The sequence below is a fragment of the Miniopterus schreibersii genome, assembly GCF_964146895.1.
Source record: "Miniopterus schreibersii genome assembly, chromosome: 2".
NCBI lineage: Eukaryota > Metazoa > Chordata > Mammalia > Chiroptera > Miniopteridae > Miniopterus > Miniopterus schreibersii.
In genome coordinates this window covers 102,021,475-102,165,653 of record NC_138102.1, presented here as the reverse complement: position 1 = coordinate 102,165,653, position 144,179 = coordinate 102,021,475, and the positions used below count along the sequence as shown (strand labels likewise).

The window sequence follows — 144,179 nt, the reverse complement described above, 5'->3', positions numbered from 1 at the left end:
CTGAGGAGTGTGGAATGTTGGAGAAGGCCATGAAGGTGGCAATGTGGGGACAGTCAGGACACTGGGAGGTGAGGAGAAGGGCTGGTGAGACTAGTGGGAGGCAAGAAGGGAGGGAGGCTCTGTCCACACTGATCACTCTCCGTATTCTAGCTGAGGCTCAGCCTGGAATGCAGAGATGAATGACTGACTCTGCCAACCAGCAGTCCACAGCCTGAGGCATAAGCTTATGCACAAAAAGGAGGAGAGAGGTCCGAGGCACCCGAGGGACCTTAACATGTGAGGGCAGTTGGCAGATGTTTGGGCTTTCCAGGGTGGCTGAGAGTGTCCCTCTGGGTAAGCAAGAGTCTCCTGGCCATAGCTTCTTCTGAGCAGGAAAAAAGCAAGAGAATGAAAAAGACAAAAGTAATCATGGAAAACATGCTGGGTGGGAGAATAGGAGCGCGCAAGCCTTGGGGCCAGAAACACCAGGGTTTACGTTTCAGCTCTGCTGGTAACTAGCTAGGGGTTGTGGCAGAATTCTTCAGGCTCAGGTTTCTTTAGCCATGAAAGTATTGGGCTTGATTAGGAATAAACCTAATGTGCAAAGGGCCTGACCTGAAGAGACAGTCATTGAGAGGTAGCTGTTACTATTATAAAGTCACAAAGATCCGCAGGTTCTGCTTCTGCCCTGTTGGACATGGGTGATGAACACTCCAAGAATTCATCTACTTCCAACTTAAAAGTAATTGGCACTGCCCTGGCAGGTTTGGCTCAGTAGTTAGAGTGTCGGTTGCAGGTTTGATCCTTGGCCCCAGTCAGGGCTCGTGTGGGAGGCAATCAATCAATGTGTCTTTTTATGTCAGTGTTGTTTCCCTCTCTCTCTCCCTCCCTCCCTTCCTCCCTCCCTCCCTTCCATTCTCTCTAAAAAAATCAATGGAAAAAATATCCTCAGGTGAGGATAAAAGAAGTACCCACCACCTTGGAGTTATCCCCAACAAACATGAGCTGAACACACTCGATCACGTCCATAAGAATGCAGGAGAAATCCCGGCTAACAATGGTGGTGTCCTTTTGTACCACTGGACTGTGGCATTTTCACCTTTATCCCTAGAGTTTTCTTCAAAAGTAAGGAAAAATTTCAACTTTATACAAACTCCATGGAGTCATGTCATTCTGATTAACAATATTTACCAGACATTTTCAATACAAAAATTTAGCTATGGTCAGTAGCTTGCACTTAATAATGCTTAAAATAGTATACATGTTTTTGGGGAAAAGAAAATATCCTTCACAGACTATACTTTGGAAACAGATGGATGTTGGAGCTAGTGCCTCTACACCATTTAAGAAGAAGGAATTGCTCTGGCCAGGTGGCTCAGTTGGTTGGGCGTCATCTCATGCACCAAAAGGTTGCCAGTTCAATTCCCAATCAGAGCACATACCCAGGTTGCAGTTTCCATCACCGGTTGGGGCGCATATGGTAGGCAACTGATTGATGTGTCTCTCTCACATTGATGTTTCTCTCTCTCTCTCTCTCTCTCTCTCTCTCTCTCTCTCTCTCTCTCTCTCTCTCTCTCTTTCTCTCTCTCTCTCTCTCTCTCTTTAAAATCAATAAAAACATATCCTCGAGTGAGGATTAAAAAAATAATAAAATAAATAAATAAAAAAGAACTACTGCAGCCCCATCCAAAGTTATGCCATGGAGGTTACCATCCTGAAGCTCTGGCACCTCCTCTCTGTCCACACACATTCAACCTTGTGCCCAGATGAAGCACATGGAAGAAAAACTGGTTCTACATCCCTGGGAAAAACACACAAGGAAAACGTTCTACTAAATTGGCCTATGAACTCTCACAACCTGTTTTTCTGCTCTTTTCTGTTTTATAAGCATCTGTCAAAACTTTCTCCTTCTGTCATCACCAGCAGCCCTCAGGCTTGGACATGCCTTCTAACATTTATACTGCTCTATTTGTACATGTCCTTGCAGACTGGTCTCAGCTCATCCAAAAGAGCTAAAATGGGTGGTTGTTGTTTTATGTCAGCCTAGAGGAGTTTCAGTATTTCATCTATAAATTCACAACAGGGAATAAGGCCTAAGGCTAAATGTTAACCTGCTGAATAATGCTTAACTACAGACAAGAGGCACACAGGCTTATTCTCTTCTCCATTAATTCCATCCTTCATATGTCACTCAGTGACAGGAAGGGGAGTTGTGAGGAGGGAGGGAAAGAGGGAGAGGGAGAGAGAATATGACACAGTGTGCACAGTGAAAGGTATCTAAGTCCCTGGGTGGAGACGTGGTTTGGAAATTATGTCTGTAAGCTCAGAAAGAGAACCTCTATTTACTCCTTTCTTTTCAGTTTACTAAAATTGAGACAAGAATGCCTGGTCATTGAGACCCAAGCACAGAGGGCTTGACTGAAGTAGTGCATTTGGAGGTTTTAGGCTCCATACTAGATTTCAGATACATAAAGATTAAAAACACTGGCAATTCCCAGTAAGGGTAAGATGGTGTTGGCCGATCCCATCCTAGGTAAACTTACCTGTTGGAAACAACAATGCAAATGGCAGTGGTTTTCTCATTAAAAATCTATGGGAGCAAGAATGGAAGTGTACATCTTCAAAATGCTTAAAGTAAAGAATTGCCAACCTTGAATTTATATTTAGTGAAAACGCCCTTCAGTAAGATGATGAAACAAAGACATTCTCAGATGAAGAAAAAGTAAGAGAATCCATTGCCAGCAGACATGGTCTAAAATCATTGCTAATAGGAGTTCATCAGACAGGAGAGAAATAATACTAGGAGGAAACTTGGAATGTCAGGAATGAAAAACAACAAAAATGGTAAATGTCTACGTAAATAGAATAGACTATTCTTTTCTATTGAGTTATTTAAATTTTTTGACAGTTTGAAAGTGAAAGCCAAAATTATAACAGTGTCTGATGGGGTTTTTATGTATTTACATGTAATATATAAGACAAGAATAAGGGGGAGGGTAAAGGTACCAATATAGTGGTTAAGGATCCTACATTCAACCTAAGTGGTAAAATATTGATTTTAAGTGGACTGTTAAAAGTTAAATATTTATATTGTAATATTGAATCCTTATGGCAAAACAAAACTATACAAAGAGATATATTCAGATAGTAAATAATTAAAAGACAATGTTGAAAAACAGTCAAGTAACCTAAAAGAAGGCAGAAAAAAGAAAACATAAGAATAAAAAAACATATAAACATAAGTAAAAGAAACCATACAAAGTATGGGCTACAATGGAATTAAACTATAAACAAATAAAACAAAGATAACAGGATAATCTACAAAAATATTTGGAAATTAAGCAACACATTTCTAAATAATGGGTCAAAGAAAACATCTCAAAGAAAATTAGAAAATATTTTTAATTAAACAAACATGATAGTACAGCACATCAACATTTGTGGGATGTAGCTGAAGTAGTGCTGAGAGAGAAATTTATAGCATTAAATGCTTAGATTAGAAAAAACAAAGTTCTCAACTAAATAATATAAGCTTAACCCTTAAGAAACTTGAAAAAGAAGAGCAAAATAAACTCAAAGTAAGCAAAAGAAAGAAAATAAATATAAGAGCAGAAATCAATAAAATTAAGAACACAAAAATAATAAATAAAATCTAGCTATTTGAAAAGAGCAAAATAAAATTGATAAACTTCTATAAAGACTGTAAAAAAAAAGGACACAAAATTACTAATTTCAGGAACAAAGGAGGAAATATTACAATGAGCCCCAAAGACATTAAAAGGGATAATAAGGAAACACTATGTACAGCTCTACATAAATAAATTAAAAATTTAGATAAAATGGGCCAGTTACTCAAAAATCACAAATTAAATAAGTCACTCAGGATGAAGTAGATAACCTAAATAGTTCTAAAACTGTGAAAGAAATTGAGTATGGTGTCATATGAGTGCTACACTTATTGGGATGATCACTTCATAAGGTCTATAAATGTCACTATGTTCTAAACTGGAAACTAATATAATATTGTATGTCAACTGTAATTGAAAAATAAATGAAACCAAAAAATTGAATTAATAGTTTAAAACCTTTCAAAATGACATTTCTAGGCCCAGATAGTGTCACTAGTGAATTCTATCTAACATTTAAAGAAGAAATAAAACCAATTCTACATAATCTCTTCCAGAAAATAGAAAAGGAGGGAATAATTCCCAATTCATTCTGTGAATCCAGCATTATTCTGATGCCCAAACTAGAAAAAAACAGTACAAAAAAGAAATAAACCATATATCAACATCCCACATAAACATTGACATAATAATTCACACTAAATTATTAACAAATCAAATCCAATAATATATAAAAGGAGTAATATATTACCACCAAGTAGGGTCAGGAATGCAAGGGTTACTCAATATCCAAAATTCAATTAATGTAATCTACCACATTACCATCTAAATAAAAAAAAAAAACATGATCATAAATATAGGAAAAACATTTGACAATATTCAACATCCTTTCATGATAACAACTCTCAGTAAACTAGGAATAGAAGAGACTTACCTCAATCTATTAAAAGGCATCTACAAAAACCTCCTACAATTAACTTCATATAATAATGAAAAACTCTGTGCTTTCCCCCTAAGATGGCAAACAAAGTAAGGACATGACTCTCACCACTTCTATTCAACATTACAACAGAAGTGCTAGCCAGTACAATAACACATGAAAATAAATAAATAAATAAAAACTGTCCCTATTCACAGATAACATAAAAATCTCAAGTAAAAAACAACAAAAACAAACCCCTAGAACTAATAGTTTATCAAGGTCACAGGATACATGGTCAACACACAAAAATCAAGCATATTTCCATATACTGGCAATGAACAATTGCACATCATTTTTTTGAAACACCATTTGTCATAGTTTTTCCCAAAAATGAAATACATAAGGTTATCAGATTTAGTGCATTAAAATATAGAGTTCATTATTTATAGAATAATTTTTAGTATAAGCATGTCCCAAGTATTTATACTAAAGTCATTCACTCTTTATCTGAAATTCAAATTTAACTGGACAACTTGCATTTTACCTGGCAACCCTAATTTAGGACTAAATCTAACAAAACATGTATAGGACTTATATGTTAAAGACTATGCAACACTAATGAAAGAAATCCAAGTAGATCTAAAGATATGAAAGACATAATGTGCTCACAAATTGAAAGACACAACATAGTGAAGTTGTCAGTTCTCCCAAAATTGATTTATAGATTTTATACAGTTCCAATAAAAATTCCACCAGGATTTTTTGTAGATGTAGACAACTTAATTTTTAAATTTATATAGAAAAGCAAAGGAACTAAACAACTTTGAAAAAGAAGAATACAGTTGGAGGAATTGCACTGCCCAATATAAAGACTTACTGTAAAGCTACAGTAAATATAACAATGTGATATTGCTAAAGGGTTAGGCATAGATCAATGGAACAGAACAGAAAGTTCACAAACAGACTTCCATAAATTTGGCCAAATGACTTTTTACAAAGATGCAAAAGCAATTCAATGGAGAAAGGACAGTCTTTTTAGCAAATGGTGCTAGAAAAATTGGACATTCATATTAAAAATAAATGGACCTTGACCTATATCTCACACCTTATACAAAAATTAACTGAAAAAAAGGTGAAGAACCATTGTAGAGGGACCATTCCATGGGTTCATTCTATGGGGATCATTTCATGGAGACCATTCTATAGGGGGTTATTCCATGGAGATCATTCCATGGGGACCATTCTATAGGGACTGTTCCATGGGACCATTCTATGAAGATCATTCTATAGAGACTATTCCATGGAGACCATTCCACAGGGACCATTCTATGGAGACCATTCCGTTGGGATCATCATTATTGCTAAACAATTAGGATAACTTTATATTATCTGTGACATGGCAGGGTCATATAAATGATATTTGCTATGTATATGTGAGAGCCACATGAGTTGGAATAGGAAGGCATGAAAATCTTTGAACTGCCTGAAAGAAGTTTTGCATTCAAAGTGTTCATAGGGACACCTTGCCCCTATGTAAGAAAATGGGGCATTGAAAGGAAGGGAAGATAAGAAAGGGTAGAATACACTGTACCTGAAAATACAATGTAGTTTTCCTACAGACACCTTGCCATGAGAATTACCTACCGAGACCACTGAGAAGAGAATATAGAGGGGCTTTGAGACCAGAGGGATCACCAAGGCCTGAGTCAGAGAGCCTGGACAAATTAGATAGCTCAGTCCTGTCCAGGTCAGAGCATAAAAAATGGTAACAACAAAAGCAAGTATTCATTCAACAATATTTATTCAATAAATATGTATTGAGCACCTACTATGGGACAAGCTATGTCCTAGGGACTGAGGACATAAAAGTACCAATCTGAAGTTCATATCGTGGAGTGGAGATGGCACGGCAGCCCAGAGAGACAGACAAGTAAGCTCATAAATTAATAAAGAAAATAAACAGGTGGTGAAGCAGTGAGGGACTGAGGCAGGAGGCAGGGAAGGGCTACTTCACAGAACCTGGGAAGGCCTCTCAGCAGGTCACAGAGGACTCACGCTCTGAAGTTGTGATGGTGAAGTCCTGGCCCCTCAGGGCGACCAAGCCCTGGATAGGCAGAGCTGTCACTTCCATTTCTGCTAATCAAAAGGGGGCAGAATGGGGAGAAATAGAGAGACTTTGGTGACAGGAGCCCGAGGACATTCCTGTCTGACCTATTATCATTGTCCTTGTGTCCCGTGAGCCAAGGAGGCTTTGGTCTAACTGGTGCCACTTCCAGCAGTGGGCTATGAGGCAGGTGACTCGGCCTCCCTATGCCTGTTTCCCCATCAGAGGGGGCTAGTGACCCCACCCTCAGAGGGTTATTGTGGGGAGTCACTGAAATGTTACATTCGAGCATGTTCAGTGAGCGTCTGCCACTCTGCAGTAACTATCACATCAGCACTCTCTCTATTGGGAAGAATCAATCATAAAGTCTATTCTCCCGCTCGTCCTTTCTACCCGTTCCCTCGCCTGGAGGGCCAGGCCGCGCCGTTCTCCGCAGCCCCGGGCTGTACGGCAGGCGGCTCTGCCGTCGGAGGGGGAGGCTGGGTCCCCCGGCTGCCTCGGACGGAGTTCTCGGTTGGTGCACAGCCGGGAGATCCGGAAGGCTTGCACTTGGGAAGAGCGTGCACACACGTGGTCTCGGCCATATGGCTTTCAGGCAACGCAAGGCGGACACTGGCAAGGGGGTGAGTCACATGCTGCTTTGGCTTTGGTGCTCACTGTGACACTGGCGCACAGATGGAAGCGGTGGCACGCCAGGCTATGCCAGCTCCATTCCAGCCCTGCAATCAAGTCCAAATTCCGGTCTCTTCCTGCCTCTCTGGAGCAGCTACAAGCCTTGCTTAAAGGGCCCTTGGTTCCTGTTCACTTCTTAGTAACAGGTATGCCCCTCCTTGTCTCACACACAGCCCATGACAGCTGAGTCACTCCACTGTCATAACTGCCTCCTCATTTTCAAATATCCTCTCTTAAATATACTGTCAATGACACACCATGGCATGGAAACAAGACAGCAGCCTTAGAAACTGAATCTCAGATCTTGGAACTCCCCTAAATCATATTTCAGCAAAACATCTACAGAGGCCCAAACAGATTCTTGACCTAGGAAAACGTCAGCGTGGAGTGGAGGCCTGTGTTCTGACCCCACTGACTAAAAGAATTTCCTCCCTCCTGCCTGTATATCTTCAGAGAAGACCCAGGATTCCAGCCTTGGTGCTGTTTTCTCACGGGAGTTTTACACGCATCTTTTCCATGTCCTTCTCTGCCCTGAGGTCCAGGGGAGCTTTATAAAGTGATCCCGACCCAGCAGCATTTCAGGGTGCTCTCCTGGTAAATGTTCTGGAACGAGGTGGCACCCTTGTCTTGGAAAGATTCCTGTTGGTCAGCATGAGTTTTGGGTCACACTCCTGGAAGGCAGAGGGGAGCAACATTTTCCATTGCAGGTTATTTCTGAAAAACTCCATCTATGGAGGGTGACCATACATCTCGGTTTGCCCCAGACAGTCGTGGTTTATGACTGTTGTTCCCGTGTGCATATTAACAGCACCTCTTTCCCTCTCAAAAGTGTCCATACTTACCCTTGGTCTACATGATGGCGGCGGCTACATTATTAGGCTTCTAGAGCCTTCCTGGCAATTGGCAGTTGTTTATACTTGAATTGTTGACTGGGGGAAAGCCTAATGAAGGCTCTTGTCAGTTTGGGGAGAAAGAATAGGGGACATTTGGTGACATACTCCTCACTGCATGTCACCCTCACACTGGAAGTCCCCAGGTGGTTTCAAAGGGCATCTCCCTGTCACCAGCCTTCATGGTTCTCAGAGCAGAGAACTTCCCCGGAGCAGGAAACATCCCTATCACAGGTGACTGACTTGCAAGGAGAGGAGTCAAAGGGTGGGAAGCTCTTGTGTCTTGCTCTCCTCTGCTAACTGGCCGAAGCCTTCCCGGCCACCACAGGACCCCAGAGAGTGGCTCAGGCCTTTCAAGGATAGATCTTTGCCCATAAGACAGTGACCAGGACACTGAAAGAGAAGAGCCTGAATGGGCCCAGTGCCTGCACATGGTAGGTGCTAAGTATTTTTTTACTAAGCTCAACGTTCGTTGACTGACTAAATACATACCTGAAGAAGACAATAACAGAGTAACCAATATCTGGAGCTCTCTTCTGAGCTGAGAGGAAACGCAGCACCCTCATACAGCACTGGAGAACATCACCCCTGCCTCTCTCCCACCCAGAGCTCAAGGAAAATCAACCCTCCAGGCAACAATCCAGGTCAGGGAGGCACTGGCCACCAGCCCCTGCAGCTGTAGGGTGACATGAGAAGCCACGTGTGCACACAGCTGAGTCTCCCATGCTCTGAGCCCAGATCCAGCAGGTGTTCTGATGGGAAGTGGCTGTCCTCAGGACTCTGCTTCATCCCGTCCCCAAGAGGGAGCCAACTAAGGATCCCTCAACTTCCCTGAATGCAGAGGGGTCAGCTTCTCTCTCTCCTGCCCTCTTGGCCTCACTCTTAACTTCACTCTCTCTTGGGCTCTCTCCCAGGATCCTGGAGGCAACAAGGTTAGAAGTACAAAACAGACTTTAAAGCAAAAAGCATTAGCCGAAATAATGAAGGGTAATCTCATAGCGATAAAATGATAACACTCAGAGTTTCCCATTGGGGCTGTTGTTCAGTGCTGTTGGCCATCCATAATGCTATTATAAACGTTTTTGAATGTAGGTCAAAGTTGTTTTGAATATAATCAATTCACCAGGAAGATATAACAGTTTTATGTATTTAATAACATAGCTTCAAAGATATAAAGGGACAGAACTAAAATGATAAATAGGTAAATCCACAAATATAGTAGGAGATTTTTAGATACTTCTCTCTGTAATTGAAAAACATAAAAATCAGCAAAGATATGGATTTGGACAACCCAATTCATGTCTTTGGAAACAGCTTGGCATTATTTTTAAAATTATGGATATGCAAACCCAGACCTTCCAATTCCAGGTACAGGCAGAAGAGACACCTGTGCACCATGACTTAGATGCAAAAATATTCCTGACAGCATTGCCACTGCCAACGGCACCAAACAGCAGCCAGCTTCCCATCTAGTCAAGTGAATAATAACTGTGGCATATTCATACTAGAGAATCCTGTACCACAGTGGAAATCAGAGACTAAGGCTGCACATAACAGCACGATGACTCTTCAAGGGGAAAGGAGCAAGATAAACAAATACATAGACTATGATCCCATTCCTATAAAGTTTAAAAACAATCAAAGCTAAAGTTTATTGTTTAAGATACATAAGTAAGTGATCATACTACAAAGGAAGGGACAGAGATGGTTCTCACGAAAGAGGCTGGTGGTCCCTGGGGTGGGTGGGGGTGACGGGGAGACGCCCACGCGGCAGGATCTGTTCTGCTTCCTGACTAAGCAGCGATGACCGGGCTGTTTCCCCCGTAATGCTTTACTGAAAACTGTACGTAGACTTTTATGCAAGTTAATGTATTTTGATTATATTTACCAATATTTGCAAAAAGGTAATAAAGGCCGGGCCCTGGGAGCTGTCCTGCCCAGAGAAGCTCTGCCTTCTCTTCCTCTGCTCCCTTCCCTCACCTGCCTTCCTCCCACCTTCGACCCCTCCCCACCCCCAACTGCACTGCTCCCCCAGCTGGCCTAGGGTGGCCATGTGCCACAGGTCCTGAGGTGAAGGCTACTGGCTCTGGCCTCCCCCTATCCCCTGGTGCAGTGCAAAGGCCCTTTCTGGACAGGAGTCCTATTTCCTCCCTCAGGAAGATTGGGTGTGGGTTCAGAGGAAATGCTCACTCACCCTGCTCAGGTTCTGGGTGCCAGACCTGCCCCCAGTGCAGATGGAGGCATCCTCTGCAGGGCCCCCACCAGTTTATAGGATCCATGAGGGGCTTTGTTGTCGTGAAAAGCATGCATTTTCCTTCATCTTCCTGTCTTGGGCACATCAAGGGGAGAGAGCACTGTGTTGGGACAGAATTCAAAGATTCAGGGTCTTCAACCCTTTGGCATCATCTGTTTCCAAAAGTCAGTACCAAGGGGTGGAGGCAGAAATGGTGGGAAAGTAAAGGCAGGCCTTTGGGATAAAATCTCTGAACCAGGCTCCTCCCATTCCTCAGCCAGAAATACCTGGTCCCTAAAGGTGACCTGGATACATTTCCAGTCCACGCCGGTGTCCCAGCCAGGTCTCTGGACTTCCAGGAGCCACTTTTTCTCTGGTTAGATTGTTGACACCTGTATATTAAATAGATGCCCATAAACAAATATTTTTCAAATGCTTTTAAACCACAAAGAGTTGACCTGAAGCCTGAGAAATTTAAGCCTGGAGCTCAGTTTTCCCCAAAGTGGGAACCTTCCCAACAGCACTCCCCGACAGCTACTGCCCCCCAGCGAGTCACCCCCTTGGGTGCCCGGCCACCTCCCCTGAAACTCTGCAGGTCCCACCGCAGGCCCCAGGGCCCCCAGACAGGTCCATTGCAAAGACAAGCAAAGAGTTGGCTTTTTTCCTCTCCCAGCTCTGCCCTCCTTCCTGCCCTCGGAAGGAAGGAACACCTGAGCTGCAGAAGAAACAGCTCGCAAGTTGGGAAAAGCTCTCCCAATGGTGAAGTAAATCAAGTTCCACATTGTTCTCTCGTAAATGAAGCCACGTCCTCTCTAACCCACAGGAAACTCCACAGCTCCGAGGAAGACGCAGTAGGCAGTGTGGCCCTGAGGGGCTCCCCTTGTCCCTCCTGTTCCTTCCATTTGGGCAACTTAAAAACTGCCAGACCCGTCCCTGCCCCCCCACTCCTGCGCTCTCCCACCCTGTCCCTCTGAGGTCTGCCCACGGGCTTGGCCAGGCCTCCAGGGCACTTGGTCCCTCCGTGGCACTGGATACTTCTCCCTGTGCTTTCTAGCAGCTCCTCTCACTGATCCTCCATGGGCATCTCCGCCTGTTTCTTTTCTGTCCCGTTTGTGACTTTTCGTTTCTACTCTGGCCCACTGCCCTGCTTGTAGTTGGATCTCCATACAGTAGCCAGGGTGACCCTGTAGAAACAGCAATCAGACGTGGCCGGCCTTCTTCTCAAACCCCCCCGCGGCCTCCTTTAATTTAGAGAATAAGACCCAAAGCCCTCCCAGGAGTCCCCACGCCCTCGACGGCCTGGCCCTGCCTGTGTCTCCCCTCACCCCTTAGCTCTCGCCTTTCAGCCTGCTCCCCCAGGCAGACCAGGCTGCTCGCTGCCTTTCAGTACATGCAGCCCAGGCCCGGCTTGGGGTCTTTGCCTTATGGTCCCTCTGCCCCAGGTCGTCCTCCCTTCAGCCTTCATGTGGCTCCCCACTCCCCCTGATTCCTGTCTCTGCTCTAATGAGTCCTCACTAGAGAGGCCTGCCTCTGCTGTCCGTCTGCTCACCCGTGTAGTTCACAATGCGCGTGACGTATGTTACACACTTGCTTACTGCAGCCTCCTGTGGCAGAATGTACATTCTGACGGCAGGGACTTTGTTGGTCTTGGTCGTTTCTTCATTGCTGGAACCTAGCATGCTGGCACAGCAGGCACTCAATAATTATGATAAAAATTATATAAATACTTTAAACATTCTATCTTAAAATATAAAAATACATGGTCATTTATTTGCCAATATTTTGACAAAGGGCCAAAGCTTTTCTTTATTAATAAGGTGTCATCATTGGGGATCCTTGCTTCTCCTTTTTTGCGTAAGTCACACCTACAGTGTGATCAACCATAATTTCAAATTTCAATTTCCTTTAAGCAACATGAGATCTTAAAAACTCTTGAAAAGCAATTTCAATACAGAATCCTTCCATATTTTTATTTCCCCCAATCTCCGCTACATTGATTTAAAGCAAATCTTTAAGTCAATCTGCCTTATTGAGTCTTTCCAAATCATTCAACTCAGTTTTCAAAGAAGTAACTCTTCCTTTTTACATTCATTATAGTAGTTTACATAATATTTAACCAGTCAACATATATGTAATTAAATCGCTTAAATACAATTGCATGTATCATGGGCATAAGCTAGTTTAGGAACAAACACTACTCAACTCAAAGGTGTGCAGGTGAACTGGAGAGACATACCCCCCCTCCCACCACCCCCCCCCCCCCCCGCTCACTACCACCTCCAGTGGGTTTGCTATGGTGAGGTGGCTTAGCAGAGGTCAGAAAACAGAACTTCTGTACAGTAACCCTCCTTTTCCACGAGGGTACACTTCAAGACCCCCAGTGGATGTCTGAAACTGCAAATATTACTGAAGCCTATTATATACCATGTTTTCCCGATACATACAAACCTTTTCACTTATAGGAAGCACTTGACGGCTTCTCTTTGGCACAGCCTAATTGCCAGCACCACTACTCTGTGCTTTGGGGCCATTATTAAGTAACATAAGGATCACTTGAGCACAAGCACTGCGATACCACAACAGTGGATCTGATAACTGAGACGGCTACTAAGAGGCTAAGCAGCAGGGAGTGTATACAGTGGAGAGACGCCGGACAAAGGGATGATTCACATCCCAAGTGAGAGATTTCATCATGCTGCTCAGAACAGTGCACAATTTAAAACTTATGAATTGTTTATTTCTGGAATTTTCCATTTACTATTTTTGGACAGCATTGACCGTGGGTAACTAAAACCATGGGAAGCGAAGCTGCAGAAACGCAGGAACCACTCGGTATACAAACCCCTGATACGTGGCCATCAGATGCACCCTGTGTGGAGCCACGGAGGAGAAAAGCAAAAGCAAAATGAGGTCAGCTGAATGCAACGAGGGCCAAACAGAACCTAGGCAAGGAACTTCCTTCTCCTAGCCAAGGAAAGAGCCTCTTGAAAAGGAACTAAAGTTAATATAGAGCCATAATGAATGTTGGATTTCAATAAATAGAATTATCCCACATCATTGGTTAGTAATCTGAACGTAGTTCTCATTCTCTTCAGTCATTCTCAATTTTTTTGTGGTACATTAAATCCTAAGTAAATTAATCCCTTCTGGTATTTCTAAAGACAGGCATCTGAACCCAGCGTGAACCTAACTTCTATCTCTTGCTTTCCTCCCAGGGTAACACTTTGTACAACCCAGATGTCTCAATCACCCCGTTCTTCTGTCCATTTGTCACCTATGGGGTGATGGGCAACCTTGGCCTCGGCTGTGGATCTTGTCCCAACAAGGCTGCCCACTGTGTCCCTCACTGGGACCTCTTCTAATGACCCGCTGCCGGCTGCTGGCCCCGTGGGGTAACTCTCATGCACGTTGGCCATGGGATGTCATCACCCTCCCTTCTTACATGTACGGGCTTCAGGAGCCCAGCAGCTCCTCTCTGCTGAGCCCTGGTCCACCATGCTGCCTTCAGCCCAGGCAGGCTAGGCAACTGAGGCATCCATAACGGTTCCGAAAGTTAAATGCTTATGCCCTGCAGGAACTTTTGTTTATGCACGCAAATGTTTACGACCCTACAGCTTTCAAATCCTCCTTTGGAATGAGAAGGATGGAGGTTGAGGCCAAGATCCTTTCCCTTTGGGCATTCCCACGTATGCTTACGACACTTGCTCTCATCAAGCCATAGCTAAGGTGCAGACCCTCTCCTTTTCTGGTGCCTGGACAAGTCATTTTGTTAAATGCAGATGTGAGCTATTTCTACTGTTTTGACTCACATCATGGAGTCTGTTTCTGAATGATCTAATGATGGTGACGAACAGGGGAGTCTCTGAAACACAGAGGAAGGGACATGCCAGGGAGACTCCGTTCATGGGCGAGAAGGGACTCAGGTAGGAGGACAGGTGCAGCTGGCTTCCCTTCATGGGCTGTCAGACCAGAAGCCAGGCGACATTCAAACCACGTAACAACTCCTCTGTTCTGAGTCATCGCTCACCATGTGGCTTCCTTTGGATTTGCTTAACGGGAGAATATGCCGTTCAGGCCAGTGCACACACTTGGTCCACTCACAGTATATTTTTCACTATAAAGTAATGAGATGACATTCAGGCCTTTCCATTCCACTCTCAGTATGTGTCTGTCTCTCTGAGACCAATCACCTCAAGTGTTCTGACAAGATAGTTTCCAAACTCTGAAGCTAAAACCAGACCCCAGAGCAAACACTCCACGAGGCTTCCTGCTGTCTGTCAGCCAGCCCCTCGGGAGATGCTCGCAGCCCTTCCCAGCCTGAGCAGTGCGTCACACCCATGTCCTACAGAACGCGAACACCAGCCTCAGGCAGGTCAGATAAAAGCAGAGCCTTTGGAGGCGAGGCTAGGACAGTGGCTAACCTTAAAGTTCTCCACGAGGTTCTGATGAGCTGCTGGACTTGAGCACGACTGGCTGTGTGTCTCTTTCTAAGATGAAGATAGAACTCTCGATTCTGGAACCAGTCTGCATAGTCTTCTGATCTGTATTCTACTCGGCATTTGTAATAGAACTAGTTACCATACATTGAGGGCCTAATGTGTGCAAACACTATGCTATGCACCTTTATATAGTTTCTGAAAACCTAAAAACAACACTGTAAGGTAGATGTCATTATCCCCATTTTTATTATTTATTTATTTATTCATTTATTTTAAATATATCTTTATTGATTTCAGAGAGAGGAAGGGAGGGGGGAGAGAGAGAAACATCAATGATGAGAGAGTCATTGATCAGCTGCCTCCTGCACGCCCCCTGCTGGGGATCGAGCCCGAAACCCGGGCATGAGCCCTGACCGGGAATCAAACAGTGATCTCCTGGATCCTAGGTTGATGCTCAACCGCTGAGCCACGCCTGGTCAGGCATTTATCCCCATTTTTAAATGTTTTTTTTTCTTTTATAGCAAAGAAAGCAGACTCAGAAAGGTTCAGTAACTTTACCAAAACTCACACAGCTGGTTACGTAAAGAAGCCACACCTCACTCCAGGTCTATCTGATTCCAAAGTCCACGCTCTCCCCATGACGCCATGTTGTCTCTTAGCCTTGAATGGTCATAGGAACTATGATTGCAACATTCACATTGGTAATGCTTTCTTCCAGAATTCCATCTACAGGAAATCTGGGCTGGGAACACTGTTCCACCAGAGGCTATTGATGTGAAGATAACTGCCTGTGTTCAACAGGCCCAACTCATTTATTATAATCTAATTTTGTAGAACAGCAAACTAGAGGATAATTTTGAGCTAAATTACATCTGTGTTTTTAATCAATAAGCCACATTATTGATTATGTAATAACTGTCTTCTCTGTTTATTTTAATCCTTGAGAAAACAATCACTTCCCCACTAAACTCCCCCCCGACCCTGATTTGGAGACTTACTGCAGTGCCTGAATCTAATGAGACTCACCGTGGCATGGTGGAATTAGGTGTATAAAATGTCAAAGTGAACAGTTTTTCTCATTGTAGAAGTAACTCCTGAGAGATAAAGAATCCTTGGAATTACCCTAAATGAGTGTGTGGGGAGAGGCCTCCCTCCTTCTCCACACCCCAGACTGATGGCCCTTTAACTGAGTCACCAGTGGGTTAGCCGCACCAGCTCTTGGTTCCATAATTGCTGGGAAACCAAAGAGCTGGGCTGAGTTAACCAAACACCACCTCACAGGGAACTAGACTTAGTCATAGGCTGCTCATGAAAGATAATTTCCTTTTATAAACTGGAGAAGGAGGGTCAGTGCTGGACCCGGCACTGGGGGATATCATCCACAGCGGGCCACAGCCACTTCACTCAGCTCTGCAAGTCTGTACCCCCTCTCCCTTTTGGCACTTTGGGGGTACTCCCAGCCTGAACCCTGAAATACTATTTCATAGAAAGAACTGATAAATTCTATATTCAGTATAGTGCCTCAAGTTTCATGGGAGGTTCTCAACTATTTGTTGAGTAAATGAGGAAGGTGGGGACCTGCGTGGCATGTTCCCAGGACTTTGGTTGGGACTTTTTATACACATATTGCATTACTGCATTATATAAATCTCACAGCAGTTCCCAAGGGAGGGCACTGAGCTCCAAGAAGCACATAGCTAATAAGTGATGGAAGCAATTTTCAAACCAGTCCTGTCTGCCTTTGAGCCTCATACTTTGTTCTTTGTCCCACATACTAAGAGTAGCCCACGACAGGGCCTCTTGTCCGCCCCAAACAGGGGCTCTAACCTTTGCCCCACAGATCTCCCAACATAAGACCTTGGGCTTGGCCCCTCAAGGGTCAGCTCAGTACATTCAATAAATGACCTTCTGTTGCAGGGCACAGTCCACATGCTGCCAAGGATGCGCCAGACATAGCCCAGCCCTGCAGGAGGCTGAAGTCTGGTAGCCAGGCTAGCTCAGGTGCACCCCTGCCAAGCACAGCAGGCCAGGGGAGGCGAGAGCAAGCAACAGTCACATCCAGCTGAGGAAAGGGCAAGGTTTCGGGTCCATGGCTGCCGGCTGGCATTTCAGGTCGGCCTTGAAGGAGGCGTGAGAAATGAGGGCAGAGGAAAGGTAAAGAGTCTCAGGACCCAGGGTGTGTTCTGCTGTGCTGAGCCTGGTTCTCCTGGATCCAAGTCCCAGCTTTGCCTCTTTGTCAGCAATGTGACTGCCAGCGAGTTAACTGACCCAACACCTCCATTTGCTCACCTGTAGAGTGAGATGCAACTTAAGTTCAAGGTTTCTACACTTTCTTCCATGCCACGTACGAACAAGCTGGAGTTCCCGCGGCAGAGCCATCCAGCGGTGTGAGGGTGGAATGGGACAGCGCGGTAAGTGCTAAGCCTGACTCCTGCATGTAGAAGTCTCCATAAGTATTAGCTGTTGTTTTCATTGTTTGGGGCCCATCAAGCAGTCCAATTTGACTGGAGCAGAGGATGTGGGTACCTTTCCATCCCCAGCTCTTAGCACATTGCTTGGTACATATTAGACCCTCATTATAACATAGTCCCTGAACCTCTCTGCCTCCGGAAAACAGAGGTTAACCTACAAGCACAGGGCACAATGTCTGGCACGTGGCAGGGGCTCAGTAAATGCGATATGAATCTGAGTTCCTCCAGGGTCAACTTCAGGCCGTGCAGAGCTTTCTGAAGCAGCATGGTTCAAGTTTACTATTTCTCCAGCTGAAATCTAGGGCCCACACATGGTTCATGGGATGCTGTGAAAAAAAAATCAATGCCAATATATTCTTTTCTGAAATGTATTACAACGGTCTCACAAGAAGACCCTGAACAGCCCTATCTGGTTATCTGTATTATTTTTCAATTAGGTGCAGCTACTGCACGGAGGACCAGGTTAAACCAGTATGGTCCTGGGCACAGGGCTAGACAGGCAGATCAATAAAACCGGCCCGGGCCCCAGAGAGCTACAAGTGTGGTTTCAGCACATGGTAGAGACGGCATGTCATCAACTCAGTGGGGAAAAGAGGGTGCAGCCAATTAATGACACTGGGAAACTAGCTAGCTGTCTGATTTCCTCCTTCATTCCTTACATCGAATATTCTATGAAGGGCACAGAAAATGAGTATAACAATTTTTCAGTCATTTTATTTTATTTTAAATATATCTTTATTGATTTCAGAGAGAGGAAGGGAGAGGGAGAGAGAGAGATAGAAACATCAGTGATGAGAGAACCATTGATCGGCTGCAGCCCACAACCCGGGCATGTGCCCTGACCGGGAATCGAACCCTGATCGCCTGTATCCTAGGTCGATGCTCAACCGCTGAGCCACTCCCGGCTGGGCAATTTTTCAGTCATTTTAAAAATCCCAACCTAATGAATACTCAAATTTTTGCACTTGGCAAAAAACTTGCTATGTTTAAGACCAAGCAGTAAAACAACTCGTGCTTAGGAATCCCAATGAGCCAGCCACACGACCCCGCTCTGCACCCCGAACTCCCTCCCTCTGCAGGGGTCATGCACTTGCTGTTTGCCCCAGGACCTGGGTGCTCTCCACCGAGCTCTTCGCATGGCTGATGCTTTCCCCTCCTCCGAGTCCAACTCAGATGTCACCTCCTCAGAGGTGACATCCTGCCCACCCAGTCTATAGCTATAGGGGGCCTCCCCAGTTCAGTTGCTCTAGCACACTGCCCTGCTCCTTCTACTTATATGTATCACAGTGTCCAATAATTTTGTCGTGTTGGCCCGATTCAAACCTAAGTTCTGTGAAGGTAGTTAGTCTCACTCACTTTCTAGTGCTGAGCACAAATCAGGTGCCCAATATTTCTCGAATGAGTCAATGAATAAATGACCTCTTCAGTTTAAACATCTGACCTGAATGACCCTCTTTTTCAAGGTGGTTAAGTTTTTTTTCTTTTAACCACAATAGAACCCTTGCTAACAAATCTGTTTCTAATCTTGTTTCATTTTCAAATGTCAGCTCTCCCGTGCTTGCTGTATCTCGTGTAACTTGACTTAAAAAGAAATTTTCCACTCTGGCCAGGGGGCTGGGTTAATTGGAGCATCATCCTGTGCACCAACAGGTTGTGGGTTCAATTCCCAGTAGGGGCACATACCTAGGTTATGGGTTCCAGCCCCTGGCGGGGAATGTATGTGAGGCCACCGATCAATGTTTCTCTCTCTCTCCCTTCTTCTCTCTCTCTAAAAACCTGTAAGAACATAACCTCAGGTGAGGATTTTTTTAAAAAAGAAATTTTCCTTGCTGGAGCGCTGTGCTTATATCTTCTCGATAAGGCACTGATCTGTAACTTCAGTAACTAATATGCTGGCAGATTATATTTAATGCTTTGACACCAAAAGATAAGATACTTTTTCTTTATTGACGTTCTGATGTATTCTTACCTGCTGGTCCCACATTCAGGAGTTCATGGTGAACTGACAAAGGGCAAAGGGGCCCCATTAGTAAATGTCCTATCTACAAAGACTGCAAAGGGGTGTATAGTGTTGCTCACTAGGTATGAGCAACACACCCCTTCCTGCTTGTCTTTCCTGTGCTCATAGCAGCATCAGACCCAGAGGCTGCTCCATGAGAAAGGAAATGCCAAGTGCCTGTGAAACGTAATGATGTGGCCTGCTCACAATGCCTCTGACTACCGACATTGGCAGGGCCCAGAATTCCTTCCCTGGTCTTTACCTCTTTCCTCTGGGGCTTATACTGACCTTGAACTTTTGGTGAGGGACATAACCAAAACAATTTTACTAAATAAATATCCTAATATGCTCTCTAGGTGACAGCTCTCCTCAACAAGGTCAAACAGAAGACATGTGATACTGTGTCACACTGTATCTTCCAAAGATGGCCCCACGGTATCCCCCAGGCCATCTGCTCTTCTTGCAGTGTGAGCCTGACATCACTCCCACCTCGTGATGGGATGTATGTCCACTTCCCTTGAATCTGGGCAGACCTTTGGGGCTGCCTTACCCAACCCATATGGCAGAGTGCTGCTGTGTGACATCTGAGGGGAGTCACAAAAATGCCATGCACTCCCACCTTGCTCCCTTGGATCCCAGCCACCATCCAGGGAGGAAGCCCAAGCCAGGCCCAGGAGAATGCCACCCCCTATCGCACACACACACCTCCCATGGAAGACCAGGCATAGCTGTGCTAGGGAACAGCTCAGCTGAGGTTCCAGTTGACAGCCCCCATCAACCTTCAGATGACTCCAGACCCTAGTTGCTAGGTCACTCCCAGCCTGGGCCCTGATATTCAGGAGCTGCGACAAGCTGTTCCTGTTGTGTCCTAACCCAGACAATTTATAAGCAAAATAAAATGGTTAGAATACCCCTTTAAACCTCAGGGTAATTTTTTAGGCAGCAATATTATGCAGAAAACTGACTTAAGCTCACTATCACAGTTCAGCATTTCAAGATGCAGTCTAGATGTCCTACGAAACATGATGTTTATTTAAAATTTGAAACATTTAAAACCACCAAGCTCACTAAATAAACATCCAATGCATGGAAAATTATATAGCCATTAAAATAAGTTTTAATGACATAGTGTTACGTTGGTATATTTCTTTAACATATCTTCCTTGAGCTACTCACCACATCTTAGGAAAAAAGCAGTGGACAGAACATACTTCCTGCCCTGAAGAATCCTACAGTTTAGGTGGGAAGGTCAGGGAAGTAAGCAGTCAATTACAATGCAGGAAGTAAATGCCAGAGGGACGCTCAGGGAAGCACGGACTCCAGGGGGTGATTAAGGTAGCAGCTCAGCATGGCTGGCACCCTCAGGACAGACGGAGGGAACACAAGTAAGAAACCTAACACAAAGTGTGGGGGGGGGGGAATCAGCAACATTTAGGAAGTCTGAAGAAGAAGTGATCAGGAGATGCGCCCCCCACACACCTCCCACCACCACTAAGTATCCCCATGGATGGTGGGGTGGGGAGGTGCTGGCAGTGGTTCCAGTTTCCCACCAAAGTGGGATGGGTGTGAGCTATTTTTACTTATGTTTCACCAGTCAGGATGCTGCCGTCAGGCTGAAGAACAGGGGACATCCAGGAGGCCAGTATATGAACACACACACCTGCACACGCACTTGCGTGCACACACAGGAACTATACCAAAATGGCAACACTGGCCGCGTCTTGGTTGTGTCAATTATGGGTGGATCTTTTCTTCTTTATATCTTGTTGCATACTTGAAATTCTCTCTAATGGAAAAATATTTCTGCCATAACCAGGGAGGTAAAAGCAATGAGTGATCATAAATAAAAATTTAAATACTAAATCCTACAAACACTGAATGTGCAAAGGGAGGTAACGGTTGCCTTTCTCTTATTTCACATCACTTCATGTCACCTTGTCCTCTCCTTCTCAGGCCACGTCTTGACAGAGCAGTCAGCCCCGGGCCTCTCCACACCCCGGTGCACCCACATCTCTCTATCTGGCTTCCACTCCCCTCTCCACCCCAAGGTGAACAATGACCTCCGTACTGTCAAACCCAGAGAACATGTTTTTATCTTCATCTTACTTGATCCTTCAACATTTGATACAGTTGACTACTCTCTTCCCTGTTTCCTGCTAACATCCTCCTGCTTTCCTCTCTCCTGCCATTTCTGTGTCTTGGTTTTCCCTCTCACCTCTTCAGTGTCCTGCGGGACACCTTCAGGGTTCCACTACACCTTCATCTATGCACGCTTCCTGGGCGGTCTGAGCTACACTAATGGTGTCAAGAAGCAATTGTACACCAACGACTCCCAAGTCCATCCCTGGTTTCATTTATTCATTCACTATTAACTGAATAAATAAGGAACAAGACGGACACATCCCGCACAGCCTTGTGCTCACAAGTGAAATCTAGAGGGGTGAGGGTGGTCTGCTGGTGGTGGGGCGGGGCGGCTACAAGCTGGTAGACGGGTAAGAAGCAGGTACCTTACGGTGTGGACCTGCTACAGCGGGGGGATGGGGGGATGGGGACACTCAGAGGGGAGTGAGCCTGACTTTGGAAGATCAGGACAGCCTTCCTTGAGGTGCTGACACAAAGCGGAAACTTGAAGGATGGCTGTGAGACCTCAAGGTAAAGCCGGAGGGCGGGGTGGGTCTCACAGGAGAAAACAGCCTGTGCAAGCGCTCGGAGGGGAGGCAGAGCACGCACGTTATGTTCTAGGGACTGAAAATACCCAGCAGGGCAGAAGCCTAGATTGGGGAGGTAGGGGGGCGCGCGCGCGCGCGTGCAGATGGGGGGGGGGGTAGTAAGAATAAGTAAAAGGGGTGGTCGGCAGCCAAATTATCAGGGGCTTTGTCAAAGCAGTTGGACTTCGCCCCAAGGAGCGGGCTCGCTGGGACGGGTCAGAGGGAGTCCTGGGCGCTCACCTTCCCCGGCGGAGGGTGGGCTCCGTGGGGCTCCGGGGGGGCGGGCGCTGCGGCTCCAGCAGCCGGGCCGCAGTTTTAGCGGCGGTGCCGGCGGGGCTCGCGGCTGGCTGGCCGTGCGGGGCGAGCGGAGCGGAACGGGCACCGTTTCCAGTTCCCGACGGGCGCACGCGGGTTCGGACGGCGCCGTGCGGGGCACGGGACGCGGCGGAGGGACGGGCGGGCGCTGGGGCGCGGAGCGGCGGAGCCACTCGGTTGCGGGGGCTGCGGCACGGCCAGCTGGTGCGGCCCGGGAGACGCAACTGGGTCCCGGGCTGGAGCTCCAGGCTGGAGGTGCAGGTTTGGCAGGAGCCGGAGCCGCGGGCGCGGCTGCGGCTGTCCCGGAGGAGAGGAGCGAAGAGCAAGGGCTAGAGAGCGCCGGAGAACACCAGCATTTGGGGGCTGCGTGGAATCCCTCCTCCCGCCGGCTTCCACGGCTGATTTTTCAGTCAGGTCCTGTAGGTTCAACCTCAGTCTCGTGTCCCCCACCTCCCTTCCCAGCGCCGTCACCTGTCCGGCTCGCGCGCCTTCTCGAATGGCCACTGCAGTCTGCCCACCGGTCTTCCTCTTGGGGGCAGGAGGAATCGCTTCCACACTGCTACTGACGTGACCCTCCCAAACGCCATCCTGAGACCAGCCATCTGCTTACAGTCCTTTAAAAATCCCCTGTGCCCATTTTAGGAAAATCCAAACTGCTTAGCTTGGGAAATTAGGCCTGTTGGATTGAACCCTCCCTACCTTCCTTGCCTCATGCTGCTAAATGTACTTTGCTCTAACCATAAACCCATGCACTTCCCAAGCTTTCCTGTCACCGTGCCTCCTCCCACGCTGCGTTCATACCTGGAATCCACCCTCCCCACACACTTCCCTGGATCTAAATAACCGTTACTTCTCCTTGAGGGCTTGGCTCAAGCGGGATCTCCCCGGGAGGCTTTCCCACCTGCAAAGATTTAGATGCTCTCCCTCTGAGCTCCCACATTACCTGCGCTCCCCTCACGGCCCTCAACACTCTGCATCACTGCAATTACTTACTGATTTGACGGTTTCCTTTACTGAACTGCACATATAAAGTCTTACTCAGCTTTGTGTTCCTGGTAACTGGTACACAGGAGGCACTCAATAAATAAGAATGGAATCAATATCAAACGGCTAACATTTATTGGGCCTAGGATTTGAAGGTGGTCACTCTGCCCCTACAACCTGCACTCCCACCCACTGTGAGCGACCTCTAATAACTCCTTCTCCTGAACCCTAAGAATATTTGACTTTCATCTTTTTTAAAAATTAACATTTCTACATTGTGAGCTTCATGAAAACAGCAATCTTCTTAGCCATTTTATAGCCCTTGCAAACAACTGTTATGATGCTTTTCACTATGACAGGATGTTATTCAACAGGTATCAAATCACTACTACTCAATAAATACCTAAGAAATTAGTGTTTCTAGACAACACTATCTGAGGAACTGTTGCCATGCAGGAACTGTACTAGGCATATCTTACATGTGTCTCAACTTAGCTTCGCAATATTCCTACAACATAGTATTACTCTGCCATTTTACAAATGAAGCATGTGGGCTCAAGTAAGCCATGCAACCTGCTGCAGGTCCCGAGGCTGAGGAGGGCTGTCTCCCTGTCTACTGAAAGCATATAATTAGCTCAACATACAAAGGAGAAGGCATTAAACATTGTGATCACCAAGTGATTGCCAATTCAGACCTGGATAGGTGCTGGGAAAGATGCCAAGGGACCTGAGTCAGAGAAACATGACATGAGGCCAAAGAGATCCTGACAAGAGAACCCCTGGAGAGGCTGGTAATAAATGAGACCAACAAGCCATCACCCCCCAGGTGGGACTGAAAGGCTGCACTGAAGTCATCCTCCATCTTATGTGACTGCAACTTCTGCATCTGACATTCAGTTTCTGGGACAGTTTCATCAGATTTCATTAGCATGGGCTTTAATCTCTGCATCACTGCAATTAACTTTTCTACATTGTGAGCTTCATGCAGTGACTCTAGCAGTAAATTCACTTCACAAAACTTCTCTCCAAAAATGTTCAAGTTGCCCATCAACTGCAATTTTGTTTTTTAATCCTAAAGTCTCTCCAGGGTCGTTAAAATTCATCTTTCTATAGATGAAAGGAAGAATTTCATGCCAGAGCAAATGATGCAGATACAACTAGTATCCAGTAAAACCTTTCAAAAGGTGCCCAACATTCTTCAACGAGGCAGCTAATTTTATCTGTCCTTGGTTATTAAATGCCTCAGTCACTGAGACTTTGAGTTCATCAGAGTAATTATCTCAGAAGCACAACAGCCATTGCAACTTGTGTCCAGCCTCAAGTTGTAGTGTCAAAGCTTTGCGCTTGTGGTGCGTAGGAGAGGCTAAAAGGTATATCCTGAGCATATGAATTGATTATTCACAGCCATTATGGCTACACCTCCCCAAACTGCCAGGTAATGTCATTTTATTAAAAGCAAATGCTTGTGTCAGCCGGTATTGCTCAGTGGTTGAGCGCTGACCCATGAACCAAGAGGTTCCTGGGTCGATTCCTGGTCAGGGCACATGCCTGGGTTGCAGGCTCGATTCCCAGTAGGGGGCGTGCAGGAGGCAGCCCATCAATGACTCATCATTGATGTTTCTATCCCTCTCTCTCGAAAATCAATAAAAACATACTAAAAAAAAAAAAAATAAGCGCTTGCAAACCACCTCTAGTACATTCATACCATGGAACCCTATGATCTAACCCTAAGCCTAGATTTCTTCCTGGGTTCTGAGCAAAATGCCTCTCCCCGCCTGTGCAAGCCAGAGAAATTTAGGAATCCTTCTTAACACTCCCTTTCCCTCAGCCCCCACCCAGCCCATTGCAAAGTCCTGTCATCCTGAGTCTCATCACATCCATTCTGGCCCCCTCCAAACCATAGCCCAGGATTATCTTCTCAAAGTACAAATTTCCCAATCCTGCCTACTTTGGCATGGAACCATAAACCTGTTCATAACTTTACATTCAGTTAGACAAATTAATGTAATTTCAAACCAGTTCTAATCAACAGTTTAATGTACGGCAAAAAATAGAGTGTATATATATGTGCAGGATCCTTGATTACGTTGATCACTGACTTCTGGAATGATAAATTTATGTAACATTGGAAAAATAGGTAAGATGCTTACCTGTAGTTATATTTTCTGAAGCTTTCATTACTACATCTAACAATCTAATCCACTGACATACAATTTTGTAAGTCTACCTTCCTCATCATTCTATAACTTTTTTTCCCTTAAAATAAGTACAAAACTCTGGCAGGTTAAAAAACTAGTCAGTAAAAGTCCAGCTAAGAAAACACTCATTTTTGCAGCTTCAAATAAACATTGTTTGTAAAATGGTTTCTACCTGAAGGGAAAAGCTACTGACAAGTTTCAGTAAATAGGTTGAAAACAAGAAAACCAAACATTGCATTTATTATCCCAAAGTGTGCACAGACCTCACATCACTGTCCTGCTCTGGGCTTAGCAGTGAACGGACAGACTTTGTAATGACATGGCCAAGTATAGCAAAATCAAAAGTCCACTTTATTCTCCGCACTTCCCAGGACTTACTGGGACAGGATTACAAAAAGCACAAACATGCAAGGTGAGCAGGTCACCCTTCAATTACTTTTTAATTTGTTTTCTATTAAGTTGGCCACAATTCAGAGGTTCCTAAATGTAAAGAACCTAATTTTCTTCAAAGGTAAGTGTTTCTTAGCAACAGTGCTAAGTGCTTTACTTACGTACAGTAGACTCACCCGAGGCCACCATGCCTATGCAAACTGAAAGCAGTACAACCTCTTCTGCCACCTTTGGAATCCTCAGACTGGTGTTTTGTTCAACTGAGGTCCTTAGACAAGGACTGGTGATGAGTTAATGACAATTTAGATTTTTCCCATAGTAAATAATGCCACTCTATGTCCCATTGTTTTACAGGATAAAGTACAGTGTGGTATAGAACTAACGGTGGACTCTGGAATAGAAAATATGGCCAGAGAGATACCAGCTCTGCCATTTACCGTCTTTGCTGCCAAATCTGGGAAGAAGCCAAAAGAGGCACAACCTCCTACTGTCTAAGAAACCCATCTACAAACGGTCAAATGGCATTAGCCTGACACTTTATTCTTAGCGTGTCAGCATCTCTCATGGCTGAACAACCAAGAGCTTTTCCTTGTACTTACTACGGCCTCTCTGCCCTTTCCCCACCTCCGTCCCAATTCAATCCTAGAAGCAAACCATCCTCCAGAGGGCAACCTTTCCAATGCCGTATGTAAAGATAAGTTTTCATCACACACACACACACACACACACACACCCCGCCCAAGTTTCCCCGTGACCATTTCTTAAATAACTTGGTTTGGGGACAATGCTTCCATCAGGTGAACTCAGATCAGTGGTGACCTTACAGAAAAATGATTCTACAGAACTTCAGATTAAGTTCTAACCCAAGGAGTCCCCAAACTGGGTGACTAGGGTTCTCTGGGAGTTTTTGAAGCCAGATTTCTTATCTTCAGTTAATCAAAATCTTGGGGGATGGATCTCAGGAATCTGAGCATTTGTAAAATTCCCCCATGATTTTGCCAATCGTTCAGATTTGGGATTGATTCAGCAAATCAGTACAGCGGGACTATTTGTCTTGATCATAAAAGAGTTTTGCTTCTTTAAAAATAATTAGGAGGTATGAAGTTTTGTTACTCAGTTTAATTATAGGGAATATCAATGACGAAAGTGAGGACAAAGGAACCAATTATAAAGGCGAGATGTAGTAAGTGCTATCTGATGCAGAAAAGAATAAAGTCATTTCCTCAGGAATCGGGGGTTCCTAGTAGCTGCGTGAATGAGAATTCCTGAGAGTAACACAGAGTCCTTCCTTAGGGAAACCAGGGGTGGGAGGGGATAAGCATTTTGAAGCAGGCTTAGAAATTCTATACCAAACAGTATCATGAATTAATATCCTTAAATTCCTATTGTATTTAGTGTTTCTAGTCCCTTTTTGTTTTTATGTTGGCAATATCTATTATTCATGTCTTTTGTTTATCTTTATTGTTGAAATTATTACAGATGTCCCTTTTATTCCCACTGATCCCCTCCACCCCGCATCCATCCCACCCCCAGGCTTTCCCCATACCAATGTCTGTGTCCATGGGTTATGCTTATAAACATGTAAGTTCTTTGATTAATCTCTCCCCACCCCCTCCCCCCCTCCCCATCTTCCCTCTGAGATCCCTGTCTGTTCCATGCTTCTATGTCTCTGGATCCATTTTGTTCATCAGTTTATTTTATTATATTCCACATATAAGTGAGATCATGTGGTACTTGTTTTTCTCTGACTGGCTTATTTCACTTAGCATACTACTTTCTAGTTCCCTCCATGCTGTGCCAGAGGATAAAAGATCCTTTTTTACAGCTGTCTTCCTTTTGTTAAGTTGTGAGTTCCTTATATATTTTGGATATTAACCCTTTATCTGATGTGTCATTGGCAAATATGTTCTCCCATATAGCAGGCTCCCTTTTTGTTTTGTTAATGACTTCTTTTGCTGTGCAGAAGCTTTTTATTTTAATGCCGTCCCATTTGTTCATTTTCTCCTTAGTTTCTCTTGCACTAGATGTATCAGCACACATATTGCTACAAGAGATATCTGAGATTTTGCTGCCTATTTTCCTCTAGGATTTTTAGTTTCATGTCTTAAATTCCTATTGTACTTCGTGATTCTAGTCCCTTTGACTGTTTCTGATTTCCAGCTTTTCTCTTTGGGCCTAGCAATATGACTGCATCTCCGTGAATGTCAATGATACCTTTCTACCCCACATTTCTCCACCTATTCTGCATTCTGTTTAAGTGTATAGCAGATTTTCCTAGCAAGCTGTTTCCTATGACTCCTCTTAGATGATAAATCCCTCCAGGGCAAAGACTATGCTTTTAACTTTCTTAGTAATGACCTACAGTGAGCATATAAATTTTGGTTATTTGTAAAAATCTTTTGATATTCTCAAACTCTTCCAAAATGTTGAAAAGGAGGGAACACTTCCTATCTCATTCTCTGAGGCCAGCATAACCCTGATACCAAAAGCCAAAGACACTGTAAGAAAACTACAAAGTAGGATCCCTTATATTCATGCAAAAATCAACTAACTACTAAAAGGATACATATTAAAAGGATTATATACCATAACCAAATGGTATTTATTCCTAGAATGCAAGGATGGTTCAATATATGAGAAGCAATAGCTGTAATATACCACATTAATAAAACGAAGCAAAAAAATGTACATGGTCATCTCAATGATACAGAAAAAGCAACTCACAAAATTCAACACCCTTTCTTGTTAAAAACACTAAAATTCAAATAGAAACTCCAACATGATAAAAGCCATACATAAAAAACCCTACAGCTCCGTGGTAGAAAATTGAAAGCTTTCCTCTCAGATTGGAAACAAGGCAAGGATACCTGATTTCGCCACTTTTATTAAATGTAGTATTAGAAGGTCTAGCCAGAGCAATGAGGCAAGAAAAATAATAGTCATTCAAATTGGAAAAGACGAAGTTGTCCATTTGCAAATGGAATAATTTTATATGTAGAAAACCCTAGAGTCCACCAAAAACTGTTAGATCCAATAAACAAATTCACCAAAGTTGCAGGATATAAAAACAGTACACAAAAATCAGTTACACTTCTATACACTAACAATAAATAATCCAAAAAAGAAAGTTAAGGAACAATCCTGCATCAAAAAAGAATAAAACGCTTTGGAATAAACTTAACCAAGGTGGTGAAACACTTATATACTAAAAACTATAAAACACTGCTGAAAAAATTAAACATGACACAAATAAATGAAGACATCCTGTGTTTATGGATTGGCAGACTTAATATTGTTAAGATGACAGTACTACCCAAAGTGATCTACAGATTCAATACAATCCTTATCAAAATTCCAACAGCACCCGGCCGGGCGTGGCTCAGCAGTTGAGCATCAACGTAGGATCCAAGCAATCGGGGTTCGATTCCAGGTCAGGGCACATGCCCAGCTTGTGGGCTCGGCCCCCAGTCGGGGCCGTGCAGGAGGCAGCCGATCAAGGACTCTCATCATTGATGTTTCTCTCTCTCTCTCTCTCCCTCTCCTTTCCTCTCCCTAAAATCAATAAAGATATATTTAAAAAAAAAAAATCCAACAGCAATTTTTGTATAAACTAAAAAACCTATCCTAAAATTTATATGAAATCTCAAGGGACAGCGAATAGCCAAAATAATCTTGAAATAGAACAGCAAAGCTAGAGGCCTCACATTTCCTGATTTCAAAACTTATTACAAAGACATAGTAATAAAAAAAGGGTGGGCTGACTGGAGTGGCTCAGTTGGTTGAGTGTAGTTCTGTGCACTGAAAGGCTGTTGGTTCAATTCCCAGTCAAGGCACATGCATGGGTTGCAGGTCCAATCCCCAGTTGGGGTGCACTGGGGCCCATGCAGAAGATAACTGATCCATGTTTCTCTCTCACATTGATGTTTCTCTCTTTCCCCCTCCCTTCCTCTAAGCATGTCCCTGGATGAGGATTACACACACACACACACACACACACACACACACACACACACAGTGTGATACTGGCATAAGGACAGACATATTGACCAATGGAATAGAATAGAGCCCCAACTTGCATATATGGCCTACTGATTTTTGACAAGGGTGTCAAGAATATTCAAAGGGGAAAGAACAGTTTTACAAGTGGTGCTGGGAAAACTAGATATCCACATATAAAATAATGAAGTTGGGCCCTTACCTACATTACATACAAAAATTAATTCAAAATGGATCAAAGATCTACATATAAGAGCTAAAACTTTTAGAAGAACATAAAGGAATAGCTTCATGATATTGGACTTGGTGATGATTTCTTGGATATAACATCAAAGACATAGACAACAAAAGAAAAAAATAGGTAGATTGGATTGTATCAAAATTAAGACCTTCTGTGCATCAAAGGATACCATCCATGAGAGAATAAAACAACAGCTCCCAGAATGGGAGAAAATATTTGCAAAACATGTATCTGAAACAGGATTAATACCCAGGATGTATAAGAAACCACCTATAACTCAGCAACAAACAACCCAATTTAAAGAAATGGACAAAGGACTTAGCTATTTCTCCAGTGAAGATATACAAATAGCCAATAAGTACATAAAAAGATGCTCAACATCACTAATCATCAGGGAAATGCAAATCAAAACCATAATGAGATATGACCTCACACCAGTTGGGATGGCCACTACCAACCCCACCCCCCACCCCCAAAATAACAACAGCAACAAAAACAGAAAACAACAAGTGTTGACAGGGATATGCAGGAACTGGAACCCTAGTGCATTGCTGATGGGATTGTAAAATGGTGTAGCTCTTGTAGAAAACAGTACGGCAGTTACTGCAAAAGTTAAACAGAATTACTATATGGGTCCAGCAATTCCTAGTATATACCAAAAAGAATTGAAATCAGGGACTCAAATACTTGTACAACAATGTTCATTACAGCATTATTCACAATAGCCAAAAGATGGATACAACCCAAATGGCCATGAAGAGATGAATGGGTAAACAAAGTGTGGTATACACATACAATGGAATATTATTGTGTCTTAAAAAATAAGGAAGTTGACACAAACATACCTTGAAAACATGCTAAGTGAAATAAGATGGACACAAAAGGATAAATATTGTATGATTTCATTTATATGAGGTACCTAGAGCAGTCAGATTCATAAAGATATAAAGTAGGAAAGGGGTAACTAGAAGTTGGGGAGAGAGGGGAGTAGGGCATTATTGTTTAATGGGCACAGTTTCTGTTTGGGAAGATTAAAATTCTGGAAACAGACAGTGGTGATAGTGCACATTGTGAATGTACTTAGTGTCACTTAATGGTACAATTAAAATGGTTAGAATGGTAAATTTTATGTTATGTGTATTTCCCACAATAAATAAAATCGTTTGATAATGCCAACCATGGTTAAGAACTTGGCAGTGAGGTCATACTTATCTGAAACCTAGATAGATCTGCAACTTTCCAGCTGAGTGAATGACTTGGGAAAATTTCTTAACCTCTGAAGAGATTGTTTCCCCTTTTGTAAAATAGGGATACCTCTACTTCATAGAGGCTGTTGTCAAGATTAACATTTTAAAAGTATAGGTCCTATTGCACTATGAACTTACCAGTGATGGGTTGTTACTTTAGCAGCTCTGAAGATAAAAAAGGCAGTAGGTTATCATAAAAAAAATAAGTGAAAAGAAGTGGAAAAGCTTTAAAATACATGCACAGGTACCAGGTAACAAGGGAACTTTAAAAAAGGGAGGGGCAGTCTTGGCTTTTCAACAGTTCATGAAAACTCTCTTAAATACAGAGAATTTCATTTACTCAAAGTTCAGTATGAAGTGTGTGATACAGATGCTGAGAAAAGAAAATGCAATCTTAGGTCTCCAATGACAGTCTAGTACACCTATTACTGTGTTTATTCTAAGAACACTTTTTCAGACATATGGATAAACAGAAGTGCTTCTACAGGAGGGTGATGATGGATGGATTACATATAATGGAGACACACACAACTATTCAAGTTACTCAACAATAGAACAGGCTTCAAGTACTGAAGAACAGATTTTACAGCAGCAATTACTACACTGGAAGGGAGGAAAAGTGCTAGGAACAGTGACTTTGCAAATATCTCCCCTCAAAGATTCTGTGATTCTAAATTTAAATGTTTAAACTTGGGCTTTTGGGAAAGATAATGCTACTCCATAAAGAAAAATGCAATATGGAATGCTGTTCTGGGAAAATCTCTTTGGATAATAAAAGTAGTAACTTTTGAGCAAAAGCAGTAAGACAATTTCCAAAGAGTATACTTCTAATTTGCAAATACACTTTAGACAAAAAGGGAAAAAACACACTTAAAACCCCAAGCACAAATAAAACAACTTTAATAGATATTATTTTGTATTTATATAGCGCCTTCTTCAAGAACCTTAGATGCTTTACAGACATTATATCTAATTAATCCCCACAACAACCCTGTGAGGTAGGTATTACTCCCATTTTACAAGATAGGGAGACTGAAGCACAGAGAGGTTAAGTGACTTGCCCAAGGTCACACAGTTAAGTTCACTGAAGAGCCAGGACCTGAGCGCCTTAGCCTCCCAGCTCCCAGTTAAATACCTCATGAGAGAATCTTTAATGAAAAGTATCTTTAAAGAAAGTATCAAGAGTAGTATGTTATGAAAATGAGGTCTTTCTACTGCCATCAAGGAAAGAAAAAATCCTATACTAATGGTTAGAGGCAACAAGACCCATATATTACACATTTCCTTTTCCTTCTGGAAGTTACATGGCTTCTGTCTTAAGTAATCTTCTAAAGGTAAAGTTGCCAAGACAGAAGCCATATGACTTCCAAGTGAGACTTAATTTAGAATATTTACTTTTAGTTACGATAATTTATAGAAATTTTTATTCCAATATACAAAATATGGGACAGCTATCCCAACAATCATGTACATAGACACCAATCAGCCATCATTTACAACTGAAGCCTGCCCCTCATTTGAACCACAGTCAACTGACAGACAAGCTCACAACTGACAGACAAGCTGTCTATATGGGTCGCTTTTCTTACTATATCTGCATTTCCCCCCCAACCCTAACCCTATATGTTTTTGAAGTATGTTGAGTTTCTGATAAGCTTCCAAACATTCTACTTAGATGCAGCTGCAATAAGAGTAAAAAGTAAATTGAGAACCATCACCCCATAGTCCCTCCCCTGACAATCACACTATTAAATGCAGTGTAGATATGAACAGTGTGTGACTCCATGGAACTCAACAAGAATGCCATCACTTGCTTTAATATGAAATTTAACCTTGGCTTTTAACTGTTTTTCAAAATGCACAATGTGAAAACAAACAAAACATAGTATACCAACGCTGTACCTTTATGCAAATGACTTCATCTATCTTTCTTATACATGCTGTGGCCTGACTCACATAAAAACTGACTCGGCTTCACTTTACTCCCCCCTTCTCTGTGCTGAAAGCCACAGAAACACAGCTTTAAATTCCAAGACAATTTGGTTTAAGCCCTCAAAATAAAAATGTATCCAGTTCCACTGCTATGGCCTTCCCCACATTCTTGGTTGTGATTCTCTGTGCAATGTTGGTAAATCAGCCAGGCTATGTGATTTGTACAAAACAATTCCACCAGACAGGATAAGGCTTCAGAAACTATACCTTAAAAAGCAATTTGTCAAAATACATCACAATTTTCTCCCAACACATCTGTTAAACAGCCCAGTTAGCTAAGTGACCCTGTTAAAGATATGTTCATGGAACGAATAGGTGAAGTCATTTCCTGAGCTAAAAGATACAGATAATAAATGTTAATAATAGCAGCAGACAAAAAGATTCTTTTTTGTTGTTTTTCATAGTCAACAGTATTAGTAAAATAAGTTTAGAAAATTACAGCAATTAAAAAAATTACTGCCTGAAAAGACTCTGATAAGGAATATCCAGGGCCTGATTGCTATTATTTTGAATATATATTCAATTACTTTCCACAAGTGACATTCGGCCACTGTCAGAGAACTTACTGATGCATGAAAAAGTGTCAACTGCAATAATTTACACACATTTTAATTACACACATTACTTCTTAAAACTCCAACAGAAGGGAGTCTTAACAAAGTTAATTTCCAAATACTCTCCCAATAAGATTTGTAAAGGTGGAGGGAGAAAAAGACATGTTTGTGTATTCCTGTTCTACTTCATTAAAAGTTCATTTTCAAAGGTGTTTTTCGCTAGCTACTGCGTTATGATGAATGATTCCTTCTTTCCAAAGTAAAGAATGACCCTGGAAAATAACATAACTGCTATGACATGAATCTTCCAGACATGGCCTCAACGTGAAACATTAGAGTATTTAAGAATTCTAAAGACTGGCAAACCACCACTGCGCCAGAATGTCTTTTATCATCCCAACAGCTATAGGGAATTCCTTGTAGTTTCTTATTTTACTGAAATTAAAGCTGAATAAAATAACTGACTTAATAACTATAACAAAAGACAAATATTTAGCCAGAGATATCAGCTCCTCCTGAAAAAGAATATTTACTTCCTCTCATTGTACTTTTCTTATGGTATCTTACTGATTTAAAACAGAGTTTAAAATTCACCTTAAAAATAGAAACAAACAAAAGGATTAGTTAAACTGACAAAAGCTAATAAAAATATGCTCAAATTTACTGACAGAATCATGGACACTTCATACAATACTTAGACTCTAGCAGTTTTAAGTAAAATAAATAAGAAAAAAAATTCTAATTACAAAGCCAGTCTTTCCCCTTGGGGAAACAAAAAGCCACTTTTGACCAACTGTTCCCTACATATACATAGACTGTATATTATTAAAAGCTTCTTTAGAGAAGCAAAACATATTTGTCTTCCTGACACTGGATTCTAATATCTGTTAGTTTTTTATATCAGGAAGGCAACTGCAAGTGTTGGGCCCAAAAGTATTTCTGGTTTATCATTGAAAAGACCACCAAACATTCTTTCTGTACACATTCAACACAGGCAAATTTATGCAGTGTGTTCTCTATCATCTCCTTAAATTATCAATACAACCTAGCACAGATCCCTGTTCTTTCTACTGCACCCAAGGAGTTCAAATCATTACTGGTGCAATGAATAAAGAGAATATGTGTGTCAATTACCGGAAGGCTGCTTTACAGGAGGAGCTGCTCTCTCTGATGCCACTCTCTCGTTGAATGGAACTGCACAGACAGCATGATACCTGAGCAAAGAAATCAACTACCATGATAGGAAGAGCTTGTTAATCCAGCCTTTGCTTTATTGTGTGCAAAGTGTGCCACTGCCCCCTGAGCTTCCTGCATTTCTCTTTTCTTGAAAAATCAGTGCTTGATCCTTTCCATAATAACCAGAGAAGAAATGAGGCAGAAATCTCTTCATCACGGCTCCCCTCAATCCCGAGACTGATAGAAAAGGATGTATCCAGACTCAGAGTTCTTTGAGATATCTGATGTCAACCCGTAGAATTCTTCAATAGCTTGTGCATCTATTTTCTGTGAGGCAAAATGTAACATTAGTACATGAACAAGCTCCTTGAACTGCTTAAATCCAATAAAACCTTCAGCATTTCCTAGAAATATGCCTTTCATTTTCTCATTTATAAAATAGCGCTGCACAACCAGAATGGCTTAAATTAAAAGGACTGATAATACCAAGTGTTGGTGAGAATATGGAGCAACTACAACTCTCATACATAGGTGGGGGGAATATAAAATTGTACAGACACATTGGGAAAATGTTTAACATCATCTTTTAAAGCTGAACATACAACTACCCTTTAATCCAGCAATTCTAATTTGTAGGTATCAGCTGAACTATGAAACCACTAATAGTCAACCATTTGGGACCTGCTAAATGACAACCCAAGAAATCAGTGTGTGTGTCCAGCAAACAACTTGTACAAGGATAATCAAGGTAGTTTTATTCATAATTAATAGTCAATAATGGACAAAAAGCCAAATTTCTAACTTGGTATATTTATACAATGGAAAATTACACAGCAATAAAGAACTACTACTACAGGCAACAACAAAGAATCTCACAGATATGATGAGTGAAAAAAGCCACCTACAAAAGAAGTTATACTTGATGAGTCCATTTATAGTCAAACACAGGCGATATTAATCAAAACAATAAAAGTAAAAGTAGTGGGTTCCAAGGGAAGGCGGGTAGAGGGGAAGAGAGCTGTAGGTACTGACCAAGAAGGGGAATAAGAGAGCTTGTTTGGGTATTGAAAACGTATTATACTTTGACCTGTGTGTGTGCTTGTACACACATTTGTGTGCGTGCATGCATGCCCATGCAAAAATTCATTAAGTTGTTGCTTAAGATTCGTGCACTTTGCTATAGGTATGTTATAGCTCAGTATATTTCTTCTTTAATAATGAAAGTTTTTAAAAAACTGTCATTGAAAGCTATCCCTTGTCATACTCTAAACACTATAAAGTTAGCTGACAATTCAAGCATTGGGACTAGACGTTAGGGAGTACAAAATAGAAATTAGATTATAATCTGAAGACCTAGACATTTGGCTAATACTCATCACCTGTCATATATGAATGAGAAGCTGAGAGAAAAAAGTGAAAAGTAAAACACATGCACACTTTGAAGAAAAAGAAGAAATAAAGAAACTACTTACTTCTACAATATCGTCATCAAACAACAACCAAAAGTCATGACTCTTAACTATTGCGATGTAATGGCCTCTATTAGGACCACTGAAACAAAGAGAAAGAAAAGTTAATCTTATAAAATGTTTATTATTATTACTCTTCTATGCCCTAAATTTCATGTTCTATAAAGAAGAAAAACCAAAACAGATAAAAATACTCCTTACCTACCCATCTCCCGGCCAAATCAAGCGATACTGATCTGAACTGGCAATCAATTTTAAAATCAAATAATTAGAACTCTACTTTCAGAGGTATGACCAGTATTCTATTTATATAAAGCTAAGTTATTAAAATTCCTTATTGTATTTGTAACAATTTTAATTATTTTTAAAACTAATTTTCAAATTTGCTTCTATGAAAGATTTAAATAAAATTTTCTAGCATTTTTGGTGGGAGGGGAGTCACATCCAGTACATGCTGAGTTAAACTACAGAACAACGCACGTAGTATTACTTCTAAGTCTTATTCCTGTGGCAATAGTTCTTCTCTAGAGGAAAGATCCTATGGGATGCTGGAAAAGGCAAATGAAGACAGCAAATTCATGGTTCTGAACTCAAGCTCAAACTTTATAAACTTCTCTAAAAACAAATGACATTTGCCCAATGATTAATATTATTAGTGCTTTCTTCAAGTTACAATTATTATAATTGCCTTTGTATCTCAATTTTAACAAATCTTAATATATAGAAATCTAGATTTTGTAAAAATAAAGATTATTTCTTTTAAAATAAATTTCTTTGCTTTAAAAAGGACATGGCTGAAGATTTTCAGTCTGACTCATTATAAAAACGTATATGTAATTCTATAATTAATATAACAGAGTTCAAAATTTTTTCAACACAAGTTATGCTTTATGGTGAATACTATTTTAAAAGTAACAAGCTCGGACATTAGAATATGCAACCTACTACTTTTCCCATGTGTCAGATCCTCAGTCCTGTAGGTGAGATGAGTATCTTAGGTTTCAACATGGCACAAGAGGACTTTTTCACTACAGAGGAAAACACCTCAAAACTTTTTTTTTAAAAAGCTTTTAATGCTAAAATAAGTCTAATTTCTCCATTTCTATAGGATTCATCTAGAAAGTCATGTGTTTTATAGTGAGAAGCGGGAAATAAAAAAAAATTTTTTTCAAGGGGGTGAAAATAAAGAAAAATCACAGAAAGGCTGAGCAACAGAGCCTAAAGGGAAAGGAGGTAGGCAGGCTGAGGATGGGTAGGTATCAGACTGAAAAGGTTAGGCAACTTTTTCTTTGGCTAAGAGCTAGTTTGAAGAACGGTAGGCAAAGTTAATTACAGAAATTAATAATAAGATGAAGGACTGAGGGTAATATTTATACCCAAGGAAGTTGTTAATCAGGGGTTTGCATTCTGAACATAAAACATGCTCAGTTCAATATGTAAAGACACCTGATGTGTACAAATGACTGCGCTGGCTCTGTGGGGGTTAGAGAGACACCGACAATGTCCTGCCCTGAAGACACTGCCAGTTCAGCAGGTAACTACTCCAAAAGCATATACAGAACAGGATAGAAAAGCAGAGCCACGGGGACAGTGAAACAAGACCTCATCCAGTGAGAGGAGGGGAGAGGACTGAGGAATCAAGAAAGGTTAGATACACAGAGGAGTCTGAGTTTGAGATGAGCTTAAAGTATAATATTTAATAATGCAGCAAACATTCGTTGGACACCTATGATACGCCAGGCACTGGGGATAGAGTGAGCAAACTGGGCTGGTACAGACATGCTAAAAATGAGATTCCCCAATACTCAAAGGATGCAGACAAAGGTAAACCCTTTATACTGATATGAAACGCATCTACAGATAAATTTCATAAATAAAATAAAAATGAAAAAAATTACAATATTATTAGTGTTTAATGGACAAATTATTTCCTGTTTTCAAAAGTGCCCATTCTCATAAGGAAAACAGACATAAAAACGAATAAATGTAACACTACAAAGCAGTAAGTCATGACCAGCAACACACACCTAGCAGTTACGTAAGCATAGAGGCGTGGCACCAAATGGAGAACGCAGCTGTAGAGAAGAGCGCTGAGGAAGACGCAGGGAGGTGTAATGGGCAGAGCAGGGGACAGGTGAAGGCACAGGGGACCACAGTGAGAGAAAAGGAAGAAGAAACGGGTGGGGAGGTATGTGCGGCAGCTGCTGTGAGGAACTCAAGCAGGAATGCGCCCACTACAGTCAGCAGGCTGGTGAGGTGTCAATGTGCATCCCTCACCCTTCTGCAGCATTCTGACAGCTAAGGTTAGAGACACCAACAGGCGGCAAGACAATGTCACAGTGCTTGTAATGACAAGCTTTAATAACTGACTGGCGGTAAGGCTGGGCGGAGAAGCACGTGAGGCCAAGGAAAGGGTTAAAAAGAAAGATCAAGAGACAAGAGGCTATCAGGGGAAAAAGGGTGGATTAAATTTTAAAAGAAGACTGAGAGGGGAGGGGGCCCAGGGTCGTGATCAGGAATCTCAGAGTTCAAGATCTTGCCAGCAGATCAATTCCAAAAGATGGACCAGAATTTAAGTAGGGTAAAACTGTCACTGAATATGAAAAGGCTGCAAAATGGTACAGTTAGGGTGTGAAAGGCTAACATTATTACTGTTGTTAAAACAGTAGCAGCAGTTAAATGCTTTACACTCCCCTTTTAATCCTGACAATGCAGTAAGGTAGCTGGTATTATTTACCTTTTATAGAAGAGAAAACTGACTGCCATTCAGGGAGTTCCGCATGAGGTCACACTGACCAGGAATGGCAGGAGAACTGAAACTAAGGTTTCTCTGCCTCTAAAACCTCTGGACTGAATAAATAAAGGTTCTTTAAGTTATTCCTTATTGTTTTCCTCCGTTCAGATGTCACCACTCTGACTTTAGGAATGGAATGTTCCAAAATAGAAAGATGAGAGAGAAGTATAAAATACAGGGAGACAGGTTAATGAAGTGATGGAGGTTCATTCAGACTGTTATGACAGAGCTGACTGCCAGTTGTCATTACATATTCTGAGCAGAGAGCTGGGAGGGACAGCTAAAGCTGGGGAGGCCAGGGGTTTTTTTAGTTGGATAAACATACTGTTAGTATAAGTTTCCCCAAACCTGGGGTAAAGATGAGTGTCTTGTTTTACAATTATTCAGGAAATTCTCAACAGTCAATGAAGACTGTATGTGTATGTTTCAAATATAAATTCTGATTATGTGATGCTCTAAGTAGTTTAAAGTTTTTCTGAGCTATTTTATAAATTAAGTTATAAAGAATGAGACATCACACTAAATTGGCTAACAGGAAATAAACACAATGAGGTAAAAATCAGAAAACTTATCTTTGCAGATTATTTCCAAAGCCATTTTAAATGGTTTTCACAACCATTAACACAATGAACATATCCAATGAATCTAAGAAATAATTTATTTGCAAATCTATTTAGGCACCACCATTTTTACCAAAAAAAAAAAAAAGGGGGGGGGAGAAAATAGGCCTTAAAGTTCTTAGAGTAATGTTTAAATAATAAGAATAAAATTCAAATCCAGAGGGGAAGGGGGTGAGGAGAGAATAAAGAGGGTAAATGAAGTCAGATTTATGGAGACAGAGGGAGACAGGACTTTGGGGGGTGACCATATGATGGAGCATAGAGATAATGTACTATAGAATTGTACACTTAAAACTTATTATGTTACTAACCAATGTGTCACCCCAATAAACTTAATTACAAATCAAATCAAGGCAATAATATATTTTCATATACAAAAGCTTTAAGGAGGAAATGATAAAATGTATCTGGATGAGAACCTCTGAAGGTTTGGCCCTGGAATCCCTCAAGAACACCCTGAATGCGCGCTGTCCACCAACCCGTCCTCCCACTGCCAGGCCCCACAGCTGCAATTACCTTCCACAGTGAACCACGACGGCAACAAGGTCGTACATTCTGTCAGGATTGGTTGCATCGCCCGAAGTGTTAAAGAGGCGAAGTTCTAAAGGAAAAACTACCCGGTAAGAAAGTTTTGTGTATCGATGAAGTTGATCCATATATTTAAATCTCTTCAGGTGTAGAGCTAGAATCATAGGCAGTTTTTTAACTTTCATCCTATTAAAATAAACATGAAAACGAAATTTCATAAAAGATGTACGCTATATCCTTAAAAGAATGATCAAATTTTATGATTCAATTAACACAGTTAATGGTCAGCTACTCTGCATATTTCTACCAATTATTTTTATATTGGGAAAGCAATATTTTGAGCATCTTAAGACAACCCTACCCTACCCCACCCCACCCATCGTCACCAAACCACATAAACTGACTGAGCACTCAACATGGCTTCAAAACACATGGGATGGCTGGTCTTTCTTGAGAAATCTTTGTTTCTGAAATATGATAAGGCTAAATGCACATGTCTACGACTGGTGTAGGGAAAATCAGTTCTTAAAAGCCACCAATTCTTTTGGATGTGAGTGGAAACTGAAATCATTGGTTCTATCAATCTATATAATTAGTAACAGACTGAGAGTTTCCAGTCAAGATGGAGGTGTAGGTAAATGTGTTAATCGCACCTTCCCACAACCATGCCAAAATTACAATTAAACTACAGAACTATCATGCAGAACCACCTGAAAGGTAGCTGAAGAGAAGTCCTACAACTAAAGATATAAGAAGCTACATCGAGACCGGTACTGGTAAAAAGGATGGAGACACTAAACGAGCTGGTCCCTCACCCATGTACAGTGGATAGAAATTGGGAAGGATAACTTGGCTGCAGAGGTACCCCCTGAAGAGTAAGGGGTCCCGGCTCCCCAACAGGCCTCCTACAGGATTCCAGTGCCAGGAAGAGAAGTCCCATAACTTCTGGCTGTAAAAACCAGCAGGGATTGTGGCTGAGATGGAGAGCTGCTGAAGTCCCAGACAGTTCCTCTTAAAGGGACTGCTCACAGACTTACTGGGACTTACTCCCTCTGAGCTCCAGCAATGGGGCAGCAGCTCTAAAGGCACCAGAGACACACAGGGGAGGAACTAAAGTGTCTGGCATCAAGGTGACAGCTGGGAGGGGAAGGGGGGGCAGCTTTCTCCCAAACAGAAGTGCTGGCAGAGGCCACTGTTCCTTTTCTGAGACACCCCTCCCAACAGAGCTGACAGATGGCTCCATATCTGAGACTCCAACAACCTGGCTCATACTTTCCACCCTGCCCTGGTGATTCCCTGAGGCCCCACCCAACTTGCAGACCCACCGAAGCCTTTTCCAGTGGATTTTCCATATGAATGGCCTGTCTTGGTTCAAGCTTCGGACTTTCCTAAAAGAACTCTCAAAAAAGCAGCATTTGGCCTCCACGTACCCTATTCCTCTCCCTAAGTGCCCTCAGGCCCGGCACTAGCAGCAACCGGCCTTTCCTGGCCACCTCCAAGCCCAGCACAAGTAGCAGCCACCTGCAGATTGCTTTGTACCTCATGATGGATGGCCCCAGGCAGAACATAATTGGTGGCTGACCTTGGTCTGCATCTCCCGGGAGGCCTCAGAGCCAGTGCACCCAGTGGACAGCTTCAGACCACATCAAAGCATCACCCAACCATCTCCACAAATGACACACTCAAGGGGAGAACTCAGTGGGCACCAGAGCCCCTATGAAGTAAGTCTTGCTCCATGCAGTGGTCCCTACACAGCCGATCCTCCACAGTGGTGCTAGCCAGTCCCTGCAGCTGATCACCCTGGGGAGTAAATCCCTCCCACTGCAGTGCCAAAAGGAATCAAGGCTCACTACAACAGGAGGCTTACACAGCCCACATGGTGGTGGTGGGGAGGCACACCTGCAGTGCCCAGCTCAGGTGAAGTGGGAGGCTGTGCCACTGGACCCTACAAGATACCTACTACATTAGGCCACTCTACCACGCCCCAGAGACATAGACTAGAAGCTCTACCTAATACATAGAAACAAATACAGGAAGGCTGCCAAAATGAGGAGACAAAGAAACATGTCCCAAATGAAAGAACAGAACAAAACTTCAGAAAAAGAACTAAACAAAATGGAGATAGCAACCTATGAGATGCAGTTCAAAACACAGGTTATAAAAATGCTCAATGAAATTAGTGAGAGCTTCAACAGCATAAAAAAGTACATGGAAACCATCAGTCAGAAATGAAGGATACACTAACAAAAATGAAGAATAATTTACAGGAAATCAACAGTAAAGTTGATGAAGCTGAGAATCAAATCAGTGATTTGGAAGATAAGAAAGCAAAAAACAACCAGCCAGGACATCAGAAACAATCCAAAAAAATGAGAATAGTGTAAGGAGCCTCAAGTATACCAAATTTTGCATCACGGGGATGCCAGAGGGAAAGAGACAGAGCAAAGAATTGAAAACCTTTTTGAAAACATAATGACAACTTCCCTAACCCGGTGAAGGATATAGACATATAAGTCCAGGAAGCACAGAGTCCCAAACAAAAGGAACCGAAAGAGGCGCACACCAAGACACATCATAATTAAAGTGCAAAAGGTTAAAGACAAAGAGAGAATCTTAAAAGCAGCAAGAGAAAAGTAGTTAGTTACCTACAAGGGAGCACCCACACGACTGTCAGCTGATTTCTCAACAGAAAATTTGTAGGCCAGAAGGGGTTGGCAAGAAATATTCAGTGATGAAAAGTAAGGCCCTATAACCAAGATTGCTCTACCCAGCAAAGCTATCATTTAGAATCGAAGGACATATAAAGAGCTTCCCAGACAAGAAAAGGCTAAAGGAGTTCATCATCACCAAACCAGTATTACATGAAATGTTAAATGGTCTTCTTTAAGAAGAAGGGGGGAAAAATAAAAAATATGAACAATAAAATGGCAATAAATACATATCTGTCAACAACTAAATCTTAAAAAACACACACACAAAATAAACAAACAAAACAGAAACAGACTCATCAATACAAAGAACCCTTTGACCATTGCCAGATGGGAGGATGGGTGAAAAGGGTGAAGGAATTAAGAAGAGTACAAACTGGTTGTTAACAGAATAGTCATAGGGCTGTAAAGTACAGTATAGGGAATATAGTCAATAATATTCTAATAACTATGTACGGTACCAGAGGGGTATGAGATTTATCGGGATGATCACTTACTAAGTTGTATAATATCTAATCACTGGGGTGTACACCTGGAACTAATATACTATCGTATGTCAACAGTAACTGAAAAATAAAAAATGATTTAAAAAAATAGTAACAGACTGTGAACAGGAGACAATGAGAAAAGTGTTAAAGACCATTCTACTAAAGGTGATTGCCAGAGAGAAGAAATCGCTCCATATTAAGAGTAAGACTACGTATATCACAGAAAGAAAATAATCAGGAAATTTCAGGAGTTAAATTTTTAATTGTGAAACAAAGGTTATCCTTCACATTCTAAATAATCTTTATTTTGCCCTGGGTTACCTTTGAACTCCTACCTTACCTAACAACAATCTACTCTTTCAAAGGTTCATCTCAAAAGTTACACCCTCTGGCACAAATAACTGCTCTCTTCAATCCTCCATCAGCACTTTACAGATTCATTTACATATGTACAGTTTATTACACTGTAAAGTATTTAGATGATTATGGGTCTTTCTCTTCTTCTAGGGTCTGAAGTGTAGGCAGGTTGAAACCATTTCTTTCATTTTATTTCTCTTCTATCTAGCAACATGCCTGGCACATGATAGATACTTGACAAATGTTGCAGAAGTGAATTCTGTATGTGTACAGTGAAGCAAAAACACTTTTCATAATTAAAAAATAAAATTTACTAAGCCATTGTCTCTAAAGAAGTATAAAAAAACACTTTTCAAAATTATACTAAATAAGCATTCTACAGATCTTAAGTGTGGTGGGCAGCTTATTATTCTGGAAATATTTACTATTCTACTAATCTGGCCTGTGAAAAACATTAGCAAAACCAAATGTAAACACTTAATCATTCCTGGAAAGCAATCTAGCAATATGAATTAAAAGCCTTTATGGCCTTTGTCTCAGTAATCCCATTTCTAGAAATTAAATTAAATATATGACAGATAGAAGACTTCTGAGAAAAATTCACTTCTATAGTTATGAAAAACTGAGGAAATTCTCACTATTCAACAATAAAAAATGTTGAAACATATTACAATATAAACATAAAAGAATACTACACAACTTCAAACAATGATGGCGAAAGTTTCTAAATGGCACGGGAAAATACGGAAAGTAAAAAAACAAAACAAGATATAAAATTTTATAACCAGTAATCCAACTTTATATACATCAGACCCATGAAGAGTTGCTCAAACAAATTATCCTTTAAAAATTTCCAGTACAGTATAGATCCAGAAGAATTTTCTCAGCATTAAACAAATAACTTAGATGAAATGGACAAACTCCTTTAAAAAAACACAATTTACCAAAACTGAAAGTAAGAAACAATAGGAAATCTAAATAGTACTGTATCTAGAGAGTATTATGCTAAGTGAAATGAGCCAGTCAGAGAAGGACAAGTACCAAATGATCTCACTTATATGTGGAATAAACAAAATAAACTGATGAACAAAGTGGATCCAGAGACATAGAAGCTTGGAACAAACTGAGGGATCTCAGAGGGAACTCGGGGAGGGGGTGTGTGGGTGGGGAGAGATTAATCAGGGAACTTGTATGTTTATGGGCATGGCCCATGGATGTGGACATCGGTGTGGGGAGGGCCTGGGGGTGGGATGAATGTGGGGTGGAGGGGATCAGTGGGGTTAAAAGGGGGACATCTGTAATGGTCTCAACAATAAAGATAAAGTAATTCTTTTTAAAAATAATAAATAAATTTTTTAAAATTTAAAAATAAATAAATAGTACTGTATCTATTTGTAATCAAAATCTCCCCCTTCTTCAAAAGAAGCAACAGGACAAACAGCATCACTGGGGAATTCTACCAAACATTTAAGAAAATAAAAACACCTATCTTAAACTGTTCAAAAAAAGGAGAAGGGAATGATCCCCAACTCATTTTTGTGGCCAGCATAAACCCAATACCAAAACCTGACAGAGGTATTACAAGAAAATAAAATTACAGACCAATATCTCCCATTAGATTTCATAAACATGAAAATCATTAACAAAACATTAGCAAATTGGATCCAGCAACACATAAATCCCACTTGGTGCTGATGTAATAGTTACACTAAATGAATGGATGATTTCAGTTTAAGGTTCTTTCTAAAAGTCAGTTAACTATAAAAATAAAATGGACATATTCCTCTATATTCCTAAAGTAATAATAAATATAGAAGGAATATTTAAAATTAGTACAGCATATATCTCCTTAAATTTTCTCCCAACTTAAACTTTCCAAAAACTTACACTCATCAATAATGTGATTTTTCAAAACAAGCATATTCTCTTCCAACCTAATCAAACTATTTTCCCATGAGACAGGAATGAGTAGACAACAGGTATTATTTTCTTAGTAAGAATTTACTGCCCACACATTATATACCAGGGTACAAACTCAAATGACTGCAGCCCCTATCATAGAAGATGAGCACAACTTCCTCATTTTGGGTCCTATTGGGAGATTTACCCAGGCAGTGCTCCAGGGCAGACTGAGGGAAGAAGGGAATGGGAGGAAGCCAGGAAGCCAGGGAAGGGATCAATCACAGGCAAAATCCCAGAGGGCAGCTCCCCCAGATCCCCAGGGTACCCGTGACTGTGAATGTCTCTCAACCATAGCAAGGATAGCTGGGCTTTCATATTCTCTTCGCTTCCTGTCAGTCACAGGTGAAAGAAATTCCCAGAAACTCCCTTCTGCAGTAACCCAAGGGGAGTTCTCCAAAGAGCCAGAAGTGAAAGAAAGTTGCGGGGGGAGAGGCTGACAGTGTGCACCCAGTCCTAACCAGAACACCAAGGAGTCAGCTGCAGGCAATCGAGGGCATCGTGGAATGCAGGCGCAGAGCTGTCTGCTGTTTTGATTTTGTTTTCAAGAATAGTCAGAAACTATTTTTTTAAAAGTAAAATTTCCCATCTGTATAAATTGTGTGAGCCAAGAAAAGAGGTCTGTCTATAGATTGAATTTGGTCCAGGGGACACAGTTTGCAAACTCTTACACAGAGATATTTAGTATCCCAGCACAGGCACAAACAATTTTACTAAATACTGTTAGAGATCTTGACCACACAGAAAAGCTTAAAATTGTACAGACATAAAATTCCACACTCTTTTAAACTGTGTCAACAAGGACTAACTAGGGCAAATTGGGCTGAGGAATGAGAAGGAATATAATGCTATGACTAGATGCACTAGGAGACAGAGATGTGAGCACTGAGAGGAGTCAGACAAGACAGAACCTGACCTCCAGCCTGTGTTATAAGCAAAGGATAGGTCAGTGGATGGCTGAGGTTCATGGAGTGCCTCAACCACAGGTGGAACAGAGTGCTGAGCACTGTCTGGAGATGCTGCTAGGTATGCATAGCATCAACCTGTCAAGACAGAAGGACCCAGAAAACCACAAACACAGGTCAGATTCAGAATTCTGATGGGTTGGGGTAAGGGAGCTATGGTCTGAATATTTGTGGGCCCCTCCCTCCAACTCACATGTTGTAATTCAAATGTCCAATGTGATGGTTTTAGTAAGTGGGGCCTTTGGGAGGTGCTTAGTCATGAGGGTGTAGCCCTCCTCATGAATGGGACTCGTGTGTGTATGAGTTGAGGCACCAGACAGCTTGCTGGCACCATTCCTCCCTGTGAGGACACAGTGAGAGAACACTGGCCATTGAACCAGGAAGAAGGCCCTCACCAGAACATGACCATGCTGGCGCCTTGACCTTGGACTTAACCAGCCTCCAGAACTGTGAGAAAGACATTTCTGTTGTTTATAATCCACCCAGGCCATGGTATTTTGTTACAGCAGCCTTGAATGGACTAAGATGGGGGGCGTGCAAGGGGAGGTTGGGATGTGACCGCACTAAGGCAAATTCCTCCTGCTGAAGGATCCCGACGTGATGCTTACTATACAGGACTGGACACAGGACTAAGATACGGACGGACCCAGTTATGAAAATGGAGCAAAAGAGAAGGACTTGATCTCAGGAACAGAAAGAATCTCAATTACAAGATCTAGGGCAGATAGGCTTGTGGCCCTGACAACTTGATGCTGAGCCACCTGGTCACTGCAGGCGTCTTCAATGCCGCATAAGGACAGGTTTGGTCCTAGAAGTGGGCTAAGCCGAATATGGACTCAAGGGAGAGCACAGCAAATGAGGAGGAAGGAAGCGTGTGTGGGCAAGGAGCCAGTCAGGCTGGCTCAGCTCCCAGTCCGCTGTTACCCGCCATGAGAGGGAGAGAGGACAACAGAAATATGACTCTTCAAAATCTCGGCAGCATTCCCACCCCCAGGCCCAGACGACAGGGTAGCTCCAACTGAAACAAAGCCATCAAATCCTTTCTCATTCCAGTTCCCCAGGGACATCCCTCCACTTTCTCCATGTGCTCTGTCCTCCCGCTGAATAAAAGTCTATGACTGTTACATCCATTTACCAAGCTGGTATTTTTCCTGGACTGTGCTATACACAGTTCAGTAGATATGCTGTATAAAAGGAGTCTATGTGTAAAAAAATTCTGGAAAAAGCTAGATAAAAGATATATTTCTTCTATTCTGTGGGTCTTCTCAGAGTCTACAATATGAAGCATAAATAACTACCAGGAAATTTTAGTATACAGCAAATTAATTTGATCACAGAACACTTATTTTAGGGCATATTAATAACATTTCCAGAAATCATTCTTCAGTGTTTCCAAACTGCATATTTTTAAAGACATTGTCTTTATATTAATTCAAACATATTTCGTGACTGAACGTCAAACCTCACACAAGTTTTTACTGTGGTCAAAACACACAACATAAACTTTACCACCCTGATCCTTTTTCTATTATCCTTACCTAAGGATCTGTATGTATTTAAAGGGCGAGAAGGGGAGAGAGAAAAACATCAGCATGAGAGAGAGAACATCGATCAGTTGCGCCCTGTATGCACCCAGACCAGGGATCAAACCCTCAACCTAGGTATGTGCCCTGACCAGGAATGGAACCTGCAACCTTTCGGTGCACAGGATGACACTCCAACCAACTAAGCCATCCAGCCAGGGCCCATCTTAATCCTTTTTAAGTGTGTAGTCCAGTATTGTTAAATACATGTACACTGTTGTGCAATAGATCTCAAGAACTTTTTCATCTTGCAAACTGAAACTATGCCTACTGTACAACCCCCATTTCTCTTCCCCAAACCCTGGCAACCACCACTTTATTTTCTGTTTCTAACAATTTGACTACTTCAGATTCTTCATAAAACTGGAATCATATAGAATTTGTCTTTTTTGTGATCGGCTTATTTCACTTAGCATAATGCACTTAAGGTTTACCCACATTGTAGCATGTGACAGTGTGACAGGATTTACTTCTTTTATAAGGCTGAATACTATCCCATTTTATGTATATGCCACATTTTTCTTTATCCATTCATCTGTCAACGGACATTTAAGTTGCTTCCAACACTTGGTTAGTGTGTGTAGTGCAATAAACATGGGAGTGCCCACATTTCTTTGAAATCCTGTTTTCAATTCTTCTAGTTATATACCCAGAAGTAAAACTGCTCGATCACATGGTAACTTTATTAATTTTTTGAGGACCCTCCATATTGTTTTCCATTAACTGTGGCACCATTTTACATTCCCACCAGCAGTGCACAAGGGCTCCAATTTCTCCACATCCTCACCAAAACTTATTTCCTCTCTCCTTTCTTTATTGTGGCCATCCTAACTGGTGAGAAGTGGTATCTTACTGTGGTTTAATTTGCATTTCCCTGACAATTAGTGGTGCTGAGCATCTTTTCATGTACTTGCTGGCCATTTGTGCATCTTCTTTGGAGAAATGTTTGTTCAAGTCTTTGCCCATTTTGTAATTGAGTGATTTGATTTTTTTTGTGCAATAGGACTTCTTTATGTATTTTGGATATTAATGTCTTATCAGATATCTGGTTTTCAAATGTTTCCTCCCATTCTGCAAATACTCTGCAAATATTTTCTCCCATTCATGACTTTTCACTGTTTATTGTTTCCTTTGCTGTGCACAAGTTTTTCAGTTTGATGTAGTCTCATTTGTCTACTTTTGCTTTGTTGCTTGTATTTTTGGTGTCAAATTCAAGAAACTGTCAATTTCAATGTCATGAAGCTTGCCCCTATTTTTTTTTTCTAGAAGTTTTATAGTTATAGGTCTTATGCTTAGGTCTTTAATTGATTTAGACTTAAATTTTTGTATATACTATAAGGTAAGGGTCCAACTTCATTCTTTTGCATGCAGATATTCGGTTTTCCCAGCACCACTTGTTGAAGAGACTACCCTTTCCCTATTGTGTAGCCTTGGCACACTTGTTGAACATCATTTGACAACGTAAGTGAGGGTCTATTTCTGGGCTCTTTATTCTGTTCCATTGTTCTACATGTCTTTATGCTAGTACCACATTTTTGTTGTTGTTAATCCTCACTCAATGATATTTCTTTGATTTTTTTTTTTTTTTTGAGAGAGACAGACATCGATCTGAGAGAGATACATCAGTTGGTTGCTTCCTGACTGGGCCTGGGGATAGAACCTGCAACCCAGGTACGTGCCCTTGATAGGGAATTGAACCTGTGACCCTTTGGTGCTCAGGCTGATGCTCTAACCACTTAGCCACACTGTCCAGAGCAGTACCACACTGGTTTGATTCCTGTATCTTTGTAACATGTTTTTAAGTCAGGGGGTATGAGGCCCCCAGCTTTGTTTTTCTTTCTCAAGATTGTTTTGGCTATTCAGAGTCCTTTAAAATTTCCCATATAAATTTTGAATGTGGTGGTTTTTTTTAAATCCTCACCTGAGGATATTTTTTTCCATTGCTTTTCAGAGAGTGGAAGGGGGAGAGGAAGTGGGGGGGGAGAGACAGAGACACATCGATGTGAGAGAGGCACATGATTGTTGCCTCCCACACACACTCTGACCAGGGCCTCCGGGATCCAGCCTGCAACTTAGGTACGTGCCCTTGGCTCAAATCAAACCTGGAATCCTTTAGTCCATGGCTCTAAACATTGAGCCAAACTCCTTTTCAGATTTTTCATTGCGTACAAAACTGCAACTGATTTTTGTGTGTTGATTTTTGTATACTGCATCTTTTCTGAATTTATTAGTTCTAACAAGGTTTTGTTTAATATTTAGTGATTTCTATATATATAAGATCTTGCCACCTCTGAACTGAGATAATTTTACTTCTTTTCAGATTTGGAAGCCTTTTATTTCTTTTTCTTGACTAACTGCTCTGGCTATGTTGAATAAAAGTGACGAGAGTAGGCATCCTTGTCTTGTTCCTGATCTTACAGGAAAAGCCTTCTGTTTTTCACTGTTGAATATTATGTTGGTTGCAGGCTTTTCATATATGGTTTTCATTATACTGAGGTTACTTCTATTCCTAGTTTGTTGAATGTTTATTATCATCAAAGGGTGTTGAACTTTGTCAAATGCTTTTTCAACTAAAATGATGTGGTTTTTATCCTTCATCCAGACTGAAACATTTTTAAGTCAAACTGATTTTTCTTTAATAAGAACTATGATCTGTATATTCAACACAATCTTATTCTGAGACGAGAATCTACAGACTTTTAGGGATGATAGGGATCTTAGAAATCAACTAATCTAACTGAGACAGAAAAAGACTTCTCCACTATCACACCACAAGTTATTGAAGGGTAGATGCTCCATCCTAGTGGAAAATACCTAATTTCTGTATTGGTGCCTTCCCATGAATTCATAAATAATTTATTCTATAATACAAGAAATACTCTAAAACCTGTCTGAAAATGTGTGGGTGGGAGTGTGTGTATACATACTAAATATGTTCATCAAAGGACCAAAACAGTGAAAAAAAATGGGAACAATCTGAATTGTTAGATTTAGAGGATTGGTAGATTTAGACAGGTATGATCATACAAAAAACACTATGTAGCACCTTCTTAACACTGATATTAAAGTATATTTTCATTGACATGGTTGTAATTCAGTAAGTGAAAAAAGTTACAAAACTGTATATAAAAAGTTTGATTCCATTTCAAAAATTATGTGTGTAAATACATATGCACTTAAAATATCTAGGATTTATACAAAAATGTAAACATTGTTTTCATGAATAATAATTCTTAAGTGATTTATCCTTGGCTATATTTTCTAATTTCTGTACAAAGAACATATATTCCCTATGTAATTTAATGAAAGATTAATGTTAAATAATATATAAAATCTCATGCATATCTTCAAAACAAACAGCTTGACTCTGTAGATAATTCCTAATTATTCATGTATGGTTACTTGTCATGCTATGTGAAGACCAGCTTATGCTCACAGATGGACCTTCCTCCAGCTAGCCAATAAAGTTTGAGTTACATTCCTTTTAGCTACATTTAGTTCTTGACTCTATCTTCCTTAATCAACAGTCTTAGACACTTTCTACATTTTCAGGATTAATCTAATACATCAGCCCCCATACCTCTAGTAAAACTTATTTGAGGTGCTCCAATCATCTGAAGGGAATACTGAGCAATCTGTTGATTACCTGTGTCCACTACCAAAGCACTTCCCTTCCCAATAAAGTTTGTGTCCAAAAAACAAAAATATAATTATTTTAAAATCTTAAGTTCTTTCCCTTCCCCCCTTCATGAACATTTCAGTTCAGCCTTTAGTAGGGCCATAAAAGACAGACATCTGTATAGACAGGGGAGTGGAGAAGCCCAAGCAGAGTAAGCAACACATCTCGCCTGTAAATCCATCTGGTCCAGGACTTTTGTTTGCTGAGAGTATTTTTATTATGGCTTCAATTTCATTAGTTGTTATCAGCCTATTCAGGTTTTTTGCCTCTTCTTGATTCAGCTTTGGAAGGTTGTACGCTTCTAGGAATTTGTCCATTTCACTCATGTTGTCCAATTTGTTGCTCATAGTATTTTCTTACAATCCTTTGTATTTCTGTTGGGTCAGTTGTTATATCGCCTCTTTCATTTTTTTCTTTCTTTCTTTTTTTTTTTTTTTAAATATATCTTTACTGATTTCAGAGAGAGGAAAGGAGAGGAAGAAAGAGAGAAAGATAGAAACATCAATGATGAGTCATTGATCGGCTGCCTCCTGCACGCCCCCGACTGGGGATTGAGCCTGCAACCCGGGCATGTGCCCTGACTGGGAATCGAACCCCAATCACCTGGATCCTAGGTCGATGCTCAACCACTGAGCCACGCCCGGCCGGGCACACCTCTTTCATTTCTGACTTTATTTATTTGGGTCCTCTCTCTTTGTTTCTTAGTGAGTCTGGCTGAAGGTGCATCAATCTTATTTATCTTTTCAAAGAACCAGGTCTTGGTTTCATCGATTTTTTTGTATTGTTTTTTTAGTCTCTATGTCATTAACTTCTGCTCTGATCTTTATTATTTCCTTCCTTCTACTTCCTCGAGGCTTTTCTTCCTGTTCTCGTTCTAGTTCTTTTAGTTGATGTGTTAAATGGTTCATTAGAGCTTTTTCTTGTTTCTTGAGATAGGTCTGTAATGCTATGAATTTTAAGCAACACATCTACATGAGAGAGAATTGTGCATGTATATATGTGAGTGGGGTAAGACTGGTTACCTACAGGAGCACTGACTAAATACCAAGTAAGCAAATATATTAGGATAATGGGAGCCAATTTTTACTGTCAGAAGGGAATTACAAATATTAAAAAGGAAAGAAGTAGAACGAACCCTATAGTGTTGGCTGAAATTGGAAATAATCACTGTGAAATCATAGTTTTTCAATACCGAGAGACAGATCAATGGATAAGTTTAAGTACAAGTGTTTATGGGTATGGATACATGTATATATATATATATGTATATACACATCCACACCTATTCTCTACCTCTGTTCACTAAGAGGGCTCAGGGACTGGGACATCCCAACTGCAATGAGCATCCCTGTACCAAGGTCCTGGTACCCAAACATCATTCCCTCCGTAAAAGGAAACAGGGCTCCTTGGAGAAATGGTGGGTATCAGGGCGGGGGCAAGGAAAAGTACAAGATGAGCCTGGAAAATCTTGTCCTAGAAAGTAAAGGAGTGCATAAGAATGATGGGTCATGTCAAAAAGACACAGGAGTCAGCTTGAAGGAGCTCCTACTAGCCAAATCGGAGATAATTTGAACATGAAAATAAATAAATATGGTAATGGATCATAACCCACCGAAAAAAAATAGGAATCTTTGAGTCCACAATGGAGATATTTAGAATTTCAAAATACTGCCACACAAAATACAAATTACAAATGGGGAAAAGTATAGATTATAGTGGAGAATTCTGGGAGACATCACTGTAATCAAGTGTTCAACGATAACAGCATCAGTAATGGAGTGTAAAGAAAACAGTTAACACAGCAGCAGCCCTCACACAATCCTTGGAAAGAAAGGCCTGCATGCAAAGATGGTCCACCATTAACTACTGGGAACTTAGATTTAGAGAGTAAATTTGTTCCCTAAATGAGAAGGGTGTCTCAATGTGCCAAAATTGTTTGGACAAACAATATGGCTTGTGCAAACACCAGAGGGGTTAAGCGTGTCTTCAGTGTGAATCCACTGGGACAAAACTCTTGGGAGCTTGCCTAGCTTTCCTTGCTGACTGTGCTTTGCCACCTTTCCCTGTAATAAATCTTAGCTGTGAACATGACTGTGTATGCTGAGTCCTGTGAGTCCTTCCAGTTACTACCAAATCCACAGTGGTCTTGGGGAAACCCGACACAAGACAAATCAAAACTGTGTGCCCCTCAATAGGATAAAATGAAAAGAACACAGTATCACTTCTGTAAGATTCATGTCCCAAATACACAATCCGAACCTAATTTTAGAAAACATGAGATGAACCCAAAGAGGGCATCCTATGTAATTACTAATCTGTAATTTTGAAAAGCACCAAGATTATTAAAGTCAAGAAAAGACTAAGGAACATTTCCAAACGTGAAAGACCAAAGAGACACGAATACTAAATGCAATGTGTGATTCTGGACTGGATCCTCTTTCCTCTCAAGGACATTACTGGGACAGCTGGTGATACTAAAGTCAGGTCTAAGATAACAGTAACATGTCAGTGTTCCTTTCCTGACGTGGATGGAGATGGCACGGAGGAAAACCTTCCTAGCGGTAGGAAATCATGACATCACACCAGGACTTACTTTCAAATGGTTTAGGGTATAAAGGCATTCTTGCTATTGCTCCTGCAAGTTTTCTCTGAGTCTGAGATTGTTTCAAAACGCAAAGTAAAATACCGGTAGCTCCACTCCTTGGTACCATGCTCCATCTTTACAATGACATATTAAGAAAAGGTATAAAAGCCTGTGCAGGAATTGCAGAAACAAGGGTGGGGCTGAAAAAGGCCCTTTTTCCTTCACCAAGAAAAAAGTTTACATAATCAAGAAAGCTTCCAAGCCAAGTACTTTAACTGTACTGGTTCATGATTATTAAACAATCATCAAGTGCAGGAAAAAAATCACTGAGGTTAGAGTTGACTATCATTTATCTAGTAAATTACTTAATGAGTCTTAACTGTTAATAATAAAATTAAGAATTTTTATTCAGTGTAAATTTTCATAGATCACTTTCAGCTAGAAAAACCCATCTACAGCATCCACAGTCAAAGAACCACTAAAAACTCCCAAACACTCAATTACCGTTTGTGCGCCTCCTGTTTGCTGCGGCATTCTTCACAGTAGTATTTGTATTCACTGCATAGAGTCTCTGTGTTGCTAAAACCCCTGTATAAAGCCAAAATAAATTTATTTTGTCTACACCAGAAAATCATGTGTTCATTTAGAAATACTCTAAAGATATTCATTAAGTTTCTCAATGAATAAAACTCTACACTTACCTTAAACAGTGAGTAATTGATGTATTTTGTTCCACATCAACAGAAAGGTCTAAAAAATCTTCATCTTTGCTGCTTATCTGTAAAAACAGGGAATTACCTGTGATATTTTCAAATATCAATAAACCAGTTTCAAATGACATAATTAAATGCATTCTAATATTAGTAGGAAGCATATGAAAAATTCTTTTTGCCCAAGTTCAAAAGAAAACGACTTGATTTGGATTATTCAGAAGAACACTGAGTAAGTAACTCTCATTATCTGCACAGGCAAAAACTGAAGCACACCTGCGACTGATTCTCTCACTGGCAAAGGCTAGTATGATGCGAAATGCTATTGCTTCCGAAGTCTTGGTGTTATTGTAAAGCATGAAGCAAGCTGTACCATCTGTGCCAATTCTTAAAAACATAAGCAGGCCAAGACTGAATGAGAATGCTTGGCAAAGGACATGACGTGTGTATTGTTTTGTCACTTAAGAAAATAATTTAGCCAAAATGCCAAATCCCAATCTTCACTTATAACCTTTTATTTCTAAAAAAAAAAAAAATCTAATAAAAAATTCTGTTTGACTTATGGGCAAATCACTTTATAAAAAAATGGTTATTACTTATTCATTTGAATTGGATTAGACCAGAACTTTAGACATCAATTTTCCTTGCTATTTCCTCTTCAGTGACTCCATGTCCAAGGAGGCCAGGCACTAGGAGAAAAGTCTAAGTTCCACTGTGCCTCTCCCTCACAATGACTATACAGCCAATACAGGAAATGCTTTCCTGTTTCAATACTGCATTGTTGTTATAAGTTGTCATTAGCTTGTGACATTATGTAACTATATATATTAGAGACTTGTGCAAGTATGAGTGAACAGGAATATGTGTATACACTGCACGGTAACTCATCTGGGTCTTGATTCAGTGAAAAAGGGGGAAAAGGACAAGTAACAGAGGAAAGGGATCATGATGTGTGTAAGGAAAACGAATTAGCCCAGTGTAGGAAAGTGGGTAGGGTGGCAAGAAATAGTATGGGAGAGGCAGGCTAACGCCAGATCAGGCAGGGCTTTATATCAGATCAGCTTTATATCAGATCAGTGTGGGGTTTCTCAAAATGAAGTCTGTAGTTCTCAGACACTGCCTCACGGGTCTTCATCTTAAATTTTTATTTTTATGATAACATAAAAAATTTTACATCAGGATGCTCTGGATCCTCTGGATGTATTTGAGTTACTATGTTTGTGTTTACAATTGTGTTGGTGCCAGGTGATCACCAAGTGGGGCAGTTTTTAATTTTTAAGTGTTTGTAAACATGTCTGGTTATTGTTGGGCTGCTATGTCCCACTGTGAGGTCACACCCGGTACCTGGGAGATACAGGTCTAAAACTAAGTGAACAAGTCTAACTGGGGAATCCTCAGCACAGGTGGTAATGAAGATGGAACATGACCCTCCCAATACAGAGTAAAAGGCAACCCAAAATGAAACTCTGGAGGATACCTACCTTAAAAGGATAAATGAAAGAAGAAAAGCCAAGTAATGAGACCAAGAAGGAAGCATCACAAAACAGAGAAGACCACCTGAAGAGGGTGTTGTTACAGAAACCAGCCTCCTACCAACCAGGAGAGTAATAACTGCATTACTAAAATCTGCCACACAAGCACTGTCTTCTCCAGGAATCCCATCCCAAACCTTCCCAAACACTTCCCACTCCTACCTGGATTAGGTCTACTGTTCTCTGGCTCCATGGCATCTTGTGCTTCCCTACACACTGTACTGGAACTGCCTGACTAGTTGTTGAGCAGATATCACTACTCTGTGAGCAGCTTGTAACCAGAAATCAAGTCTTAATCACCTTCCCCCAACCTCTACCCATCTCTTACTTAGCATAGCCAGTATTTAAATATTTGTGCAAAACAAAATGAAGTTTAGTACTAATGAAGATCCATCCCCTGAATCTGCAAAACGATAGCTTAGATTATGAAAAAATATTCTCAGTTCATATCCTTAGTTTGTGGGAAACTATCTGTAAATATATATTATAAGCCACAGGAGGTCCTAGTGAAGAATGGGTGGACATATCACTATCTACACATTACAAATCAAATTAACAAATATTTAGCACTAACAAGGATGGCTGATATAACTTTCTCCGCATCCCCCAACATCCCCAGTCTACAAAATAAACTTCAAAGTCCTAAGCAAAGCATCCCAAAGGCCTTCATTCAGAATCCCTAATCTATCTTGCCATTTACTGCATTTCTCAATATACTAAGCAAATTCAACTATTTTCTATTTCATTGAAGAAGGTTGAATTATACATATCTTCTAACACAGACCAAGAGGATAAAGGGGGGATAAATGGTGATGGAAAGAGACTTGACTTAGGGTGGTGAATGCACAATACAATATACAGATGATGTATTACAGAATCGTACACCTAAAACACATATAATTTTATTAACCAATGTCACCCCAATTAATTCAATAAAAAATTGAAGTTGATTAGATTAAGATGAGCACTGAGCCCAGTCCCTAACAAACACTGACCAGTCAAAGCCATTACTGCAATTAATTGATGGTGACAGCAATGAACAAAGCACACACCAAAGATATCCTTACTTGAACCCAAAAGCACCTTCACAGACTGTTAATGTATATAAGCACTCAGTCATACATTTCACTTGATCTGAAAGAAGCTCACCAATAAAAATTTATTTAGAAGAAGAAATTTTATTTATTTACTACTATTGTGTCCTTCATTAATTAAAATCACAGTATTGACAATGATCGTTCTGCAAGCGCCAAGTTATAGTTAAAAAGATCAATCCATACACACTCAAGAAATCACTCATTGGTGTGGGTTATGATTTTTTTTCATCAAACAAATGGTGTTGGAACAACCTGACATCCACATGCCAAAAAAAATCTAGACACTGACTTTGCACCTTCCACAAAAATTACCTCAAAATGAATTATAAAATGAAAACTATAAAACTCCTAAAAGATTAACATAGGAGAAAATCTAGATGACCTTGGGTTTGGCGAAAACTTTTTAGATACACCACCAAAAGCCTTTCAAAAACACCAGCATTTCCATGAAAGAAAAAAGTTGGACTTTACTAATATTAAAATATTAAAATTGAAACATTAAAAAAAACTTCTAATCTGCCAAAGATACTGTTAAGAGAATGAGAAGGCAGACCGCAGACTGGGAGAAAATATTTGCAAAAGATACCTAATAAAGGAGTGGTATCCAAAATATACAAAGAACTCTTAAAACTCAACAACAGGAAAAGAACCCGCTTTTAAAAATGGAAGAAGGACCTGTACAGAGATACCTCACCACAGAAGATATATACAGATAGCAAGCACATGAAAAGATGCTCTGCATCAGCCATTGGGGGCCTTGGAATGTATCCCTGCAGATATCCGCAAGTGGGTTTTTTCCCCTCTCCAAGTGTATACAGTATGCTTTAGTTTTTATTCCAACCATAAACAATAAATGGGACTGTAGAAAAGGAAAAACAAAATAATATACCTAATACATGGTACCTAATAATAACTAATACATGATTTCCAGACAAGGGTCTGAACTGAAACAAGCTCAAACTGCAGTAAGTAGTTTTCTGTCACCGCAGGTGTTCACATAAGCAGCATTATGAAAATGTGCAGCAAGATTCTTTTCAACTGACAAGTCTATCTTTAACATTTATCCTGCACCTAAGAAAAACAGTTTCCAAGTTCATCTCTCATACTTTTCCTCAAAGAACTTTTATGATAATTAATTAAATTTTTTTCTATACAAAATGTTACAATATACTTACAGTTTCACAAGTAAGACATCTGGTTTCATTAGTTAATGTTCCCTGAAAAATCTCATGAACCCAGGTTGGGTCTGGTGTGCTGTTGTTATTCTCACTGTCAACGTTACCATTCGGGAGACGGCCATTCTGTTTTTCCTGCTTTCTCTCTTCTTGTAAAATGTCAGCAATTGTATTTAATAGGTAATTTAAGAACTCATGGGCATCTTGCTGCATGTAGTTGTCAAAAAGCTCTAAAAATAAACATATATTAGAGAATTACTTCAGAATTAATAACTTCATTAAAAAGCTAAATTTAAAATAGAATATCTAGTAGTCTATCAGAACTAAGTAAAAATGTTTGGTAGTGTTAGAAATTTACAAGAAATAAATATCTTTCACATCTAAAAATTATGACTAAATTTGAGGAAATAAAGTTAAGATGAATGAGAATCTTTTAAAAAAAAAATAGTAATACTAACTGATCCATGAGGAAAGAGCAAAACCTTGCCTCATACATTTTACATAATGTGCTGGGAAGACAAGAAACAATGGCTTTTATTAGCTCATCTAAGCTATTATCCCACAAATATTACAACATAGCAAGTTTTTAAGAAGGTGGACAACCTCTGCCGCTGCCAAGCCAAACACGTAAGAACCACACAGAAAGTATGTCAAAATTATAAATGACTGGGCCATACATCCCAGAGATTCCGATTTACTAAGTAAGTCAGAGGTGAGGCCTGCAACCTGGACCTCCCAAAGCTCCTCCAGGTGACTCGGATGTTTACTGAGGTGTAAGAAATAATAGTATCAGGAATTATCTATTTAATCCAGATAATCTCTAAGGACCCTTCCATATGTCAGATTTTATAACTCCAGGAAATATTCCCTGTAGTTATACAAATGAATAATTATAATGGAAATACTGACAGCTGTGACAATAAATGTTTTACCCAGTGCTTGACGTTATACAACCCTAAAATTGAAGAATAAGGACTTAAGATCAAGTGAGATTCTGCCTCTAAACAACCCTGTGATACTGTCACTGACAGTTACTTTACAAATAGGGAAATGGGATCAGAGAGGGTAAACTCACACTGCCAGGAAACGGCAGAGCCAATATTCAGGCCACACAGTCGAACTCCACCAAGCTGCACACAAAACTTACAGTGTGAGCCAAGCACACAGAGCACCTGCAGCTTGGTCAACAAACACTATGCACTGAAAAATTACCTAGTTAGGAAATTTCGCCTTCAGATCCTCAATGTACATTTAATAAATTCCAGAAAGAGTACAGTTTACATTTTTTAAATGAACAAATACAAATTAAGAAGAAATTTTAGGGAAAGTCTTTCTAAGATGAAAAGAATTTAAAAAATTACATTTTAGAAGAGCTAGAGATATGACTGCATAAAATAAAGTTATATGCATTAGCAATCATTAAAAAGTTAAGAAGAAACAGTAAAATCTGAAAATCATTAACATCTACATACAAAAGAAAATGCAGTGTGCAAAGGACTTGAAATAAACAATCTATAGAAAGAAAATTCAAAAGGTTAAGAAACATGAGAAAACCTTCAATTCCCAGGGTAATCAAGTCTTGATTTTCCTATCTGTTAAATGAATACCATCTTCCTTTGAAAGGTTACTGGGAAAATAAAATGGGAATAAGTGAAAATATTTTTCGGGGAAGTATATGAAAAGGAAATAAAGCATGAATTTAATCTTGGTGTCAAGAAGACCAAATAGCACATTTAATGTGCAAGACTGTTTGGATTCATATTATGGTCGACCTCTATTCATCACATCACAGGCAATTTACTTAACCTTAACCTCTCTGTTGGGCTGCAAATCAAACACAATAATATTAAGAGTGAAACTGAAGTCACACTTCATTTCTCTGCTATAAATTTTTCCTGAGGGATTTGATTAGCCTTAAACAAACACCCTATGTTATTTTTAAGAACAATAAAAGCCCTGAGTTCTACAAATTACTCCTTAGCCTACTGGGACTTACCATCTAACTGATCTCTTTTTAAAATGTATCTTTATTGTTGAAAGTATTACAGGTGTCCCATTTTCCCCCCCACTAACCCCTCCCCCTTGCTCCCACCCCCTCCTCAGGCCTTTACCCCATTATTGACTGTGTCCATGGGTTACACATATATGCATAACTTCTTTGGTTAATCTCTTCCCACCCTCCACCCCCCTTCCCTCTTTCCACTGAAATATGATCGTCTGTTACATGGATCAATGTCTCTGGATCTATTTAGTTCGTCAGGTTCTTTTGTTCATTAGCTTCTTCTTAAAGAAGACCCTTCAACATTTCCTGTAGTGCTGGTCTGGTGGTGGTAAACTCCTTTAGCTTTTTCTTGTCTGCGAAGCTCTTTATCTGATCTTCAGTTCTAAAGGACAGCTTTGCTGGGTAGAGCAATCTTGGTTGTAGTTCCATGTTTTTCATCACTTTGAATATTTCTTGCCACTCCCTTCTGGCCTGCAAAGTTTCTGTTGAGAAACCAGCTGATAGTCTTATGGGTGCTCCCTTGTAGGTAATTAACTGTTTTTCTCTTGCTGTTTTTAAGATTCTTTGTCTTTAACCCTTGTCATTTTAATTATGATGTGTCTTGCTGTGGGCCTCTTTCAGTTCCTCTTGTTTGGGACCCACTATGCTTCCTGGATTTGTAAATCTGTTTCTTTCCCCAGGTAGGGGAATTTTCTGTAATTATTTTTTCAAATAGTTTTTCAATTTTTGCTCTCTTTCTTCACCTTCTGGCACCCCAAGAATATGAATGTTGGGCCTCTTGAAGTTGTCCCAGAGGCTCCTTATACTATCTTCATATTTCTGGATTCTTTTTTCTTTTTGCTCTTCTGGTTGGGTGTTTTTTGTTTCCTCATGTTCCAAATTGCTGATTTGATTCTCAGCGTCCTCTACTGTACTGTTGATTCCCTGTAAATTATTCTTCATTTCAGTTCATGTAGCCTTTATTTCTGATTGGTACTTTATTATGTCATTGATGATCTCACTAGTTTTCTTAATAGTCTTCTAAGATCCTTGAGCATCCTTATAACCATTATTCTGAACTCTGTATCTAGTAGCTTGCAGGACTCTATTTCATGTAGTTCCTTTTCTGGAGATTTCTTCTGTTCTTTCCTTTGTGACATGTTTCTTTGCCTCCCCATTTTGGCTGCTTCCAGGTGTTTGTTTCTGTGTATTAGGTAGAGCTGCTATGTCTCCTGGAATTGGTACAGTGGCTTTGTGTAGTAGATGTCCTGTAGGGTCCAGTGGCTCAGCCTCCCCAGTTACCTGAGCTGGACCTTCTAGGTGCTCCCCTGTGTGGGCTGTATGCTCTGACCTGTTGTAGTTGAGCCTTGGTTGCTGTTGGAGTCACTGGGAGGAACTGACCCACAGGCCAATCGGCTGTGAGGAAGAGCTGCAACTACAGCCAAAGAACTGCTGTGCTGGAGATACCTCCTCTATGAAGCAGGATTTACTTCAGTGGAGCTTTGCTGTTCACCAAGTGTGCCCCTTGAGTGTGTCACTCGTAGATGTGGTAGGGTTGTAATCCAGCATGGTCGAGTCTGACCACCAGGTGCACTGTCTCTGGGGCCTCCCGGGAGGTGCAAAGTCAGCTCTGCCAGTGCCTTGCCCAGGGCCACCAGCATGAGCTACATAGCAAACTGTAGTTGTCTGTTACTTGTGCTGGGCTTGGTGTTGTTCAGGGGAGGCCAAGCTATGAACCAATGCAGGCTGCCACTAGTGCCAGGCCTGGGGCCACTTATCAAGACATATGGGGCCCTTCTGCTGCTTGTTTGAGAGATTTTAGGAAAGTCCTAAGCATAAGGCTGGAGAGGCCACTTGCATAGAAAAGCCACTGGAAATAGCCTGGATGAGCCTGCAAGTGGGGAGGGGTGGGGCCTCTGGGAATCACCAATGCGGGGCCAAAGGTGTGAGTGAGGTGCTGGAGATTCAAATATGGCGCCAGCATGCCGGCTCTGTGGGTGGAGGGCTCGCCAAAGGAGCAATGGCCTCTGCCAGCTCTTCTGTCTGGGAGAAAGCTGCCCCTTCACCTCTCGCCCTGATTTTAGGCAGGTTAGTTCTTCCCCAAATGTCCCAGATTCCTTTCAAGCTGCTGCTTGGCGCTGGGGCCCAGAGGGAGCGCGTCTGAGTCCATGTGCAGGCCCGGGCCCTTTAAGAGGAAAGCCTGGGACTCCCGCACTCTCTGCAACACTCAGTGACAGTCTCTGCTGGTTTTTACAGCCTAGAGTTGTGGGGACTTCTCTTCCCGGCCCTGGAGCCCTGGGCTGGGACCCCTCACTCCTCCGGGAAACCTGCACCTCGGAGATGTCCCTCCTAGGTTTAAGCCACGGCACTGGGTGTGGGCCCATGGCCATGTCTCTGCGATTCAGCCCTGATCCGCCCATGTCTCTGCACCTCCTACCAGTCTCGGTGTTTTTTCAGTTCCCTGGTTTTAGGGCTTCTGTTCAGCTAGATTTCAGGAGGTTCTGAGTGATGGTTGTTCTGTATTTTAGTTGTAATTCTGATGTGGTTGCAGGAAGCGGCGGGTACAGCTGTTACTACGCCGCCGCCTTGTTTCCACTAGCTGATCTTTAATTTGGTATGCCATGTGTCCGCTGGTTCTTGCTCATGAGGGGCAGTAAATCCAAAGCACTATGACACTACTCCCTATCCCTGCTCACAGAAATCACTGCCCTGACACCAAGACAGCATGTACCTCTGCAAAACCTCCTGGCCACCCACCCTATCTCTCTGAGACCAAGCCAAGTCATGCTTGGAACCCTCAGGTGGTTCTGTCATTGGATCAGTCTAGACCAAAGTTGAAATAACAGAAGTCAATCACCTTTAGCCTTACCTCTCAATAGAATAATCCTCCATCCCTGAAATACTACCCCACCCCTCAATCCGTCTACTGTTCCCTACTACTCTCATTTGCTCTGTACCTTATTTCCTTCCTCAGCCTAGTGACTTTCTTCTTTCCTAACCCTTTATGTTGTTCCTTCTAAAAACCACTTTCTGTTTGAAACTCCCTATCTCTTCAACCTTTGGCATTTTCTCGCTCCCTGCTGCCACTTCTAAACAAGCATACTCTCACTTGCAGATAAAAACTCACCCTCAATCAAAAATGTTTTTAAGATCTGGCTATACTACCCTTCTCCCTCCTATCTCTACAGGTATCTGCCAACCTCCCCTCACTTACCCACAGAGGGCCTGACTCATGGTTTCTCTGTCCAGCCCGACTCCTGCACCAACCTTGCCACTTTCAGTGTTTAGGCAGCTTCCTTACTTGCAGATGAACCCCTTAAAAATCAAAAGCTTCCTCTCTCTCTCCTCAGATATAGAACCACCCACCTCAGGAGGTCCATTAAGATAAGGACCGAGTCCTGGCCCATGTTGCCCTGTGGTTAGAGTGTCGGACTGTGCACCGAAAGGTCTCGGGTTCAATCCCCAGTCAAGGGCACGTACCTGGGTTGCAGGTTTGATCCCTGGCCTGGTCCGGGCCGTGTGGGAAGGCAACCAATCGATGTGTCTCTCTCACTTCTCTCTCTCTACCTCCCTCCCTTTCTTCTACTCTCTCACTTGGTTGGAGTGACATCCTAAGTTTTGGATGGAGCCTCCCCCCACTGCTTCCTCTAAAAAAAAAAAAAAATCAATAAAAACATATCCTCCCCAAAAAAGATCAGGACTGGAAGGAAATTATACTAGAGTTGACTAGGGGGCTTAAGAAAAGTGGAAACAAATTGGAAAAGTCATGGAGAGATCTAAAAAAAAAAAGGATTATGGGAGAGGACCAGTAAGAAGATTGTATAAACACTGCCTGGTTATGGTGAGAGCTGAATCATTCACTACAGTAGATATCTATCTACATAATGGCTCAATGCCACAATCTAAAGTAGTCTCATTTTTCCCTGTTAAAAAAAAATATTTTAGCATAAATGCATGTTTTTCAAAATAACTAGCTGTTTAAGCAAAACTGCAAATGTTTTTGTTTTTTAAAAACTTGAAACATCTTTTTTTTAATGTTCTCTTAACAGAGAACATTGCCTTCACACTCACTGAAATACCTTGACTGACTTGAAAGAGACGGAAATGAGATACAAAGTAAACCAGAAAATACTCTTTAAGTGTTTTGCTGAAATATTTAATATAATATACAGTGTATTTTCTATAAATATAGTATACTAAGTATACCAGAATCTTGCACTAAGAACAGCCACTACAGTTTTAAAAACCAGGACTTCATAAACAACAAAACATCAGCTAAATGGCCTCGGGACAATCCCTGTAAACTGTATTATATTTCATTTTTTAAATCTTGGTTTTCTTATGGTTTGCTTTCTCCTCTGCTAAGTAGCATAATGGGAAAGGTGGACTTCAAACTTGCTTTGGAAAATTAAACAAATACATTAATTCATCCACCCATCCACTCATTCAACAAATATTTAATAAGCACCTACTATGTGCCAGGGACTGGATTATGTGCTGGGAATACAATGGTGAGCAAAAACAAATGGGTTCCCTCCATCATGGAACTGACAGTCTAATGGGAGAGACAGATATAAAATGTATAAACTCTGATAGTCCTGACATAGCTGCAACATTAATGCAAACAAAAAAAGAAAACAAAATCACTGCTTAAAAATAAGTTGTTTTCTTTATAATTCACAAATAGCAATAGCTTTCATTAAACAAAACATCTTTCATGCTCTTTTGAAGAAAAAACACTGAAATGAATATGGGAAATTATTTACTCAAATATATTTATTAAGTGTTATTTGTGAACTAATATTTCCTCATTTGAGGAAGACCATCACCTGATATATCTATATATGGACACACGCATATTAATTTATATTTGCATCTCTCCACGGCACCTGAGACACTGTTGCGCATATACAGGTTCCTGGAGACCAGGACCCTTTCTATCTTATTCACAGCTGTTTCCCAGAACTTACCACAGTGCCTGCCACACAAGTAGATGAACTTGACATTTTTTGACTGAACAAACTAAAGAGGAACAGGGGTTGAAACAGCTGAAAATGACATGAGAAGTTCAGTAAATATGGCCCAAAACAACAATCTGAACTATGTACATTGCCAAGATTCAGCAAGTCGAAGCACAGCTGTAGATGCCATCTGATCTGATGCTCAAGGCCACCATAAATGATCCCACACTCTCCAGCTGAGTCAACTCTAGCTAACATAATTAGATCACCACCCTGTTTTAACTCTTCCAAAATAATAGAAAGCCTAGAGCAAGTTACTGATTTTAAACAGATGGTTTCATTTCTTACCTAGCTCACTGCTAGCTCAACAGTTTCCTGGCTGATCTCCCTGCTTTTTCTCCTGCTGCCCAGCCTACCCGTTCCCACAGTGGCCACCCAGCAGCCAGAGGGCTCTTTCCCTAACACAGATCAGAACATACCGCCTGCCCATCTGTCCACAACCTTCAATGGCTTCCTGTAGCTTTCAAAATAAAACCCAAGCTCCAGGCCCTTTCTCTCAAACTTTATCCTCATCTTACTCCACCTCCACCTCTAGCCACACTAATTCTCTAGATGTCCTTTAAGCACTTAGGGCAACTGCAATTTCTGTTCTATCTACTTAAGACAATTTTGCCTCAGATCTTCTAATGGCTTGTTTCTCACTTTAAATCTCTAACACCACTTATCAGATCCCTCATTCTCCACCCCCTTTTCCTGCTTTATTTTTCATCACAGCCATGACACATTACAATACATAACTGTTTATTGTTTGACTTCCCCACTAAAATGTCAGCTCCCGGAAGGCAGAGGCTTTGTTTTTTTTCTATATCCCTAGTTCTGCACAGTGCTAAATATATAATAATTAATTCAAACATTCAGCTAGTTTCACATCATCAAAGATTGTATGTGTGGAGCACATCTGATCACACTGCACTTAGGAGCACTGTGCCACAGTCCTCTTATGCTATGACTGGGTGACACAAATTAAAATTTTAAAAACAAAAATTCATTACTAAAATTAAAATAGGTTCTTTCCAAAGAATATAAAGATGATTAGTTATATAAGGCAACAGTAGTTTAAAAATATGGAGCTAATATCTACTGAGAATATAAAACATGAAACATGGAAGGAAATTGATTTAAGAACAGTGCAACAGTGAAAGTCAGTGGAAATACTGAGATGGGCAACATGTTTTTTGCAGAGATTTAAAACACACCAGAAAAGAAAATCTCAGAAGGAAGTTACGCAATGGATAACCTATGAAATCCTCTTTGATTTGTATGCTCTTCTCTACATAATTATCCAGGAAAAATTCAAAAGCCGAAAATATATTTCAAAACATACTTACAAATGCCAGCAGCATCAAAATAATAAAAATGCTATTCTATTAAATATTATTTCTGAAGCACAGGAACATGAAACAAAATTTATGAGATAGGTCTGGAATGTTTACTCTGGATCAGTCTCATTCAACAAAGTAAGAAGTCTGTTGGGTGCTAATTTACTCTGCCTAAACACAAAAAATTCAAAAAATATTTAACAATTAAAACACAATAAACTCTTTTTTATACCAGCTTTATACAAATATATAAAGCCGTGGGTATTTAACTACACAGAACTTTCACAACACAGTAACTTGAACTCTGTGTTCAACATGAGAGTCAATCTAAAATGTAAAGAAATCATGGTACACTTACAGATCATGTTATGGACTGCATGCATTGTGTCACCCCAAATTCATATACTGAAACCCTAATCCCCAGTGTGATAATATTTGGAAACAAGACCTCTGGGAAGTCATTTAGGTTGAGAGCTGAAATCCTCTCTCTCTCTCTCACACACACACACACACACACACTATGATAATACAGCAAGAAGGTGGCCAGCTGTCTGCAAACCAAACCAAGAAGAGGGCACTCATCAGACACTGAATTTGCCGGCACCTTAATCTTGGAATCCCAAGCCTCTAGAAATGTGAGAAATGAATGTTTTATTGTTTAAGCAGCCTAGTCTATTTTCGTTACGAAGACAGAGCACATGTAACATATTAAACAATGAGATTAAAAAAAAAATGTCCTATAAATGAAAAGGAAAATAATGTGTGTTCTGTGAGTCTCCTATTTCTGATGTCAACCACCTCTAAAATACTAACCAAAATTGCTGAAATAGGATGGCATGTTCAATTATCATGTACATGAATTTTCTACCAGGACAAAATTTTTAAAGTTTTATAGCAATACAGACTGAAAACACTTGAGTCACTCAATCCACATTCTAAAAGAGTTAGATTTGGCTTTCTTAAAAACATAAGATACTGTAAGATATGTAATCTAAGAAAGTAAAACATTGTTTAGCTTTCATCAGAAAAACACAAAAAATATAAATTTTTTAAAGCAATAACTTTTTTTTTGCATATGGAGAAAATGAACAAAATCTTTAACATGTGTATCAGATGCAAGAATAGCCTATAGCCATATTATTCCAGCATCTTCTTACGTTTTTAGAAAATATGACCCAGGCTCATCTCAATTCAAGTGATAATGAACAGTGTCAACTGAGTTAAGGGCAGGATTACCCATTGGTGTATTTACTAACCAACATTAAAGACTTCTCAAATCATATTTCTGTGGGTATCTTTCTCTTTGATAACAAAGTTAAACTGAAAATACCACTCAATTTTATATCTACAATGACTGAAATGGCCAACTTAAACAAAACCCGAAGTCTACGTGTTATTTAAACCCCATTGGGGCTTTCTGAGGCAGCACATCATACCAAATAGAACACCTGGGCTTAGATGTCAGGGAGAAGTGTTGGGACCCTGATGAGTTACCTTAACTTCTCTGAGCCTCAGTTATCTCATGTAAAGTATAACAATTTCTAATTTATGGGCTTGACTTATTGGCTTGCTGTAAAAATTAAACTAAAAATATTTTAAGAGAGAAAAGGAAAGTGGGGTTTAATCAGTTACTATGTTTAAAAGGAAGGAGAATGACTAAAGCTATCTATCCTAAGCTGGAAAGTCTGATTTATTGTTCTGGTTTTTTCTTTCCTTACGGTGTGACTCCTGGCAAGGCTTTAGCTTATTTTATTTTTTTCATGGATAAAATGTGGAAAAACATGCCTGGTAATACCAGATTATTGCAAGGATCAAATGAGTTAAATACATAAAAGCATCACAAAACAACAAATGAACAACAATGTGGGGGAGTGGGGGACAGACTTCATTCTTAATAGAAAAGCCAAGCAGGCAAAAAAGAGAAATTATAATTTCTCGTTTCCAGGCATACAGAATCTATCTTTGTACAACATACTTCAAACAATCACAGCTCATATTAATTACAATTTGTCTCCTCACTAAACTAGACTTCCTTAAAGACAGGAGCATCACCTTGGATTCTTTAATGTCTAACATATCACCTGGCATAAAGAAGATGCTCAGGCAATGTTTGCTGAATTGAAGTATGCTATATTTAACCTTCCTGTTTGGTAAGCAAAATATTCACAAGTAAAGGATTACCATTTTCTTTCCGTAATCTTGTTATGAACTTCTTGGGAGGTATTACTCCAACCTTTTTCTTCTGGGTGGCTATGCTATGGAACAGATCCGCTAAGCACGTAAGAAGGTTCTCCTTCTTCCTAGGTTGACTCTTGTACGCTAGAACTTTTTCCCGAAATGGACGACAAAAATAAAGTGCTTGAAGAACTGAATTGCAGTAGCAGGTATTCCCAAACTAGAATAGAAAAAAATTTTTTTGGTTAAATTTAGGACAATACATTTTTAAGAGAAAGAATTTCCATGTGTATAGTTGAGAGAAGAGAAAGAGAAAAATAGGGAATTTATGATCCTCATAAATTAATACCTGAGAATAGAAATAATTATTCTGGCTGCAAACTAGCCATTTTAACATTAAACAGATGCTCTAGGCATCCATTTCAGGTTAAAGTTGAAGGAAAATATATGCAAAAAATCTGACGCTTCTGAAAACTGATTTAAAAAACTATACAGTTTAAATAGCAAGATTAGTTAAGGTTTCATACTTTAATTTTTAAATTCCCATTTTTATTAATAGTATTGGTTGTATACTAAGCATTTTATATATTGTACATTTAAAAATATAACTCTCAAAAATTCTTTAAAAAACATAAAAGTGAGGTGGTGGTGTTGTTTTTTAAATCAGGTTTTTAAGGGCCATCCAAAAATAAACAAAAAAAGCAAGAAAAAACAAGACCCTCTGAAATATTACATTTAAAATGATCAATATGACAGCCTAACAACCACTGAAATGCTAGGTCACTTATTCTTGCTCTATCAGAAAGAAATGACCTGTAGCCTCAGAGTTATACCCTGAACTATGTATGGGTCTACCTCTTATTGGCCATGTGATCTGGAGTATATAACTACACCTTACAGAACTTCAATTTCCTCCTCTTTAGGGAAAACAATCCTACCTCACAGAGGAAATAACACAAAGTTTGATAAACATCTACTGCCTTCCTTTCCCCTTCCCACTAACAGACACTGGCTCCCAAAGTCAGCTGAAAAAACACCCAACAGTCAATGAATGAGGTCTTGGGGAGTATTCTGATACTGTGCAAAAGGAATGATGACAATTTTCATAGTACCGCCATGGGGTGAGATCACATATATATTAACTTTAAAAGGCTAGGTAAAGAAGAGTGTTTGAGAATGTACAATGTTAAATGTATGTGCAAAAGCACATACATGTTTGCTTATATTTAAAAACTAGGAAGGATAAATTAAAAGCTAATGAAAATAGTTACTTACGGAAAGATGGAAAAGAGTAGAGAGAAATGAAAGTGAGATTCCTGTGAACATATGTTGTTATAAAATATTTATTTTGTATCTATTTTTTTAAATGAAACTTAATGTGTATCAATTTGGTGGTAGAACTACACAGAAAATAATTACTTGAAGTGACTTTAAAACATAATTTTTACTATACATACCACCGAAACACAATCTAAGAATGAAAAACAACCAATCCTAAACATTCAGTAGTCATACTGTTAGAATCAACCTATTTATATTATTTTTAAACTAGTACAGATATACTGTAGGACAAAGTAAGCAAGGAATTATGTTAATATCCTTAGGAACCAAAATTTTTAATGTAAAGGAAAAGCATAATAATACAAGTCATAGAGTAAAAGCCCTATAAATTTAAATTGGAATTAGAAATATCAGTATAAGCTCGTGCCTTTTTGTAAATCTGAGAGACAGACACTGTGTGTGTGTGTGTGTGTGTGTGTGTGTGTGTGTGTGTGTGTGTGTGTGTTTTTTTTTTTTTTTCAAGGTCTGTCCATTGAAAATGCCTAGCAGAAATAAGCTTACCCACATTGTGGCCTCTAAAAAGCCTTTTCCCACAAAAAGGAGCTAGAACACCTTGCAGATAGGGTTATGCAAGGTCTGGGACAGGAAATAAACAATGTACAAGATCAGCCTAGAGAATCTTTTAGTGGGGATACAAAAGCCAACTTGCATCAAGAGTTACCACAATGAATAAAAAGCACATCAACTACATAAAAATCTATGAATTAATAATGACATTTAAAAAAACACACACCTTCATTAGTCTCCAGTGGAGGTTGTAAACTAACATATGATAGGAAAGCAAGTTTTACCTTGCCTTTCTTATAAGAATCTTATTTCAGGGGGCCCTAAATAATCGGTAAAGTTCTTGTTTATAGATAATTCCAGCTAATAAATTCAGAAGAAATGGTTGTAAATAATGAATTAGGCAAAGGTTATCAATGGATACTAAAAACATTAGTTTAAAGGTTAATAGGAAACTTTAGAATGGAAGGTTCAGACCTGAAGCCCCAATACATTACAGTATCATTAAAAATGAACAACCAAACTTTTATTCTCATGATGTGATGCATCAAGAAATATACAGCAACTCCAATGAAGTATTCTTGCTTACAAATCAAAACCACTAAACTTTTATCGAGTGTCTAGATCAAATTACCAATTTATAACATATTCAGGAACAGAGGAACAAATTAATACCACAAAAACAGGAATAGGGACATGAGACCCCGTGAGTATATATGACTTCTCCATTCATATTGCCAATCACAGCCAAGAGCTGATTTCATAAAGACGGATGCTTTAAATGCTTTCTAGAGAAATGCTAAAAGAAGTGTATGATGATGATGCATTAATATTATAATAAATATAACTAGGGATATACTTCAATAAAGCTTATCCAGGGACTAAGGACACCTACAGTAGAACCTATAATTGTAAAGATTAATCAATTACTCAGTACTAGTCTGAAAAATACTAGTATTTGTACCACAGTCTAATAACTAACGACCAACAAACTACAGCTCTGTCAATTTAAGAGAGAATACAATCTCCATAACTTGGACATTTTTATTAAAGAATAAGCAATAGGGAACTCTAACAACTTCCACAGAAGAGGTAGATAAAAAGACAGCATCTCACAATATATTAGAAAATTTTTTAATGAAGGCTTGATCTGCTTATTAAAAAAATCACATGAAGCAAATGGGATAGGCCGAGGAACTAGAGGGAGTCTATATTTTGTATAGAAAGCTGAAAAACTCAGCCCCTTGCTCATCTTCTGAATATAAAGCAAAAGGTAACATTATAATCAATTTTTTAAGGTTTTCTAGTATGGTCTTTGTTTACTTACCTTCATCAGTTCCACCAAATATTAAAGGTTGAAAAATTTCTCCAGAATATGCTAACTTTTAATCTTATTCATAACTCTGAAACTTCTCCTTCAATGTCCTTGCTTTTTAACAGTAACTTTCATTCAAGTTCCTAAACCTAAAATTATATCCTTCAAGTAAATACACAAAAAAAGTGCCTGGAATGGTTTCCTTTATTCTCCTTGTTTCTGAATGTCTAATTTCTGAAAAAGACACTTTTTTAAAAAAATATATCTTTATTGATTTCAGAGAGAGGAAAGGAGAGGGAGAGAGAGAGACAGAAACATCCATGATGAGAGAGTCATTGATCAAGCCCGGAACCCGCACATGTGCCCTGACCAGGAATCGAACCCTGATCGCCTGGATCCCAGGTCGATGCTCAACCGCTGAGCCACGCCCGGCCGGGCTGAAAAAGACATTCTTTAGGGTTGAAACCTACCCTGTTTTCTCAGCTGGTTCTGTTGGCTAGAGTTAGAATCAGGGGAAACAAATTTCAAAAGCTGCCACTCTCCTCAGGGCCTAATCATTGATTTTTTTTTTCAATTGCATGTTGAACACAATGACCTATCCTTGCTTTCTGTAATGACTTTCTCTCTACATCTTAAAAAAATAACCCCAAAAATATTTATTATATCCCCATCAATAGGACCATTTAAATACATATCCCTAATATCTGCATGTTTATAAATTCTATATGTACTACAGTGTGTGCACTAAAAATATAACAAATGTGATTAAATGAAGTGAACATTTTAAATTTTTGTCTTACATATACTAATTTTTAAATTTTCACTAAAAATTATTAATATTTAAGTGAGAGCAATGAAACTGTAGTATGTGTTTTTTTGGTAAACTATGGGTTATAAATTTTAACACAGTGATCTGACAGTCTGGGTTATTAAGGTATGTGGTCTGAATGGCTATCAAAGTTGAAAAAGGTATCTTCACAAAGATACATACACAGATCCAAGTGGAAAGAGTCTCCTTGACGGCATTTACTTTCTAAATTATAGTATTAAATTTTCAATTCTTATCTACCAAATTTGTTTTAATTCATTCAATAACCATCTGCCTCATGAGCAGCACAGCATGGCAACTAAGGGCACCTAAAGCATGAAGCCAAAGTGTCTGCGTTCGATTCTGGTTCTGCTACCTGACCTTGGATAACTATTGAGCAGCTCTGTTCTTTAGCTTCCCACCTGTAAAATGGGGTTTATGACAGCACCTACCTCTTAGAATCTTATAAAGAATTAAATGAGTAATCTGCACAAAGCACTCAGAATAGTTCCTAGAACCTCATCATTACAGTTACTTTGGAAACAACCTTTTAAAGTCATTTGGCCATTCTGAAGAATAGATTAACTGAAATTAAATCATATATCTCTAAGTCTATATTTAAATTATAATACATTGCAATGGCATACATGAATCAGAGAGGGCGATACTATCATCTCTTTGGCACTACTGGAATTGAAGCAACAACACCATTTCACATGGGGATAGAGCATGGATGCCAGTATCATCCATTTATTAAGAATGAGTAAAGTGTAATCTACCTTTCATTTTTAGATAAAAATAAATCTTAGAAATTCTAATATATTTTACCCATACCCCTAAGATCACCTTAGATACTACGTTTAGAGACTAGTGGTTTTAACATTATGTCAACCTTTTTTAAATGTTTAAAAATGCACCACTGTCCCTCAGGCTGGAGGTTGGTGATGGTGCCTGTCCTGTGAACATCCCCCTCTACGGAAAGGCCTCTTCCCTGGAACCATAGTTTCTGTTTAGGTGGCCCTGTCTATAACACTATACCTCACACTGCCAGACCCAAAACCCTCACTACAGCCAAGTGGACCTAATCCAAAAGTGTCTTTCCACATGCTAGTGGACATCTGTCACCTACCCCCCCACACTTACTCCACTGACCCATGCATCCTTCTAGGAACTGACTTCTCTAGGCAAATATTTTAGGGTTGTCTGTCGATCACAAATCCTTTCATAGGTTGAGCACTTGGCAGTGTGGGGCACTTGATCCAATCTAGCCAGAGAACCTGGGCCAGTTCTTTGTCAGATCTGATATGGTTGTTCTCTGGGATCTCTGACAATGTAAACCTCCATTAGCCTACAGCCATCAAAATGATGCAAAAGAAAACAGAACTAAGAGACTTTTGCTTTATTAACTTCATAACTCACAAACAGAAAATTTAATTATTTCTCTCTCCCAGGATCCAGAATTCCAACAAATGACTACTAACAATTCAGGCCTTTTATAAGACAGTCTAGGAACACAATGATTTTATAACAAAGATTTGGGGGGAAAGCACATTTCATGGTAGCCTCACAAATAGACTGAGCTCAACCTACTTATGTTAGGGATTACTGTATTAGAAAATTAACAAAGAACCATACAATAAGACAATGAAAGCAGGCTATTAAAAATGTATCAACTGCACAAAAAAGTAGGAAATACTACTAGTTTAAATCACTCTTTACTATCAACTCTACTAAAGTAATTACTCATCAGCTACAAGAAACAGGGAAAAAGGGAACCTGGTTTATCAGAGTAAAACAATTTCTTTTATATAGTCAACAATTTAGCTGACTATATAAACAGCTGGCATGCAAGTAAAATATTTTACAGCAAAAGAGAGCTTCCAGAGATTCCTCTGCCTTCTCAGGATTGTTTCTGACCCCCTACTCCATACCAGTATTTCTCCCACTTCCAATAACATCACGAATATTAAGACCACCACACAGGATAAAGCAAAAGGAAATCTCCATTCTATGTAACACGTAGGCTATTCTGATAGACATCAGAATTATCATTCAGTAAGAGTAAAATGCCATAAAAGCTATCATTTGTAAAAATATTCCTCCAAAATAAAAATATTTGCAACTGAAAATGATGGAAAATAGGTTGTCATGAACAATGTTACAGGAACCACGCTGTTAAATTTTCTGCTACGTTAATTAAACTGTAGTTATTTTTCTTCTCTCCATTTAAAAAAATAAAAATCTACTTTCTAACTGCCCAAATATATGTACTATTTCCCAAAGGCAAGTGCTACTGAGTGATTCCACCACTCAAAGGTCGCAAAAAGGGCTCCAATCAGGCATATCTAATCGGAACTCTTTTCAGCATATGCACTTTGTAAAAGTAATTAAAATGAACCTGGAAATGAACTCCAGCTGAGAACAGACTGATGAAAAGAAAATATATGTGTGCTTCATTTCAACAAAACCCAATGGTTAGAAAAGATTATCCAACCACAAAGTTTCTTAAAGCAGCTACATTCCAGTGTTGTTTGCAACACTAACTACTTACTTGGCAGAGGGCTATAGGGTCAGGGAATTTAAAAAGCTGAAATGCTGATCTCTGCATAAACTAAGCGACCCTCCCCTGCCCCCAGAATTCCAACCTTAATTTTTAAGTAACTTCTATAGTATGATAACTCTACAAATAAAAGAGGGAGGGAGGAATAGAAGTGGTAATTTAAGAGATGAAAAATAGGACTTACATGAAAAGGTTAAAAGTACAAAACACAATCGCCAAGAAGCCTGAAGTATAAATCACAGAAAAAGTAATCACTATACCAGTTCGGCTGCATCTACTCTGATCGCCAATTTATTTCTGAGTATAATTCAAGGTGTTTATCAATCTTTCATAGCTGGAGTCCTGGCTACCTTTGAGATCTCAATTCTTTACCATCATAACCAGGCACAGAGATCGGAAACTATGCTTCTACTCATCTGTAGCAGGGATAAAGGCAACGCTTCCTCTGATGGTCTCTTACTAAGTTCACTCCCTTCTGCTTCTGATTTCACTGAATTTCAGTTACTCAGTTTTAGAGAGAAGCACAAAGACCACCTTTTGCATTCAGATTGATCCACAGGGAGTAACAGAAACCCTTTTTGTACATGATCAACACTGGAATTTTGATACTCTTATATTAATTTTAAAACAGCAGAAAAAATATTACAGAATTTTAGTAATCATTTTATGTGATTTTATCTAGGATGTTGTTTTACTTGTTCTGAGGCTATCTATAAAAAAATTAGACACAAAGTGGAGAGGTTGAAATACAGGATGGGGTAAAAGTAGGTTTACAGTTATGAGTACACACCACACAGAGTTTATTCTTGTGTTATTACTTATTAATAATTGTATTATTTTCCATACGAACTGTACACCTACTTTTGCCCCAGCCTGTATTTATACTGGCAAAGGTTAAAGGCAAGACAACTTTCAATATATAATACTATTGTTCTTTTAAAAATGGGTTCTTTTGGGACACTATCAATGGGCACAACTTTACTACAATTCAATATACATATTAGCATTGGAGTCTGAACCAAATAAAGGTGATAGCTACAGTAAAGTAGTAAGGAGACTGAAGCAACTGGGGTCCTGCTATTCCCAGAACTGAAATGAGGCTTCTGATCACTAGACAACTCTGTATGGAAATAAGAACTTATTAGGTACTAGAAGTAGAAGCCAGACTTCTCATTAAACAAGGTAAAGTAAATATACTCATTTAACTCTATTCCCCATGAAACCCTAATAAAGTTACAGTAAAAGAATAGATTAGGGAAAACCTCAAAAGGCCCAAGAAGACAACCACAGACTAGAGATGTCAGTGAACTTACCGAAGATAAAAGGCAGATGGAGAAAAAGTAGAAGCCCAAGTGCCTATAAGGGACAAACAAAAAAAAAAACGAACTGATTCACACCTGCAGACCTGGGGACTTTGGGGGGAGGGGAGGCTGCATCCAAAATCACAAGTCTGGTATAAGTCCTTAAAAGAACCGTTTTGGGTTCAGTTGGTTAGAGCAGCATCCCCATACACCAAGGTTGCCGGTTTGACCCCCAGTCAGGGCATATACAAGAATCAACCAATGAATACATAAATAAGTGGAACAATAAATCAATGTTTCTCTCTCTCCCCCCTAAAAATCAATAATGAATGAATAAATAAATAAATAAATAAATAGATTTTTTTTTTTTTAAAAAAAAAGGACCATTTTGACCCTGACCCCCAGGCATTTAACCTTTCTTTCAACTGAAGGTTTAGGCTCCACACTGACTGGGAGTATGGTCAAGAACCTTGAAGGACTGCAGTGAGGCACTGAACAGGAAACAGAAGATTAAATAAAGGCCCGAATTAAGCCACTCCTAGATGGAGGCTGGAGGGGGAAATAAACAGCCCCAGAGAAAACCCGCAGCTACTGAAATTGGGGGGAGGGGGAAGTGAAGGGGAGCTATTTTCTTAAAAGCCTGTTTTGAGTGAAACCAATCATAGACAAGTTCTACCCATAATACCCCAATGAGCTTTTTAGAATTTCACTTTTATATATGAATTAAATTTGAGGAAAGCTTCTAATAGGAAAAGCAGAGTTTAAAACAGGCGGGGCAATGAACTTAGAGGTCTCAGAAACAATCCATTACGTATAAGAAAACCTCAGCAACAACAAAAACTATAAATACTAACCTGAGAAAAATAACAGAAAATACTGCCTTCATGAAACAAGCTCAAAAACAAACATAACATTCTAAGAAATAAAAAGTGCAATGAGCTGGACAAAAAAAGTCGAAGAAATAATCTAAAATGCAGAATTAAAACGGCAGATCATCAAAATTGGGGGGAAAAAAGAAATACAAAGAATTAGTCTAAGTGTTTTAATATGCTTCTAACAGTATATCAAAAAACACAGAACAGAGAAATTATACTGATAAAAAAGAAATTATGCAAATAATAGGATAAGAAATGTTCTAGAACTGAGGAAAATGAATCATCAGTATGAACAAGTGCATAAATGCCCAGTACAATAATGGAAGGGAGGAGACCAAGACACACGAAAACTCAGAACATTGTGAACAGTAGATACAGAACATCCTAAATGACCACCTCAATTTATCTTTATTGATTTCAGAGAGAGTAAGGGAGAGAGAGAGAAACATCAACAATGGCAGAGTCATCATTGTTCGGCTGCCTCCTGCAGGCCCCCTACTGGGGATCGAGCCCACAACCCGGGCATGTGCCCTGTCCGGGAATCAAACTACGCACGATCTCCTGGATCCTAGGTCGATGCTCAACCATTGAGCCACACCCCCCCTCAATTTTTTAAATGGGGAAAAAAAGCCATATAAAGAAGAGATCAAGAAGCAGAATGGCATCAGCCCTCTCAAACAGCATCAAGAGAAGCTAGAAAACAATAGAGTAAGGTCTTAAAAATTCCTAAGGAAGGTTATAACCTAAGATCTCATATGTAGCTCTTATAACCAAAAAATTTTTAAATACACAAGATCTCAAAGTTTATCTCCCAAGCACACTTCCTAAAGAAGTTACTGTAAAAGCCAAGGAGAAAACCAGGAAAGAAAACAGGATCTAGAAAACGCAAGACGTGAAGGGAATGTCCAGGTGGCATAAAAGGAATGGTAGGCAAAGGCTGCACAGCAGGGCGGAGGGCTCCACAGAGATGTCACCAGGAAAGGGAGGGTTTCCCTGACTCAGTGGAAATTGATATTGAGAATTTGGTTTTTTTAGTTCTGATAAAGACTTTGGAAAGAATAAATGGGAATTAAGTAAATGGAAAAATAAAGCAATGGTTAATTCCATGTTGGAAGAATGGGGGAAAGTGAAGTTGGCAGGGGATGGTGGTAGATGTAAAGAACTAAATTTCTTATCTACCCTAACAGGAAGTCAATAGATTTTTTTTCTAAATAGCCAAAAACAGAAGTAAAAGTGCTTTATTAAGAATCTAAGGGTAATTCCAGAAGAAAATAGACAGAGGAATAATCAGTAGTCCCCTATGTAGAGGGGCAGGAGGGTGGAGACTGCTGATGCTGATTCTCTGTTATAAGCTTTAAATTTGCAGAGGTGATTCCCAAAGCAGGAGGCGGCATACATGCCACTTCAACTGCTTTCCCCAAATCACACAAGAAATCTATCTCATATATCATAATTACATACTAGCATACTAGTATTTAGTGACACACCAATTTTGTTCAATTTAACTTAATTACCTATATTATCATATATAATATATTTTTTTAAATACTCACCATAGACCCACCTAACAATATACTATAATAGTATAAATGACCCCAACAATTATATAACACAGATTTGTGGTGTTTTCTGATGTTGCAGAAGAGTTAAAAATTCTAAAGCAGGTTTTCCCAAAGTTTTAATAATGTATAATTACTAGAATTACCTCCACAAGGATTGGAGATGTACTTTCCCCCTATATTTTGTACTTTTATATTTATACTAGTAGAACAATGTCAGAGGTAAAATGACAAAGACCCTTCGACACACAGAGACATTTACTAAACTATTTGGACCACCTGTATGTAAACATTTAAATAAGTCTCAAAGAATCGATAGATCATTTGGCCTAAGCCATATGCAATTTTGGTATGAGAAAATTTTGACACAAAATGGGAAAGATCAGCCTTATAAGTAGAAACTTTTCTATTTCTAAGACTTAAGTCACTAGACAACTTTGTTCCCTTCCACTAAGGATAAATGCAAAATTCCCAATCGAGTTTCTTGGCATTAAGTCTACTGATACAAATGAACAAGTTTTCTCTAATAAACTATGAAATGCATTCATCATTTTAAAAACTACTTCTAACCATAATTCTGAAGGCTAAGCATCAATGAATACTTACATTGACTAATCCAAAATAGTGCTCATTCACTGGAAACTGTTCTGGACCAATCTCTTTCTCTAATGCCGAGGCATTGGCGCCCTACAAAACGAAAAACAAAAATCTTAGTATTTAGAGTATTTTCATAACGTTATCACAATAATTTAGACATTATGGAGACATCCTTTAAATAACTATGTTCCCTATAACTACCTAACATTATTGAAAGGAAATAAAAAAGGACAGTGAAGAATAAAGGCTTTTAAGAATATTACTAAAACCTAGTTCGCACTCTCATGTAACCAAAGCCTGGATAGATCAAGGAATTATATTCCTAACTTGTTCCTTTTATCTAAGTAATGAATTAAAGCCCCTGCTGTATCATGTATTCTAAAAGGAGTTTGTAATCTGATAGCAGCCATCTCAGAGCTGAAATTTTGTGAAATTAAAATGCTTATATTCAGTGGCCTAACAATTCTTTGGCGGTATATACCTGAGAAATTCTCTCACAGAACTAAAGGTGACAAGAATATTTACTAAAGTATCATTGATGATTGCACAGCTGACAGCAATCTCCATGGTCTATAAAATATGATAGCATATTATGTAGTAGAGTCAGAATAAATAAACTAGATTTATATACAAAAACATGGATACTTCTCAAAAACAATGTTAAATAAAAAATTTTAAAAATTAAAACAGATTAGCACAAAACTCCATCTTATATGTAACAGCACACACTTTGCCTCAAGAACACTGGCATATGGTTAAGACCACCTTTAGTGTGCAGAAGCCCACCCCTGCTGTCTCTTGACAGAGGTACATTCCTAAACCTGGGAAGCCCAGACCTTTGTTAGACAACACATCCTCAACTTACTGATGGGGCAAGCCTGAAAATAAGTACATACTGATTAAAGGGACCTCCTGCGTTGCTGATCTAGTTCTCCCAAAACAAGGTATTTCCTCTAATAACTTCCAGCCATCCAGCACTGTGTGTGTGTGTGTGTTATTTTTACATAAAATCCTCACACAATCACTAGTTCACAAATACCATTTATTTCTAAATTAGCCTACCAATAACTTTTATAACAATATTAAATTCAATTATTACAGCAACTTCAAGACCCACTGATGAAAACAGTCTTCATAGGAATGTTGCAAGCCCCACTCCCCATCCCCGCCAGCTCAAGCCTCTTGTCACAAAACTTCCTCACCTATGTTCAAAACTATCAGGTAAGCCCAGATTTTACCACCAACTGTAAGAATTCAAACTGAAATTCTTGTGTGGTGTGTTTGTTTTTTTTCGCAAATGAGAACAAACGCTTCCCTCTACACAGAAAAAAAGTGCTATTACCCAAAATACAACCTCATACATCTATGTGGAATGATGTCAGTTACACACACCTTGGGAAGGCATCTATGGCCTTAGAATGAACTAAAGGCAGAACAAGATGTGAACATTCTCTCTCCAGTGTAATTCCAATCACACACCACATACCATGCAGTCTAACCACCCCAGATGTCTCACTTGTCCCCAAATATACCACATATTTTCATGCACTGCTTAGAAAGCCCTGTCCCATCCCCTTGTCCTCAAGTTTTGACTATGTACCAAATTATTAGCCTCTCTGTGCCTCAGATTCCTAACTATAAAATGAAAATATTACCAACTACTTTATACAGTAGCTATGAGGCAGAACAGTAAAAAGCTAGGAAAATTCCTTGGCAAGTGAAATAGGGAAACAGAGACAGACAGCTAATTCAAACTGGACTCACCCAGCACCCTTACTCCTCTGCATCCTTCTCCCTTGCACGACCACTCCCTTAGACCATTAAAGCCCTCAGGACGGCCTAGAAGGTGGAGGGTGGAGGTGATCAATGGGGGGAAAAGGGGAACATTTCTAATACTTTCAACAATAAAGATGATGATAGATAGATGATGATAGATAGATAGATAGATGACAGATAGATAGATAGATAGATAGATAGATAGATAGATAGATAGATGATAGATAGATGACAGATAGATAGATAGATAGATAGATAGATAGATAGATAGATAGATATAGATAGATAGATAGATAGATAGATAGATAGATAGATAGATAGATAGATAGATGATAGATAGACAGATGATAGATAGATGATAGATAGATAGATGATAGATAGATGATAGATAGATAGATGATAGATAGATAGATAGATAGATAGATAGATAGATAGATAGATAGATAGATAGATAGATAGATAGATGGATGATAGATAAAGCCCTCAGGACCATGAGGTTCTGATTAGCATCAAATAACCCCAGGAACAAAACCTCCTGTCTGTTGACCATAGAGATAAGACAGAGCTTTAGTCAAACTAGAGATAACATCTAGGCCTCAGATGTGTTTCAGCTCCAGGCCCAGAAAAGCAGCAAAATCAGAGGAAGCTACACCATGGCTGATATCAGGACCAGATGCAATGACCAATGACCCCCTATGCCAGCAATGACCAATCAATAGAGACCACGGCCCATCACTACACTCTCATTCTGACGAATCATATTAAAAGACACACCTAGAAAAGTGATGAATATTCTACTGAGATCCTCCCCTGAGACTTCCCCTAAAATCCTACCTTTAGAAAACAGATAAAAACCCTACAAACAGGTAAACTCAGCATCTCTAAAGCACACCCACGCCTTCCTTCCTCAGGACTGTATCTTTGCGTTCTTTTCTCCTAAGTTCTAAAGGCCCTTCTTTTGCCTCTTTAACTTGTTTTCTAAGTCCAAGCAGCCCAGCTAGCTCACTTCTGCCTGTGACTTTTTTTCTAAAAGGCCAAGGCAGCTCTCTGAGCAGCCTGCTTGGATCTTCTCTTTGAGCGCACTTTCATTTTACATGCTAAATAAACTTCCTCCAGCACTGATGTTCTTGGCTCTGAATTCTTTCTTTGCCCAAACTCAAGAATCCAGGTCCATCAATCACTGGTAACAGATACAAATAATCAAAATTTAAACTTTTGAAAAGGCATCTGGCAGTGGCTGGTACATAAGCAGATGCCCCATAAATGTTGGTTCTCTTCTCCCTCTTTCCATCAATCCCAAAAGGAAAAAAAAACCTATTCTCTTGAGTTAGTAATATTAATAAGTATCATCTTCTCCATGCAACTAAGAAATAACTACATGATACCATCACCGGAGTTCAGTTATTATGCTCCTGGACCAACGAGGACAAACTCTCAAATGTTTGAACAAGAACAGCACTGCCAATCCTCAGGGGCCCTGCCCTTTATGCAGGATTCTAGTCTAATTCTTACTCAAGCACCAGATTTTTGGCTGTAGTCTTTCCTGAGAGGCTAATTAGAAGAGGGAACTGGGGTGTGGGAACAGAAAAAGGAGGTGAGGAAGACTGCAGAAAGGAACCAAGTTGTCCTCACCCTCCTTCTTCCTGCACTGAAGCCTAGAGAAGGAAAGGAAGCTGGGCCCTCTGTCCTGACCTGCATGGCAGGGACCCTGAGTTCTAAAAAGGAGAGACAGCTATCATTAAAAAAGTAGAGCCTCTCTTTGGTCTGGCCAAACTCACAAAGTGGTCCCTGAGGTTCCAACACTGTACTCCCCAAAAGCCTAACAAAGAGCAGAACCATAATCCAAGGAGGTCTGGGAAGAGGAAGCTAAGTGTGAGAAAGTGGAAACCACCAAAGACCATCATCATTTAACCTTTCTGGATTTAAGAATCTTCTTTTGCAAAATAAAAGGGTCAGTCTCCTCAGTGATTTTCAAAACCACCATCTCTAAGTTCCTGTTGAGTTTTCAAGAAAACCTTTAAACAAAATAAGGTTTTCACAGCTAAATATGTTTTAAAAATTAAAAGATTAAGTAATTTCTAAAGTCTCTTCTAATTCAACATTCCATCATCTCCCATCAGTTTTCTTCTAAGAATATTATGATATTAACACAAAACTCCACAATTCAACAGTGAAGGATTATGGTTACAGAGGAAGCAAGGGTAGCGGATTGAAATGGAAAGTACAAAGAGAATGGAATTTACTTTAGGACAGTTCTAAATTAAGGTACGGTGTAGTAGACTATACTTTACTATGGTAATGATGCTTACTGCCGATTCTGTGAATGCAGGACAATTTTTTTATGGCATAGATTCAGGATTTTCTCTGCACAAATTATCAGAGTACATCCCTATCTCTAGCCAAATGCTAACTACAAAGGCAAAGAGTATACTAAGCAATCCAGTTTCTAATGAGTCTTTTTTTTTTTCCATTTAAAAGTGTTTTCAGAGAGAGAAACAAGATGGCAGCATAGGTAACAGCTGCACCCACCGCCTCCCACAACCACATCAAAATTACAACTAAAATACAGAACCTCTATCACTCAGAGCCTCCCGAAATCTGGGTAAACAGAAGCCCTACAACCAGGGACCTGAAGAAGCACCGAGACCGGTAGGAGGGGCAGAGACTCGGGCAGATCGGGGCTGAATCCCGGAGACGCAGCCGGGGGCCCGCACCCAGTGCCGTGCTTTAAACCCAGGAGGGACATCTCGGGGTGGAGGTTTCCCAGAGGAGCGAGGAGTCCCAGCCCCACATCAAGCCTCCAGCCCAGGGCTCCAGGGCCGGAAGACACGTCCCCACAACTTCGGGCTGTGAAACCAGCGAGGACTGTCGCTGAGGGTTGCAGAGGCTGCGGGAGCCCCAGCAGCTCCTCTTAAAGGGCCCGCGCACGGACTCAGATGCGCTCCCTCTGAGCCCCAGCACCAGGCAGCAGCGTGAAAGGAACCTGGGACATTCGGGGAGGAACTAACCTGCCTGAAATCGGGGCGAGACCTGGAGAGCCAGCTTTCTCCCAGACTGAAGAGATGGCAGAGGCCATGGCTCCTTTGGCGAGTCCTCCCCGAACACAGTGGGCAGGCAGGCGCCATATTTGAATCCCCAGCACCTGACTCACACCTTTGGCCCCGCCCCTCCCCACCTGCAGCTCATCCAGGCCATTTCCAGGGGCTTTTCTATGCAAGTGGCCTCTCAAGCCTCATGCTTAGGAATTTCCTAAAATCTCTCAAACAAGCAGGAGCTGGCCTCAGCGTGCCCCATACCTCTCAGTAAGTGGCCCCAGGCCTGGCACTAGCGGCAGCCTGCACAGGTTCATAGCTTGGCCTCTCCTGGGCTCCTCCAAGCCCAGCACAAGTAGCAGCCAACTACGGATTGCTGTGTAGCTCATGGTGGGTGGCTCTGGGCAAGGCACAGACAGAGGCTGACTTTGTACCTCCTGGGAGGCCCCAGAAACAGTGCACCTGGTGGTCAGACTCGACCACACTGGATTACAACCCTACCACATCCACGAGTGACACACTCAAGGGGCACACTTGGTGAACACCAAAGCTCCACTAAAGTAAATCCTGCTCCATAGGGGTGTCTCCAGCATAGCAATTCTTTGGCTGTAGTTGCAGCTGGTCCTCACAGCCGATTGGCCGGGGGGTCAATTCCTCCCAGTGATGCCAAAAGCAACCAAGGCTCAATTACAACAGGACAGTGCACACAGCCCACACAGGGGAGCACCTAGAAGGCCCAGCTCAGGAGACTGGGGAGGCTGAGCCACTGGACCCTACAGGACATCTACTACACAAAGCCACTCTGCAAATTCCAGGAGACACAGCAGCTCTACCTAATACATAGAAACAAACACCTGGAAGCAGCCAAAATGTGGAGGCAAAGAAACATGTCACAAAGGAAATAACAGAAAAAATCTCTAGAAGAGGAACTAAATGAAATAGATCCAAGCAAGCTACTAGATACAGAGTTCAGAATTTTGTTTATAAGAATGTTTAAGCTGACTATTAGGGAAATAAATGAGAAAATCGATAACATAATAAAGTACCAATTTGAAATGAAGGCTACACGAACTGAAATGAAGAATAATTTACAGGGAATCAACAGTACAGTAGAGGACGCTGAGAATCAAATCAGCAATTTAGAACATGAGGAAACAAAACACACCCAACCAGAAGAGCAAAAAGAAAAAAAGAATCCAGAAATATGAAGATAGTATAAGAAGCCTCTGGGACAACTTCAAGAGGCCCAACATTCGTATTCTTGGGGTGCCAGAAGGGGAAGAAAGAGAGCAAAAATTGAAAACCTATTTGAAAAAATAATTACAGAAAACTTCCCCTACCTGGGGAAAGAAACAGATTTACAAATCCAGGAAGCATAGAGGGTCCCAAACAAGAGGAACCCAAAAAGGCCCACAGCAAGACACATCATAATTAAAATGCCAAAGGTTAAAGACAAAGAGAGAATCTTAAAAGCAGCAAGAGAAAAGCAGTTAGTTACCTACAAGAGAGCACCCATACGACTGTCGATTTCTCAACAGAAACCTTGCAGGCCAGAAAGGAGTGGCAAGAAATATTCAAAGTGATGAAAAACATGGAACTACAACCAAGATTGTTCTACCCAACAAAGCTATCATCTGAACTGAAGATCAGATAAAGAGCTTCTCAGATAAGAAAAAGCTAAAGGAGTTCATCACTACCAGACCAGCACTACAGGAAAAGTTGAAGGGTCTTCTTTAAGAAGAAGCTAATGAACAAAAGAATCTGACAAACTAAACAGATCCAGAGACACTGACGCATGCAACAGACAGTCATATCTCAGAGGAAAGAGGGGAGAGGGGTGGAGGGTGGGAAGAGATTAACCAAAGCAGTTATATGCATAACCCTTGGACACAGTCAATAACGGGGTGAAGGTCTGGGGAGGGGGTGGGAGCAAAGTGGAGGGGGCCAACTGGGAGGAAAAAATGGGACACCTGTAATACTCTCAACAGTAAAGATAAATTAAAAAATAATAATAATAGTAAAATAAAAGTGTTTTCAACACTAGAGTTAGATGTAACTTGTGAAAACCAACACAGACAAAAATTTGCTGTACAATTTTCAGCATCTTTAGAGTTCTCAAACATAGGCATCCCTTGAAAATTTTGTTGAACCTGATAAACTCTATCATGTCAAATAATGGTCAATCAAGCACTCCAAGATTTAAATTGATCCTAGAACAAGTCAATATTTCCATCCCCACACTTGAGAAATATGATCCCACTAAAATTAACAATGCCTTATGAAATCAGCAATTCTTTACTTGGGGAAAAGATGGTGGTGTGTTCAGTTAAGAATTTCTGCCTTAAGGCTTTCACAGGCATCGGTATTCACTTGTCTTTTCTGAGTACGTGACACGCATAGAAGGAAGACGACATTTCTGACTGTATTGTCTCCGTTACTGTAACTTGCACAAAAGGTTATTTTAGACTCTACCTATTACTACAGAATTCATCATGAAAAAGCAACTGGATATTCCTGAACCTCCTGATTAAAACAGCCAAAACATGAATACATTTTTAAATAAGAAAAATAATAATTTACTGAGCTGGTGAGAAAATAATCTACAGAAACCAAAACACGAAGTAATGGGGGAACCCTGGGCGATAAGCAAACACCAAAGACCGGTTTCACATTGAGGCTATTTGGCAACCCTAGTGACCTTTAGCCTCTCCTCTGACAACTGAATGAAATGAAAACAGGAAAACAAGTGCTTTAAAACTTAGGGCCCACCCAAGATAGCGAGGTCTGCAGAAGACCCAGCATGAAGGGCTATGTCTTCAATGTAAGAGAGAAAAAGAAATAATTCTTGAAGGAGACAGCAAGGAAACTTGCCTGACTTGTCCTTGGCACTGGAGGAGGTGAGGCAATAAGTATCTTCCAAACTTTCAAAGCCACAAGTTGGTCCTCATGAAAGTCTGTAACCCAAATTCATACAAGCTGTATGGTCTCTAAAGAAAAAAACCTTAAGCACAAAATGTAATTCAAAGAGATCCTGAGTTAACAGTACCTTCTTCTACCCCACAACTAGCAGAATTATAAATACTCTCTGGAAGACAAATTTAATCCACCCCACAGAGTTTACACAGTCCTGGCTGGGTGACTTGTTGGTCAGAGCATCATCCTATATACCCAAAGGTTGTGGGTTCAATCCCCAGTCAGGAAACCTATGTGAGGCAACCGATTGGTATTTCTCTCTCACATCAATGTTTCTCTCTCTCTCTCTTTCTCAAATCAATAAAAACATATCCTCAGGTGAGGATTTTTAAAAAATGAGTTCCCACAAATAAAATTCAAAGAGATTTTGAGTTCATAGTCAAAAAGTACACACACATAAAAACAAGAAAACAAAGTACCATGAAGAAAAGCCAGCAGAAAGACAGCCAAATGAAACTCAAAGACATTAAATATCAGAACTATTTCAGACATGATATATAACAAGTGCTTAATATGTGCCAAGAAATAATGAGACTCTAAAGTCTAAGCTGATTTTTTTAAAGAACCAAATAAAACTTCTAAATATAAAAATTACAATAATTGAAAGTAAAAACTCAATGGTAACTATGGAGACAATAAAAAAAAAAAATCACTGGTTGTAGGTGTCAGGGAGAAGGAGGGATAAATATGCAGAGCACAGAGGACTTTTAGACCAGTGAAAATTCTCTATATGATATAATGATGTTAGATGAGTGTTTTCATACATTTATCCAAACCCAGAGAATGCACAAAACCAAGAGTGAAGCATAATGTAAACTATGGACTTTTGGTGATTATGATGCGTCAATATGAGCTCATCAACTGTAATAAATGCACCACCACTGTGGTGAGGGATTTTGATAATAGGGGAAGCTGTGCATGTATGCGGGCAGGGGATGTATTAGATATGTCTGTAGCTTCCCTCAACTTGGCCATAAACCTCAAACTGCTCTAAAAAAAAGCCTTAATAAAATAAATAAAATAAAGGGGGAAAAAGAGAAACAAAATGTTTGTGATTAAAAAACAAGGTTAAGATTGGGTAATATTCCTGTCAGTATAATGTTAGTAACTAAAACTAAAGTTTTATTAAAATTAGGAAATGTTGTGGATTTTAATTTTACTGAGGTATAATTCACATATAATATTATAATTAGTTTTAGGTGTACAACATAATGATTCGATTAATGTATATTGCAAAGTCATCTCCACAATAAATTTGGTTAACATTACCACGGACAGTTACAAATTCTTTACCTTTGAGATGAGAACTTTTAAGACCTACTCTCTTAGCAACTTTCAACCATACAATACAGTATGATTAACTATAGTCAGCAAGCTGTACAGCACAACCCCAGGACTTACTAATTTTATAAATGGAAGTTGCACCTTTGGCCACCAGGAAATGTTGTTTTATGGCTGTAGAGAGACCATAGTATACTAAAAATAGCCCTGAATTAGCAAAGCTACAGACTTGAGTCTTTCCCGGCTATGCCACTAACTTTCTGTGTAACCGGCGACAGGACCTCAGTTACCATGTATGTAAGATACTGGTATCGACAGCACCTCCCAGGCCCACATTTCTAATTTCTAGCAACATGTGAATCTACTGGCTCTTCCAATGTTTAATGAGAATTAAATATTACAGATAAAATATTAGATAGTCTATTAAAGGTCAAACATTAACAAAATTCTGAATAAAAGTTAGGACACAGTATCAAATCCTCAGAAACAGTTGCCTGATAAGTACCTCCTTAAACCTACCTAGTATGAATTCTTAGAAAGCTGAGAAATGCTTCTTTTTCATGCCAAAAAATTAATCATGCAAGTAAAAGAATAATAAGTTGTAACTAGAAGGACACCTTTGATCTATTATTTTGAAGATACCATCTGCAAATAGAAAAAAAGAAAATAACACTGGGAGATGGCTGCTCCCCATGACATATCTTTTACATAGTCAACCATGGGAAATGCTATCTGACTGCCCTCCATTCTGCCATTATAAGGAAGATGCAAATTAACGAAAGCAAACTAAAAACCAGGAATGTTTTCAAGAAAGTTAAGAAATCTCCACAATCTAAAGCTAGAATATGGCAGAAAAAAATGGTATCTATGAAGACATATCATTTTGAAAAGCTAATTATGTTCAGTATATACTCTTTAAGAAAATAGAGTATATAGCCTATCAAGAAATTAACAATGATTAAAATGTAAAAAATTGAACATCTATCTAGAAAACGTTCTTATCAAGAATACTTCCCTTTTTTATACTAATTATGGCCAGCTATCAGTTTCATGCAACTTTCTTTTTGTTTAATGCAAATATGAGAAAATACAATGTATTTTTCCCACTTTTGTGTTTCAAATCCTATCTTAAGAGTCCAATATGTATCACTCCCAGATTAATACTGAACAGGGTCACGTCGGGTCAGTACCTAAAGGAGAACTATGGAAACAAGCAGGAAAAGCTTCCCAAAGAGAAGAGAAGCAAGTTACTTTCACACACCAAAAAAAGTTCTCAAGGCATAGAAAGAGCTGATGTGAGAATGTGAACATAACAAAGAGGAAGTGAACAAATCCAGAGTACAGATGTGAGAAACAAGTTTCTACCTCCTACACAAAAAAAGAAACTCAAGGCTGAAAGCCCACAACTGATTGTCTGGGAGACATTGTGTCCGTGAAACTGTATCAAAGACAACAAAAATTTTTATGAAATAACCATTTCCATATCCTAAGTTTCAGACATCATCAAAAGCCTCAAAGCAGTACTCCTTCAAGAAAAGGTGAAATTCATTAAGTATCTGAATATCTAGCTAGCCCTGGGTGAGAAGTTGTAGAACGTGATTTTCAAACTGTAGCACCCAACTACCATTTTCTTTTTTAGTAAAACAGAATAAATCACAGTATATCTCCCTACTAAGAGTACTCAATGGTTTGTGAAACTTTTGTTCCAATATTTCAGTAAGTACAATTATGTCTAACTGTAAAGAAAGAAGTCTATTTCTCACTATGGGTTGAAATTAATAAAGCTGTGATATACAGTGCTGTAAAAGATTTTTTTAAACGCTATGAAAAAAGTGCCAAGTCATAATCTAATTGGGAAGTACACAGTGAATAAAAATCAACTTTTCATGATGACACAGAGATAGAAAATTAGTTAAATTAAAGTTATAGAGCAGAGAATAAGCACTGAACTCTGCTACAACATATCATGTACTGCAGGGTGTCAGGACAGGAATAACACTAAGAGCTAGAGTATTTGGGAAAGGCCTCACAAACAGATGGACCTAAAAGAGCCAAGCCTTAATTTTTTTCTTCAGAGGTGTTTTCATTACAGCTTTTCATGTTGGCAAAACGAGAGCCCTGAAGAACATGAGTAGGAACTCGAACATTCCAGCTATAGGCTGTGCAGTACTCTATTTGAAAAAATGACAGAAAACTTTCCCTACCTGGTGAAAGAAATGGACTTACAAGTCCAGGAAGCACAGAGAGTCCCAAACAAGAGGGACCTAAAGAGAACCACAGCAAGACACATCATAATTAAAATGCCAAAGGTTAAAGACAAAGAGAGAATCTTAAAAGCAGCAAGAGAAAAGCAGTTAGTTACCTACAGGGGAACACCCATAAGACTGTCAGTTGATTTCTCAACAGAAACTCTGCAGGCCACAAGGGAGTGGCAAGAAATATTCAGAGGGATGAAAAGCAAGGACCTACAACCAAGATTACTCTACCCAGCAAAGCCATCATTTAGACTTGAAGGACAGATAAAGAGCTTCACAGATAACAAAAAACTAAAGGAGTTCATCACCACCAAACCAGTATTACATAAAATGTCGAAGGGTCTTCTTTAAGAAGAGGCTAGTGAACAAAAGAAACTGACCAACAAATTAGACCCAGGGACACTGAAGCATGCAACAGACTGTTGTATCTCAGAGGGAAGAGGGAAGGAGAGCAGGGGTAGGAAGAATGTATATGCATACATGCATAACTCATGGACACAGACAATAATGAGGTGAAGACCTGGGGAGGGGGCACAAGCTGGGTAGAGGGAGTCAAGGGGGGGAGAAGGAAATGGGACACCTGTAATACTTTCAAAAATAAAGACAAATTTTTTTAAAAAAGAAAAAAGCCCAGCCAGTGTAGCTCAGTAGTTGAGCATCGACCCATGAACCAGGAGGTCAGGGTTCAGTTCCCAGTCAGGGCACATGCCCAGATTTCAGGCTCTATCCCCAGTAGGTGGCATGCAGGAGACAGCAGACTGATGTTCTCTCTCATGGATGTATCTATCTATCTATCATCTATCTATCTATCTATCTATCTATCTATCTATCTATCTATCTATCTATCGCTCTCGCTCTTGCTCTCGCTCTCTCTCTCCCTTTCCCTTCCCCTCTCTCTAAAAAAAACAATAAAAACATTTTTAAAAAATTTTTTAAGATTCAAAGGAGAAAAGAAAAACTCTAATGTTAAATTTAATTTGAAAATATCAATGTGAACTGTTGTTTTTTTAAATTTTTCTTGTTATGTCCATTAAAAGAGCCTCAAACCATGACAACCCAATAGCAATGAACACACCTAGAGTCCTTCTTGGTTTCTAAATAACATTCTCCACTAAAAGGAACAAAGACATTTTAGAGAAATGGCTGACTGCAGGGCTGTGGAAAGGAAAGTACAAGATGAACCTAGAGGATCTTATGTTAGAAAGTGTTCAAAGAATGATGAAGACATGACAAAGGGAAAGAGGAGCCAGCTTGAAGTTCACTGGCCAAGGGAGGGATTTGAGCATCAAAATTAGTAATGATGATAATGGAGCATAATCTATTGAACAAAAATAAATGTTCATACTGCTATAAATACATAAACAAATAAAGAGGAGGGAAACCTCTGTTGTAATAGAATGCCAACAAACATATATAGAAGGAATGACAGTCCTAAAACTCACTAGTACAATTTGATGAGGAACAGTATATTTACTTAGTATCAAAAGTACCACCCCCAAAATTAATTACAAAGTAAAGCACAGTAACTTGACAGTGAAGAAACTTGGTGACAAGCCAAAACCAAATGATCAAAGTTAACATCACCAATATCAGAACAAATCAGTATCATCAGATTCCTCCTGAAGAGGACACATCACTGCTGTGGTAGTCCTGCTAAAAAGAATGCATAACCTAAATCTAATCTTGAGGAAGTATCAGCCAAACACAAAATTGAGGAACAGTATACAAAATAATTGGCTAGTACTCCTCAAAAATACCAACATCAATAAAGACTGAAAAACTTATTAAAGAACACTAAAAAATTCCAAATATAACACATGATAACTTTTCATTTTATTTTGAACACTATCAGGACAACTGACTAAATTTTTTAAATGGATGATGAATTAGGTAACAGTGAAGGGTTTTGGGTGGTTTTTTTTCCCCTTCATTTTACTACGTTTATGAAAGAGTATATCCTTGTTCTTGGGAGATGTATGTTGAAGAATTTAAGAATCAAGTGGCCCAATTCTCTAACTTATCCTCAAATGGTTCAAATAAAATCACTGAACCTGTCCCAAGCAAATTCAGCAACATGTAAGCAATTCGTGAATTTGAGTAAAGAATATTTGGGAGTTACTTGTATTATCCTTGCAACTTTTCTGGAAATTCAAAATTATAGCAAAAAGTTAGCAGCAGCCAGTGAGGATCTCTCACTGGCAAAATCTAGAATAATTTGGGCAACAAAAAGAATGATTGTAATTATCAAACCAACTGTAACTGACTATAAAATAAATAAAAATCCACTGTGATACTCAAAAGAGAAAAACAGAGTAAAAGAAAGAGAGGAGGAAAGACTCATTCAGAGCATTGGTGTCCTGTGTCATTTACTCTGCCTTTTTAGGAAGAACTATATTTCAACTCCAGCTAATGAGAGAACTTCATAGAGAAATGTATACTAATAAACATGGAAGGAATAACAGAATTCAAAAAATACTATTTTGAAAAAACCCAAAGAAACCATTCAAAATTGCCATCATCAATGAGTGGGTGCACTGGCTAACAGGATACTGGCAACGCGCCAAACTACTCAGATTACTTGCTAATTGCAAAGTAAAATATTGCATTTAAAATGAAGAGATCTGGTGGTTTCAACTTTAATCGGGACATCGAATTCAGCATCATTAGTAGTGATTCACCTGTCATGCAGCATGTTACACATGACATGCTGCAATATGAAGCACACATCATCACTTATAAAGACTCTTGTCAAAAAGTGTTTGACCTCAGTCGAATCAAGCTCTAAGGCATAATTTCTTCTTTATAGTAAATACAAGGGACAGAGGAGCAAATTAAGAGATATCACAAAGAAATGGTCAGACAAATCCAGAAAAGGTCATTATATTGAGACAACCTGTCTTGTCTGTTCAAAATATGAATGTCATAGAAAAAAAAAGAACTTGAGAGACTGTTCTAGATTTAAAAACACTACACAGATATAACACCAACTATAAAGCATGAACTTCAATTGGACTGTTGTTCAAAATAAACAAAAGACATTTTTAACTTGGGAATTGAAATATGGTCTAAATACTAGATGATATTAAAAAATTACCAATACTTTTCTTGGGCGAGAAAATGGAGTTCTTAGAAGTATGCTTACTTTTAGAGGATCCATCAGGGTCTGCCTACTTAATCATTCCTTAAAATTCAATTCCTTCATCAAATATGTCTACAACTTTTAACCTAAAGGTTAAATTTTTTCACTAGAAGCTAAATCAAGGAAGAGATAAGTATAATTCAAGACTACAAAGAGAAGTTTCTTAATCCCCAGAGAGAAGTGCATGTGTCAGGGGTTTCCAGTCCCTGGCTATCCTTGTCTTCAAGTGACACTACCACTGTGCTGGTCAGACTTTTCCCAGTGTTTTGCCCTTCCCTTTCCACTTACCCTGAAACTGTCCTAAATTTTGACTGGGGATTTTCACCTGCAGTAAGAAGAGAATGTGTAGGCAAATCAAGAGAGATACTATGTTAGTGAAACTCATTTTGCTGATATAGGGAATTCATACATCGTAATTATGAGTTAACTGTCAGCCATGAAAATACAGAGTTCCTAGCAGACACCTAAAGAGTTGAAGAAGGGAACTAACATTTACTGAACTGGACACCTGATATGCACTATCTTACTCAACAACCCTGAAAGCAGTATTTCTGGACAAGCAGCTAAGTATGGTAGTTATAAACCAAGACTCTGGATTCAAATTTCAGAGACCAAATCCCCACTCTACCAGTTTCATTGCTGTATGACATGAGGAAAATTCCTTCAGCTATTTGTGCCTCAGTTTTCTTATCCATAAAAGGTATCAACAGTTCCAACCTCACAGAGTTGTGGAAACTGAGTGAGTTAGTATGGGCAAAGAGCTGAGAATAATGCCAGGCACACAGTAAATACTACCTAATTTTTACACATACTATTTTTGGCCCATATTATAGATAGAAAGAACTCAAATAGTTTGAGATAATTTGCCCACAGTTGTAACTAATAAACGGCAGTGGGGAAAACCTGAACACAGGCCTCTGTCAAACACAGAGCTCCCACTCTTCACTGTACCTCCCTCCCTTCCTCCCCAAGTCCCAGGGCCTCCTCAAATAACTATAAAAGCGTAAGATATTTCCCAGTGCGTTTCCTTCTTGAAGAATGACAGGTAGCAAGAGATGAAATTCTGAGCCACACTTTTCTCCATAGGGCGAAAGCTGCCCCTATGAATGAACGATTTGCCATAATGTTACTGAACTACAGTAACCGCCAGTGTTCTAAAGTACACCTTGTCCATTTGGCTAAGAAACTGAATTTATGGGAAAATGAATAATGAGCTCCAATCAACTAATGTAAACTGGTTCCTACATAACTTCAATTTAATTACTATGTTGAAGCAATTCATTTAGAATCTGCTCATCACTGTGAAATATCATGATCTCAGATTAGTTCCCCCATAGTACTTATCACTATAAAGGGCTAGTTGTCCTAAGGTCCCTTTTAACTCCAAAACTCTACAAATCTGTAACGCCAAACTTTTGTTGTCAATAGAGAAAATGAGAAACAATGAAAACATATTGGTCGTCAAGAGGTTACAGAATAGAAGAAGATAGGAAAAATATCTGTTTTGAGAGCACTAGCATTAATAACTAATTTGATCACCCACCCACAACAGTTAAAAGAATATTTAATATTCCAAATTTTGTTTTAAAAATGTTTGCCATGTGTTCTAAGGACAAGGATAACATACACAAACATATTATCAATTACTAGTAATTAATGCATTATAGTTAACCTTTAGTATTTTTTTATACATTTCTGTCCATCTCAAACATGTATTCTTTTTATAATCAGTAAAACAATAAAATTTCTCATTAAGAATCTATGTAAATAAGAGAAAATATTACATAGCTGTGAAAGACTGGAGGGTAGGAGGTAGGGGATTGAGCAATTACAAAGATGGGGGGGGGAATCAAGCAATTAGTTAACTACATCCACTTCCAAAAAATGTCACCCATTATTAGATTAATGCAAAATTAAGTGTAAATTCCACCACTGTAGAGCTCTCATATTGACTTATAAGTGAGGTTAGAGGTATGTAAACTAGTTAAAAAGATACCTAAACTAACCAATTGGTAGTCCCCTTAAAAAAGTACAGTAACTTAAGTCCCTACCTTGTTTCTGAAAGGACTTAAGATAGCAATATTCCTTTAACCCACCACCTGGTATGGGTTGAACTGTGCTCCTCCTCACAAAAAAGATATATTGAAGTCTTAACCCTCAGTAGGTCAGAATGTGACCTTATTTAGAAATAGGGTCTTCACAGAAGTTAGCAAGTTAAAATGTGGACATTAAGTTTAGCCCTAATCTAATGAGTGGTGTCCTTAGGAAAAAAAAAAAAATTAACAAGGAAACAGTGACTAAATGACACACTAGATCAGATGGATTTAGTTGACATTTACAGAACATTTCACCCCAAAGCTGCAGAATATACATTCTTCTCAAGTGCACATGGGACATTCTCAAAGATAGACCACATGTTAGGACACAAAACACGTCTCTACAAGTTCAAGACCACTGAAATCATATCAAGCATCTTCTCGGACATTCACATCATGGAATACTATGCAGCTATAAAAACGAAGGATCCCTTACTCTTTGAAACAGCATGGTGGGACCTAGAGAGTATTATGCAAAGCAAAATAAGCCAGTTAGAGAAAGGCAAGTGTCACATGTTCTATGTGGAATCTAATGAACAAAATAAACCAATGAACAAAATAGATCCAGTGACATAGAAGCATGGAACAGACTGACAAATCTCAGAGGGAAGGCAGGGGGAGGGGGGCTGCTAGAAGAGATTAACCTAAGAACTTATATGCATATATGCATAACCCATGGACACAAACAATAGCGTGGTGAAGGCCTGGGGAGAGGGGGTGGGGGTGCAGGGTGGAGGGGATCAATGGAGGGAAAAAGGGACATCTGTAATACTTTCAACAATAAAGATAAATTAAAACATAAGCAAAAATAAAAAAGGATAATTTAGAAGTAGACACAAATACAGGGAAGATAATGTGAAAAGTCACAGGGAAAGACAGTCATCTACAGGCTATCAGAAGCCAGGAGAGAAGCCTAGAACAGATCTCTCTTTAGCACTTTTGGAGTGGGCATAACCCTGCCAACACCTTGAATTTGGACTTCTGGCCTCCAGAACTGTACAACAATAACTTTCCCTTTTTCTAAGCCACCTAGTTCATACTTGTTTCAGAAGCCTTAAGAAACTAATACACTATCCTATAAACTCCATGCAGCTGAACAGCCTCGTATCGACTGCCTTTTAAAAGAGCTAGCAGTGAACAATTTTGTTTGTAGAATAAATATACAGTTAATCTTGAACAACGTGGGGGTTAGAAACCCCCCTCACACAGTCGAAAACCCAATATAACTTCTGACTCCCCAAAAACCTTACAGTTGTTCCTCAGTGTCCACAAGAAATTGGTTCTAGGATCCACCCTGGATATCCAAATCCATGGATGGTCAAGTCCCTTATATAAAATGGCACAGAACAGTGTATACAGTCATCCTCCACATCAACAGATTCCCAACCGTGCATCAAGAAAACTGGTTTTAATCCACAGTTGGTAGAATTCGCAGGTGTAAAACCTGGAAATAGGGAGGACTGCCTGTGTATTTATCAAAAAACATTTGCATATAAGTGAAACTCTACAGTTCAAACCCGTGTTGTTCAAGGGTGAACTGTACAGTGAAACTAACCTATAGGCACAACAATACACAACTCATGAAAGGAATTTGTACTGTTATTTAATTTTAGTTTGCTTCCAATTTTCTTACTAATGTCTTCTATGAGAATGTTTGTAATATTTAACTATAATATTACTAACTATGTCTCTTATATTTTTAGTTAAGATATAACAAATCTGAATTAATGTAATCATTCTGACTTACAAAGTTGATACATTATACTATAACTGAAATGTCAAAACAAAAACACTTCCAACTAAAAGGTATAGGTGTTTAACATAAACTAGAATTTAATCTGTGTGATAATAACAGACCCTCAAACAGGTACGAGATAATAAAAATGTTGAACATCAAAACCAAAGAGAAAACCTTGAAAGCAACAAGAAAGGATGAGTCACTTATAAGGGACCACCAATAAGATAACTGAATTCTCAGCAGAAACAATGGCAGAGAAAGGAAGTGGGGTAACAACCAAAGTGCTCTCAGAAAAAAACAGTCAACCAAGAATACTAAATCTATCAAAGCTTTCAAACTAAATGTGAAATAAAGATTTAAGAAAAAAAAAACACTGACAATTTTTTGCTAGCAGTCACATCTTATAAGAAATAATAAAGGAGCCCAGCCAGCATGGCTTAGCTATTGAGCATCGACCTATGATCCAGGAGATTGTAGTTCAATTCCTGGTAAGGGCACGTGACCAGGTTGCGGGCTCCATCTTCTGTAGGGGGCAAGCAGAAGGCAGCTGATCAATGACTCATTGTTGATGTTTCTCTCTCTCTCTCCCTCTCCCTTCCTCTCTCTGAAATCAATAAAGACATATTTTTAAAAAGGAAGAAAGAAACTGCTCTTGTGCCCACCAATTCACCTAGCACAGCAATGCACAGATCTATTGGTTTTTCTCTTTTCTTTAACATGTCTCTTCTTAATCTTTCCTATTCTCTTGATTTTCCTCTAGACTCATGAGCAAAATGTGAAAAATAAAATCCCTAAATGTCCAGGTTTTTTATTTCAACCTATTTCTCTTAAGTTTACTGAGATATCAAATCTAATTATGATAGTTGTTTAATAACTGCAAATCAAAAACCATTTGAGGGTTGGCAATCCTCAAGTTAGAATTTCTTCTAATAATTATCTTTAAACATGAAAAATCTATCTCACATCCTACAAGAATCTCCCTATCTTTCTACTTTGCATAAGAAATATCCCAAGTACGCTTTCCCATCCTTTCTTCCTGAGGAAACACACAGTGTTATAAAGTCTTCTCTCTAAACCCCAAAGATTATCTTTTAATGAAACCCAACCATTATTTAAATTATAGATATAAAAGGTTTTGATACATTCCTAACGTCCTAAAATATATTCTACATACTCTCCATTAAGCAAGGCCACACAGTACAGGTTTTATCCATTTTCATGACTTCTCATGCTATAAAGCCTATATTTACTAACTTATCAAAAATTGTAAAAGTATTGGTAGCTAATTTTTCCTTAATGCCCTGCTGCATCTTTTCTCCTGCTGAGATTGGTGGTATGCTAATAGTTCTTGAAATTAAAAAATCACATTTTGCTACTCCTACACTTATAACAGATAATAACCACCTCTTAACATACACTTAGTACAACAGGCATATATGTTTACCAACCCACTCAAACTTCTTTCCAATACTCCACCACAGCCCAAAATTCAATACAAGCATATCAGGAACCAATTTTTTTTTTAAATCCTCACCCAAGGATATGTTTAATGATTTCAAAGAGAGGAAATGAAGAGGGGAGAGGGGAGAGAGAGAGAGACATCGATGTGAGAAACATCAATTGGTTGCCTCCCTTACACACCCCAACTAAGGACTGAACCTGCAACCTAGGTATGTGCCCTGATGGGAAATCAAACCCACAACCTTTTTGGTGTATGAGACCATGCTCCAACCAACAGAGCGACCTGGCCAGGACTATCAGGGACCAATTTTAAACATTTAATAGAATGCTGGCTGACTTTTTAAAGTTAAAAATGTATACACACTGTAACAGAGTGAAATGCTTGGCCTCTCTGACTCCATCCTGTTCAAGCGTGCTGTGTTCTTGTATAAAGACAGGCTATCATTAGAGGAATTCTGCTTGTGACTTGAGTTTTTACAAAAACAGCCCCTTGCCGGAAGATGCCTCTCCAGAGATGGGGGAAATTGTACAATAATGACTGTTTATCAAAGATGTGCAAGAGCCTCATGACCTGACTCAAATCAACTGGGGTCAACAGGCTGGAAACAAAGATGTTTCAAGGTCTTCCTGACACCCCTACTGGTGACAAGGTAGGTGTTTGTGGTCCTCAGTCATTTCTTGCCCCTCCCATTTATCCTTCCCTTTCCATAAAAGCAGCCTGAACTCTGTACTTTAGGAAGATGGATTTGAGGTAGCACTAGGTCTCCCATCTTCTCCGTTGCTGCCTTCTAGATCAATAAACCTTTCCTTACTCCAAACTCTGATGTTTTTGAGTTTTGGCCTTTCGAAGCATCTGGCACACAAACTATGGACCAGTAACAACACTGTGGTAGCAGAATACTAATAGCCCCATCCACCCAAAAATGCCCACATTGTAATCCTTGGAACCTGAGAATATGTTAGGTAACTAATACACACATAAATTTTTTGGTTCATTTTAAACATTACAAATAGAAATAAATGCACTCTAACAGTCCTAAAATTTGAAATTTAAAGTGACTATACTGGTAAGTTCTTCTAGTTTTCTGAATCTTGAAGAAGTTGAAGAATTTAAAGTTGCTTAAGAATTTGAAGTTGCTTTAATAATGAGTAGTAAGTATATGAATTCAAAATGGAAATAAAAGAAAGCCTAGTTTGTCAAGCATTAGTGTACTATCAGTTAAGTCTTATTAATTACAGTTCAGATGCAAGAATTTTCATTATAACCCCATGTATTCATTCACTTGTAATATCATAAAATTACGTTCAGGTATGAAAAAGTCAAACTTTTTGTAAAGCTTAACCTGACAAAATTTATTATTTGGGGAGTAATTTTATTAATTATGAAAATGTTCTGTATATTACATCTATATAGTTTTAAATATGAAATAAATAGATCTACATGCTTTCTAAATTTAGAGTATTTTAAAATAAGAAACTTAAGAAAGCAGTTAAAACTCTGAACCCCTAATGAAATGCTGGATTTAGGCAATGATTATCAACAGTTGCTCAAAATCATTAGGTGAAAAGCTGCAGAGGAACTGCCTAATAGTAGCCCCATGCTGACAAACACTTCAACCCACCAAGCAACCTTATCCTCACAAAAAGAGAGGACATAGGCACCTCCTAATGTGATATAATAGGAAATACACATCACCTACGATATCTTTTTACACCCCAACCCACCTACTCACCCATTCCACCCCTGCAAAACAAAGCAAAACAAAACAAGGAATCTGGGTCAAGCCTCTACATCTCCCAGCTTACAGAAAATACAAAGAAGGAATATATGCTAAACAACACTAAGGGATGCAATCAGCAAAATCAGCAGAAAATGGGAAAAGCTAAGGGGCAACCTGACTTCTTCAACAAGATAAATTGTAATTTTTAAAAAGGAGTGGGAGATTTATATTTAAGAAATGTAACAACCAAAAGCAATGTATGAACCCAACCATATAAAACCATTTGAGACAACTGGGCAATTTCAACAATGATTAGATGAGGGTATTAAGAAATTGAGGGTGACTATATGGGGGGAAGGGAACACTCTACACTTACATTAGTAGCAGTATAATCCAGTGGCACAGCAGTAAATGGCATACAGAGAGATTTTGGGCAGAATGCTAATCTCAAATCACTGACTACATAACTGTAGTCTGAAGTAATCTATTTGTCCATCTGATCATTTCCTAACCTATGAAACAGAATACTACTGCCTACTGGCCCATTTCATATATTTTACAGTTGCTGTTCAGAAAAAAAATAATAAAATGGTCTGAAATGCAAATGGTATCGGCAATGTTTCTTTACAGCAGGTATTGCCACAAAAGTATATTCTGCATTTTTTTTTTTACCACTGTCTGACCCACAGCAACCATGTTTTGTTGACTTTTTTCAATAAATGTTCTATGAAACCACTTCCTCTGATCCCTTTTCACTTTATGTTTTACATATAAGAAGCTAAAAAACATTAGGAGTGCCATAGTTAAAATGGACCTAAGATTTTTAGACTTTTCTTTCCCTTTTACTACTATGGGGTGTTTCAAAGAAATGAGTGCTCTTTTTACGATCTCTCCCACTTCCCTTCACCCACTGGATCAAAAGTACTTCTTCTGATTATTATTTAGCAAAAAATGAGTTCTACAGGTTACATGAACAACATACACATGCCTTTTTTTAAACTACTAGACAACCTTCATAGATTTTCCTAAATGAATACAAATTCAATAAATTTAACAAGTTTGAGGACAAAATTACTGAAACATTAAACGAGGTAAGCAATTTTTAATCACTAAACTCTTCTATATTTGTTAGTTTCATTCACATTCTCACCTCCTCCCCAAAGCCGTTTTCCCTTCATCTTCTGTAAATTACTTTTCAAATCCACCAAGCTCCCTCTCCACCACTCCCAAAAGCCTTCTCTTCTCCAGTTGGTCCAGGCTTCACTCCAAGAGCTAGCCTGTCTTCCATTTAAGCATCATTAACACTTAGCTATCAAGTCTGCATCACTCACTGTTCGCCTTGTTATGTACAAGCCTGGTCTTCCCAAACAGACTGCAAGTCCTTTGAGGATAAAAACTGAAACAGCTTTGCATCTCTAGTGTCTAGAACATAACCCTATTTACTGAACACTAATTGATACTGATTGTAAAAATGGACTTGACTGCTCCATTGATGTGACAGGATGAACTGTGCCCACCCCCTAGTAAAGATATTTGAAGTCCTAATCCCCAGAACCTCAATGTTACTTTATTTGGAAACAGTCTTTACAAAGGTAATCAAGTTAAAAGTTCATGCTGGCCCCTATAAAAAGGGTCCTTTGCTCTTTTTGCCACATCTACTGCAAGAATGAAGACCATTCTCAGCAATCAGACTATGTACATCCCAGAAAATGTCAGCATCACTCTGAAGGGCCACACAGTTATTGTGACGGGCCCAAAGGCACCCTGCGGAGGGACTTCAATCACATTAACGCAGAACTCAGTCTCCTTGGAAAGAAAAAGAGGCTCTGGTAAGCAAGTGGCGGGAAAATAGAAAGCATCTGGCCACCGTTTGCACTATCTGCAGTCATGTACAGAACATAATCACGGGTGTTACACGGGGCTTCCGTTACAAGATGAGATCTGTGTATGCTCGCTTCCCCATCAACGCTGTTATTCAGGAGAATGGTTCTCTTGTTGAAATCAGAAACTGGGAGAAAAATACATCCACAGGGCTCAGGCGTTGCTTGTTCAGTACCTCAAGCCCAGAAAGACAAATCGATTCTTGAAGGAAATGACATTGAACTTGTATCAAATTCAGCCGTTTTGATTCAGCAAGCCACAACAGTTAAAACAAGAATATCAGAAAAATCTGGGATGGTATCTATGTTTTTGAAAAAGGAACAGTTCAGCAGGCTAATGAACAAGATATAAGTTGTCCAGCTACAGAAACAGCAAGATGCCGAATGATTCCTCAGATTTATTTGAGATATTTTAAAGATGCAATAAAAGCTACGTATTGATTTTGGGGGAAAGGGAGGCCTTAAAAAGGAGGAAATTTGGACATAGAGGCAGACATGCACAGACAGAAAACAATATAAAGCAAAAGAGACACAACAGAGGCAGAAAATGGAGTGATACATCTAAATGCCTAAGATTGCTAGCACACCACCAGGAGCTAGGAGAAAGGCAGAGAACAGACTTGCCTCAGAGGCCCTCCAAAGGAACCAACTCTGCCAACTCCTTGATTTTGGACTTCTGGCCTCCAGAACCGTGAGACAATAAACTTATTTTAAACCACACAGTTTTTGCTACTTTGTTTTGGCAGCCCTAGGAAACTAATACAATTGATGTTTAAGAAAATGAAAAGGTACAAACAGCATTACATAGCCAAACCTTCCCAATATGATAGATACTGAAGATAATGGAGAATTAAAATGAGCCCAGTCTGACCTAGAATGAAGCAGCATAAGGACGAAGGAAAATGTCCACGACACATTAAATGAAAAGGGAAAGTTGCAAATAAATCTGCAGATTTTATTTGGGGGTAGGGGGAGTAACAAACCCACAATACCAAGTTTGCATTATATACAGGAAATGTCTAACCACACAAACGCAAACACACAAACTCTTAACAAGCAATTTACTCTTGAAGTCTTTGTAGTAGGATTTTTCTTACTTCACATAATTTTGTACTTTTTTAAAAATAAGTGGTTCATTTTTTTAACTTTTTTAAAACATAGAATTAAAAGAAACTGTTTCCAAAAGGTAATCAGATGTCATATTATTTTTTAACAATACACGTAGTTAAACCTGAATGATTTAATTCACTTTTCAATTCTTCAATTTGATAGTTCTAAGCAATTCATTAATAACTGAACTACAAAGGCATATCTACCACTCCACTTCTAACGGCAACCATGTCATTATATTTCAGAGGTAGTATTAAACATAGACTGCAAAAATGACAGAAGAAAAAGAAGATAACATTTACCAACGACATCATGTCTACCAGGCACATAATTCTGGAGGTTTTACGAATGTTCCATCATTGAATTTCATTTCTCCACTGGGTCATACCTATTCATCTAGCCTTCTCTTTGTTCCAGTAACAAGCAACATTTACAGAGGGTCTTACTAACTTTGATGTCTACCAAAAATGTCCTCTGAACTCTCTTTAATAATCCACTCTACATTTATCATCTATAAATTTACCTAAATCCAAACCCTTCTACAACTTCATTTTTGAGATTTCAATTTGTGAAGTACCTAGCAACGGCATAAAGTAGGGACTCATTAAACGCTAGATCTCTATATAAGTGCCTTGGGAAAGCTAAAAATTTCAGAAGTCACATTCAACTGTACATCTGTTAATATGAACCAAATCATCATTAACACAAAACAGCAAAAACATCACAATTAAAGCAGGCTCTTAGCACTACAATAGTGTAATAACTACAGCTCAGTTTCAGGAGTGAAAAAAAAGATAGGGAATTAAAGCAACTAACATCTGGGTGACAAAGTACAACAAACAGAAAAAAGGCTTTAAGGACACAAGGAAGCAAAAAACGCTCAAAGGGCAGGGCCAAGGTATGCTGGGAAGGAGCAATGACCTGAGCAAAGGCAACCACACAGTCTTTAAGGAACAAAAGCAATAAAAGAAACTACAGAGAACAAAAATTGTGACAGATGGCACTTGTATCGTTTTAGTTAAAAAGGGCAATCTATAATGTCTTCAAACAAGAAGAAAATTCCTGATTCAAGCAGTTGCCTTGATTTTGACAGTCATCTCTGCAAGTAGATTCGAGCCTTAGCCTGATAACCATACTTGCACGTTTGCATCATTTTCTTCTTGTTTGAAGACATTATAGATTGCGCTTTTTAACTAAAATGATACAAGTGCACCTGTCACAGTTTTTGTTCTCTGTTTTGTAGTTTGTTTTATTACTTTTGTTAAGCTAGGTTCCCTGTGAGGCAGATGTAAACCTCCTCAAATTAAAAAAAAAAAAAAAAAAAAAAATGCTGTAAGGACAAATGAAACTACTTTCCTAAGAAACAAATTTAAAAAAAAATGTGAACTGTCTTTTTAAATAAACATATGTAAATAACAAGAACAAAAATAATAAATTTGCCTAGCAGGATCAAAGCACAGTATAATTTTGGTCTTCTTTTTGATCAATTATATCTAGTTTTGAAGCTCTAACATTTCAAAATTGTCCCAATTTTTGTTCTACTTGAAATAAATAAATCTGAGTACCATGAGTTTGAGGAAATCATCAATGCTACCCTGAAGTCTATCAAATAATGAATGTTGAAAACACGTTTTCTATTCCTCACTTGTTCCTAGATGAACCAAAGCACCTTCCTTCACTCAAGGCTATGAATCTGACACCTTCCAAACATTATATCCTGTTTATAGAAAGAACACCCTTCCCTCTACTACATCAAGATAAATCTTCCTCATGCAAACTTCAAAGTACCAATTGCTACCCCCAAGGTACCACCTTAACCACCCGGCATGTATCTTCATAAAGCAAACTAAACACTAGGGAATCTTTCCAACATCAGGAAAAAAAAAGTGGAACAAAATTCTACAAAAAAAGGCAATAATTTCTTCAAAGGTATAATGGCTAGAAGTAATCAAATATTTAGGCTGAAGTAATCAAATACAAAGCAGAATGTTTTTGTCTACAGGATCTCATATTAAAAACATAATTTTTGCATTCCAAAGAACAGAAGTCTTTTAATTCTCTCCTTGCCCCTAGAACTGACTTCATTGCTTACTCTGTGCCCAGATGATTCTTATTTGAATTACAAACGTTCTCCAGGTAGACCAATACCACAGAAATTCACACAATTTACTCACTATAATTTTAGACCTTCAAAACAAAGTTACTAAAAGGGAATTACAGGAAGGTTGGTAACATCAAAAGTGCTCCCTCACAGCACAAATAATTTAACCAAGAATTGTATGTCAGTAAGAGAACCAAACCCACAGACATCTTATTAGAAAAAAAGAAAAAGTTCCATGAACCATAAATTCCTAACATATTAGATTGGAAAAAAAGAAAAAAAAAGGTAACCTTAAACTTAGCTTGATTAATTACCTGAGCATCCTAAGACCAGGATCATCACTAAAATACTCATTTTCAAACCTTTAAATAACTACACTTTGTCAAAGGTATCTTGTGAGTCCTGTTATAACTCCCATAGTCCATGGTATCCTAATGTACCTTCTATCTTTTCCTAATGAGGACAAGGAGTCCTACCAATAATAATCATATAAGAATGGTTTTAACTTATATGTACAGCACAAAGGACTTGCACATGTATCCTCTCATTTCATCTGATGGGGAAATAATTAATCCATTTCACAGAAACCAGGTACCTGGTCTAGCCAAGTACAAATAATTAGTAAGTGAAGTGGGTCTCAAAGCCACACAAACAGAAAGCTTAGAAGTTAGGAACAAAAATATCTCCAAATCCTTGTTTAAAATGGAAGGAAAAATGATTTTGTCTCAATAATAAAAGCTGCAACACACTGGCTTGTAGACGTAGTCATGAATTTGGGAGTAAAGAAATCTGGACCTCATCTCTAGTGAGGTCATCTAGTGGGGATGATTTGAAGCTTTTTTTCCAATCTGTGAAAGTGGGGCTAATATTACCCTAAGCTCTCCTAGCTGTAAATGGATCAGAGATGACAGACACGAGAAAGAGTGTGAGCCTAACAAAAAAAGGACTAAATGATTTTGAAATATCTCAAAAAGCAATCTATATATGTACAGTATTTTTAGTTTTCTTAGGTGTGATGTCCATGTTGTGTTGTTATATAAAGTGTCCTTTTGTTTTTAGGCAGGTTTCTTGTTAAGCAATATTTTGTTTTTAATCCAACCTGATAGTTCCATTAATATTATCCAGGTAGCCTGGCTGGCGTGGCTCAGTGGTTGAGCATCGACATAGGATCCAGGAGATAGTAGTTCGATTCCCGGTCAGGGCACGTGCCTAGGTTGTGGGCTCGATCCCCAGTAGGGGACGTGCAGGAGGCAGCTGATCAATGACTCTCTCATCATTGATGTTTCTCTCTCTCTCCCTGAAATCTATAAAGACATTTAAAATATATATTTATAATATAGGTAAATTTGATCCATTTAGATTTATTATTTATTATAATTAATGAAATAGAACTTATATCTTCCAATTTATTTGGGTTTTCTATTTTTATCCTTTCCTTTTTCATGTTTTTCCTATTTTCCTGCCCTCAAAGCTTGAATGATAAAGTTTGTTTCTGCTGATTTGGAAGCAAAAATATTCATTTACCGTGTAGTGTGTATTTATCCTTAATTTTTAACATATATATAACTTTAAATTCTCTAATACAGTGGTACCTTGGTTTTCCAATGTCTCCATTGAGGAACATTTCGGTTTACGAACGCCGTAAACCCAGAAGTAAATGCTCCGGTTTCCGAAGATGCCTCGGAAGTGGAACACACCACGCGGCTTCCACTGAGGGCAAGATCCCGAGGCCCGGCTGTTGATGGCTGATCCCTCGGTTTTCCAACGTTTCAGAATTCAAACGGTCTTCCGGAAGGGATCACATTCGAAAACCAAGGTACCCCTGTATTAGGGCTTTTAAGGAACAAGACCTTTAAGAGGTTTTAGCTACCCACTGCATAGTCCTTCTACTCCACCCCATCTTGTTATTGTCATCATTTTATCTGTTTTTAAAAATACAAGTAACTTTTTAACAATGTAATGAAATTTAACAACATATTTTTAGCAATTCCATTATTTCTTTATCCCTACAACTTTCCTCTGAACTTACGTTTCCTACAGCTAAATACATATTTTATTGATATTTTAATGAGAGTCAATAGTTGGTAAACTTTCTTGGGACTTCTTGATCTGGCCCATTCCTCCTCTCCAGCCTATTTCTCCCAAGACTCCTTCCATGCCAATACAGCTACAGAATCTAAAAATAACACATTATCCTATGATTCTATACCTTTGCTCACATCTGGAATTCCACCTCTTCTTGTCCATACAATAGATGACTTCATTTCAAAAAGTTTAAAACTCTTTTAAGAAGCTTTTTCCTTGGAAACCCTCTTCACTCTCCCAGAAAGAAATAATCCTTTTCTGTTTCACATGCACTTATTACTCACACTAACAGGAAGAAAACCCTCTCATCACACTCATTTGTATTATATGTCTATCCTCCTTTCCAACCTTTTTCTCATCATGGCACACATAGAAAATATTATCTGTAGAGCATACAAGAATATACAGATAAGACACTTCTCACCTAGATGGAACTGGTCAAGAATCTCTGGTCAACCCAGATACCTCCTGGCTGCCCTGGGGCCAAGGGAATTAGATTACATTCTCAGCAAAACTACACCCCAATGCAGGACATGCAAAATAGGAGCTAAGACCAGAGCTTATTATAGCCATCCCTGTACTCTCAGAACCCACATATACCCTAATATAATGTAGGGCTCCATTAATTCTTCTGGAAAGTACTTACTGAAGAAAAGGCATTCTTTACAAAAAAAAAAACAAAAACAAAAAAAACAGTGACTATTAGCTTTAAAAAAATAAAATAAAATCCTGGCCGTCATCCCATGAAAAACAGTTATTCACAATCAGGCAGAAGGCTCAGTAGGACACAAAAATAAACCAAAGGCAAGAAGACTCAGACACTACTAAAAAATAGTATGACTTAAAACACTATTCACAAGTAGAAAATGCATGGATGGTTCCTGGACCTATGAAGCATTTCAATAAAAACATCTGTTAGTTATCACCGCAATAAACATCACTTATTTTAAGCTGGAAATACATTTTTATTGACGTGCAGCTTTAGACAAGTGGATTATTACAAAAGAAGATCCTAAGCAAGTTTATAGAAAAAGCTAATGGTCTTTCTTATGAGGCACTACAGAACTTCACTTAATGATGTTCTCTATTAAATGTTTTGTACTTTACACTATCACAAAGTTCTTCATTGGGCACGTCTGTGAAAGCAGTCAAAGGCTTACTAGTTTTTTTCCAAAATAAGTTATGTATATAAACTGTTTCATCTCCTAATACAAATTTTGTGCATAAGGTTTTAAATGATCGTCTTATACATAAGTATTTTCAACAATACTGGGTCTGATTGAGTTTTTAATTCAGCAGCCCAAAACTCTTCATAATATCTAGCATTTACCCGTTTTCCCCCTTAAAGTATTTTACAGATACTGAAATAATCGTCTTCCAGCCCACAAGAATGGGAGAGAACAGGTTTTAGACAAGATGTCTAAAAGCAAGTTGGGTAACTGCGCTGTAGGACAACAATAAAGGACAGAGGCAAAAGGGAATTAAGTGCAATAATATGTCCCCAGTAAACATAGGAAATTCTGAAAGGAAATAAGGCCTGAAGCTGACTTTTAACACACATATAACTCATTCTAACAAAAAGTTGTGTTTTTAGTATAAGAAATATGGTAAGATTTTATTTTAAAATCAGTATTCCCAACTTATCTAAATTTGTAAAACATATTTAGGAATGTCACTAATTAGACCATTTTTGCTCCCTGACAAAAGGAATAAAATCTCTCCCTACAAACTATTCAAAATGGAGAGAAGATAATCTATACTCTTAACTTATGTTATAACCTAATCTTAACTTCAAAGTAAATTTGCTCAGAGGCATATGCTACTAATAAACTGATATTTCTTATGATAAAAATGAACTGAAATAACTGCATCTCATAAAACAAATTTCAATTTGGGTTACTAGTGTTTTTTGAGCTAACATTAATTAGTACTGCCAATGAGTCCTTCTAACCACATTCAGGGGAGCAAATCACAGTAATAACAGTAATAATAATAACAATAACCACCACACAGTGATTACCATGGGCCAGGGACCACTCTACAACCCTATGAACTAGACATTATTTTACCCCCATTTTACAGACAAGAAGTAACACAGAGAAGTGTGGCACAGAGAAGTAACTTGTCCAAAGTCACGTTCACAGCTAGGGAAATGCGGAAAGGGAAAAAAGAGAACCAATTCAAGTCTTTTTTTTAATGGCATTGGAAAAGAAAAGAATGTCGAAAATGAGTAAATAGCTATGTGAATTAGCCTGATAATGAATAAAATGGTGATTATCACTAATCTTCACTAAATGCTTTTAAACGAAGGGAAATCTATTTACTTTAGACTGTAACTTTCCATAAATTCAATAACACTAAAAAGAAAACTGAGAAACTAGTCATAATTCATATTTAACTATGTCTAATTCCATGCTCCTCATATTATCTAAAACATGATTAGAGCACCCAAAATGATGATGATGATATCAATAATCATTTATAAACTCTCAAAGGATCATAGAGTATTAAGTTTTAAATGCAGAAGGAAATACACATATAAGGAATATTTATTAAAGAGTGTCTAGTCTAATCTCTTTATTTTGCAGATGAGAAAAATCAACTCAAAGTTTAAAAGACTTTCCCATATATATCTGTCAAAATCTGGAGTAGAATTTACCTTCTGGTTCAACTGCTCTTTTTAAATATCATGCTTTAGAATATATACAATACTATATATAAACTTTCTGAAACTGACCTACTAAAAGAGAAATCAGAACAAAATTAAATTATTTAAATCTGAAAAATGAAGGTTTCTGGAGAGGAATTAATTCTTAAGTAAACAAATGCTTCAATAATCTCCTGAAAGAGTAAAAGTTTCAGGAGAGCTAGAATAATTACAACTTTGGAGGTGGACTCAATCTCTGGGGACTTGCTCAGAAGCCTAGAATTAAACAAGATGACAACACATGTTGTGATAAAGTCTGGCTGAAACTGGCCACACAGCTCATGATAGAGTAGATAATTACTTTAAGATCTATTATAAAAAAGATTTGCCAGAGGTGGAAGGAGAAAACCACCAGCAGGTAAGCAAAGCCGTATGACATAAAAGAAGACCAGAGCATTTATACATATTGCACATAACTAAATATGGTATTTAACTGGATAAAGAAGTTGAAAGGATTAGCTAAAGAATATATATGCATATCCCATGAACTGGGACAATAGTGTGGTGAAGGCCAAGGGAGGTGGAGGTGGGGGTAGGTAGAGGTAGGCAAAGGGGGGAGGGGGGGAGTTTGCAATAATGTCAATAAAATTTTAAAAATAAAATAAAACTAAACTCTTAAAGCATATTAAAAGTTTCAAATCCCAATGGTCTTACCTTTATTTAAAATAACTAGTAAGTGCCTAAGATTAGAATAAGCCCACTATCTCTTATAAAATTCCATTTCTGCTACCCATGTAATTTTATCCTATAATAATCATGAAATAACCTGTCAAGCACTCAGTAGACTATAATGTGCCTTTCTTATTACAGCATCATTTTATAACATTTAACTCACCATGCTAATTCTGAAAGTACAAATTTTAAAACTAACAAGACAATCATTTATAGGGCAAACTAAAAAGCAAAATTTGATCTAGGATATAACCTCAATGAGGTTTTATTTATTTTTCTTTATTTTAGTTTCTTTTTTTCCATCACCATTTATTTCCCCTATACCCTCCTCCACCCCATCCCCCAAAACCCCACCCCCCTCACCCCAGTCAATGAAGTTTTTTTAAAAAAGACAAAATATGCTCTGAGAGGTAAAATAAGTTGTTGGGTTTTTTTGCTTCCTTAAGAGTTTCCAAACTCTTTCTTATAGAATATTTTCCAAATTTTCTATAAGAATATATAATTTTTAATGTCCAATATGTATTTTAACCAAATTCAAAAGTTTATAATACTTTATGCTAAAGTTCTCTCCAGTAAGCCTCCTCAAATACATGCTCAAACATTCCTTATGAGTATTTAACCAACATTTAAGTGATAGAAGATTCCTTATTTTTGAAGTTTTCGTCCTTCTTAATATTCACAGTAAAAACCGCAAAAATTAGTAAAACAATGGCAACTCACTTTGAACATTCCTATCACTGAAGCACTATTTTACTAATAAAATATTCATAAAAATTAAGTATTTTACTAACAAAAAAATTAATCTACCCTGTTTCTTGAGACAGAACATGGAATTTTAATATCTAAGATAATATTCTGACTACATGAAAAGGAGACAAGCAAACCACCCCCCTCAACAAACAAGAGCCTTGAGGTTTCTCCTCTTTCCTTTCTTTCTGGAGTGCTCTGACCACACACACATCTTACTTACTGAACCATGCCAGTGAGACTGCAGAAAACACAAACAGCCATCTTCACCTATGACTTTCCTTCCATGACTAGTTTAGAGTTTACCATGCCCAGGGTGCTCTGCTAGATGTGGGTTTGTTCAAGGTAAACCTGTTAGATCCACTGCGCAGTTAACTTGTGGCGTTGGCCTCACTGACACTGCCTTCAAACAGATCTCTCTCACCCCTGTGACTGCAGGTGGCCAGGTAGCCAGGCCCATGCTGCCTCATGATCTACCTACCTTCCCCTGCAACAGCTTCTCCTTTATCCAATCCCCTCCCCAGCAATCGCTTCCCTACAACCACAGGACTCCTACAACCACATAGGAAGAGACTCTAATTATCACAGTGGGAGCTAAGGAACATTTTCAGAGCCCCTACTGCGGTAGTACCTGCCTCCATGTAACAGCCAGGACCCATACTATCACTCTCCAGTCCTTGGCTAACAAAAACAGCTCTGTAACTTCCACCTCAATTTCAAAACATAGGCTTCTCTAAGGTTTTGGCCACTTTTTCCATTATTTCACCATTACTAAGTATAATATTAAGAATTGGGTAGCTACTCTGTACCAGGCCCTGAAGTCTCAAAGTACTTCAGAGGCAAAACAAACACCATGTGATACTGAAAATTTATTTTTCATGGACAAATAACAAGACGCATTTCTAGAGATACCTTTGCAAATTTACTCACTGCAATCTAAACTTAATCACTCATTTGAGTCAGGCTAACTTAAGAAAAACACACTTTTCTAATTTTCACATGTAAGCAGAACAATAGTGATCTAGAATAGATATAACTGAAATATTTGCTTTTAACACAGTTATTTAACCCAATTAAAGTACTGCCAATTTGCCCAGGTACCTTATGTTGACAAATGAAAAAATTATGTAAACTTTATTATTTATAAAATAAAACTTCAATTCATAAGTGTTTCCACAGCTGCTAATTCTCTGAAAACTATCATTCTCTTTAGGTCCAGCCCTCTTCTCTCCACCACTCCACACACACCTCCAATCTCATCCATGTTTAACCAAACTCACTTCACTCAGAATCAAGGACTCTGGGAAACTGTTTTATTACATGCAGAAGTTAGTGCTCCACTAAAGCGCAGAAATAAATGACAGTGCCTCCCCTTAAATCTTCACAATCTAAAAAGCAGATAAGAAAAAAATGTACAACACAATACATATGATAAGTGCTATTGAGATTACAAAAATGCAGTTAAATTATATGAGGATGGATGGGGATGGACAGGGGTACGATTATTCAAGTAAGGCTACCAGCTTGACAGACAGGTATGAACCTGCTAGATAAGGGGGGAGGGGGAGTGTACAAAGCCTAGAAAAATGCATTTACAAAGGCACAGAGGCAAGTATCTTTGCTTTACTTGATTGTTAATTTTGTAATTCTCAGCAGGTAGGTTACAGTTTTCTTTAAAGGATAAAATTGCAGATTACTTTGAGATATTTAGCAGTGCTTTGGAAGCACATCAAAATTTATTCAAATATAAATATAGACACAATTTAACAATACTTTTGGAATAATCTCATTTGGCCAGGCACTGGTGTTTCTGTATTTGCCAACAACACACACACACCACATGCAATTAATGTCCCAGAGTGGAAGCCCTAGGAAGAGTTTTGGAGTCTACATTCTTTTTTTTTTTTTTTTTTAATATATCTTCATTGATTTCAGAGAGAGGAGAGGAGAGGGAGAGAGAGAGATAGAAACATCAATGATAAGAGAGTCATTGATCGAGCCTGCAACCTGGGCATGTGCCCTGATCGAGAATCGAACCCCAATCACCTGGATCCCAGGTCAATGCTCAACCGCTGAGCCACACCCGGCCGGGCTGGAGTCTACATTCTTGAGATCAGAATGCCACTTACTTATGTTTGATGTGGCAAATCTCTGTGCCTCATTTTTCCTAATCTGATTTTAGCATATTTTCTATTTACTAACATGTTCACTTGAATACTGGGCGTCCCTCAACTACAATGTAAACACTGTGAAAGCAGGGGCTGTCTTGATCACTGCTGGATACCCAACACTCAGCAGTCTCTAGCCCTTAGTGGGTGCCAAATGTATACCTGATATACCTGAGTGAATGAATGGTTAGTTAAGAGTAACACATCACTCCTGAAGAACTAGACTTTGACAATGAACTATGACCCAACAATCTGTGCAGCTCAGCAATCTGGCAAGATTATCACTTTCAAAGACTTAATTTTCACATTTCTTTTCAAATAGAATAACTGGAATATCTAAAAATAATCCAAATGACCCTCAGAAATCATTTTAATACAGTTCCTGTCATGTCAATGCCTCCTAAAATAAATTGTGAGAAAAACAAACATCTATTTGGGCAAATGAATTCACCAATGATTCATTCTTCAATACGATTCCTGTAATCCTGTAGATCAGCAATTTTCAAACAGAGTGCCCACAAATTTTTAAAACACACAGTATCTATTTTGTCAGGGGCACTGACATCCTTTTCCTTAGATCATCAAATAAAAAATTGACAACAGCCAACACAACAATGTGAATGAATCTCAATCATATCTATTTTTTTGTCAGATCGACAAAAAATATATTTTTTGGTGTGCCAAGAATTTTAGTAGTTTATGTGTGCAATGAGATGAAAAAGGTTGAAAATCACTGCTGTAGATTTTAATCCCAACTGATTTCAGCCATTTTTTAATACTGTTCATTGGCATGCAGTATAGAATCTGCTTCTAATCTAAAGCATCTTGCCGACCTGATTCACCACTCCTTTAAAAAAGGTGTAGAAAATGTACCACCCTTAAATAGAAGATTGCTTGGGGATCTATATGCACTCGAGTGCATAAAAATAAAAAGGCTAGTAAGACAAAACAGAAGGAAAGATTTCAGAATTCTTTAAAAACATAATCACCAGGCCCACGTTGGAAAGAATAACTTTTTTCTGTGATGGCCCTTAATTATGATCTTCAGATGTAAGCTCATAAAGAGGTGATGAAACAAATTTGCCCCATCGAATGGAAAATTGTGGTCCTCCTGGCCAAGCACAAAAACACCAAAATTTATACGCACCCACGTTTCCCTTCATTCGGGACTTTTCAACAGGCATTAGCACTTTGCCCTTAAAGTCTATTTAGACACCCCAATAAAACACAGACCATAACCCTTGCAGTCAGTTCCTGCACAGAAATACTTCAAATCACACACAGATGTGCCTACTATATTCAAGTAAACAAATGACAGGAAAGCTTAAGCTGTTTCCAACATTAACGTAGATTCCCAAAGACAAGACTGCCACCTGGACACAAGGTTGAGAAAGGGAAAGCACGTTACTCTCAGAAAGAGTAGAAATGGAGAAAATTTCCACAGCACTTATTTAAAGTTTCCTCCTTCATGCACACCCCTTTTCCCTAAGCACCGGCTGGGGGACTCGGCCTCGCCAGAGGCGCCGGGACGGAACCCACACTAGACTTCCGTCCTCTCCGGGTCGGGAGCGAGACCCAGCCTTCCTGCCGGCGGACCACCACCGCCGCCCGGGGCCACCTCCCGGCTCCGCACGCCGCCAAACGGAAACGGAGCGCGCCGCCCCGTGTCCTTCCACCTCCGACCCCGGCCGCGGCCGCGCTCCACCGCGCGCACCCACAGCCCTGTGCGCCCCGCCGCTCGGCCCCCGCGCCCAAGGGAGACTTCAGCAGTTGAGCGCCAGGGCCCTGAAGACCGAAGCCCGCCCCCCGCCACAGCCAGCCAGGGCGCCCCTTCTCTGGTCACCCACGCGCCGCCTGGGATCACCCGCCGCCTCCCGGTCCCCGGGGGGAGGGGGGCTAATCCTCGCCCGCCGCCGTCCAACCGCCCCTACCCGCCCACCCACCACCTCCAACCCCCAACCCAGGCCCCGCGACGGCCGGAGGGGCGGGGACCCGGGCCCGCAGCTAGCCCGCCCCGGAGGTCCCGGGCCGCCCCGGCCGTCCTCCCGCCGCACCTACCATGGTACAGATGGAGGCGAATTTGGAGACTGTCATTAGGATTTCCATCCGCCCAGCGCCATCTTCCACCCAATCACAGCGGCAGCGGCGGCGGCGGGCGGGAGAGAAGGGGAGCTGGGCCGCCCTCTCGCACCGCAGCCCGCGGGCGGACCCCGAGCCGCCGCGGACCCACGCACCGAGCCTGCTCTGCCGCCGCTGCAGCCGTCGTCGCCGCCGGCGCTCCGGCACTCCCCACCTCCGGCCCCAGCCCCCGCCTGCTGGCCGCTCGCCCGCCCCCGGCTCCACCCCGGCGCAGGGCGCAGCCGCTGCCTCCGGGCCCGCGCCTGCCCGCGAAGCTGCCCGCCACACACCCCGCCCTGCACGCCGGGGAGCGGGCTCTGCCGAGGCCCTAAAGCCCCGCCTGCCCCGCAGCTGCGCGGCCCAGCGGCGCGCCCCTCCCACCGGCCGCGCGCCCGGCCTCCTCGCAGCAGCCCCGCCCACTCCCCTGCGCACGCCCCTCCTTCCCGCGAGCCGAGGAGGGAACTCCCTAGCCGGCCCCCGCCCCCCGGCGCTCCGCCAGGCGCCGCTTCCTGCCGGCGTCCCGTGCGGTCCTAGAGCCTGCGCGCCAGCCGGAGCGAGCGAGGGGCTGCCGGGGAGGTGCGGGTCGCTGCGGGAGCGAGGGCGACCTACGCAAATCGCGGAAGGGACTGATCCGAAACCTCCACCGAGGGCGACCGGGCTGCTATTTCCCACTGCTGAAACAGAAAATGGGGCAGTGATTTGGGAAACTGGGAGTAAGCCTGCTTCTGTCCGTTTAAAATAACCCAGGTAATCCAACGTTCCAAGCACTAAACAAAACGCAAGGTGGTTTGTTTCTTTTTACATATATTGGGTGAACCTCCTGAGTCAAAACTCCCTAACTTAGCGAAAGACTAATTGCATCACATGAAGGAGGCAAAGAAGAAACTATGTTTAGCTCTTTGAATTAAGAAGAAAGGTAAGTAATAGTGACAGGGTAGGGGGAAGGGAGGCAAATACCTACCTGTTGGCCGTAAATTTAGAATATGTTTAGAAATACAGTTTTTAAATATATTTGTTCTGAAAGCTGAGTTGCAGAATAGAGAAGATCTCAACCCAGCAATGATGATGATGTACCAAGACAAGAAGTCTCTCAAGTGAGAAAAATGTCCCGTGAGAAATAGTTAAGCAGTTAGCTAGTGATATAGTTCCTCTTTTCTACTTTTATAAAATTAATTGTACCCTGTTCATGTCAGGCAGCTCAGCTAGATTTATTCCTGTTTGAAAAAGTAGTTCAAGTGAGTAGCATAATTTTTATAAATTATATTAGAAAGCTTGTGATATTTCTCGTTTGGTGAAATGTAATGAGGGGGTGCTTTCCTGGGTTCCCCCACTTCAGTGGGCTGAGGAACTGAATTCAGACAAGCTTCTAAAATCAGATATGCTTTACATCATAGGTTCAAAGTATTCAAAATGCAAAGCAAAGCATTCAAAGAAAAATTTAGGTGAAAAATAGATTTCTAGTACTGTACATGAATTCTGTTTCTATAGTGATTTCCATTATAAGCTTGCTTGGAGAAAAAAAAATGCAAATAGAATGTAGCTGAGTCCCATAGTAGCTGGCTTGGTTCTCCAGGCACCTGCCTCCATGTAAGTTGAGACCCTCCCTCTTTGCCTGATACCCAAGCCAGTGGCTAGGATCCTGTTTGTCACCACACATTCAGATTCAGGTATGTGGGTGCTTGCCTCCTGTTTCCCGGCCTAGACTTGGAAGTGTCACCCACCTAAATTCTACTTGCTGTGTTCTATTCTACTAAGACCACCAGGGCCTGCCTGAGTCTCCTGCCACTGCCACCATGTTCCTGGGTCCTGTCTTGCCTATTCGGATGTCTACTGTCATCCTGTCCTCGCCACTAGCTATTCTGTTCCAACACACAAGTCTGATGTGCCAAAATTTAAGCCCCGCCTTCACCTGTGCTTCTTACCACCATGCCTGCTTGTCCATGAATCCTAAAATGTCCATGAATCCACATGTCCCTTCATATAGTTCTGCCACCTCTCTTCTACAGGAACAGAGGCCACCAGCTCTACATAAGCTTATGGAAGAACAAGGCCTTTTAAACACGAATTTCTGATAGAATTACCTGGAGTTGTGCTTAGTGTTATAGACATCGAAATTTGCAGACAAGATCATAGAACCTAATTGCACAACCTCACAATGCCCTGTCTCTCCAGCCTGAGGTTAATCAGCAAGGCACAACAAAAAGAGATTCTTCTGTGTGCTAGGTGCTGCTTTGGGGTGTTTTTTTAACCATATATAATGCAGTTGAAGATAAGATTTGGCTGAAATGCCAAACTTTGGCACGCAGAGCTTAGAGAGGGCCTAAGAACACAGTTTTTACCTGTGGCTGTAACAGTTTTACGAAGCATTTGATAGTGCCTAGAGAAAGATGAGTTTGAGTACCTCTGACTTCTTTTGGGCCTCCATGAGAGTATAAGCTACAAAATAGACCGAGATAACCTCAGGGACCAAGCAAGTAAACGAACTAACCTTAATCCACTGGTCAGCACATTTTAAAAAATTGTTTCATTTGAATACTTTTACACAATCACATACTGTCCAATTCCTTGAAAGCCACCCATATTTTCTGTTCCTCATCTTGTCTCCCTTGATCCACATGTCCCTTCATACATTTTTGCTACCTCTCTTCTCCCTGAAGGCATTTGGGTTTGCACCAGCTAACATAAATGAGTGAAATGTCTGTGACAAGATGGGGAAAGGCGTGGTGGGGAGAGGATAGAAAGGGGGTATAAGGCATCCATAATGACAGATAGTGTTTATTAAGGACTTATCTGTGCACCAAGCATTTTATCAAATCCTCATAAAGCCAGGAAAGTGGTGCTGTTATTATCCCCATTTTCTAGGAAACAGGCACACAGTGAGGGGGTGCAGAATATGCTATCCCCAAACATACTACTTTAGCATGTTGATTATTTTGAATTACAGTTACTTGAGACAAAGCCAGTGCAAGAAGGACACTCTCAGCCTCCTTCATCCCCCTGAAAGCAGGAGATAAATCTTCCATGTGAAGGGTACCCTTCCTGTACCAGGGGGAGAGAAACATTCTTATCACTTGAGATAGGGAATTCAGGGCCGAGAAAGCTGTATAAACAAACCTTGTTACTTCTCCACTCATTAACTATCCCAAACCCAAACGCCTTTGTTTTGTCAGTTCTTCATAAATGTATTGTTTCTTTGTCTAAAATGTATAAAAGCTGCCTGCTTTGGTCACTTCTTTGAGTCTCAGATTTCTATGAGCTCTTGTACATACCAAATTAAATTTGTTTTTCTCCTGTTAATCTGTTTTATGTCAATTATTAAACCAGCCAAAAAACCTAGGAGGGAAGAAAGGAAAAGTTTTCTTCCCCTGCACCAGGTTGCACAACTAGTAAGCAACGGAGCTAGGATCTGAACCTGGCTCCAGAGGCCACCCTTGTATCCACTCGGCTGCTACACCAGCTCTTCTAAAAGTGCCTCATTCAGATTCTAGTAGGAAGAGCCTGAGAGGCATTGACTCCTTTGGAACTCACATGAAGGTTTTAGCTACAAAAATATAATCAAAGAGATATCTCTTTGTCTTACTCTCCTCCTCTGGAAACTAAGGATAATGGTTATGCCTACTTCCAAGGCCAAAACACGAGCATGTTTATAATAGTGCCTGGCCCTCAACACAAGCTAGAGTGCTCACAATAGCTATTCACAGTCAATATTTAAAAGTCAGGGTGGGCAAATACAGCCCTCAGGATGCCAGTTTACTCCCTCAGATGTAATGAACCTCTGCTATGTGCCAGGCTCCTAATTCTCACTTTAGATGCATTTTCTAATGTAACCCTTCCAGTGCCCTTGGAGCTCAATCACTTGCTGCTCATTTTTCCACAGTCACCATGGCGCTGCCCAGGAAGGACAGAGCCAGGGTCCACGCCCAGACGCTGACTGCAAACCCATGAGCCCTCCCCTCCTCTATTGTGCCCATTGACAGTTGCAATGAATCGACCTTCTTGGTGGCATGAATTAACATCCAGCTCAAAGGTAGATGTTAATCCAAACAGTGATTTTTTTTTTTTGTTGGTTCGAATCAACGAGTCAGCCGACTTACTTTTCAAGGCTGACTTCTGATTCAGATTAGCAAAGTCTGGTCGTCTCCACAATGACATAAGACTGATTTGCTGAGCAGGATGGCATATACCTAACATACCTAAAACTTTGTCTTTATTGAAATCTAGATTTAAAAGAAGAGAGCCAAAGGCACAGTCCCAGTATACTCTATTTAAAACTGAAATGCGAGTTCATTCATTAAAACAATTATTATTGATCATCTACACATGACTAAGAGAAATCTTCGCCCTCGGGAAGCACACAGTCCACTAGGGTAGACAGATTCTTTTTATGGAGAATAAGCTAAGAAAATGAACCAACAGCTATCATCCGGGGGTGGCAGGTAGGGGGGAGGAATAGCTCTGCCTGCAGGAGGGACAGGCTGAGGACAGCTTCAAATCCAGGATAGGATGAACAGTGAGGGGGCAGGGGAAGGCAGTGGCCTCCCAGGCAGAGGGCAAGTAGCCTGCAGAGCCCCCAAAAGACTATGGGATGTGTTAAGGCTGCCGCAGAAGGGGTTTTGCAGGGAATTTGTAGCGATGAGTGGAATGTTAAGGGGGCAATCCAACCCACAGTGACATCAGCAAAGGTTCTGGGCCCTGGGATCTCTGCTGTCATACACAGCAGTAGGTGGGGGAGTCAGCCCGGCCTTGAAACCTCCTCTTTGTTCCTCATGGTGCCAGTTTGGATTCCCAGGGCTGCAATGTGTCGAGACTAAACACGGCAGAGAATTTCAAGGAGATTCCCGATTAACAGGTCTATAACTAGGGAGAAAACCTTGACTTCTGGTGAGCACAGAAGCAAACCAGGATATTTTCTTTGTGTACTTGACTTCTCTTTAAGCAGGGGTCTGAGCAGAGGAGACTACCCAGATGCTCGGGAGGATGACACAATCATTCCAATCAAAAGTTGCTGAGCTTAACTTGAGAAGGGGGACACCCCTTCCAGTGCTTTCATTAGCTGCCCCTTTTTTCTGTGAAAGAAGAAGACAGAGAGAGAGAGAGCCATAAAGTGTAGACCACACAGACAACCTCATGTACAAGCACGATCCATTCTGGTCACACAAGCATTCAGTCATGTATATCTGAATTGCATTTCTTTTACTCAATACATATCTGTTGAATACCTCCTATTTGTGAAGGCTTATGGTAGACACTTAAGGGACAAGAGTTCTGCCTTCAAAGTCTGCCATCTGATTGAGAGAAAGCATGTACCCAAACAACTTTAAATTAGACAAGTGCCATTGTGTAATTTATGCTATTATAAAGGCTAAGGCAAGAGAGTAATTGTTTCTTCTTCTTTTTTAAACTGATTTGAGAGCGAGAGGAAGGGAGACAGAGAGAGAGAAACACAGATTTATTGTTTCACTTATTTATGCATTCATTGGTTGATTCTTGTATGTGCCCTGGCCAGGGATCGAACCCTTAACCTAGGGGTCTTGGGGCAATGCTCTAACCAACTGAGCTACCCAGCCAGGAATCATTTCTTTTTTAGGCATTGAAAATGATACCACATACTAGATCCTGATCTACAGGGAAAAGTGGGAAAATCAAAAAGTAACATGATTTTATCTCTGAAAGACAGATATGTCTGTCTTTGTCTCCTCCTCTGCCTCTTTCCTGTCTTTCTGGCTTCATCTCATACTCTTTCCCCTTGAATCACTGTGTTCTCATCCCACTTGCCTCCAACACGCTCCATGCCTCCTCTGAGCATTTGCACTGGCCATTCCTTCTCCAAGGAACACTCGTGCCCCTTCACAAGGAGGCCTGCCCTGACTCCTGATCCCCTCCTCTCAGTGGGAGCTCCAGGAGAACTAGAACCTTGTCTGTTGTAGGGCTCTATCCCAAACGCCCGGGAGGAAATAGTAAGTGCTCAGTAAATGCTTGTTACTGAATGAACTCAAACTGATAATCATCTACGCTGTAAGTATGTACAACTCCAGAGCAAATTAAAAAAAAAAAAAAGAATTCTGATACATAGAGGTGTTTTCATCTTGACTAATCAACACAATAAATTTGAAGATTCCTAAAGCAGTGACAGATACCCTGCTGCTTCAAGGACCCTCTTCAGGTTGGAGTTCCCCATTTCCACCTCAACATTTGCGCAGCTCTCAAGGAAGTGCATCAGAAAAAAAGAAAAGTAATATCTTCTGGACTCCAAAAGGTCTCCAGCACCTATGTCTAACTTCCCCAATCATAACTCATTATGGGCACATTATTGTGTTTTTAGGGTTTTTTTCCTATAGAGACAGCTTCTTCCTTCACCCCGCCCTCTCCCTATTACGTACTTCTCAAACGTTTCAGGGTGTTTTTTCTATATGCTTTATGAGTGTAACCATAGGTTTGGAGTTTGTATTGTAAGAATTTAGCTCTAACTTGTGATTTCACTGTCAAATTTGCATATTAGCAAAGACCCACCAGGCCTCCTTGCCACTCGACCTAATTCACCTACCTGGGGCACCACCTAGTGAGGGGCAGTGCATAACCTGAGGCTTTCCTGAAACTTTCCAGCTCATCATCAGTTAAGGCAAATAGGCATGGCTTCCACTTCTTCTTTTTAAAAAAGACTCTATCAAAATAGCCGAGCATAGCAGTGTTAAACAAAAGCAAAAATCTCAAAATATATTTAGCTTAAACTCCTGTCAGATATATAAGAAACTGTTAATGGTAATTTCCTGTGGTTGAGGACATAGGAATGAGGGAACTGGGGACAAGGGGAAAGTGGGAAGTTTTACTGTATACTTTCTAATACTTTTTGAGTTTTGAATCATGCAAATGTTTATTTCAAAAATTAAGTTGAATAAAATGTTTAACTATTTCAAAAAGTATATCGAACATTTTAAAGCTTAAATAAGAGACATTTATGTGACAATATTTTTAAATTCCAGGCACATTCTAAAGTTTTTTCCTTTTTAAAAGTGACTTCTCAGCATGAGCCTCGTTTAAATCTGAGTAGAACACACCCTTGAACTCCGACACTTCCTTCCCTAGGACTCTTAGAGCTCTTCTCTTCTACTTTCATTGGCTCAGACTCTCCTGGTAAAGAAAGCCACAGTCTCTTCACACATGAATTAAAAGGCAAGCTTTTATTTGCTTGCTTCAAGAGGGCTGTCCATGGGCTGTTTTCTTGCTCTGTCAAAAGGCAGAAGTTTGGGGTGAGAGATGGGAAAGGAAGTGAACCCAGAAATTCTGCTATGTTCTCATGTTCCTGGCACTCCATCCTCAAGGCCCAAACAGAAAAGCAAGCAATGTTCACAGTCCATCACCTGATCATATGATCACATGATCAGGTGCCATCAGGTGCCAACACCTGTTCACAGAGCAGTCCTGTCCCTGGCATTTCCCCAGCACAGGAAGCACTCTCATCTTCTTAGGCATTTTTGCATCTTAAACTTTTCTGGGGTTTTTGGTAGAGTTTGTGATTTTGGTTCTTGGGGTTTTTGTTTGTTTTTTGCTTTAGCCTTTCCCAATTCCCTCTGGTCAGTTCTACCAGGCATGGCATAAGCTAAAATTTACTTTCCTTTTTAACAGCAATTATGCATAGGTGCAGATATACCTGCTTCCTGGCACAAACCTTGAGGATACACAAATGACAGATTACACCAGAATTTCTTTTAATAGGCCTTCCAGGTGACTGGGAAATGCACACCTGTCTCTCTATAGCTCAAGCCCAGGGCTCCCTCTCCCGACAACCTGGCACACAATGTCCCCAGAGCCACTGCTTCTTCTCTTTTGCTGCCTGTAAGCAGCAAGGAATTTTTTAGTTTAAGGATTCTGTTGTTAATCATTGCACGGGAAATAGGAAATAACAAAAATAATGAATAAGGAAAAGACAAATTTTATTTAAGCTGTGAAGTAAGGGTTGGGGCATGAAACACTTTGGGGTCTCAGGTTAAGAATTAGGGGTCAGAAGGCTTGGTTGACTCTCCCCTCCTTCCCACCCCTCCCCCAGGATGTCCAGTTTGTGATCCCGAAGGGCTCTGAACCGCCTAATAAGTTTCCGTTTCCTCATTACACGGAGGGGAATGTCCCTACTGTCGTTGGGAGGGTTAAATGAGATACTGTGCATGGGTACTCAGAACCCCCAGGGCGAGTGAGATCGGAGGAGAGCTCGGCTGGGCACCTAGAATCTTTTCTCCCCCTCCTGAGCAAGATAATTCAGTCAGAATAGTGAGATTGCTTGATTCAGAAAGCGGTGAATGCACAATAGCAACGTGGAAACAATCCAAGTGTCCATCACTGGATGAATGGATAAACAAAATATGGTAAATACGGATAAAGGGATATTATTCAGCCTGGAAAAGGAAGGAAATCCTGACATGTGCCACAGCATGGCTGACCCTTGAAGACATGCTAACTGAAGTAAGCCAGTGGCAAAGGCGCCAATGCTGTATGTTTTCACTTAGATGAGGTACCTGGAACAGTGAAATGCACAGAGACGAAGTAGAATGGTGGCTGCTAGGGGCTGGAGGGAGGGGAGAGGGGGAGTTATTGTTTAATGGGAACATAGCTGCTGTCGAGGATGGTGAAAAAGTTGGGTATAAATGGTGGTGATGGTAGGACAACAATGTGAATGTACTTAATGCCATTAAACTGTATACTTAAAAATGGTTAAAATGGTAAATATTGTTATGTATATTTTACTACAATAAAAAAATAATTTAAAAAAAAGAAAACAAGGAATTACAGACAAAACAAAATGCCAGTTTGTTAATTGATGCTGAGTTTCTTCCTCCTCTGGGCACCCAGAGCACCAATCACTTCCATTACATTGACTTGCCTACAGAAACACCTCTTCTGCCATCCAGCCTACTCCATTCTTAGGGGACATGTCTTACATGTGCTTCCATGGCTCTGCCCAGGGATCCCTGCTGCATTCTGAATCACGACTAGGAGGTGCTGAGGATACAAATGCATGGGGCATGCCTGCGGCTCAACATATAATCAGGCCCTGGGTACCTGATTTCCTGCCCACCCACTTCGGTGCTTTTTTTTCATAGGTGTTCCTGGTTCCCAAGAGACATTCTGACTCCTTTTCCATCTGCCCTGACCCCTTTGGACTTAGTGACTCAGCTCAGCAGTTGGCCCTTGCAAGAGTCAGCTTCCTCTATCTGCTCTCTTGAGTCTGCCAAGCAGCTGAGGACATTCTCTGCTTGTCACCACCCTATGGGAAAAGAGAGCAGAAGCCACCATCATCCATTTTCTAAAAATTTTAGCATCATCCAAATCTCTTTTCCCACATCTTCTGCCCCCCCTGCAGCCCAGTCATTTCCACCTCGAAGGTGCCTGTTGTATGTATTTTCTACTGAACCCGCCCTTCTACACTGCTTAAGATTAGGGGCCCATAGCCCCCTTGTAGGCCACTGTACCAGCCTCTTGTCTGGCCTCTCTCCTCTAGTCTGTGCCCCTCCAGATCTTTCTCCACACGCCTGCCAGAGCTATTGTCCAGTCTTGGTGCTCTCCTGCTGAGGAAGCTCCACTGGTGCCCAGAGCTGGAGGACCAACTTGATGTTCTCTGCTTCCCAGAATAGGCCCCTCACACTCTGACCCCCACCTTGACTCCAGCCCCAACCCCCCTAAGGCTGCGCTGTGCTGCGCTCCTTACTCCAACACAGAAGTTCTGGTTTCCCCCCAGGTGCTTCCACCATTCTCTGTGTTCCCCCAAAGCGCTCCTTCTGCCAAGAGTGACCACATGGCCTGGGTTGCCCAGAACTGTTTCTGTTTACACCTGTTGTTCAGTATATTTACTCCCTTTTTACTCTCCAAAGTGTCCTGGTTTGGGCAACAAGTTATGTGGTCACACTACATACACCCGAATTCTCTACCTGGGAAGTCCCTGCTCATTCATTCTCCACGACCTGCCCACTGCCAGTGCCGGGAAGCCTTGCCCAAGTCCTGCAGGGAAACCAGCACTTTCTCCGCCTCTTATGTACAACCTCAAGACAGTGGTTACCATGGTGTATTGTTACAAAATTGTTTACAAGTCTGTCTTCCTTGCTAGACTTCTTGAATCTTACATATTTTGGCATCCCACGCAGAAAAGTCTTTGACATGTAGTAGCTGTTCAATTTAAGTTTGCTAAAGAGAAATGAAAAACTGAATTCATGAAATACTTATTAAGTAAGAATTATGTGCCAGGCACTGTTCTAGGCTTTGGCAAAACAGGTGAACATCCTGCTGACACATTCTGATGGAGTTTACTTTTTAAGTGGAGGAAACAGACATAAGTGAACTTCTAAACAAATCACTGGTCAGGGTATAGGTGTGGGATTTCCCTTGACGAAACAGGCTCACTCCTGGAGCTGGGGCTGAGGGTCAGCTCCCATTGAGGCATAAAGTTGTCTGAGGGGTGAGGGCCACCCTGGTCCAACAGCACTCTGTCAGAGGGAGGAAGCAAAACATGGTGATGAAAGCAGGGTCAGAGAGATGCTATGATGCTGGTTTTGAAGGTGGAGGAAGGGGCGACAGCCAAGGAATGTGGGTGGCTTCTCAAAGCTGAAAAAGACAAGGAAATGAATCTCTGTCTAGAGTCTCCAGAAAGGAACACAGCCCATCCATACCTTCACTTTAGCCTAGCTAGTAGCTAGGGAATCAGCAGTGAACAAGGGAAACAGAATTCCCTCCCTCAGGGAGACAATGGCACCCTCCCCTCTCTGCCTGTTGTAATCCCATGGACTTCAAGCTAAAGTTCAAAGGTCATCTCCTCTGTATAGTCAGCCCTGATCTCTTCAGGCAGAAATATTCTCTCCTTAAAACTACTGCTTTTCTCCATTTGCAGTGTTCCTAGAGTATATACCTCCTGAGGAATGTTAACATAAGCAATGTGGAGATGAGTACTTCATCTTTGTAATACCTTCAACATCTTATGGGTTTTTAAAGTCATTTCTGTGAGCTTTCTATATTTTTGTCTTAAATATTTATTCCTACAAATGTGTAGTTTGCTGTTTCTTTTTTGAATGCCATATTTTTGCCATAGAGAAGTTTATTTTGTTTTTTGTGGTCAAAACTTTGAGTTTGTCTCTTTAAAAGTTGCTTTTATGCTTAACCAATTCTTCTTATAGTACAGCATGGCACTACAGAAACTGTATTGCTTCTATATTTAAGAACTACCTGAGTAGTTCATCACCCTATTATTTCAATAACCAATTTTTCTAGTTCTTTAATCCTGCAACTGGTGTTATTTGTGTCATTATAGGACATCAACGGGAAAATAAAAGGTTCGGTGAATTAATTTGCAATATTGGTTCAAAGTTAAAATGTGTAGAATTTATACTTGGCTCTTAATAATGTTTCATCTATAAAACTCAATGAAAAGGATGGTGAGGTTGATAGTCAAGATTCATATAGGAGCATAAAAATTCGTGATAGAATTTCACAGGGAAGGATGGTTTCATCTGGACTGGAAGTTCTCCTTACTAATTGTTCAAATGGAAATGGAGAAGTTTCTTCTTCGTTCAAGAGCTACAGTAAAGAGTAAAGGAACAAATGAGAACACATATTTTCATGGGCCATTTAATCAATAGTGTTTATTGAGTATATGGAGTATAAATTTTCCAAAGGTTGTTAGTATAGGAGATAATTTTTAATGTTAGTTTGTTAGTTTATAAAAGTGACACAAAGAATCTTTTATTTGACTTTATTTATAGTTTAACTCATGTATAATACCTCCAGGTTACTAGCTGATAAATTACTGTATTTTTATTATACCTCATATTTTGTCTCATAATAATTTTGGATGTGAGTCAATAAGACAAGATGTACCTCAGAGTAACTATTCTGCAGAATTATCATAAGCATATGACAGATAAGGTTTTCATGATATCAAAATTCGCAACATAAAATAAAGCGAAAGTCCAGAAGAAGCAAAAACAAAAGTACCAAAAAAGAGTCTAGGATTACTGAACTTCAAAAAGAATTCACCCATCAATCACAATTTCAAAACCCATCAGTGGAAAGAGAGGAAAATTACCCTGAGCAGCACCGCTGAAGGGTGCTCCGAGCATGTGAGGGCCACAGCACCATTCCAGCCTGTTACTTGGCTTTCTCTGCTTCTCCTGTGCCCAGTTCAGCCCAGCTGTTCTAGGTTTCTCTTTCTGTACCAGCACAGCAGCTGCACTTAGCAGGGACTCAGTAAATAGAAGCTATTCTGAACAGCTTTTTCACAGGTCCTTGGGGAGCAGAATCAACATTCAAAAAGAGTACCAAGAGTGGGGGGCTCTGGGGCAGGTGTACACATGCAAATTCTGTGTCCACTATTCTGTGTCCATTGTGTGACATTGAACGTGAGTACTTAACCTCTGAGTGTCCGCTTACTCTCATTTAAAATGAAAATAATAGCAGCAGTAGAGGTTTATGTCATGATTAAATGAGATAAGGCATAAAAAATATCTGGTATATAGTAAGCATTTGGTATACTCGAGCTATTTATGCACAGAGGAGAGAAAAGCACACTCAGCTAGATATTTCCTCTCTGTATCATCCTGTGCAACTAAAACAATATATATATAAACACATTCTAAGAGCAGCTGAATCAATTAGAATGAGGGTTAGCTGCATGAAGTTAATAAATACCCCTCTCTCACACACACAAACCAGCAATTTAGAAAAATAGGAATTCATTTCTCTTGCACATAAAATAAGCCAAAAGGTGGGCAGCCCAGGGCTGCTCTAATGGATACACAGTTGTCTGGGTCCGGGCTCACGCTGCTCCCTCCTCCTGCCCCTGCTAGCTCAGCGTCCTGGAAGGTGCCTGACCCCTACAATCTAATCTCCCTTCTCAGGCAATGAGAAAGGGGGGAACGTGGGCATGCCCTTATCATTTAAAAATATTTGTCTGTAGTTGCATCCAAACCCTTCCATTAACATTCCAATGGCCAGAGCTCTCAGAATCCATCAAGCTTCAGGGGAGGCTAGGAAAGAGTGTTTATTCTGAGTGGGCGGAGCCCAGCCAATAATTGGGGGTTCTGGTACAACAAAGGGGACAATGGGCATTAAGGAGGAAAACAGGGTTCCCTACCACAGCCTGGTGGACAACAAACTGGCCCTGAGCTATAAATTGTAATATTCAAGAGAAACGAAGGCAACCCCAAGATTTATGTATTTGCTTATCTATCCATTAGGACACAATTGTCAATAGTCTGTTTTATGCTTTAATCCAAAAATCATAACAATGATTATGTTCTCAGCCCTCCTGGAAATGCTTACCAGAGCATCCTTCCCATTCTGACCTTTGAGGCTTAAAGCAGAGAGAAAGCACTTGGGGAGGATTTCAGAGAAAAGCCACCGGGATGACTAATAGCTTGAAACAGTAAGACTTAGAAGGGACCTTTAAGGAATGGGCATGAGTCAGCCGGGGAAAGAAACGGTTAGTGACTAAATAATGATGTCCTGCTACAAAAAGGTCTCTGACACAGAGAAGGAGAGGGAGGAGGCGGATAATCAGGAGGGTGGCCAGCTGTTTATCTTCACTAAGGACTGAAGAGAAAGGAAACGGGAAGAGGGACTTAAGGCGACCTGTAGGAGAAATGTGCTGACAGGATGACTGTGGACATTATACATTGACTTATGCACTTGAATATATATATATTCAAATGTGTATATTTGAATATGCTCCTCCTAAAGGCAGGGAGTGGGAGATTGGATGGGTAGGTGAATGACTTGGACATCTGCAGTTTCCTTTCCTGTGCCTCAGTTTCCCTCATGGAATAACAGTTTTGGAGTTCAGAAAAAGGATACTATGTTGATGGAAAGATAAAGTCTAGTTTTGCACGTGTATGAAAAATAATAACTAGACAATATCAGTATGGTGCACACTGGGTCCTACAAGGAGAAAGGAATTAATTTTCTGTTTCAAGATTCCAGTTGTTAAATTATAAAAGTAATACAATGGCTTTCCAGTCAAGATGGTGCAGTAAGATGCATTTCATCCACTGCAAACATTAAGCAATGCCAAACAAAACATGCAAAGAGAAAATAAAAAAGATATAGCATGGCTCAGAAATGAGATAATTACTTACAAGGACCAAAAACAGTAAGACGGAGGCAGAATCTATGACTTGTGGTCGTGGGTCACAAACAGGCAGTGGCAGCTGAGAATCTGGCTTCTCTAAAGTGCTCTTTCTGAGGCTAACGGCCAAAGCTACACTCACTGCTGAAGCAGAGACCGGGGTATCAACCCTTTTCCTTCTTCAAATCCCACTCACCAGGGGCAACCACCTTTCCTTTTGAGCTCTCCTGGTGGCCACTCTGTAAGGCAAGGACATTGGGGCACCCACAGGTCTCTTGCTTACTTTCCCCTTTCCCTATTTCTGTTCAAATCTGCTATTGTTCTTACATTCACCTTCTGTTCTTGAACTGTAAGTAAGTCTTTTGTGATTTGTATGTAGGTCCATTGCAAAAACAAGTAATGTGACTGAGTCCATAGAAAGAGTACCTGTCATTAAACTTGTGCCGTGATTAAATGGAATATTTTTCTAAATTCTATATGTAGCTGAGAATCCTGTCATGTTTTAGTTAGCGTCCTGTTTGGAGCATGACTTTCTTATACAGCATTTGTTTTCTCCAAAGTTTCTAAATACTTCCAGGTTCTTAAATATTCAATATGTGTAATGAAATCTATTTTCTTTTTAAAGATATTCTTCTTGGAGCCCTTTCATTTTCTGTTTTAATTTGAACTAACAGCTCTCTAGGCCTGGTACACAAATGACTCCCTGTGCCTTCTTTTCACTTAGTTCCTGGGCCAGTTCTCTTGGTACTTGGATTCATGTCTCCTTTCTTGGATTCCTTCTTGGTTTGGGAAGAATGCATCCTCAATTGTTTTCAGAAGGGTATATGGAGAGAAATTCTGTGAGTGCTTAGCATTTTTATTTTACCCTCACCTTACTTGTTTGATTGGATATAGAATTCTAGGTTGAAATAATTTTTCCTTATAAACTTGAGTTCTTGCTCCACTGTCTTTCAGTAACCAATGTTGCTAAATATGTTTAGATATATCTGATGCCATTTTATTCCACATTTCCACATGAGAAACTTATTTTCTCTTCTCTGTACAAGATATTAGCTTTTTTCTTTTTAAATTTGGTATTCTGAACTTTCACCAGAATATCTCAATAAGTGTTGACATATATAGAGTATAAATAGATATATAGATATAGGTATAGATATAGATATATAAAGAGAGAAGGGGGCGGGGTATATATATCTATCTCACACTCCACTCTCACCAGAATAAGAGCTGGGTAAGAAGATTTTTTTCTGTCTGAACACCTGAGTTTTTCTTCAGTTCAGGGAAATTACAGCAGTCCCACCTTATTCACAGGGGATACATTCCAAGACCCTCAGTGGATACACGAAACCATGGATAGTACTGAACCCTATATATACTGTGTTTTTTCCTATACATACATACCATGATAAAGTTTAATTTATAAATTAGGCACAGTAAGAGGCTAACAACAATGACTAATAATAGAATAGAAATATTATAACAATATATTGTAATAAAAGTTAAAAGAATGTTGTCTCTCTTTCTCTTTGATAACCAATCTAATAACCAAGAAGACTACTGAGTGACTAATAGGTGGGGAGCACTGGACAAAGGGATGATTCAAGTCCTCAGTGGGATGGATCAGAACAGCATGAGATTTCATTAGGATACTCAGAACAGGGTGCAATTTAAAACTAATGAATTGTTTATTTCTGGAATTTTCCATTTAATATTTTTGGACCATGGTTGACTGCAGGTAACTGAAACCTTAGAAGGCAAAACCACAAAGTGGGGACTTCTATACCTTCTGTTATTTCTTTAAAATTTTTCTCTTCATTCACTCTTCTCTCTTCCTGGATCTCCCAATAGATATTATGTCCTATGTTTCATAACTGTCCCTCACTGTTGCTCCATATTTTGGAATATGTCTCTGTCCATATCTGGCAGATCACTATTTGATCTTTTACTCCATTTGATATAGTAGGCAGTTAGACAGACATGAGCTGAGTAGGAACAATAGGCCAGGTACAGTAGATCACCAGGACAGAAAGTCCCGGGTACCTAGCAAAGGACAAATGTAAGGTGGGACTTTGCCCCCCATTGTGTGACCTTTCCTCCCCTATCGTATCACTGGTCACTTGATTTAGTGCCCCCCAACATTTCCTATCACTAGTCACATGGTTCGGACCCTCCCCTGACCTTCCATCTGCTGGCATGTCACTAGTCACGTGTAGACCCCCTAGAGGAAGAACAAGGGGGCTAAAGAATACCCTCATAGGCCTCCCATACAAGCCCTTGCATGACCACTCTTAAGCATTAAGCCCTAGAGATAACATCTAGGCTTCAGTTGTGTTTCAGCTCCAGGCCCAGAAAAGCAGCAAGGCCAAGCAGGGCAATGCCATGGCTGACATCAGGACCAGCTGCAGTGACTAATGATGACCCCCTGCCTTGGCGCTGACCAATCAGTAGAGACCACAACCCTGAAAATACACACCTGGAAAGCTAATGAATATTCTATTGAGATCTTCCTCTGAGACCTCCAGATAAAAGCCCTTAAGATAAAGGACCCAGCCCTAGCCTGTTTGGCTCAATGGTTAAGAGTGTTGACCTGCTGGTTGGCGTGGCTCGGGTTGACCATCAACCTAGGATCCAGGAGATCGCAGTTCCATTCCTGGTCAGGGCACATGCCCTGGTTGTTGGCTCCATCCCCAGTAGGGGGAGTGGAGGAGGCAGCCGATCAATGACTTTCTCATCATTGATGTTTCTGTCTCTCTCTCTCTCTCCCCCTCTCCCTTCCTCTCTCTGAAATCAATAACAACATATTTAAAGAAAAAAAGAAAAAGAGAATTGGCTTGTGGACTGAAGGGTCCTGAAGGGTCCTGGGGTCAATTCTGGCCAAGGGCACATACCTTGGTTGAAGGCTTGACCCCTGGCCCCGGTCTGGGCACTTATGGGAGGCAAGCAATTGATATGTCTCTCTCACATTGATGTTTCTCTCTCTTTGCCTTCCACTGTCTCTGAAAAGCAGTGGGGGAAAAATATCCTCAGAGGATTAAAAAATAATAACAATAAAGGACCCAGCTCATTCTCTCTCCCTCTCTCTCTCTTTCTCTCTGGAATATGCCTGTGCCTTTCCCCCTCTCCTCGCAGGCCTGTTTTCTTTGCCTTTCCTTCTCCTAAGCTTCAAGGGCCCTTCTTTCACCTCTGTAACTTGTTTCCTGAGTCTACACAGCCCAGCTGGCTTCCATCTTCTATGTCTCACTTCTACCTCCGTGACTTTCTGAATAAACTTTTGTTTGTATATGAGTCTTGACTCTGAATTCCTTCTTAGCCAGAACTCAAGGACCAAGGTCTAATATCCAGTGCCATTCACCGCTAACACATTCAGTCCTTTTGGGTTTTCATTTTAGTAATTATGTTTTTAACTTTAGAGGCTTTTTAATTTTCCGAGTGCTCTTTTTCCATGGCCATCTGTTTCTATTCCCTCCAATAGATAAATAGAATGTCATTTGGAGCTTAGATTAGAAAGTTGTATTTTAAGTTCTATTTCTTGCATTATCTGTCTCCCACTGTCTGAAGCAATGTGTTCTATTTGTTCAAATTGGTCTTTCACAGCATTAGTTTCTTTTAAATGTCTTATGAGTTTAATTGACGTGGTTATAAATGATGGGATATATTGACGTTTACAAAATTGAGCTTCCTTTGTAAATGGGTAGTCCTGTTTACCCAGAAGGCCTCTCCTTCACCCCACTCTCATGCTCCACCCCCATCAGAATAGGAGGTAGAAATCTCTGTGTAAATGGGTGTCTCCTCCCACAGACAAGATTCTCAGAATTGCCAGAATAAATAAAATCTCCTCTGAAATTGGAAGCCTTTGCCTGTGGCTTCTCCTGGGGAACTTGAGTCTCTCAGTGCCTGCCCCACCTTGATCCACAGCCCCTATACCTTCAAGGGAGGCATCTCCTAAGATGTAGCTTAGACTTTGTTGGAGGAAGGGTTCATGGGGCTGCCACTAGGGCCAATGCTGCTGCTCCAAATATGTAATGGAGGGGGAGGGGCTAAGTGACAGATTCACTCTGTAGATGGTCCTTCCATTCATCACTCCTTCTTTCCAAACTTGCTGACTCCAAGTCTTGGACTTTCTCCAGAGCTCTGACAGGAGAAACAGCTACCATGTCCATGGTGGCCTGTGGTTAGCACTTTGTTCTGTGATCCCATCTACTTTCTATCATTTTCTCACAGTGTCTTGCCTGTGGATGGTGCTTTCTTATTTTCTAGGCCCATGTATCTTTCCACTATTTTTCTATATTCTTTCCCATTTCGGTGGGATCTGCTTAGCTCTGGGCTTACAACTGGGAAGAAGACAGATATAGTCTCCTCTTGCGTGGAGTTTATGTTCTTGAGCAGTAAATAAGCACTTGAAGTTTAACCAACAACTCTTTCATCCGCACAATAAGTATTCAGGAGGGTCTCTCTAACGAGATTTGGGGTAAGAAAAGGCCTGCAAAGGAAAGGGTGCCTAAGCTAAGATCTGAAGATTGAACAGAGATTATGTTGGGACAAGAGAAAGTATGTGGCAAGAATAGAAAGAAAAGAGGAAAAGGCCTTCCAGCCTGAAGAAACAGCATGTGAAAATACATAATCTGTGCAGGTGAGAGTGACTGGCCACATAAAGGTTAAAAACGTCCTTATGCCTATGCCTCATGGGACAGGAAGGGCCCAAACAAGCTGCCTCTGATAGCTGCCCACCCTGCTCACTTAAGATGTTCCCTGTCCTCTGTTTTTATTTCAAAGTATGAAGGGAATCAGCATCTATAAAGAGCTTCTGCTGGAAGTGTTTATGCATATTTTCTTCCTAGTTTTCTCAGTAATCCAGTGAGATAGCCATTGTCAATACTATTTTAGAAGTAAGGAAACTAAGGCTCCGAGTGGTTAAGTAACTTGCCCAAGGCCACATAGCTAGTAAGTGCTGACACTGGGATTTTAATCAGTTAGGGCATCTCTAAAGCCCACATGCTTTTCTACATTAGGTCCCAATATCTATTTTTGTGTGTGTGTGGTAAAATACACATAACAAAATTTATCATCTTAACCATTTTTAAGTGTTACAGTTCAGTGGCATTAAGCACATTCATATTCTTGTGCAACTATTACTGCCATCCATCTCCAGAACTCTTTTCATCTTGGAAAACCAAAACTTTATACCTATTAAATAGCAATTCCCCATTTTTTCACCCCCAACACATGACAACCACCCTTCTACTCTGTCTCTATGAGTTGGACTATCCTAGGGACCTCATAACATTGGAATCATGCAGTATGTGTTATTGTGACCAATTTATTTCATTTAGCATGTCCTCAAACTTCGTCCATAAGTGTCAATATCTTTTTAATACCCTGTACCTCCTGATAGTCTCCAAAAGGAAGAAGGTGCCCCCGCCTGAGCTGAAAAGGGGAGGAATTAGGTTGTGATAAAACTCCACATTAAGGAAACTGTTGAACCATGATGAGTTAGCAAAGGACACTAGAATTTTCAAAACTTCAAATCCTGTGCTCACTAGCATACATGACCGCTGTCTCTATTTCACATTAAATAGTCAGAAATTGTATCATGTAGTGGCAGTAAAACTAACCAATTTGGTCCAGAGAGCTTCCTGCCCAGTGACATGACTCCTAACTAAATTCTATGCCCGAGAAAGGAAGCTTCCCTTCACATGGGAGCAGGAGCCACTTATTCATCCCTTTGTCAGACAAGCACTGTGTCATGTACGAGATGGTGGGTAGCTCCCATTTGCGTCTTCAGACCCAGTCTCCACATTCTCTACTCTGCTTTGTGACCCACAGGCTGACCTGTAGGATTGGCTTTCAGCTGGATTTGGCTAATTGGAGGCACCAGCAGTGAATTGGAGTGTGGGAGTGCGGTTGGCATAATTATTACCTTGGCTTTCTCTCAGCAGGGTTGCTGTGAGTTGGCTGCTCTAAAGGCAACACTTTCTGGCATCTAGAATGCAGCTAATGACCTAGAAAATGCTTTCACTACCCCCTCCTCCATCAGCAAAAATAACTAAAAGTAGTTTGCCTTCATGTGTCAAGGACAGTATTATAGTTTAACTGTCCTGCTTCAGGGCTAAATAAATCCAGCTATCATAATATCTGGAGGGACCTTGTTTGTCTTGATATTCCACAGAACACGACCCTGGGCCATTATACTGATGGCATTACGCTAACTGGGTCCCTAGAACGCAGGGGGCAGCCACTTTAAGCACATTGGTCACATGCATGCATGCCAAGGAGTTGGGAGATAACCCCTCGATGTTCAGGGTCTGCTATGTCAGTGAGGTTTCTGGGGCCCAGTGGTCCTGGGCATGTTGGGATATCTCCTTGCACAAATGAGGCACAGTTTTTGCACTTTGCCCCACATACCACATAGGAAAGGACAATACTTTGTGAGTTTCTTTGGATTTTAGAGGCAACTTAAACCATGTTCTGGTGTACTGCTCAGACCTAATTACTGGGTGACTTACAAGGCTATCAGTTGCGAGTGGGCACAGGAATGAAGAGGGTCTGAAACAAATCCAGGTTGCATTAAAGGCAGTCTGACCAGCAGACCGAACAGAGTGGAAGAATCTGTGGCAGACAGATGCCGTAGGGGGCCCCGGCAAGACTCAATGAGGCCCAAGGAAAATCAACTGCTGACAACATTTTTTACTTGAAAAGCAGCTCCTGACTGTTTGAGAGCCCCAACAGAGATTGAACATCTGACCTCGAATCACAAATGACTATGTCAGTTAAACTGCCCATCATGACCTGGGCATGTTTAGCAGCACTCATTGGAAAGTGTAAATGATATGTCTGAGACCAAGGTCTGCAGACCTGGAAACCACACATAAACTTCAGGGTCAGGTGGTGTAGGCTCCCATGGTACCTCTTCCTACTGTTTTATAACCCTCTCTCAATACACACCAATGGCCTGATGAGTAGTTCCCCAGAGCCACTTATAGAGAAGGAAATAGTAGGGCCAGATTTATTAATAGATGAACATGGTATGATGGAGCCAGAGGAAGTGATGAGCTGCTCAACTAGAGCCCCACTCAGGGATGGCCTGTAGGAAAGGAGTGAAAGGCAATCTTCCCAGTGGGTAGAGCTTCAGGTATTATGGCTGGTTTACTTTGTACCAAGAGAAGATGGTCTGAGGCATGACCACTTAATTTATGGGCAGTGGTTAACAGGTTTAGTAGGTTGTTCAGGGACTTGGAAAAAATAAACTGTATGTGACAAGGAGGACTGGGTAAGAGGTATGTGGATGGACTTTTGAAGTGTGTATAGAATGTGAAGATATTTATATCCCATGTAAATGCCTACCAGGGCATCCACTGTGAAGGAGGCTCTCAGTAATCATATTAGTCAGCTCAGGCTGTCATAATAAAATCCCACAGACTGGGTGGCTTAAACAATAGATATTTATTTTCTTGCAGTTTGTGGAGCCTGAAAATCCAAGATCAAGTTGCCATGTTTTCTGGTGAGACCTCTTCTCCTTGACCTGTAGAAGGCTCCCTTCTCTCTGCGTCCTCACATGGTCTTTCCTATGTGCATGCATGTAGAGAGCTCTCTGGTGTTTCTTCCTCTTTTGTCTTTTACCATCATTCCCCATTTTTATTTATCTATTTTAAAAATTGCCCCAGTTTTATTAAGATATTACTGCCAGGTAATCTTCCTCTTCTTATAAGGACAACCTATTGGATTAGAATCCCTATCTTATGGCCTCCTTAAGATTCTGTCTCCAAATACAGAAACATTGGGATAGAGAGTTTCAACATATGAATTTTGGGGGACACAATTCAGCCCATAACAATAATCAGGTGGTCAAAATGATCCATCCTGTGCAAATCTGTCTGTCTCTTTCCCTTACCACCATAGACATATAAAAGTATGCATGAGGCAGGGATGGACACTACGCACAGGCTCAATAACACACTTTTTCTCTCACCAAGGCTGATCTGGCTCCTGCCAGAGCTGACTGTCCAACCTGCTGGCAACTGATCAACACTGAGACCCTGAAATGGCACCATTGGCCAAGGGGACCACCCAGAGACTTAGTTGCAGGTAGATGACATTGGGTGCTTTCCATCAAGAAGGGGCCAGAATTAGTCTCAGATTGGTATTTGCTCCACACGTGAATTTGCCTTCCCTGCCCCCAGCACTTCTGCCAGCACCAGCATTCATAGACTTACAGAATGTTGCACTCATCACTATGCTGTTACAACTCAACAACTCCTCCCAAAAGGAGCCACACTTTTCAGAGATGGTAATGTGACAGTGGGCTCTTGAGCACAGAATTCACTGGTTTTATTACATGCTTCATTCTCTGGAAAGAGATGACTGAATACAATTGTGGAATGGCCTGCAGAAGACACAGACATTGTGACAGCTGGGAGGCATAACACCCAGCAAGGTAAATTCCTCAAACCAGCAGCCAGCATCTCCCCCATAACCAGACTGCATTAGTCTGGGAACCAAGGGGTAGAGGTAGCAGTGACACCAAATAATCACTGAAAGAAGTCTTGCTTCCTGTTTGACCTTGGGCTTAGAGAACTAGCAGGAATGTTTCTGTCAGGGAACGCACAGTTCATTCAAGTGGAAGTTGAAACAGTCTGGCCCTCAGCCATCTGTGGCTCACTGAGGCACCTCTTGTGCTGGTGGTCAATGGAAAGCGGTGGCAATCCAAAAAGATAGGCTCATCGAGGTCTCAGAGCCTACAGGAATGAAGATTTGGTCTGCCCTACCAAGTGGCAAAACCCCACTCAGCCTGGCAGAAGGTAAGACGAATGTGGAATGGGTGGTAGAAGAAGAAAGCTGTGGTTATCAGTTTGGGCTTTGTGGCTTGCTACAGAAGCAGGCTTGGTAGCAGTTATGCAGTTATATTTTATGTTAATTATTTTAATTGTTCCCCTCCCTCCCACTTTCTCCTAACCTCCCTCCTCATACCTTATGTGAAAGGCCACTGGCAATGGCTAACATTTTAGATTTCAGTTTGGACTGTGGCTGAATTGAATTCACTGTGCAATGATACAACAGTTGGTAGAACTTACGAGATACCCTGTGCTGGGAAAAGATAAGAGTGGAAGCAGAGAGCTCCTGTACCAGATCTCTTCCATTTGCCCCAGCCAGCTCTCTGCAGACCCAGGAGGCTGACCTGTACAGCCCGCAGCAATAGGCTCTCATGACCTCAAGGTTTTAGTTAGGTTCAACCAATGGGAGACATGAGCAGGAGATCAAAGGGTGGGGAAAATCGAAGTTGAGGTAATTATTCCCTTGATTCTCCCTTTGCTGGGTCCCTATGAATCGACTGTGTCCCTCCGTTGTGAGCTCCATACAGCCCTCTCTCTGAGTTTTGGTAACCATTCCCGCCTTTTGTCCATTCACCAACCCTGTTGTTATTAACCCTGGAGTAGTGCATCGCTCCATGTTGCTTTCACTAAACCCTTTGACAGCCCCTTTGTTAACCTGCCCTTAAGTACCTGCTTTGAGGGTGCCCTCTGTTTCCTGCCAGGAACTTGACTGATACAACCAGGCCCTGTGCACAGCATTGGAGTTACAAAAATAAAGAACACATAGTTCTCAACCTCAAGGAACTCATGTGTCTTATAGAGGAAACATTAAGGGACACTGTTGGCTTAACTGGACAATTATGGCTCAGGGTCTCTTACAATTCTGTAGCCAAGATGTAGGCTTGGGGTGCAAGTCATCTGAAAACTTCACTGAGGCTGAAGATTGGGTATCACTTTTTAAAAGTTTTCCATATAATGTTAATGATTACTTAGAGGAATATTTTTAGGACAAAATGACATAGTCAATTATTTCTAATTCATTAATTATGCACTTTGAATTGACTGTTCATTCAATGATCCATTCACTTATTCAATTTCCACCTCTAATGATTGAATGTTCTATTTTAGGGAAATTATGTCTATGAATTCTTCATTTTTCTAGCACCTTCTAGAAACATCTACATTCTTCCTGCTGGATTTTTTTCACTGGGTTTCTACATAATGAAATTAAACTCTGAAAATGATCCTTCCCACAAATCTCACACCAGGCTGCTTCTTTTGGAACTAGATGAAAGCAAAGAAGAGCAAAATTAAGTAGTCTAGACAAGGAAGAAAAAAATCTATTTTCAGTTTATATTTTATTAGAGGTGACTTGCCAGTCAGATGATATGTTAAAGTTATCCAATATTGCCCAGCCGGGCGTGGCTCAGCAGTTGAGCGTCGACCTGGGATCCAGGAGATCGGGGTTCGATTCCCGGTCAGGGCACATGCCCGGGTTGCGGGCTCGATCAATGACTCTCTCATCATTGATGTTTCTATCTCTCTCTCTCCCTCTCCTTTCCTCTCTCTGAAATCAATAAAGATATATTTTTTAAAAAATTATCCAATATTTAAAAGAAAAAAGAATGAGTAGTTTTATAAAAATCTTCTGTGTTCATTTAAGTACTTTTATGAGGAATTATGCACAAAACTAAAATTTGAGCTAACTTCAGCCATGAGCCAGAGATGTAGACTTCTGAGAAAGAAGATTACTACCAAGAAGGTCTCCTGGTGATTACCTGCGCTTAAATTTAAAAACAGCCTAGAGCAATGCTTTTTGTTGCTAACGAAAGGTTCTAGAAGCTTGAAAGCTGCTGAGCTGGCACCCAGGACCTGCTGATCAGATTGTGTCACCTTCAGAAGCTGGTTGATCACAAGACAGACAGATCGCTGAAAATTCTGGAAAAAAATAAAATAAACCACCATTATTAGCTCATCTCTTAAGAGCTGTAAAATTGCAACTACCCTAGAAAATCGAAGCCACAGGTTCTGTATTCAGATTCAGTGGAAAATGAATCAATTATATTTTCTCTTACTGAAGTTGCATTTTTATTGATAGATACTAAAGAATGTTTTATGTCAGTCAAAGAAATATTTCTAGCCAAAACTGAGAAGTTTATTAACGTTTACCAAAATAGTTTTTTGGTTCTTTCTGCTGCCCTCCATGGGCCTGAGGAAGGGAAACTGATGTTCTGGATTCAGCAGAGATTCCTGGGTAGTAACCTATGGATACTTCCAGTATGCAACATAGTAAATGCTTTTTTAAAATTTTCTTTATTGTTGGAAGTATTACAGATGCTCCCTTTTTTCCCCATTGATCCCCTCCTCCCCACATCCACCCCACTCCCAGGCCTTCCCCATACCAATGTCTGTGTCCATGGGTTATGCTTATAGACATATAAGTTCTTTGACTAATCTCTCCCCATCCACTCCCCCATCTCCACCCTCCCTCTGAGATCCCTCAGTCTGTTCCATGCTTCTATGTCTCTGGATCTATTTTGTTCTTCAGTTTGTTTATTACATTCCACATATAAGTGAAATCATATGGTACTTGTCTTTCTCTGACTGGCTTATTTCCCTAAGCATAATACTGTTCAGTTCCCTCTAAGCTGTCCCAAAGGATAAGTGATCCTTCTTTTTTACAGCTGCATAGTATTCTACGGTGTAAATGTGCCACAGCTTTTTTATCCACTCATCTACTGATGTGCACTTGAGAAGAATGTATATTCTGCAGCTTTGGGGTGGAATGTTCTGTAAATGTCAATTAATTCTATCTGATCTAGTGGAAACATTTAGGGTCACTGTTTCCTTATCCGTGGGGTGTTAAAGTCCCCTAGTATGACTGTCTTGCTGTCGATCTCTCCCTTAAAGTCCTCTAGAAGTTCTTTTTATAAATTTAGGTGCTCCTATATTGGGTGCATATATGTTTATCAGGGTTATATCCTCTTGCTGGATCAACCCTTTTAGTATTTTGTAGTGACCTTTCTGTTCTCTAGTTATGGTCTTCATTTTAAAGTCTACTTTGTCCGATATGAGTATTGCTACCCCAGCTTTTTTTTTCTTTTTCATTTCCATGGAAATTTTTTTCCATCCCTTCACTCTCATCCTGTGTGAGTCTTTTGTTCTGAGGTGGGTCTCTTGTAGACAGCATATATTTGGGTCATGTTTTCTTATCCATTCAGCCACCCTATGTCTTTTTATTAGAGCTTTTAATCCATTTACATTTAAGGTTATTATTGCTAGATACTTATCTATTGCCATTTTAATTCTTTATGCCTATGTTTTTCTTTCTCTCAATTTCTACTTTTTATTACAGCAGTTCCTTTAACATTTCCTGCAGTGCTGGTTTGGTGGTGATATACTCCTTTAGCCTTTTTTTGTCTGGGAAGCTCTTTATTTCACCATCTATCTTGAATGACAGTCTTGCTGGATAGA

The 144,179-nt window shown here is 40.1% G+C and overlaps 1 protein-coding gene and 2 pseudogenes across 4 annotated transcripts in view; 2 read left to right on the top strand and 1 right to left on the bottom strand.

Moving 5' to 3' along the window:
• Positions 1-32,297: 32,297 nt before the first annotated feature.
• Positions 32,298-118,016, bottom strand: USP12 (ubiquitin specific peptidase 12). 2 transcript variants are annotated; one of them, XM_081125808.1, is made up of 9 exons: positions 117,741-118,016; positions 80,750-80,830; positions 69,887-70,100; positions 59,385-59,614; positions 55,572-55,648; positions 55,375-55,458; positions 40,536-40,733; positions 36,609-36,687; positions 32,298-35,463 (listed from the first exon to the last, which is right to left on the bottom strand). In XM_081125808.1, the coding sequence occupies exons 1-9, from the start codon at positions 117,786-117,788 to the stop codon at positions 35,362-35,364; spliced, it is 1,113 nt and encodes a 370-aa protein (XP_080981934.1). In that variant the 5' UTR covers positions 117,789-118,016; the 3' UTR covers positions 32,298-35,361. The 2 variants fall into 2 exon arrangements, with proteins under 2 accessions (XP_080981934.1, XP_080981933.1); XM_081125807.1 differs by lacking the exons at positions 69,887-70,100; positions 80,750-80,830; positions 117,741-118,016 and adding an exon at positions 64,846-64,999.
• On the top strand, positions 103,879-117,456 carry LOC308553558 (large ribosomal subunit protein uL6 pseudogene; annotated as a pseudogene). The gene is made up of 2 exons: positions 103,879-104,444; positions 117,173-117,456. The product of its transcript is annotated as a large ribosomal subunit protein uL6 pseudogene (transcript).
• Positions 118,017-142,662: 24,646 nt separating the features above from the next.
• The window catches only part of LOC308552494 (protein SPO16 homolog pseudogene), a 3,493-nt pseudogene continuing 1,976 nt past the window's right edge, over positions 142,663-144,179 (top strand). The window contains exon 1 of the transcript in view: positions 142,663-142,994. The product of the transcript in view is annotated as a protein SPO16 homolog pseudogene (transcript). The remainder of the gene's footprint in view (positions 142,995-144,179) is intronic.

Coding starts and splice junctions, on each gene's coding strand:
- USP12 (XM_081125808.1), bottom strand. CDS start 117,788: ATGGAAATCCTAATGACAGTCTCCAAATTCGCCTCCATCTGTACCATG. Junction 55,649..59,384: donor GATGTCTTACTTGTGAAACT/GTAAGTATATTG, acceptor CTGTTTTTACAG/ATAAGCAGCAAAGATGAAGA. Junction 55,459..55,571: donor TCAATTACTCACTGTTTAAG/GTAAGTGTAGAG, acceptor GGCTTTATACAG/GGGTTTTAGCAACACAGAGA.